The sequence below is a fragment of the Eubalaena glacialis genome, chromosome 10 (assembly GCF_028564815.1).
Source record: "Eubalaena glacialis isolate mEubGla1 chromosome 10, mEubGla1.1.hap2.+ XY, whole genome shotgun sequence".
Taxonomy (NCBI): domain Eukaryota; kingdom Metazoa; phylum Chordata; class Mammalia; order Artiodactyla; family Balaenidae; genus Eubalaena; species Eubalaena glacialis.
The window spans coordinates 49,953,470-50,070,670 of record NC_083725.1 but is presented as its reverse complement, the minus strand read 5'-3'; the positions used below and the strand labels follow the sequence as shown (position 1 = coordinate 50,070,670).

Sequence of the window (117,201 nt, the reverse complement as noted above, 5' to 3'; positions counted from 1 at the left end):
TTTCCTTAATGAAAGTCAGTGTTCTACTGAATCCTCAAGGCTGGGAGCAGTACTCTAGGTGCTATCTCTCTGTCCTTAACTGGAGTAATTAAACCTGTCCTGAAGCCAAAAAAAAAAAAAAAAAAAAAAAAAAAATCACATGAATGAAAAGCCTCTATTTCAATAGTTAAAAATGATATGTCCCTTAAGTTAATTTAATTACTAATAAAGTCCTGGGCTTATTAGCTATTTGCATTTCCAGTCTGTCATTTTAAAATTCATGTCCTCTGGCCATTCAACAAGGGAATTTGTAGGTTTTTACCAAGTGTTTAAAATATGACCCACACTTTATGTCCAAAAAGTTCACATCTAAGAATTTATCTTAAAGAAACAAAGCAGCTATATTCACAAATACATATACATTTACTATATTAATTATATATATATATATTTTTCTTTGTGCTGTTTAGTACTTTTTAGTTTTCCTATAGTTTTTTTAAATAATCAGAGAAAAAATAATAAATATGATTTGGAGAAAAAACCCCCAAAATAGAAAAACTTCCTGTGGGAAATTACTATTAAACAAGTTTTTAGTTGATGGACACATTAAACCTAACTGAATCAATCCTGAGAATCCCAGTGGTCACCCATTCTCTGTCTATCTGTCTATCATCTATTATAGATTTTATCTGGACCAATTGGAAACCATTTACTTTTCAATATTCATAAGAACTTGGTCAGTGAGTCACCCATATTTACTGCTCATTGTTTAATATGAATCCCTGTAACCACCTGAAATGTCTCTCTCCAAGGGAAAGCTCTCCTCTGGGTGTTCACCCCGCCTGGGCCAACTTGAGATCTAGCTCACATTCTACTTTGGACTTTGCCCTTCTTTTCTGTATAGTCTCTGTTCAAAGATGCATTAGGATTTGAGACTAATGTTTTAAGCTGTAAGTCAGGACATGCCTCAGTTCATGGGAGGCAGTGTGGTCATGTGGAAAGAATGAGATTTGGATTCAGACAGAATTAGATTTAAATCTCAGCCCTACATTTATTAGCTGTGTGATCTTAAGCTATTTAAAAAAGGGTAATAATGTCTACTATGTAGTGTTATGAGAATTAAATAATGACAATGTGTATATACACCTGGGCCTGGCATGGAAGAGCAACTCAATAAACAGTTCTCTCCCTCATTTTCCTCCTTTCCTCATTCCCTTCGTAGCACCTGCTGCATCTGATGAGGAGAAGGGACCCCTGCAGAATATAAGGAGATGCGTATTAGGAAGTGGAAATGAAGATGGAAGGAAACTAGTGGGTGGAGAGGCAGAGGGGGTTGGGTAGTGAAGATCAGAACTGGAAGAAAGCCCAGATTGACTGTTTTGTAAATGTAGGAAGCGTTTCAGGAGAGGAGGGAAAAACAGCACATGCTTTAAACAAGTTGGAGGAAAAGAAGGTGGGTGAGGTGGGGGCATAAGAAACAGTATTACCCTCTCTTGACTGGGCTATGCCATCAATGGGCAAAGGAATATTAGGCCAGGTAAATGAGGTTGATAACATTTCAGGTAGGAAACAGGAAGGTACCAGCAAGAACAGGATATTTTCCTAATCTCACCCAGCAAACTTTAGCTTTGGCAACCAAAATTGGTTTCTTTGACTATCAAAGGAAATGTCTAGTCAAGCCTGGGAATAAGATCAAGGTTTAAATTAAATCAACTGCAATTGACAACAGTTAAGAATTATAACCAACTATATAGCACAGGGAACTATATTCAATATCCTGAGATAAACCATAATGGAAAAAAATATTAAAAAAGAATGTGGAGACTTCCCTAGTGGCACAGTGGTTAAGAATCCACCTGCCAATGCTGGGGACATGGGTTCGAACCCTGGTCCAAGAAGATCCCACATGCTGTGGAGCAACTAAGCCCGTGCACCACAACTACTGAGCCTGTGCTCTAGAGCCCACGAGCCACAACTACTGAGCCCACATGCCACAACTACTGAAGCCCACGTGCCTAGAGCCTATGCTCCGCAACGAGAGAAGCCAACACAATGAGAAGCCCGCGCACCACAACGAAGAGTAGCCCCCACTTGCTGCAACTAGAGAAAGCCCGCGCACAGCAACAAAGACCCAACGCAGCCAAAAATAAATAAATAAATAAATTTATATTAAAAAAAAAGAATATATATATATATACACACACATACATAGCTGAATCACTTTGCTGTACAGCAGAAATTAACACAACATTGTAAATCAACTATACTTCAATAAAAAAAAATTATAACCAAACTGAAACCACACAGGTATTTTTGTTAAGACCTTATATTAGCTCACAAGCAGTATATATAATTACAAAATTTACTTGAAAATTTGTACAGCCAGGAATTACCAAGAAAACCTTGGGGGGGAAAAACAAAGATGGAAGACTTGTTCTTATTATAAAACTCATTATAAAACTATAGCAATTAATTCCAAATAGAGCAATGGAACAGAATAAAGATTTCAGAAATAGATCTGTATATATATGGTCTGTTAATTAATGACTAAGATAGCTCTGCAGAGCAGGGGTAAAGGACTGTCATTTCAACAAATGGTGCTGAGGCCAGTGCATCTCCATGTGGAATAGAATGAAACATGATTCCTATCTCAGACCACACATAAAAATCAACTCCCAGCTGGACTGTAGAGTTAAATGTGAAAGGCAAATCAGATAAGCTTCTGGGACATAACACAGAAGAATCTCTTTATGATCTTAGGATAGAGAATGGTTTTCTCAAACAGGACACAGAAACATTAATCATTGATAAATTGACCTTTGTTGAAATTAAGAACTTCTGTTCAACAACACATCATTTACAGAACAAAAAGGTAAGCCACTGGAGAAGATTTTGCAATACATATACTCAACAAAGGAATTGTATAAAATATATCTCCCAGAAATCAGTAAGAAAAAGGCAGACAACCCATTCAAAAATGGGCAAAATGTCTGAATATGTATATCCCAAAAGATGACATCAAAATTTGCACAAAAAATATGAAATGTTCCTTAACATCATTAGTCATCAGAGAAATGAAAATAAAACCACAAGAAGATACTATTACATATCCATCAGTATGACTAAAATTAAAAAGACTGAAAATACCAAATATTTTGCAAGGATATGGACTGGTGAGAGCGGAAACTGCTATAAGCAATGAAAAAGTACAAAGTCATGCTGCAACATGAATGATCTCAGACATCACACTGTGAGAAAGAAGTCATACACGATAAGGTACACAACGTATAATTCCACTTGAATGAAGTTATTATTTGGTAAATTTATAAAATTTGCCTGGAGAAGAATTTTCCGAGCTATTTTTAGTTACAGTTTTTTAACTTTGGTAACATTCCACCAAAGTGTATAGAAAAAACTTTACATTCCCTGTCTGCACTTTGCCAGTTTTTTTGATATATTAACATGGAGGTGGAGGCCAATGCACTTAGATAAGAGAAAAAATTAAAGGCATAAGAATTGAAACAAGAAGGAAAAATATCTTTATTGGTGGGTCACATAAAATTACACCTGGAAAATCCTAGCGCATCAACGATAAAACAAATTTAAACGATAGAATTCAGCAAGTTAGCAGGATATAAAATTATCATGCAAAAATGAATAGCTTTCATATATAAAAATAACCAGTTATAAGATATAATGGAAGGGCTTCCCTGGTGGCACAGTGGTTAAGAATCCTCCTGCCAATGCAGGGGACACTGTTTCGAGCCCTGTTCCGGGAAGATCCCACATGCTGTGGAGCAACTAAGCCCGTGCACCACAACTACTGAACCTGCACTCTAGAGTCCACAAGCCACAACTACTGAGCCCGCATGCCACAACTACTGAAACCCGCATGCCTAGAGCCCATGCTCCGCAACAAGAAGCCACCGCAACGAAGAGTAGCCCCTGCTCACTGCAACTAGAGAAAGCCCGCACACAGCAATGAAGACTCAATGCAGCCAAAAATAAATAAAATAAATAAAATTTTTTAAAAAAGATATAATGGAAGAGAAAAACTATAATCACAATAGCAGCGCAAAAGACAAAATACTTAAGGTTAAATTTTAGAAGTGTTCAAAACCTCTATGAAGAACATTTAGAACATTTCTGAAACACATAAAATAGACTTGACATCCATACAAGATGTCAGTTCTTCCTAATTTATAAATTTAATGCAATTCCTCCAAAAAAAAACCAAAAAATTTTTTTGTTGCTGAAGCTACAAAATTGATACTTAAGTTCATTTGGAAAAACAAACATAAAAGAATAGCTAAGAAAACATTGAAAATGAAAAGCTATGAGGGGTGATTAGCCCTATCAGACATTATACCATACTACACAGCCTTCATATTTAAACCTTGTGCTATCAGTGCATGAAGAGACAGACCAATGGAATGGAACAGAAAGTCCAGAAATAGACCACACTACATATGAGAATCTATGTAGCACGTTGCTGGGGCAAAGAGGCCACTTTAATAAATGATGCACAGACAACTGGATAGTCATTTGTAAAAGATAAAATTAAATCCATTTCTCACAACTTTACAAAGAGTAAACTCTAAATGGATCAGAGATCTAAATGTGAAAGAAACGAAACTATAAGAGCACAAAAGGAAAGAAAACAAATTTTGCAATACATTATAGACAAAGGGCCAATATCCTTAATATAAAAGTTTTTAAAAAATTAATTTGGGGGGGAAGGGACTAAAAATCCTAGAAAAATGGACAAAATACACGAACAAGCAATGTACCAAAAATGGCCCTTACACATACATTTACAAGTTCAACTTCATTCATAACAGAAATGAAAACTAAAACTACATGGAGATAATCATCCACTAGATTGGCAAAAAATCAAAAGCTTGACAATTAATTCTGATGGTGAGGAGAAATATGGCAGTCTATATGGAGAAATAGGCAGTCTTACACATTTTTGGCAGAAATACAAAACGATGCAAACTCTCTGGAGGGAATTTGGCAGTATTTAGCAAAACTACATATGCATTCACCCTTTTACCCAGCAATCCCACCTTCTAGGAATTGACTCTGAAGATAAACTTCCAAAAATATGAAAATACTAATAAGGTTAATATTGCAGCATTATTTATATATTGTAAATATTGGAACTACTTAAATACCCATATGTAGGAGAGTGATAGAATAAACCATGGTATTTAAATTCAATGGAGTACTGTGTAGCTATGAAAAACAGAAAAGACCTTTATAAAATTGTAGGGAATAATTTCTAGGATATATTATTCGGAGTGAGAATATATATAGCATACAAATTTTTGTATAAGAAAAATGGGGAAATTAAAAATACACATATCCACTTTTAGCAAAAAGAAATGCAGAAAGGATAAACAAGAATGAAACTGTTTACCTACAATGGATAGAGCAGAAAAAGGAGAAAGGGATGGGGCAACAGGGAAGGGAGTAAGATTTGAGGACACATGAGTATATACTGAAGAAAAATACTAAGGGGTAAAGGAGCATTATCCCTTGCAACCTACTCTCAAAAGATTGAAAAAAAGTATATGTAAGTGTGCATGTTCATGGTTGTATATGAATATATATGTGTGGAACATACACACATAGAGAATAACTTTTTAAATGACGAAATGTTAAAAATTGGTGAATCTGCGTAAAAGGTAAAAAGTACTCTAGTATTCTTACACATTTTCCATAAATTTGATATTATTTCAAAATTAAAAGTTTAAAAAACATGACCTGGTTTTAAAGCACTACTAAAAAGCTCAGAAATCAAGACTGGGATGATCAACCATTGGGCGTTTTCAGATATGTCTATGGATGGATAGATGTCATTTCACAAGTCCTATTTCCAGACTATTAAGACCAATAGACAAAAAAACCCCACAAAAAACCAAAAAACCCCCACAAAAAACCAAAAAAACCAACAGACGTGCAATTGCACCTCTTATGCCATTAGGCAATGGCTTTTTGCCTCTAGCAGCATTTGCGCAAAGTCCAGATACACCCTGCAATCAGTTCAAATGCAATCATAGGTAGGCTGAAGTTAGTTTTATAAGCTTATGGTGGAGAAAATACTGATTTTTAAACAAAACGAACATGAAACTCTTGAAATTAAACAGGCACTGTGATCAAGGGTACTCAAGCACTAGTGTTGGGTAGCTGTACGTGAATCATCAGCACTGCCTAGTGGTTCTGACAGGCAGAAGAGAGTGTGGCCTGGGCCAACCAGCCTAATATCCATTGTGCTTCTTTCATTTAATCAACTATTATGTGCAATCACCAGGCAAGAGCTCTTTGAATCTCACTTTACCACTTATGACGTCAAGGCACACAGATTAAATATTCTTTTATTTGACCCAAATTATTATTGAGTGATAACATTTAAATTACACATCGGAAAGCAGTACAATTACCTCTTAAAACAGGCAATGATGGTTTAATTAAAAGAGTTTGATAGGGCTTCCCTGGTGGTGCAGTGGTTGAGAATCCACCTCCCAATGCAGGGGACACGGGTTCAAGCCCTGGTCTGGGAAGATCCCACATGCCGCGGAGCGACTAGGTCCGTGAGCCACAACTACTGAGCCTACGCGTCTGGAGCTTGTGCTCCGCAACAAGAGAGGCCGCGACAGTGAGAGGCCCGCGCACCGCGATGAAGAGTGGCCCCTGCTCGCCGCAACTAGAGAAAGCCCTTGCACAGAAATGAAGACCCAACACAGCCAAAATAAAGAAATAAATAAATAGCGTTCCCTTAAAAAATAAAAAAAAAAGAGTTTGATAAAGAAGATATGGAAAAATCAGAATGTGAAGAAAAGTACCAAGGTGAACATACACCTTGACACAGAGACTAAAATATTTGACTATACAATTTGGGGTTCTAATTCAACAATTTTTGTTAGTAGTCATGCCGAAAGTAACTGGAGAAATATATACATAGTTGTTGAGAGGTTGTGTCTGGGGAGAGGATTATAGGGAAATACACATGTTTTGATAAAATTTCAATGTCTGAATTTTGAGGAATAAATATGCATTGCCTTTACGATTTAAACAGCTAAAATCAGATCTAGTTATCAGTCATGGCAATAGCAAGCTACGTGAACTGACTTCTTAAGAGATTAAGCTAAATCGCTAGTATTTTCAGACCTAGCTATTAAACATTAAGTTCAGACTATTAAAAGAAAATGAGAAAAGCAAATGATGAAATGTGGACATTTTTCGTTCAAAATATGGAAGCTCTTTGGACTCAAAAAACCAAGTCTTCATTCTATAAAAACTTTTATAATAATCTTAATGGTAGTTAACTTTAAAAAGCCACAAAATACTGTGAATTAAATGTATGAGAGATACAAAAGAGGACATCAGATTACATTGGGGGATGGTTATTTTTATTAAATTAAATTAATTAATTAATTTCTTTTTGGCCATGTTGAGTCTTTGTTGCTGCGCGTGGGCTTTCTCTAGCTGTGTCAAGCCGGGGCTACTCTTCGCTGCGGTGCGAGGGCTTCTCACTGCAGTGGCTTCTCTTGTGGCGGAGCACAGGCTCTAGGCACTGCGGGCTTCGGTTGTGGCACGTGGGTTCAGTAGTTGTGGCACACGGGCTTAGTTGCTCCGCAGTATGTGGGATCTTCCCGGACCAGGGATCGAACCCATGTCCCCTGCATGGGCAGGTGGATTCTTAACCACTGTGCCACCAGGGAAGTCCCGTTATATTTATTTATTTATTTGTTTGTTTGTTTGTTTGTTTATTTATTTATGGCTGTGTTGGGTCTTCGTTTCTGTGCGAGGGCTTTCTTCTAGTTGTGGCAAGCAGGGGCCACTCTTCATCGTGGTGCGTGGGCCTCTCACTATCGCAGCCTCTCTTGTTGCGGAGCACAGGCTCCAGACGCGCAGGCTCAGTAGTTGTGGCTCACGGGCCCAGCTGCTCCGCGGCATGTGGGATCTTCCCAGACCAGGGCTCGAACCCGTGTCCCCTGCATTGGCAGGCAGATTCTCAACCACTGCGCCACCAGGGAAGCCCAGTCCCGTTATTTTTAAATATAGTACATTTCATCAGAAAAATTTTACAATGGGAGACTTTTTTATTCCATTTTTCCAATAAAGAGTTTTTCCTCTTTGTTTATTAAAACATAAAATGTTTTCTTCTTGACCCTTTACATGTAAAATTTATCAATTTTACAGGCAATTTCCTGGCAATTTCACCAGGCTGAGCCAGGTGAAATATGTCAAGCAATTTACATATAAAATTAGAAAGCTAATTTTGGTTTTACTGCATAGTTTAGTATGCACAGGTTCCAAATTTACTTCAAAACTACACTGACTTAATTTTAGATTTGGAAGCACCACCTTGTGGCAAAAGTAAGAACTTCTGAATTGCAGGAGTCAAGACGAGTTTCTGGGAGAGAACACTGGTGGGCTTCTGAGGCATTGGTCATATTCTATTTCCTGACCTGTATAGAGAATGCCCTGAGGCTCACTTTATCATTATTTGTTAAAACACATGACTTTTCTGTTATTGCAGGTCATAATTTTAAAAGTTTAGGGAAAAAATGTCCAATTTGTACCCAAATTGAAAGTCGTATGCCTAAATGCTTGAATTTTCTACAAGTACCACTTTTATTTCCTAGAATTGTAAATGCACTATTGTATTTTTGATACACAACAAAATGCCAGAAAGAGGGATATTCTTTGGTAAACGATGGAAGGATTTTTTTCCTCAAAATGTTTTCACTGAGGCCCTCTCTCAGCCTCCAGAGCAACTCTTGGGGCTTTGCAGTCATCTGGAAATCACCGCTACACACCTATCCCAACGTGTCTGAAAACTGCCCAAAAAACCCTAGACTTCACTGCATCAATACAGAATATCAAGGATATGTGGCATATTTAACTATGCAGCAATATTCATCAAAAAGGCTTTTCCTTCCTATTTACTGTATTTCCAGGAAGTGACACACGCTATTCACAAAATGACCTGAATTGGCTGAGAGTTTCACCCTCTCTCACTGCCATGGAATCACTTTTCCTAGGAGCTAACAAAATCACATTTAGTACCTCTTTCATACCGTAGAGCAGTTTGTAGGAAGGGAGAAAGCCTTACTCTTTTTTTCTCAGGAACCTGTCAGGATGCATTAGTGACCATCTCCCTCACTATGACCCTCACCCCAGCAGGTGACATCTCATTGGCAGGTGAGAAGAGCCATTGGCTGAGTCTTCCCAGACAGCCGCCCAAACCAGCTTCCATCCCACCATGGAGAGCAACTCTTACTCATGATTTCATCTTTGCTTCATTCAAATACTGGGAATATTAAAGGTGGGAGCAGATGTGCCTGAGAATATTTCACAGGACAAGGCCTTCTGCTGAGTTAATGCAACCTGCTAAAATAATCCTTACGCTCAAGTGAGGCACAGAAAACATTTTTAAAGAAATGAAGGTTACATCGCAATTCTTGACTTAGACCCATTAAAAGAGCTATGATATAGAGGCAGCCACTAAGCAAATGCTGTCTTTTATAGTTTGACACATTCTAGGTATGAATATGCCAATAATCAGGAATATCACTCAGTCTAGCGTTTGTTTCTACATATAAAGAAATGTCAGGCTGTTGTACCACCAAGATCTATAACTTCCTTAAGGAGTCTTGAATATATAGCTGCATTGTAAGATGAAAAGAAGGAATACTCTCAGGGAGTCTTTAAACAGAGTCTTAAAAAGGAGAATGGGATTATTGAACTTCAATCTGAAGAGGTCAAATTCTTAGGTCCCCCGAATACAAGGAAGAAAATGTAACAGGAGCTGCTTCTCTAAGATTTTAGAATTGCCCATGCTCAATGTTAAGATAAAATATTATTAATGAGAAACCTTGGCATTGATATTCCACAGAAGTTATATTTCAATATGTTTATCTAATATAACCATAAGGTTCAAGTGACCACTCTATCTTAAAAAAAAAAAAAAAAAAAAATTCTTCAATAGCTTCTAAGAAGATATGGTTAAATTATTTTAACCCTTTCCTCCTAGAAACAGGTGAGAGAGAGAGAGAGAAAGAGAGAGCGAGAGAGAGAGAGAAAACCATTAATAATAGAAAATAATGGAGAAAATTACCACCATTCAATGGGAACATAATCCTCTGGAATCTTTGCTACAACTGGAATAAAAAAACTCAATAATTCTGACAGACTTTATTTTTTGATACAAACTTACATCTAATTATTCAAAGTATAGGGTATATGTAATCATTCAAAGTTTCTGGCTGATACTACCACAAGCATTAGAAAAAGAACATATACTGAGTAACAGACAGTGAGCTTAGGTACCGTTTCATATAAATTGTTTTACCTGCAGGAAATCCAGGATGTCTAGAAGTTACGAAAATTATAAAAAGGGCTAGATTCTATAAGCTCTTTTCCTCAACTTTGGCTAAATATAATAACCTTAAAATACTGACAGTCTTTGATTATAAAGCAGAAACATACAATGGTAGATTTATTTTAGTCCTTACTCAAGACTGTATTTAAGCAAAGCTCTCACTCGGTAAGACATATACTGATGTATGTCAGAAAAACAACATTCTAAGTTTTATGGAGCATTTATAGAACAGGTAATGTTAACAACCAGATTAAAAAATAAGGAAAACCAATGCTATTCTATATGCCCTTGAGCTGGGAAGTTTCTCAAATAATGAAGTCATGTTCAGGAAATGATATTCAAAAACATAAATTTTTATACATTAGTTTCTCTGTTAAGTAAGAATCATTCAAATTCTTCAGTTAACAGCAATACTCAAAAAATCTTCAAATCTTCAACTGGTAAACTCGTAGTTTGCAACGTTTCGATTTTTCCTGAATCTTGAACACTTCAAACTGCCATTAAATATATTATCTTCTGTTTCTTCTTAAAGAACTAAGGTTCATAAAAGGATCATCATCATCATCCTGGAATGACATCCAAATGTAAAATTAGTGACTGTTCCACGCTTCACTGAAACAAGACAGAAGTTCTTATGGGCAAAACAATACCAGTAAGAGCCATTTTCTCCTTTCACATGGGGTAGACTTTCATTTTTCTATTTCCTTTATAAATATGAATAGTTTGTCAATTTTTTTCTCTTCCTCCCTTCCTTAGTAGCTATTTCATTGTTAAAACAATGAAAGTCCAACTAAATTCTTAGCAAGCATTAAAAATAAAAATTTATCCTGCTGTATATGTGTGTATATATATAAGCCCACAATATATATCATATATACTTCTCTCAATTATTCACCTTAATAAAAGCAAATAAGGCATGGGCAAGACAAAAAAAAAAAAAACAAAAAAAACTCTTCAAGTCATTTCTATTAGGTTTTTAAATAGGTTTTTTTTTTTCACTTACATTTTATAACTGGTATATCTGATGTTCTGCAAATTCAGAGCCAAAAAAATAATGAAGCCACATGACCTAATTCAGAAATAGCTGTAATTTTTATTTCCATTACCCATTTAATGCTAGAAATAGCTACTCTCAGACTGGTATAAGAAGCAACCTAGGAAAGCAACCTTTCAAATATTTTTTTTTGGAAAAATAAGTAGAGGAACTATTTAGTTTCAAAGAGTTCCCATGCTGCTGGGACGTAGATTATATGCATAGTAAGAATAGGCAGGAATATCAGATGTTAACTAAGAATTTAATTAGAGAGAATGAAAACTTAACCTTCGATAAGCCCCAAATACATAATTTGATGAGGTTAACATAAAATCAATGATATACATTCTATAACTAACTATTCAAAAGAGAAAGCAAATTTTTAAAGTTTTGATTTATGTTTCTTTTAAGACATTAATAAAAAGGGATAATTATTTGGTGTTAGGCTCTGCTGGTGACATTAACATGTCCCAGTGTTTGCTAAATTAGCTATCTCTAGTGAGATATGGATGCCTTGAGAAACAAAAATTCACTCTCAATTATTGATTCATTTTCTGCTACCATAAAAGGCAGAACTCGTTAATAAACCAGAGATAAATCCAAACTATAGTAGAGAATTTGCTAATAGTTCTCCTTTGCAGCTAACATGAACTATATGAATTTCTGTAAGTAACATATAACCACATGTATATCTAGATGCTTTGGAATTAACAAACGGGTCAACAACTGCCCACTTCTCTCCTGGAGGCAACATGCTAGTATTCAATAGGTAGACTGAGCTCATGGTGCCATTTTTCTTTGCAGCCTGAGTTCTGGGGCGTCTTCTCTTCAAGCTGTTTCAAAACCACAGCTGGGACACAGGGAACGTGACGGCAGCAGGTGAAGCTCAAAATCAAAGGCGTGAGTCATGTGGTACAACAGGGATGAACCTGGAGGACACTATGCTCAGTGAAATGAGCCAGGCACAAAAAGACAAATGTTGTATAATTCCACTTATATGAAGTATCAGAGTAGTCAAAATCATAATGACACAAAGTAGAAGAGCCCCTTGCCAGGGGCTGAGGAGAGGGGAAAATAAGGAGATGTGGTTCAATGGGTATAGATTTTTGGTTTTGGAACATGAAAAGGTTCTGGAGATCGTTGTACAACAGTGTGAATATACTTAATATTAGTGAACAAACTGTACACTTAAAACTGGTTAAGATGGGGCTTCCCTGGTGGCGCAGTGGTTGATAATCTGCCTGCCAATGCAGGGGACACGGGTTCAAGCCCTGGTCTGGGAAGATCCCACATGCCGCGGAGCAACTGGGCCCGTGAGCCACAACTACTGAGCCTGCGCGTCTGGAGCCTGTGCTCTGCAACAAGAGAGGCCGCGATAGTGAGAGGCCCGCGCATCGCGATGAAGAGTGGCCCCCGCTTGCCGCAACTGGAGAAAGCCCTCACACAGAAACGAAGACCCAACACAGCCGTAAATAAATAAATTAATTAATTAAAAAAAAAAACTGGTTAAGATGGTAAGTTTTATGTTATGTGTTTCTACCACAACTGAAAAACACCATCATGTACCACCTTAAATATACGGGAAATGTGTAGAGCATATAGTGAACATTTAATAAACATTCTGTTGTAAAGTAACATTAAAGGCTTTCACGATATCATCACCACTATTTCTCCAAACATAAACAACAGAAGCTGAAAAAACTATTCTGATTCTACTGTTAACTGGGCAAGTTAAATAAGAGCTGAGTGAATATTATATGTTAAGGATCTGCAGGCCTTTCACATCTGAGGTATTTCCATCGATGAGCACTCAGCAGAGGCCACTCATTGAGTCAATATTAACTATGGTTCAAAGGAAGGTGATCAATGAAACTATTTTTAGAAATAATTTTCGGCAACTAGCTTAGCAGTCCCTATTCAGATTTTATAAACATTTAAGAATTATTTAAGACTTAACGTATTACGCTATTACCTCATCTGATTCAAAATCAACCCCTTTAGTGATGTGGCTCCGGGACATGTGTTTGCTCGATGATGAAGTGCTCAACCACCTGAGGCAAAATATGAGAAAAACAGAGAAAATGAACCAAAGAATTCATCACAGAGGCCTTTCTAGCTAAGTTTTTCATTTTAGTAGCAGCCATGAATAAAAATAACTAACACATTCCCTTCGAGCTGCATTAGAGGCAGTAGGAGCTTAGTGGCAATGAAAAGGACCCTGATGTCAGGGTCTGAATTCCAGTTCTGCCATTTAGGAGCTACATGGCTTCAAGCAGCTGAGCCTCTCTGTGCCGCAATTTCCTCACCTGTAAAACGAGGATGATAAGAACTTTTTAAAGATTAAATGTGTTTATATACTTAAACACTTTGATCAGTGCCTGACACACATGAAGCACGCCACAGATGTTTGCTGACATCATAGTTCTTAGCATATATTAACACGTATCTACTACCATCCTCTACTCCTGAAAATTATGGCAATATTGAAATATTTTAAATCAAATCTCAGTTACGTTTCTATAACAGGATAAAAGGATCTTAGGAAAGGCTCACCGCTTTCTAGGGTTGCCTCACTGTTAATATTATTTGTGTCCAGTCCGAATAACAAATATTTACTTAGTGCTTGACCCCTGCCAGGTACTATGATAGGCCCTGGGAAACATCAGTAAGCAAGATAATCAGGAATCTACTTTTATGAAGCTTAACTTGTAGTGATGGAACTCATATTCCTATGTATTTTTACTAACAAAAATTTTAAGTCATCTTAGGACAGGGGCCAGCAAACTTGGCTAGCAGACCAAATCCAGCCTACCTGTTCCTTACAGCCTGTCAGCTAAGAATGGTCTTCACATTTTGAAATGGGTATATTTAAATGGTTATATAAGCACCTACATAATATCCCCAGTTTTGCCTCTTGGCCCGCAAAGTCTAAAATATTTACTACCTGGCCCTTTAAGAAAAAAGTCTGCCGGCTCCTGTCTTAAATAAAAGCAGTGTTTGTGAACTCTTAGCCAACAATTTATTACCATGCTTTGGGATGTTACTATAGCAAACAAAATCTATCTAAAGGTCTTGTCTGGACAAATTGTTGAGAGTCAAGAGGTCTATGCATCAGAAGGAAACAGAAAAATCCACAGGCTCTTAGGCACAAAAGTAAAGGACAGGAGGATTTGCCGAGCAAACTTGAAGAGCAACATAGCTTTGGAGGTAGAGGATCAAGGAATCTATCAACCAATCTACCTGGGAAGTCCCCAACTCTCTGTACTTGACCTAAGCAGGAACTGATCATTGTTGACTTGTTTCCATCATCTGTGACAGGAAGAAGCAGATCAAAAGCATGAAGCCACAGTGCCAAGGCTAGCCACAGCAGGTGAGGCATTGTTGCTGTGAGAGCTGGGGAAAGAGGGGGGTTATAGGAAGAAGCACCCACTGAGGCCTGACTCCGCTTGCTGATGTCTCCCCAGACAAATAACCAGTGGTGTCCAGAAACAAGCCAGGCATTCTACACCAGATGCTGGCTCATTTGATCATAGCAGGAGCCCCTAATTCTGCACCAGAGGACCTCACACACCTACAGATCCAGTCTATGAGAGGTCCCCTATCCTTAGAAAGCAGTGGCAGGAAGGGAAGAATGGTTATACAGTTTTGACTGTTGGGTCAAATAAATGGGCTATTGTCCTGGATGTCAAAAAATGTTTAATTGGATTAGTTTCCTGTGGATGGCTCAAAAATAAGGCAGACAGGGTGTTTTACATTGAGTGCCACAAGCTGTAAGTCTTCTCCATTTTTGTACAGATATAATTTGGAGGCACAAGTCAGAATTCCTACCTAGAGATGTTCAGCCAATTATGTCAGTTGTAGCAGCATCACAAGCATAAGAGAACATGTTAAATTGGCCTTGGTACATAAAAGGTGCCACCAAAATGTTGGCTCCCCCCACTGCAAGGTTTAATAGAATCCCCTCCATCTCTCCTCCTCTACCTGGCCTGATGGGGCCAGGTCTTCTCTTGCTCACTGCTTTAAGGTCGGTGGTGGGGGGAGGGTTGCCACCAGCTCTATCAAATCTGGAAGGGTCCTTTTATCCCCAGTACAACCATGTAGAGTTTGGTGCAGTTTTTCCAGGGAAAAGTGGGTGGATTTCCACTGCCCATCCAGCAGAAAGGAGTTTTACAGTTGGAAGTTCTTTCCTTTTTAAAGTCAGCTACTAGAATATTAGTGCTTTTACTGCTTACCATTCTTCCCATTATTCTTGTTCTATTTCCCTAGCCTGTTATTTCTTCAATAAGCCCTTCTAGAGGTGTTACTATGTGTTAAGTACTGTACTTAGCACTTCACAAATATTAACTCACTTTAAAGCCTCATAACAACACTTTGAGGTAAATATTATTATCTTCATCTTACAAATGAGGATACTGAGGCACAGAAGTCAAAAAAACTTGCACAAGGTCCACACTCAGTAAGTGGTAGAGCTTAAATACTTTAAATGATGAGTGAAATAACTATACAAACCAGGCCATTACTAAACAATTCTTCAAAGACAGCATAAATTGTGGCACCCAGTTGCTGTCATCAGGGACACAAATCTGCCAAGGCTGATTTCAGATTTCTTGCCAAAATGTTCGTTTCTAAATCTCCTCTCGTCAATTAAATGATTCTTATTACATGCACAGAGGTCTGAGAGCTTAATCTATTATGTGAAGAAGCAACAGCAGAGGATGGACCTAGAGATTATCGTACTAAAGCGAAGTAAGTCAGAAAGAGAAAGACAAAGATCACATGATATCACTTACATGTGGAATCCAAAATACGACACAAATGAACTTATCTACAAAACAGAAACAAGACTCACAGACATAGAGGACAGACTTGTAGCTGCCAAGGGGGAGGCAGGTGGGGGAGGGATGGAGTGGGAGTTTGGGGTTAGCAGATGCAAATTATTATATTGATACACAGGATGGATAAACAACAAGGTCCTACTGCATAGCATAGGGAACCATATTCAGTATCCTGTGATAAACCATAATGGAAAAGAATATGAATATGTACAACTGATTCACTTTGCTGTACAGCAGAGATTAACACAACATTGTAAATCAACTATACGTCAATAAAATTAAGAAAAAAAAAAAAAAAAAGCAGCAGCAGCAGCAACAGCAAAGATGGGTCCTGGAGCAGAATGCTTGGCTCCGTGACTGGCTGTGTGACCTTAGGTAAGTTACTTAGACTACCATGCCTCACTTTCTTCAAAGGTAAAACGGGGAAAACAGAGTTGTAAGTATATTTACCTCCTGGAGTGACTGTGAGCAGCAAATAAGCTAATTCATATGCAAATAAGCTAATTCATATGCAAAGGCTCAGAATGGTACCTGACACATAGGAAGTGCTAAAAGCTGAAACAGAATATTAACAAAATACAAAGCTATTTTCTGTTAATTGGAGAGGACATAGTACTCCAGCAAGAAAATCGCTGGGTGGGTAATAAAGGCAAAAGGAAATGAATGACAAGTTATTCAAAGTTTCAGTGAAAATACTTGTAATAATGCTGCATTGACTCCACGAACTACCCCTTGGTCTATTTTTCACTTTTGTACATATGTGACTAGCTGAAAATAAATCTGTTAGACTTTCAGGGCTTCCCTGGTGGCGCAATGGTTAAGATCTGCCTGCCAATGCAGGGGACATGGGTTTGAACCCTGGTCTGGGAAGATCCCACATGCCACAGAGCAACTAAGCCCGTGTGCCGCAACTACTGAGCCTGTGAGCCACAACTACTGAAGCCTGCACGCCTAGAGCCCATGCTCTGTAATAAGAAAAGCCACCGCAATGAGAAGCCCGCACACCGCAATGAAGAGTAGCCCCCGTTCGCCGCAACTAGACAAAGCCTGTGTGCAGGAATGAAGACCCAACACAGCCATACATACATACATACATAAAATTTTTTTAAAAATCAGACTTCCGTAGCATAGAGAAATGTATATGTTGAATTCTGGATAATTTTTAATTTTTTCAGATATTCCTTTTTGCAGGAAGTCACTGCACCGACCTTTGATCAGCTTTGGAAGTGGTAGGAAAAATGTCTTCTTCCGTATCTGACTCATCTACCACAATTACCTAAGGGGGAGAAACAAAACAGCAAATAGTCTTTGTGGGAATGGAAAATCTGAATAAAAATGCATTAACTAACGTCAAAAAATATATATTTTTACAAAAAGTTACAAAAAAGGAGGCAGATACCATGTAAGCAATAACCATGAAAACTAAAGCTCTGCCTAACCTCCCCACTAATGTCACTCTTCATTTATAAATGGTTTTTTTATACAACATGTGTGAGCTCACTTCTCTCCTGCTACCACGGCAGCCTGGGTACCTAAACATGCACTTAGATTGGTGAATGACTCACATCGGGTCATGTGCGGACAGTGCCCTGTGATTTTCTTGGGTTCTAATGAGGAACTAGGCCATCGGTGCTTCATCTCCAATTTTAAATGAGGTATAAGACTGTGTGGGAAGTACCGGATATCTGTTTTTCTGTTACATTTATCCCTGTTAAATACCACTTGCTGCTTTTAAGCCCCATGAAAGATACTTGTGATTCTTCATTCTATCATCCAAATTACTACCTATTCCTCTACATTTTGTGTTATCTTGACACTTAATACACACATTTGCCATGTCTTCATCCAACTGATAAAGCCAAAGAAAAAATAGTGAAAAAAGCAGCACTTGAGACCCCCCCCTGCCCAAGGCTGACATTGAACTATTAATCACAAACCATTAAATGAAGTTGTCTAAATAGCTATGAATCCAGCCAATATTTCTGCATTTTGTCCATGAAACTATCAGGAGATTGTCTTAAGTGCCTTGAAGGAATCAAATGCCTTCAGCATTCCCCTTATCTACCACTATGTCACCTCAATCAAAAAAATGAAAGAAAAAGTTACCATGACTTGTTCTTTCTGAACTCATGTTCTTGCATTATAAAAGAAAAATCTAGAAGGGAAGCTACCTTGTGGACATGATGATAATTTTGTTTTCAGATATGATCTTGAAGCGATAGCAGGCAATAGTTGAATAGGAATAATGAAATGGAGCTCAGGATAAAAGTTAGCACCAGTATACCCATATATAATTGTATAATAATAAGAGAGAAAAAAAAAAAAACAGAGAAGTTTTCTGGAAGAGGAGGTGGTCAATTGTGTCACATACTCAAGAGATCAAGAAGGAGTGAAATTTGAGAAAATGCTGGTGGGGCAGTATGATATAGAGCAACGATTCTCAACTAGATGTGATTTTTAACCCCCCCCTCCCATCCCAGAAACATCTGGACATGTCTGGAGACATTTTGATTATCATAACTAGGGGGGACACCCCAGGCATCTAGTAGGTAGAGGCCAGGGATGGTGCCTGGGAAGTAAGACACGTGTTTTGAAAGAGGGGTAACAGGAGAATCAAGCCCATTCTGGACTCTTCTTGGAATCCAAAGGAAGAGCAGAAGTTTCATGTTAAATCTAGAGCTGAACACAGAGGTCCATAGACTCAGACCTTGTAGCTTGTCTTGAGTCTGCCTTCAGCCATTAAGACACAAGCCAGAGTATTATGAGAGTATAAGTAACAAAAGGAAGCCAGCAATAAATAAGACCTCTCTACGCACTGAACGCCCATCTTCAATCATAGTTTTCCATGCATGGACTCTTTTGGTTCAACGTTATTATCCTTAAAAATATTACTGGGTACATACATTTATGGGTGTCCAATCATGCGATCCATTATTAAAGAAAGAAAAAGAGAAACCCTCCTCCCACGCAAAAACCCTAGAAGCCCTCAGTCTAGATAATCAGTAAAGTTCTCTGCAGTTTTAACGTTCCACATTTTTTCTTCTTTTATTTACTTTGTAGACCAAAGAATTGACAATCATAATGTAGGAAACATAAATTGGTACACAATTACAAAACTTTTTTTCTTACCTCTGAATAATTCTTAGTAGCAACATTTTGGGAGGGCTGCTGTCTTGCAGCTTTAAAGGCTATAACGAAAAAGATGAAACATGCATTATGTTATTCTTAAAAAAGCTTAGAAAAATTTGCACACTTCTTTAGCTGAAGGTTTCCTAAGTCCTATCTGCAAAAATCCATGATGACTAATTATAAAACCACTTACTATGCTTTAAAATCGGGAGATGGAATTATATGTCTAACTACCAGTCTCATATGATTTCCCGGTTTACTCAAATAAAGTAGTAATAAGCAGTGTTCATAAATACACCTACACTAAAAATATTTTATAGAAAAATAGCTGAAGGATAAAATCTGATCACCTAATGGACTGAACTCCAAATATAGTGAAAGTAACCCTTCTCAGGTGTTCCTTCTCTTATGGTTAGCAATCTCTTTCCCTGTGGGAGCCACATGGTTCCAGTAAGCGCTTCCTTATTCTCCTCTACTTTGTTAGAAATATTCAGTACCTAAGAAATAGTCCAGAGGGAATGCTAGAAAACAGCCTACCTTTCATTCCATGATAACTTTCCTATGAATCCTCACATTTTCAGCTTTGTAAACTTGGTTAGAAACATGAAGTTTAGTTAATTTTTATTTTTCCCGAGACCAAAATTATAATGTTTTGATTTTACAGTAAGAAATATATGTTTGGTCTTCATCCACATTTCTGGCAGAGAGCCCCTAAAACCCTAATTTCCTAAAGTAATGAGAGCCATCAAGGTGCTTTTTGTTATGTTAATGAGGTAACTTTGGGACCACAACTGAGGAGGGAGGCTGGTTACCAGGGGAACCAACCAGGAATAGAGGGTTCGAACTTTCAGTCCCATCCCCGATTTCTGGGGAGGGAAGAGGAGCTAGAGGTTGAATCAGTCACCAACAGCCAATGATTTAATCAATCATTCCTATGTAGTGGGGCCTCCATAAAAACCCAAAAGGAGGGGGAAGGAGGGGGTTCAGAGAGCTTCCAGGTGGTGAATCAAGATGCTTCCACGTGCCAACGTGCCTAGACCCCAAACTCAATGAGGACAGAAGCTCCTTTGTTCTGGACTTTGCCCTATACATCTCTTCATCTGGCTATTGATTCATATCCTTTCATATCTTTTGTAATAAACCAGTAATCTAGTGAGTAAACTAGTTTCCTGAGTTCTGTGAGCCACTCTAGCAAGTTAATTGAATCCAAGGTAGGGAGTCATGGGGACCTCTGATTGATAGCCTATTAGTCAGAAGTACAGATAACAACCTGGACTTGTGACTGGCATCTGAAGTAGAGGGGGGCAGTCTTCTGGAACTGAGTCCTTCCCCTGTGGGGTCTGATGCTATCTCTGGGTAGGTAGTGTCAGAATTGAGTTGACTTGCAGGACACCCAGCAGGTGTCTGAGGACAGCTTGGTGGTGTGGGTAACCACCCACCCCACCCCAGCCCCCCACACTGGAATTAAGTGCAGATTATTAAAAACCTACAATAAAATTTAAACAGCCAATTAGAGGTTTAATTTTCTCCTACGCCTTACCAGTTTCCTAATACAACAAAAAACGTTTCCCCCAAGATAACCCCCAAACTAAACAACAGAGCAAGAGGAGATAAAAAGACTTGAAGAAGTCAAATGCTCAAAGAACCCTACAAAGTCCAAAATTCTCCTAGTCAGAAAACTCAGGAATCTTTCCACCTAGCCTAAATTTAATGATTTACTCATTTTTCCTATTCCAGGTTCTATCCCCAATCTTAGGATGTCTACCTGAGAGGAGAAAGGAAAGGCAGAAGCAGAGCTCTTACCCACGCTACTCAATCACTAGCCTCACATCCTACTCTACTCAAAAGGCTGGAGAGGGCAACTGAATGAAAAGGCCAGCAATCGTGACTCTTTCAAAAACTATTTCTGCTCAATCGTTATTCACTAATTGACCCCTCAAACTCTCGGCTCCTGGAAGAAAGAAGAGCCTTCCTTTCTTTTTATCCCCAATAAATATTTGTGTGATAAATTAACATTATCAGAAAATTAAGCACTCGGTTCTGTTAGGAAGGCAATACATACTGTATTGGGGGTTAAAAGCTCTGGTTTTAGAGTTAGAGCCATGTGGACTCACTAGCTGGGTGACTGTGGCCAAGTTCCTTGGCTTCTTCAAGTCTCGGTTTCCCCACCTATAAAACAGTGTTAATAATACTTCATGCTGAAAATTGTTGACAGGATAAAAAGAGGTAGTTAACGTAAATTGTTTTGGCAAGCGCCTAGATGTAGTAGGTATTCAAATGATTTCGCTAGTAATAGCGGATGGAGTAGCCGCAGTGGTAACCATGGTAAATTAAATGCAAAGACAGAAGCTTCTTTTATTAACTTAGTCACTATCCTCTGCAGACAAACTTCAGTGGAAAAGTCTGGGCTGTTAACTTTCATTCACAACCGCTGCTGGCTATAAGTGTAATATCTACCTTTCCCAATAAAACTCCAGTACTACTGTACAAATCTTTACACTCCATGGAGCTTGTTATAATAGGATTGAACCTTTATTTATCTCTTCATTCCTCCATTTATAATACGAACGTAGAAGCTATAGTTTAAAGTTGCTTTTGTCCCAAACTTATAGTAACTATAGTTAGTACTCCATGGTTATTTTGTCAGAGACCGTATTAAAAAGTCAGTTTCGTTTTTCAAAAAAAAGGCCAATGTTGGAGTTAAACTGCAAAACCATTGGACCAAATCAACTGCATTAGACTGATTTATAGAAACATCCATTTTCATGAGTTAACTGTAAACACAGTCACTAATACTAACAGCAGCAGTCATTTATTGGATTCTTTCTAAGTGCTGTGCTCAGTAATGGTTATGCATAGTTCATTTAACACTTATAACTACTCTGGGAAGTTAGTACTCCTCCTCCAGTGGGAGGACACAGTGAATAGGTCATACATTTATTTAATTGAAGTCTTAGAAGGAAAGAAAAAGTATAGCACACAGGTAATATCTGAAGGGATAACAGCAAAGGATTTCTAGAGATGATAAAAGGCACCAATTCACAGTTTCATGAAACCCCATAAATCCTAAGCAGGATAAAAAAAGAATCACATATCTAGATTCATCATAGTGAAAGTGTAGAACACCAAAGACGGCCAGCCGGAGGAAAAATAGACTACTTTAAAAAAAGCAACAAGCTAAACTAATAGCTGATTTCTTAATGACAACAATGGAAACCTGAAGACTCAATCCGAGTGATTAATTCTGCCCACTGGTGTCAAGGAAAGTTTCACATAAAACAACAAAGCCATGGTGATAAAAGGCAGTTTGGGCTAAGGTAAAGGCAGGTAATTTACAAAGTCTATGCCTCTGTGTTGCACACTGACCAACTTTTGGTAGTTTAACATGGAAGTGTTCTTATTTTACTCACGATCCTTTTCTAACTCCCTCTGTTTTCTCTTTTTTTATAATAGCTCATATATATATATAAACATTTCACAAAAGCCTACTATGTGCCAGGCTTTTGGCTTTTTTTTTTTTTTTGGCTGTACTGCACGGCCTGCAGGATCTTAGTTCCCCAACCAGGGATTGAACCCGGGCCCTCAGTGGAGTCCTAACCACTGGACCACCAGGGAATTCCAAGGCTTTTTGCTTTTAATCTTCAGAGTAATCCAATATGGCAAGATTATTCCCAATGCACCTGTAAACAAACTAGGAGAGTGAGTGACTTGTCCAAAGTCACAAAGCTTTTTACACGTTGAACTCATCCCAGATCGTTTACCGTGCTGCCTTTTTTCACTTCCTTTTCCCTTCTCTGCTTTTATCTTACACCGTCCAAGAATGTCACAGCATCTTTCTAAATGCCATTTTCTAAACGGCAACAGAGACGATATACTTCTAAAGTCAAAAGATAAGGATCTCAGCTGGCCCTACTCAAGTACTGAATAATCCTTGAATAAAAACATAGCAGCAGAACTTCTGATAAGAAGGTTCTTTAAGAATCATTTAATAGAGCTGATGGTTTTATCCTTTCTCCAATGTCATCTGTCATCCAGAAAATATTGAAAACTTCCTCTGATGGAGTCACAACTCACTTCCTTCTGAGGCAGCTTACACCATCTTTATGTTGGTTGATAGATTATTCCGTATAATGCAAAGACTTCTCTACTGAGAGCCAGTAGCTCAATCTCTAATCTTCTCTTGCTCTGGAAACTAACAGTAGAGTGGTTACCTACTCACTCTGAAGGCCAGAGAATGTGGGATCAATTCAAGCTCTAGAATTTACTAGTTGTGAGACCTTGGATAAGTTGCCTATCTTTTCAAAGCCTCAGTTCCCTTTTCTGTAAAACAGAGAAATAATAAGTGCCTATCCCACTGAGCTGTTGAGAGGCCTGCAGTAATCGTCTCATAAGTATTAGCTATTATTAGTACTATTAGTGGTTTTATCAACCTAGGGCAAATTACTTAGCTCAATTCCCTCGTCTATAAAAGAGGGAGTAGGTGAAATTGTTCTTAAGCCTTCCAGGTCCACTTTATCACATAATAAACTTAAATCTGTGTGTGATTAGCTTTTCCCATCTATCCTCATTGGGTTGGTAGTTCTTAACCTGGAGCCCATGGATAGGCTTCATGGGGGTCCCTGAGCCCTTTAAAATGGAGTACAATTGCATATGAGTACTTATTTAAAGATAGGAGACATAGCTTTCAGAATCCATAGCTTAAAATAGATTTAAAACCACTGTCTTTAGGACTATACAAATCAAATCTATTCGATCTTTGACATAACAGAACTTAATTTCTGTAAAGACTTGAATTTTTCCCAGGTTAGATATCCTAAGTTCCTTCTATCAAATTTTTTATATTATATGGTTTCTCTTCTGAATGACCATATAAAGTTGACATCTTTCTTGAAATATGGTTCCAAAAGATGAGCACAGTATTCTTGGCATGATACATCCAATCAGTACGAGGGAGAACTTCCTTGCTGTAGAGAAGCATTACTTCTATTAATAGTCCTTAAGGCGCCATTAGATTTGGACAGTTAGATCAACCTGCACAACCTTAGTCACCTAAGTCTTTCTTACTTGGTTCTCTGCTAATATCATATACTTCTCTGTGCAGCTGTCCTTTTGGACATAAATACAGTTTATATTTACCCTTGACAAATTTCATCTTGTGAGATTTAGTCCAACTCTCCAATCTGTCAAAAATTAATCTCAAATAATAAGATGATATAAATAAAATACATATGGATATACTCTGAATGGTAGGGAGAAAAAAATATCACCACCTATTTTAACATATATTTTCACAGATCTGACTTACAACTTCCTCTGATCTCATAAACTGTAATACTAAAAATAGTTTATTAAATTTTTATATTAAATTATTATTAAAATAGTTTATGAAAATAGGTTCCCTAGGTTTGAGGCTAATTTTTAGACCACAGCACATACACAAAATCAATTCAAAGAATCCTAACCATAATTTCCCTTAAATGCAGCTCACATGACTCTATACTAACAGTAGAGATGGACAAAAGCAGCATGAGGAAAGAAAGTTTACAGTACATTAAGGAGCAGTTCCTTCTCTCTTAATCATTGTTGATACACTGACCAACTGCCTTTTCCATGTCTTAGTGATCCCTCTATAAAAGGGAAATAATCAAATTTGTCTAAAGTAGGATATAAAACTTAATTTTTAGAGCCCACCCTCTTCAATAGCCTCCATGAATGGCAAAGGTCTTTTATTTTATTTTATTTTTTTATTATTATTATTTTTTTAATTTATTTATTATTTATTTATTATTTATTTTTGGCTGTGTTGGGTCTTCGTTTCTGTGCGAGGACTTTCTGTAGTTGCGGCAAGCGGGGGCCACTCTTCATCGCGATGCGCGGGCCTCTCACTATCGAGGCCTCTCTTGTTGCGGAGCACAGGCTCCAGACGCGCAGGCTCAGTAGTCGTGGCTCACGGGCCTAGTTGCTCCGCAGCATGTGGGATCTTCCCAGACCAGGGCTCGAACCCGTGTCCCCTGCATTGGCAGGCAGATTCTCAACCACTGCGTCACCAGGGAAGCCTGGCAAAGGTCTTTTAAATCAGCATAATTTATCCTGTGATTCAACACAAACCAGTAAGGTTTACTCATGGGGTTTCCTGAGTCTTCCTGTGTTGGAATTTATAAGTACCTGCTAGGTGATCTTTTGCAGTCTATACTCACCATCTACAATAGACATATTTCTAGATGTTGACATAGTGGCCTTTGAACTTCTGCCTCGAGTAGAAGTCTCCAGAGCAGCGCCTGCTGTTAGAATAATGAGCGGTCAGTATAAAAGTCCACCAGTAGCTAAGGTTTTTTTTGTTTTTTTAAAAAAAATCACTAAATAAAGTTATGTCAAAACATAGTTTATGTGTAAAATGTCAAAGATATATATAAGAAGAAACATCTAGAGTCTGATCAATCAATTTTCAGAGACTATTCTTAGGCCACACTTGGTTCATATTGTTCCAATTACAATATAAGGAAAAAATTTATAAATGTAAGGATAATGAAAACAATTATCACTAGAAGATGGGGATTTCTCTCCTGGGAGATTTTTAACTAAAGTACTACCCATTTTAACAGTTTAAAATTCCAACAGATAAATATTTAATAAAAAAATAATTTAAAAATATTCCTAGGGATGGAGTTCTATAATGCATCAGGAAGTCACTAGATGACTATCTTCTATTATTTGGACTATTCAATGACAATAGTATCACATTAGACACAATGATGGCAATTAATTTAATGACTGCTTTAAAAAATCAAATTGTGTAGGGGCAGTTTTCAAAAATAATAAATTTTATAATCTGGAGTTTTCTTCCTGCTGTTAGTGGGCATTAGCTAGACATTTTCCTGAAGTGTTTGCCTCACTATTACTTTGTACATGTGAGAGTAAACATGTCTACTAAATGTTCCCAATGTGTGAGAAGCACTATGAAATTCTTTAAAAAAAAAAACGTGTTAAGAACTATTCAAACTATATGTGCATGTGGCCATTCAGAATTTATTTACATGAAATGTACATGTTGGAACTACATTAAAGACTGTTTTTATGCATTATAAAAATAAATTTTTAAAGGACTGTGTAACTCAATTCTGCCAAAATGAACACAATTCTGAATTTCCCACACAACTGCCAAGTGTGAATGTGTAAGAAAGACTGTACTCAGTGCTAACCTCTTCCTCTCTGAGATCCTCCTCTTGACACTGGATTCTGCCCTCTTCCTCCTCTCCGGCCTCTTCCTCGGCCTCTTCCTCTGTTGGCTGCTGCTGTGATGCTGTCATCAGAGTCATCAGCCATCTGTTCTGCCAAATCTATACTCATAAGGTCATCAGCACTAAAGGCGGAAGCAGCTTCCTCTGACTGCGATCTGAGGGCTCTGGCCCTACTCATGGCCTAAGAGGGATGACAAGAGGAAAATACACATCAGTAGACAATGCAGCAGCCTAAAAGTCATTAATCCAGTCACTCGGATGGACATTTCATATTGCCAAACTGTCTAAACTATTATTTTTCACTAATCATGCTAAAAAATGTAAAACAGGAGAAGCTCTCTCCCCCATCAATCAAATTCAGTGCCCACAATTTGTTAGATCAATTTACAATACCACTGATACCTGTAAAATGAGACCGTTTGAAAATGTATAAAATGAGACCTTTTGAAAATGTATATCAAGAACCATAAAATTTCACAGAATCAAAAGTTTCAGAACTGGGAGGAATGTTGGCAATCGCCCCTAATGCAACACCACCATTTGTAAGAGACTGCCATCATTTGAGCTACTTTGTACAACGGGCTCTTGATAAGTAACAAGAAAAAAAACTCGAGGTCGGTGGGGAGCAGGAGGCTGCCGCAGGGGAGGTGCCGCGGGCAGCCAGGACACCTGGCTTGGCCGTAACCCCGTCCGGGGCCGGGTGGGACCGCAAGGGCCCATGGCCGAGCCAGCTCCGTTACCTCTGACTTTCAAGGATGTGGCCGTTTATTTCTCCGAGCAAGAATGACTGAATCTAGAGGCATGGCAGAAGGAACTTTACAAGCAAGTAATGAGAACCAATTATGAGATTCTTGTTTCTCTAGTGAAGAACCAATTAAAGTAACTGAATCTATAGAGAAAGAAAAATAATCTTGTGTCATGAACCCCGTGCCACCCAAAAAGAATGTTGCAAGCATCAAGATCACATGGATGTGGACTTCCATGGTGGCACAGTGGTTAAGATTCTGCCTGCCAATGCAGGGGACACGGGTTCGAGCCCTGGTCCAGGAAGATCCCACATGCTGCGGAGCAACTAAGCCCGTGAGCCACAACTACTGAAGCCCACGCACCTAGAGCCTGTTCTCCTTAACAAGAGAAGCCACCACAATGAGAAGCCTGCGCACGACAGTGAACAGTAGCCCCTGCTCAATGCAACTAGAGAAAGCCCACGTGCAGCAATGAAGACCCAACAAAAGATCAAATGGATATGAAGTGGTGTATTAGTGTGGGTTTGGTTTGCACTTCCTTCATGGCTAATCATGTTGAGCATCTTTTCATTTGTGTATCTTTTCGGAGAAATGTCCATTCAAATACTTTGCCCATTTTTGAAGTGGGCTATTTGTCTTTTTATTGTTGGGTTATAAGTGTTCTCTCTTTGTTCTGAATATTGAACCCTTATCAGATATATGATTTGCAGATATTTTCTCCATTTCTTGGGTTGTCTGTTCCCTTTTTGATGGCGTCCTTTGAAGCAAAAAGTTTTAAGTTTTGATGAATTCCAGTTTATTTTTTCTTTTGTTGCTTGAGCTTTTGGTGTCATATCTAAGAAGCCATTGCCTAATCCAGAGTCACAAAGATCCACTCCTATATTTTCTTCTAAGAGTTTTATGGTTTTAGTGCATATATTTAGGTCTTTGATTCTTTTTTTTCCCTTCTTTGATCCATTTTGAGCTAATTTTTTTATACTGTGTGATATAGGGATCCAGCCTCTTTTGCATATGGATATCCAGTTGTCCCTACACCATTTGTTGAAAAGACTGTTCTTTCCCCCACTGAATTATCTTGGCACCCTTCTGGAAAACCAATTAACCATAAATGTCAGAGTTTATTTCTGGATTCTTGATTCTGTTTCATGGATTGATTTGTCTAGCCTTATCCCAGTACCACACTGTTTTAATTACCATTACTTTAGGATCAGTTTGTTAATTTCTGCCAAAAAAAAAAAAAAAAGGAAAAAGGCAGATGGGGTTTGGGGATTACTGTCATCTAGCAGTACTAAGTCTTCCAGTTCATGAACATGGGATATCATTTCATTTATTTAGTACTTTTTTTAGGACTTTTAAAATTACTTTCAGCAACATTTTATGATTTTTATTGTGCAAGTCTTATGTTTCTTTTATTGGGTTTATTCCTAAGTATTTTACTCTTTTTGATGTTCTTGTAAATGGACTTGTTTTCTTAATTTTTTTTTGAAAAATAGTTTTATTTTAAAAGATGCTGAGAGTTCAACCCAGATGAAGACTGAGAATAGGTGTATGGATTTATTTTTTTTAATTAATTTTTGTTGGAGTATAGTTGCTTTACAATGTTGTGTTAGTTTCTGCTGTACAGCAAAGTGAATCAGTTATACGTATACACATATCCCCTGTTTTTTAGATTTCCTTCCCATTTAGGTCACCAAAGAGCATTGAGTAGAGCTCCCTGTGTTATACAGTAGGTTCTCATTAGTTATCTATTTTATATATAGTAGTGTATATATGTCAATCCTAAGCTCCCAATTCATCTCACCCTCCCTTCCCCCCTTGGTTTCCACACGTTTGTTCTCTACATCTGTGTCTCTATTTCTGCTTTGCAAATAAGTTCATCTGTACCATTTTTCTAGATTCCACATATAAGCGATATTATATGATATTTGTTTTAGGCGTATGGATTTAAATAAAAGATAGTGATTTCTTTTTTCGTGAAATTAAAAAAAAAAGAAAAGAAAAAAGAAAAAAACTCACCAAAAATAGCTGCTATCTCTGGGTGATGAAATTTTAGGGTGCTTTTTGTTTTCTTCATTATTCTTGAATATTACAAATTTGCTACAATGTACGTTTTCTAAAATATTACTTTTATAATCAGAAAAACATAAGCAATAATCTCTTACAAATATATAGTAAAAAGAATTAGGTAGAACAAAACAATTGAAAGCCTGGAAATAATAAAAACCTGAGGGCCAAGATTTTAACTTAATAAATTTTAATTTGATAAGAAACTGTCTAGAAAAGACAAGTTTGAGACTTAATGAAATATCCTAACTCTGAAATGAATATAGATTTTCTGATTAAAAACAGAATAGGAGCAATGCTGCCCTGATCTCTTCCTTTAAACCTATCAAAATGTAACAAGGAGAACAAAAATTTTAAAAATACCTTTTTGAATAAAATTAGAAAATTGCTCCACCCACAAAACACAAAACCTAGGAGAAAGAGTTAATGGGTATAGTGAATATTTGGCCTGGCTAAGGGAGAAGGTTGAGAAGAGTTTCAGACACTACAGAGAGCTCCAAAATTGATCTACCCATGCCAAGAGGCCATGACAACAGTCTCTCTTGCTTGGAATGACTAGTTCTGGGTCTCAGAATAGGCATCCAGAGCTTTTCTAAGCTCTGTGTGGTGCCATGAAATATGGAGAGACAGGGCTAGATGAGGAGATGAGCACAGAGCAGGCAGGGCAGAAGCAGGAGTGTAGCGGGTGGGGGGAGGTGGAGGTAACCCAGCTTCACGCTGATGAACTTGCTGAAGTGAAACAACAGCTAAGTGACTACGGGAAGGGCTCAACATGGCATTACAACTCCAAAAGAACAAAACTTTAGGGAATACAACCAAAAAGATACAGAGAAAAAATAGTTGAAAAAGATTTCAATTCATCTTCCTTGTCCCAGATGAAGTACAGTCAATCCTCATAATTTTCAGACTCCGTATATGCAAATTCACCTACTTGCCAAAATTTATTTCTAACTCCTGATGCATTTGTGGTCATTCACGGACACGTGCAGAGAGGTGAAAATTCTGAATCGCCTGACACGCACCTTCCCAGATGAGGTCGAACGAGGCGACACTCAGCCTTCTTTAAACGAGTACCCTTTTCATAGTACGTTTAGTGCCGTGTTCACAATTTTGTGCTTTCAGCGGGGGATTTTACTTTTAAAACGGCCCCCAGTGTAGTGCTGAAGCGCTGTCTAGGGTTCCTAAGTGCAAGAAGCTGTGATGTGCCTTATGGAGGAAACACATGCATCATATACGCTTCATTAAGGCATGCGCTGAATGGGCCACAAGTCCAATGCTAATGAATCAATGATATATATTGAGTAAGGTCTTAAAACAGAAACACACATGGAAAGGGTTATGTATTAATCAGTTAACAAAAATGCTGTAACCAGTGGCTGGCAGGAACCTATTCCTGTATTTCCCCTAGGAGCAACAGTTCAGTGTTCACTCAGTGTTTACAGTGACTTTATAGAATACAACTACCATGAATAACGAGAACTAGCTCTACATTAAAATATACATATACAGGGACTTCCCTGGTGGCACAGTGGTTAAGAATCCGCCTGCCAATGCAGGGGACACGGGTTTGAGCCCTGGTCCGGGAAGATCCCACATGCCGTGGAGCAACTAAGCCTGTGCACCACAACTACTGAGCCTGCACTCTAGAGCCCATGAGCCACACTACTGAGCCCACGTGCCACAACTACTGAGCCCACGTGCCACAACTACTGAAGCCCGTCCGCCTAGAGCCTGTGCTCCGCAACAAGAGAAGCCTCCGCAATGAGAAGCCCGCGCACCACAACGAAGGGTAGCCCCCGCTCGCCGCAACTAGAGAAAGCCCGCGCACAGCAACGAAGACCCAAGGCAGCCAAAAATAAATAAATAAATTTATAAAATAAAATAAAAAATATATATATTTAAAAGAAAAAAGGAGACCTAAATTACATAAGGTAGATCTAATTGATACACGTTGAACTCTGTACTCTGAAAATAAACAATATACTTCTTTTCAAGACACCATGAAATGTTTTAACCGATATATAATGGGATGCTAAGAAAAACATCAATTCTAAATAGTAAAAAGAATATTATCATACTTTCTAATCACAATGCAATAAAATTAGAAATTAATAAGACAAAAGCCTGGACTCCAAACTGCAAAACAAAACAAAAATTGTAGAATACCTAGAAAATGATAATAAAAATACTGCATATCAGAACACATGAAACAATTTAAAAATGAATTGTTAAATTAAAGCAAAGAAAGGAGAATGGAGGGGAAAAAAGATCTAAGGAAAATTAAAAGAATTATGATAAAACACTCTGCTCAGTTCTAAGTAATCTGGAAAATAAATGACCTAAACTGAATCAAGAAAAGATAGACAGTCTCAACAGACTAATTAACAACATTTTGAGAAAATTCTTAAAAGAACTACACTCCCGAAAATGATCACAACCAGAGAGTTTCACAGGTAAATTCTACCAAATCTTCAAAGAACAGATGATTCCATGGCTATTTCAATAGGAACAGAGCATAAAGAAAGCAAGCTTCCAGCTGGTTTTTATAACGCCAGCATAACATGGTACTGAAAAACTGACAAAGAACTGCATGCACAAAAGGAAAATTACAGTATCTTACTCATGAATAGCAAAGCAAACAAAAGGAATCCCGGGGCGCATGGAAAGACCAGTACACCTATTATCAGGGGCTTCACAAAGTGATACTAAGGTTGGGTCAATAATAGGATAGGAAATAATATAATTCACCATATTAACAGAACACAGGAGGAAGAACCCTGCATGCTTATCTTCACAGATGCCAAAAAAGCTCTTAATTCATTACCCATTCTGGATTTAAACAAGCAAACAAAAAACTCTCAGGAACAAGTGGATACTTCTTTTACATAACAAAAACCTTAACTCTGCTGCTACACAAACACACATACAGAGTGTGCACACACTTTCACCCCAGTGCTCTTATAAACCAATTAGAGAAAGACCAATGCCCTAGCCAAAAGAAAAAAATATTCTATGCAAAGAACATGATCAGGTGTTTCATATAAATATAACTTATAAACATAAAAATTGCTCAGACTCACTAGTAATACAAGTAGTATGAGTTAAAAGCAACTGTAAGAAATAATTTCTCACCACTTAGATTTCTACAGATCAAAAGATGTAGTAATATGTCATGACCGCAAGGATGCAGGGAAATAAGCACTCCCTAATACTATCGGTCGGGAGAGGAACTGGTGTAACATATTTGGAGTGATTTGGCAGAATCTAGCAAAATTTAAAACACATATGCCTTTTTATGATTATTACTTCTTTGAATGAATTATCATCATTGCCAAATTTCATACTTTGCCTTTGTCTAAATACTACACCTTCATTTTAGCATCTCAAACATTATACTCAGATAATACTTTATCTTTCTGTACAACAGACTGTGGACTTTACTGATATCTTTGAACTACATTACTTCTATGAATTTACCTCATGAGTGGAGGCATAGGGCCAATGGCAAGACAATGTTTCCATATACTTTTTGCGAGATTTAAAAATATACTACCCTAGTATTATTGCACTTTTTTGTAGTAATATATACGTAACATAAAAATTTACCATTTTAACCATTTTTAAGTGTGTATTTCAGTGGCATTAAGTACATTACAGTGTTGTACAACCACTGCCATCATCCATTGTCACAACTTTTTCATAATCCCAAACTGAAACTCCATACCCATTAAATAACCCTTCATTCCCTAACTGCCCCCCCAAACTCCGATAATCACTCTTCTACCTTCTGTCTGTATGAATTTGACTACTCTAGGTATCTCATGTAAGTGGAATCATTTAGTATTTGTTCTTTTATGTCTGACTTACTTCACTTAGTATAATGTTTTGAAGGTTTATCCATGATATAGTATGTACCATTCTATACTTCAATTTCATTCCTTTTAAGGCTAAAGAATATTCCAATGGATGTATGTATCACATCTTGTTTACCCATTCATCTTTTGATAGACTTTGGATCGTTACTACCTGTGGGCTATTGTAAATAATGTTATGAACATTGGTGTACAAATACATGTTCGAGTCCCTGCTTTCAATTTTTTTTGGTAAATACACAGAAGTGGAATCACTAGATCATATGGCAATTCTATGTTTAATTTTCTGAGGAACCATCATACTGTTTTCCACAGTAGCTTTTATCTTCCCACCAGCAATGCACAAGGGTTCCAATTTCTCTATTTCCTTGCCAATACTTGTTACTTTCTAATTTTTGGATAATAGCCATCCAAAGGGGTGTGAATTTTATCTCATGGTTTTGATTAGAATCTCCTAGTGATTAGTGATGTGGAGCATCATTTCATGTGCTTTTTGGTTACTTGTATTTCTTCTTTAGAGAAATATCTATTTAAGCCCTTTGCTCATTTTTAAATTAGGTTGTTTTGTGTTCAATTTTAGGAGCTCTTTATATATTCTGGTTATTAATCCTTTATCAGACATATGATTTGCAAATATTTTCGCCCATGCTATTGGTTGCCTCTTCACTCTGGTAATAGCACTTGGTATTACAGTTTAAAAGAGGGTATCAACCCTGCCTCAAATTCAGATAGAACATAAGAAAGAAATCAGAGGCCCAGTGCAACTATGGACTATGGATCAGACTAAGAAGAGTTTTTACATTTTTAAAGGACTGTAAAAAAAAATATGTGACAGACACCATATATGGCTTGCAAAGCCTAAAATATTTACTATTTGGCCTTTTATTTAAATATGAACTTATAATTAAAGAAAATACTTGAGAGTGTTTCTATGTGAACAAAAAGACATTAAAGCATGTTTTTTCTCTACTGGAAGGACTAATGCTTTTGTTTGTCTGTTTAAATAATTTAAGTATGATACTGGGATTCATATTCTGAGCTAAATAATTCTGCAAAACTGTGAACCACAGCTTGGGAAAGTCCCAAACTCTATTAGTCAAGTTCTAAATAGAATGCTGAGAATGAAAAAATTTATAATACCCTATGGCATACTAAAAAATTACCTAAGAAGCCCTGATTACCTGTTACAGTCTTAAAATATAGCTGAAAATCTGAACTCCAAAGTTCTTTCTTCTGAAAAACTCCCATATGAAATTTCTCATACCCTCTCCTTACCATCCTTGGATAAAATGTTCACTCTTACTCTTTAAAAGACTAATGAAAAACTGAGATTAGTGATTTCGAACACAAAGGATCCATTATAAAGAAATATTTCTGTAATCTGTGAAATTGAAAAAGTTAATCAAGGGACTTCCCTGGCGGTCCAGTGGTTAAGATTCTGCGCTCCCAATGCAGGGGGCACGGGTTCAATCCCTGGTCGGGGAACTAAGATCCCGCATGCCGCATAGTGCGGCCTAAAAAACAAAACAAAACAAAAAAGAAAAAGTTAATCAAGTTTAAGTCAAATAATCCAAGAACCAAGAATCATTTCTTTCTAGCATTCATTCTTACCATTTGGTAAACTTCCTTTTCTACTTTAAGGGCACTCTACATAAGATGAATACAAATATAATAAATGTGGTAGGGTATCCCTAATCTATAGCTTTCTCCTCTTAGTTTCCAAAAATCACCTTGTAAAAAAATTTAAAAAGCAATTGATTCTATGCTTATTATAAAGTGATCTTCATGTGCTGCATGATTTTAGAAGTCTTAAATTTTTAGCCATTCATTGGCCATACCTTGTATTAATGTTATTATAATATAAAGCCCTGATAGGACATAGTATGGTGGAAAAGTCCAGACTCGGAGGTAGAACAGGTTCAAAATCCAGCCCCACCATGTGACCTGAAGTCTGGTCTCAGTCTCCTCATTTGTAAAATGGAAACTGAGATTAGTATAAGTAATGCACATAGCAAAAATTTAATAAGTACCATTTCCCTTTTCCCCTTGAAAACAGTAATGAATAAAGTCAAATAGGTAACCAGTTCTATTTTTTCCCAATACATTTATTTAGGAGAATGACTTTGATATTGGGAATGTTAAGTGTGAAATTTAGTGGATGGTGGTAGCTTTTAGTTCTGTAATCAATTACTGAAGGCTATTAATGAAAGACATGGTGTGGGAAAACACTGTAGTAAATACTGGTACTATCGCTGGTAATGTTAGCTTATGTTGCAAAATTTCCTATCTTACTGCATGGATAGTGTTAAGTGGTATAAGGGAAAGAGATCTGTGAAACCTATTACAACTAGACATTTAGAAGGTTATCCTAGCATATTCTTTTTAAAGAAAGGTTATTAACTGAGTTACTGTACTGTTCATATTTCTTCATATTCTAATGAAGTGGGACACAATTTGGAGGGGAAGAGTGTCCCAGAACATCAAACTTCTATAGTAAGACAGAGAAAAGAAAAAACCCACAACACCAAAAATGTCACTTTCCTATTCCCTAAAATTCCAGGTAAGTGGCATTATTGGATCAGTTAAAAATCCTAAATAGCAAGTATGGAATGTCGGATGATGAAGTAAATCAGATTTAGACTTGGAAGTTTCATTAAAAGAAAAAAACCCCACAAAAACCTAGAGTCTATCTTATGACCTCTAAAGATGGTACAGAAGAATTATTTGATAACCGATTTTTCCTATCAGAGTCTAAAACTGCTTGACCTTAAAGGCTGTGGTATTACCTAGTAGTCAACTACTAAACAGGATTCCTTTGGAAGAATTCAGGGAGGAAAAGAGTAAATTGAGAGTCTTCCTCTCCTTAAGCAGGGTGCTTTTCCTTCTCTCCTTAGTGACTCAGGTCTTGACTTTTGCCTAAGGAGTGTGCTTAAAATAAGGCAAAAAATATTATTTAAAAAGGGGGGAGGGGGCTCCTATTTATCCCCTTTTTATTGTAGCAGAGAAGACAGTGGGACTTGTCAAAGTTAATCTGAGGGATATGTCACGTTTCAACTCTTTCCAATTCACCGCCTGTCAGCTACAGTTCTGAAGTATTTAGGGAATGAAAATGGACAGTTGTATGAATTCAGTGAGGATGAAACTTCAGGTCATAAGGTTTAAATTTTTCTTTCTACATATATCTGTCTCACCTACTAAATTGAGAATCTCTGGTGGACACAGACTACACCTTTTTCATATTTATATTCCTAATAAAAAACAGAATGGCTACCCACAACAGGTACTATACAAAATGCTGAAGGAAAGCAATCAAGACAAAAGCCCAAAAGTAAATAATTGATAACATAATGTTTAAGTACTAGACAGCAATCATCAAACACTAAGGACAATTAGAAAACAGGAAAATATATTTCAATCATGAATTCACCAAGTATCAGAAAGAGGCCCAAAGTTTAAGTTAATGGTTGCTAACCTCAAGTCCCTAATCTCCAAAGTGACTGAAAAGACAGTGATAACGGTGAACAGGCTAATTTCAACATTTTAGAAAGGCCAGTGGACACTGTGTATTTACCTATGATGACACTGCTGACCAAAACACTAAGTTTCTTTCTTTTTGCCCCAAACAATATCAGCTCAGTAGGGTAAGATTTTATACTGATAAGATGCTCTAATAGCAGTTGGGAAATATTTTCATTAAAAAGAGCTCTACGGGCTACTATTCCTGTGCCTCACCTCCATGCCCGCACCCACCACATACACACATGCAAAATTAAGTAAGTTTTTGACAAGAGCAAAAGGAAAAAAAGAGAATATCAGCAAGCAGAATACTCGTAGGCCGAATTGGAATAAGTCAAAGGCAGCGGTCCTCAGCCAACCCCTGCTCAGTCCTACCCACCCAACAGAGATCCTGTGGACTGACTACTCTAAATAAACCTACTAGTTATTCTGATTTAACAAGCTGACATATAATAAAGGAATTTTCAGAAAAATTACCTCTCGAACTTCATCATCTTCTTCATTCTTCTGTCTGCTTTCTCTGAAACGACGTACCTGGATTGTAACAGAATAAATCACAAACATGTTACAAACATGTCTGTTATATAAATATAAAACTGATTAACTGATGTTTTCCATTACAACATAAAACTCGGAAATTCAAGTATAGTTTTGTTTCACAAAAGATTAAAGAAGTCATATTTCCCCAGTGACTTATATTAAAAATTCAGAAATGCACTCTAAGAAAAATTGGCCCTAAGCAAAATGATATTACCTGCTGACCAAATGTTCCAAGTCATTGAAAAACAGCCTGTCGGACTGCAGAGGAAAAAATTCTAATGTCCTATGGGTGTTATACTTCAGTAAAAGAGCTAAAAACAAAAACCTCTCTTTTAATAGGTTTGAATTATTACATTACTCAAATCATTCTTGGGCACCTGGCTGCAAGTCATCCAGGAGGCTCTCTGAAATGGTATCTGAAGTGGGTGGGCCCCTGAAGATCCATTTTGCTAACAGTCAACCACCAAATGTTTGCTGTCTGCCAACCCTGGTCCTGGTGCCAGGAAGGATACAAAGCTTCCTTTTTTACTGGTTCCTGCTCACAAAGCTCTTATAATATAGTTATGTAGCTAGAAATAAACTCCATTTATTTAATAATTTACTCGGCAACATATTTACTGAGCCAAGCTACTATGTGCCAGGTGCTATTGTAGGAACTGAGAATACAATAATGAACAAAATGGTCAAGAATTCTGCCCTCCATGGAGCTTACAATCAGTATGTGCATGTGTGTGTGCATGTGTGTGTGTGTGTTACAAAATAAGAAACAAAATAAAAAGTTATGTTGTATTTTAGAAAGTATATAGGATCAAGTTAATTTACAGCTAGACTGAGAAAGCTCCATCCTTACCTCTGAGGAGCCTCTGGCATTCCCAGGGCCAAATTATTTACTGATGGATTTCAACCTGCATGAGCAGTTAGACAGCATGGTTTGATTATGTGACCAGAGAGGCATAAAAGACTTCCTGGAAACTTCTGCACAGATCTTGGTGTTCTGTCCCGGGTTTGCTGTGTGCATATAAGGACGTGAGAAACAGACGCCTGGTGTCTCTCAGATCCCTAATGCCTGCCTATACTCCTTCTCTTGCAGTACTGTTATCAGTTGCCTTTAAATAAAAACTTTTAAGTGAGTATGTTCAGTGGAGTCTTATGAGTCCTTTCAAATATGTGAACCTGTGAAATCTTTGCAAAAGGTGTTAAGTGCTCAGAGAAAAGTAATGCAGGAAGAGGGACAGAGAGTGCTGAGGAGAGGCTACAGGATGATCATCAAAGGCCTCACGGAGAAAGTAGCAAAGCAAGAAGGTAGCAAAGATTTTAAAAGGTAGGGAATGAACCTTGCAAATAACTGGGGAAAATCATTCCAGTCAAAGGAAAGAATATATGCAAAGGCACTGGGGCAGAAGCATGGTATGTTTAAGAAACAGTAAGGAGGTCGCTGGGCTGGAGCAGACATAAGGATGAAGAAGTAACAGAAACCACATTGAGTAAGGCCTTGGGAGCAACTGTAAGGACTTTTGTTTTTAGGCAGGAGTGACTTCATCTAAACTATGTTACGATCACCAACAGCCCAGCTGAGCTGAGGACAGAACAGAGTGTGGAAGAAAAGCTCAGACAGAAACAGGGAGACCAGTGTGGAGGCCACAGGAGTAATCTAGGTGAGAAATGGCCAGGCCTTGGACCACTGATAGAGATGAAGGTGGTGAGAAATAGTCACATTCTGTAATATATTCTGAAGGTAGAGTTAAAGGATTTCCAGACAGGATATAGGTGACAGAAAAAGAGGAGTCAAGGATAACTTCAAGGTTTATCACTTGAGCAAATGAAAGACTAGTGCTTCCACTAGAACCCTACAGGTAGAGCAGGGGCTAAGCTTCAGCAATTCAGACTGGGAATGTTGGAAGTTGGAGAGGTCTATTAAACATCCAAGTGGAAGGTCTAGCAGGTTGTTGGCTACATAAGTCTTGAGTTGAGAGGAGAGGTTTGGGCTAGACTTTTGAAAAGTCATCACCAGATGACAGTATTTAAAGCCAGGAAGCTGGGTGACAATACAAAAGGAATATGTAGATGAAGAAGGGGTCCAAGGACTGAGTTCTGGAGACTCCAACTTAAGAGGCTGGAGAGGTGAGAGGAATCAACAACAGAGATTGAGAATACACATACAATGAGCTGGGAAGAAAACCAGAAGAGTATGGAGCCCTAAAAGCCAATGGAAAAAAGGTTTTAAGAAGAGGTCAAGTGAGATTTAAGATGGAGAACGGACAATGGATTTAGCACTGGAGGTCATTGGTGCTTTGACAAGAGTAAATTCACTGGAATGAGGGGGTGGAAACCCCTGAATAGATGGATTTAAGAGAAAAATGAAGGCGAAGAATCTGGGCAGCAAATACAGAAAACTCTGTGAAGCAATTCTGCTATAAAAGAGGAAAAAAGAAACAGAATAACAGCGAAAGGGAAATAGGATCTAGGCTCCCGAGTCTTGTTGAAAGAAATAGCAGCAAGTTTGTTAAGATTCAGTAGAAGGGGAAAAATACAGGAATAATATATTTTTTTAAAGACGGCACAGCATGTAACAGTGCTCGAGGTGGCATGTGATATATCAAAAGCACTGAGTCATTCACAGAAGAGAAATGAGCGTCAGAGTAAAAATACCGAGCAGGCATTATGTGCCAGTGTACTGAGGGCTTACATGTATTCTTTTAATCCTCACAACAACCTTGAATGAAGTTCTATTATCCCCATTTCATAGATGAGGAAACTGAGGCACAGAGAGGTTAAATACTTCACTGACGGTTCCATAGCGAGTAAGGTCATTTGGTCTATAGTCCATACTCTTAGCCACCATGCTACACACACCCCCCCCCCCCCCCCCACACACACACACTCTCTCTCTCTCTCTCTCTCTCAAAAGTCATGATGTCACTCCAGGTGTGGATGATCATTTTGGGGAGTGGAGGGTGGGAAGGAGGGTTTGTTTGTTTTATTTATTTACTTTTTTAGAGCAGCTTGGGTTCACAGCAAAATTAAAAGGAAGGCACAGAGATTTCCCATATAGCCCTGTCCCATACATGCACAGCCTCCCCTGTTAATATCAACATCCCCCACCAGAACTGTACAGTTGTTATAACTGATGAACCGATACTGACACTCCATACTCCATATCACCTAAACTCCTTAAGGTTCACTCTTGGTGGTGTACATTCTATGAGTTTGGACAAATGTATAATGACATGTATACATGTATAACCCACCATTACAGTTTGATACAGAGTAGTTTTACTGTTCTAAAAATCCTCTGTGAATCCACCTTTTCATCCCCTTATCCCATCCCTGCCCAACCACTGATTTTTGTACTATGTCCATAGTTTTACCTTTTCTAGAATGTTACATAGCAGGAATCATACATTAAGTTACTTTTTCAGATTGGCTTCTTTCAGTTGGTGATAGTCACTTAAGGTTCCTCCATGTCTTTTAATGGCTTGATAGGTCATTTCTTTTTAGCACAGAATAATATTCCCTTGTCTAGATGTTTCACAGTTTACTTATTCATTTACCTACTGAAGTACATCTGTGTTGCTTCCAAGTTTTGGCAATTATGAATAAAGCTGCTATAAATATCATGTGCAGGTTTGTGTTTAGACATAAGTTTTCAACTCCTTGGGTAGATACCAAGGAGCACGACTGCTGGAGAGTATGGGAAGAGTATGTTTACTTTTATAAGAAACTGACAAACTGCCTTTCAAAGTGACTGCACCACTTTGCATTCCCACTCGCAATCTAAGAGTTCCTGCTGCACCACATCCTCACCAGCATGTGGTGTTGTCGGTGCTCTGGAATTTGGCCGTTCTGACAGGTATGTAGTGGCATATCTCCTTGTTTTAATTTGCATTTCCCTAATGACATAAGATGTAGAGAATCTTTTCATATGCTTACTTGCCAACTGACTACCTTCCTTGGTCTGGTAAGGTCTTTTGCCCATTTTTTAATTGGATTTTTAAATTTTCTTATTGTTGCATTTTAAGAGTTTTTGTATATTTTAGATAATAATCCCTCATCAAACGTGTCTTTTGCAACTATCTTCTCCCAGTCTGTGGCGTGTCTTCTCATTCTCTTCATGTTGTCTTTTGCAGAGCAAAAGTTTTTAATTTCAATGTAGTCTAGCTTATCAATTACTTCTTTCCTGAATCGTGCTTTTGATGTTGAATCTAAAAAGTCATCACCATATACAAGGTCATCTAGGTTTTCTCCTATGTTATCTCCTAGGAGTTTTACAGTTTTGCATTTGACATTTAGGGGGTATGGTCATGTTATATTTATGGCACTTGACTGACAAATCCACCCATGCTAAAAATTTACAAACCTAACACATCCAGAGCCACAGAGTAAGTAGTTTTAGAGTGTGGATTATCTGCCTTCCCTGTGAAAGCACCTGGCATTTAATATTACTGGTTGTACATTAGTTGACACCATAAGGCTTTAAAAGAAGCATGTTAAATGACTAAAAGCACAAAAATAAAAGTAAAAGGGAATGAGTTTTAAAAATAACATTTTGTTCTTCTGCTTAGAGGGAATTTGGAAAATACAGAAAACGATCCCCTAAAATCCCACTACCTGAGCATAACCACTGATAATGTTTGGAATATCTTCTTCCATTCTTTGCATACATGCACCCACTCACATATAAAATAAAAATAACTGGGATCACATTGTGTATAGTTTTACCTCTTTGGAATTCTTTTCCCACTTAACACTGAAAATACTTTTCCATGTTCTTCAAAAGTGTAATTTTTAATAGCCACATAGTATTCCATACTATGTATGTGCCAATATTTATTTTACCAAAACATTTCCAACTTTTCCCCACTGCAGATAACACTGACAGAAATTACTCGCCATTCTAATCTCTATCTCATTATTGTCTTAGGAAAATCTCCCAGGGCTGAGTTAAAGGACAAATCTTAAGCTTCTTGACATGCTTAAGAAGGCAAAAATGCTTTTCAGTGCAGCTATTCAAACTCTGATACTCCTACCAGTAGAGTACTAAATATCTTTCTCAAATTGTTGCCACTTTGACAGATAAAAAATACATTTAATTTGAGCTTCTTTGATTATCCTAGGTTAAATACCAGTTTCATATGCCTATTAGCCATTTATATTTCTTTTGTGAACCACCTATTCAGGTCCTCTGTTCATTATTCTATTGAAATGTTTAATATTCTTAAGATTAATAAGAGCCCTTTAATATAGTAAGAATATTAACCTTTTGTTCTGCCCACATACGAATATTTTCTCCATGTCGATACCTTCTAATTTTGTTTTTTGACAATTTGACAGGCAAACTTTTAGAAATTTTATGTAGTCAAATCTAAAGAGCTTTTCCTCTGCTTTTATGCACAGAGGGACTGCATTTCCTAGGTGAAATTCAAAATCTCAATCAAAACTTAATAAAAAATTGAAATAAGCAGACATTTTCGCCCTATGAAGTTCATTTTAAAGCACTTTCATGATCTTCAAGAGAAGATACTAGCTATGGGGAACAAAACTAACATTCACTGGGTATCAATCATATTTGAGACTGTGTTCTAGACACTTATTAGACATTTTCTAATTTAATCCTCACTTTATGATCTCAATTTATAGATGAGGAAACTAAACAAATCAGTGAAGTTAATTAGTGATTTACCAGAAAGAAACGTAGAGCTACTCTTAAGGAGAGACTATCTAAATAATAGATTTTCCACCCCAAATTAGTTACTCACCTCTTCATCGATTTTATCCTCTAGGGCATCAGTATGACGTTCTTTAAGAAATCGCTGTGTTTTTTCCAACTGATATTTCACTAATTCCTCTATGGCATCTTTTTCTTCCTTGTCCACAAATTCTTGTACTGCTTCACCCATTCCCCTTTCTGTTAGAAGTGAGAGCTGCACGTTCTGTAAGAGACATATAAATCACTGGATGCAGCATCTTCCTTACAAAACAATTCTGTATAAGCAAGGAAAATTACAGAATAATTTTACCAGAGAAAAAGACAAAAAAGTTATCTAGTTATTGGAGGGAAAACAAAGCAAAGCAAAATAAATCAATGGACGGTAATTAAGCCTATTGATAAATACTAAGGGCCAGAAAAAGCAAAGTAAAAACAAGAAACAGGAGTAGAGTACAGGACTGGTGAAAATGCAGAGGCCTGAGAGGCTGGGACATAGAGTCCAGAAATAGCAGCTGATGACTAAGAGAGCAGGTTAACCAGTGTGGTAGGCAGAAAAATGGCCCCTAAAGATGTCCACATCCTAATCTCTGGGACCTGTGAATATGTTACATGGCAAAGGAGAATTAAGGTTACAGATGGAATTAAGGTTGCTAAGCAGCTGGCTACAAAACTGGGAGATTATCAGGGACTATCCAGGTGGGCCCAGTGTAATCACAAGCATCCTTGAAAATAGAAGAGGGAGGCCGAAGAAGGGAGTCACAGAGAAGTATCCGGGGAAATGATGGCCAGACAGATCCAGCGTTGCTTGCTTTGAAGATGGAAGAAGGGAGCCCAGAGCCAAGAAACACAGGTACCTCCAGAAGCTGGAGAAGATGAGGAAATGGAATCTTCCCTACAGCTTCCAGAAAGGAACACAGCCTTGACAACACCTCAGTTTTTGTCCAGTGAGACCAGTGTCTGGTTTCTGACCTACAAAACTGTAAGGTAATAAACCTGTGTTGTTTTAAACCACTAAGTTTGTGGACATTTATTCCAGCACCTATAGGAAGCTAATACAACCAGAGGATCTCAAAGGGGCATATACCCACAAAAATAAGAATAGCTTCACCATCCAGTGGCTTATTAATAAAGTAACTCTGAAATTACATCCAGATGCAAGAAAATTAAATCCTGGATTCAGACTTAGGTAGTAGCGATAAAAAGAAAGAGGATAACAGCATTGACAATAACAGCCACAATAATAACAATATTAATGACTGACATTAATTAAGCACTTATTTTTCTTGATACATATTAACTATAAATGAATGTAATTGTTACCCGGCTTACTTCATGGAGACATTCTGAGGATTCATTTTGTTTAAACTATCTATTACACATATCTTAAATTAAAATCTGTTATTATAAGATAGCCATTATCCAAACTGAGAACTGTAACTAAGAAATTACCTTCTCTGCGGTTTGAAAATACTGTTTCACAAGGTCTTCTACCCTTAGAGTTGTTCCTTCTGAAGGTTTTGTGATGAACTTCCCAAAGTTGATCTCTTCTCCTAGAAAAAAGAAGTCCATGAAAAAAAAAAAGTAGCAGTTTCTCTTTTAATGTTAAAGTGCCCAAACTCACTGAAGGTTGCTGTCAGTGAAGGAGGTATGGCCAAACTTTATCAACTGTCAGTTTGCTCAACCCAGTAAATTTTGAGGCAAAAACATGTCATTTTTGCTAATATCTAGAGTCGTTTCCCCAAGGTCTGTATTTCTTTTCCAAATCTCCAAGTAGTATGTCTCTTGGAGCTGTTCTCACAGAGTGGTCCACAGATCTCTGGGAGTCCCCCATACTGGTTCAGGGGGCTTAAGGTCAAATGTACTTTCATAATAATACTAAGACGTTATTTATCTCTTCCACCGTATTGACATTTGCACTGATGACACAAAAGCAGTCATGGGTAAAACTGCCGGTGCCTTGGGACGAGTCAAGGCAGTGTCTCTGAGTACTACTGAGAGTCATCACTTCGTACTCACAGTTCAAAACAAGACAAAACAAAAAGCCAGTTTCACATAAGAATGTCCTTGATGAAACAGCAAAAATTATTAATTTAATTAAATCTTGGCCATTAAACACGTATCTTTTTAATATTCTGTGAGACAAATGGGAAGTAGGTTTAAAGCACATTTGCTGTATTCCTAGGCAGGATGGCTGTCTCAAAAAACAGCAGGTACAGAATAAAAAGAATACTGGGCAAGAAGTCAAAAAGCATAGGGTCCAGTAGGTGCTCTGCTCATAACCTTTGTCAGGGAAATGAATATTAACTGTCTAGCACATGTGTGACCTGGTGTGGAAAACACAATGATAAAATGACAGGATGCCGCCCATAATAGCAAATGATTACAATACAAGATGGTAAGTGCTACAACAGAGGTAAGAACAGAATATATGACACTCAGAGAAGAAATAAATTAATTCGTCTCAAAGAAGGCTGAAAATAACATGCAGATAGCAAACGCAGTTATCATTTGACTCAAGACTTGCACTGCAACTAAGAAGTCTGCATGCCGCAACTGAAGATCCTGCATGCTACAACAAAGATCCCGCGTGCCATGACTAAGACCCGGCGCAGCCAAAAATAAAAACAAATAAATAAATTAATTAAAAAAAAAAAAAAAAAAGACTTGCAGAATGAATAAGACATACTAAGCAAAAAAGGAAAAAGAAAAAGTATTTTAGGCAGAGGGAAAAGTTTATGCAATGGCTTAGAGGGTAAAGAGGCACAAAGTTCAGTGTGCCTCTTACAAAGTGGTGAGGACAAGTGAATAGAAATCTTTTTTGAATTTCAAGACAGGAGAATTAATATTACTTCATAAATATGATTACTATATTCTACTATGCCAGACACTATGTTAAGACCATTTACACACAGTATATCATCTGATCCTCACAACAATCCCGTGAGGCAGGCACAGTTATTATCCTGATTTTGTAGACAAGAAAACAAAACATCAGAGATTAAGTAATTTGCATGATGTCACACATGTAGTTAAAGTAGCAGAGCTGGCCAAAACAACAAACAATTTCATGCTTTCAATAAGATATACAAAAGGGTCATTGTTTCCATTCAGCAATTAATGTTTAAACAAAAAAGGGATCATCAGAACAAAACTGACAATGGATGAAACTCAAGTAACATAAGGTACTAGGTTCTATACTCCACATTCTCACAAATGCTACACCCCAAAAATTCAAGGAATTGATAAGGATGGACAATTAAAGTAAATCACCATCAGTAAGTAACTAGCTAAAATTCATAGCATAAAAATATCATTCTCTGATATGGATTTTTCCCCCCTAAAACAGTATTCTATGAGCTCCATTTAAATATCCAAATGACTGTTTCAGGCTGAATTAACAGCACACACCATTGTGATCACAATTTCACTATGAAAAACAGAAGCCCATTAAATCGGGGTTAATAAAAATCAAGGTAGCGTACATGTAAACAAGGGCCGTATTTTTCTATGAAAATTCTGACTCGATAGCTCTAAGGAGATGAGCCTCTGTATTTAAAAGGACCAATACTTCTTAAGAAGAAGCACTGTTTCAGTCAGATGACCTGTTTTTGATAAATGCTAAAATAAGGGCAATTAGTTTTTATGAACTTTAATTGGAAATTAATTATCTGATCATCAGAAACATCAAACTTAAGCCCTTAAGTACATATCTTTTTAATATTCTGGGACACCTCTTATTTCAAAAGACTGGAGTCTTCTTAAATCACTGTACACTGTAAAGTTGGAATATTTAGCCCTGCAAAATTTGAGAGTATGTTCTCTGAACATTAATAATGTATAGTAAATAATAGATATTTAAACACTTTATCTCTAAAGTGTGTTGTTAATCAGCAGCACGTTTTAAAAAAACTACGAAAGGCTTCATTTCTTTATTGATATCCACAAGTTTACAAATGATCACTATCTAATTTTTAGAAGAGATTTAATTATTCCAACTATCAGTTTATTTGTCTGAGATATTAGAAAGAATCATAATAAAACATTTTCCATTATTGTTTTATTGTTTTATACTTTTACTAGAGATTGATATATGTGAAGCCTATAAGAGCATTTTTTAATTTGTAAAGATAACTAGCTTACCCGTGTCTTCCTTTTGCTCTCTACGCCTGAAAAAATGGATAACATCTTTTGGATTAGCTACCCGGTCCACAAATTTCTGGCTAAAGCGAAGAACACTGAACGGTTCAAAGCCTCCACTATAGTCCACCTGGAAATACAGAATAAGCTATGAAGGCTAGGGAACAACAGATCACCAATTTCAGTATTCATGTTTATGTGTAATACTTTTAAGTTAATATGTTAATGTTCCACAATTCATTTTAAAGATCATTATGATGTTATACCATTTATTCTACTGAGAAAATAAAACTTCAAAGGTTTACGCTTACGCAGAACATTGTCTGATGGAATCAAGATACAGTAAGAATTCCCACAATGTCAGAAAATTACATCTCCCCATGATAAAATTAGCAGTCTAGGTACCAGGAATATCATCTGAAAAGGATGTGAAATTTCTAAACAAATTTTTTTAAACTTTTAAAACAGAAGGAGATTCTCTACCAAAACAAAATGCTGGCCCCAGATGCATTTGTTAATTGGTCTATCATGTAGGGATAAGCTTTTACACTAGACAAAAATAAATGCTGGGAAAATCCATGGAGGAAAAGAAGCTAGTCTGTGAGCTTTGAGAAATGATCACCTTCCTTCAAAACACAGTACAGTCATCCCTCAGTATTCACGGGGGATTGGTTCCAGGATCCCTAAGAACACCAAAATCTGTGGATGCTCAAGTCCCTTATTATAAAATGGTGGAGTTCAATCAGCCCTCCATATCCGTGGATGTGGAAGTGCAGGTACAGAGGGCCGACTGTTTCTATTTATAAAAGAACTAATAATTGCTCTCAAGGCAGGCTCTTTCTAAAGAAGTCTATAGTGGTACCAAGCTCTTTACAAAGAAAAATACTACATCTCTTTCTAAGAGATATAATCGTTCTCCTAAACTAGCTGTTCTCGAAGTATGCTCGGGGAATCAGCATTGTACCACATCACCAGCCTTTCCAGATTACTCCTAACCTCCACCCCACTCTTCATCACACTTAGCACTAGCTAAGATTTTGTTCATGTATTCGGTATTTGTTTCTTGTGTCTCTCCTCACACCTCCACCTCCTGTAACCCTCGTCTATTTTACCATCGCTGTGGCCCTCCTCCCCGGCCACCAGCATGCAGAAAGAAGGTACTCAACATACATTTGTTCACTGCATTAGTGAATCAGTGAGCGTCCTCTAGCCAACACAATGTACTTCTGGAATACTACTTACGTGAAAATATTTGTTCTTTTGTTTCCTTAATGAATTAATAATTTAGTGTGTTTAGAAAAAGGAATGCCAATTTTCAATTTAAGTCTGGTTGGTTCTAATGGTATCAGGCAGACATAGATGAGGAACATGGGACCTTCTGCCCTGATAAAGAGAACTATGTGGTTCCCCCAAAGCAACTATGTTTCTGTTACCCAGACCATCTCTACAGCTGCTGCCATGTTCTAAAACAGAAAATGCCAAATGCTCAAGCTATTGGGCCTCCCCAAAACTCTTCAGACATTTTTAACAACTGTACTCCAGCCTAGTTTTATTTGTAATTTTCTGCTCCTAAAAGTCGCAAAACTCGTTCACTAAGCAAACTTTACTGAGTGTCCACAATGTGTAGGCACTCTGCTAAGGGCCAGGGGTACCACCGTAAGTAAAACAGCACCTTGGTTGTGAAGAAATTCACAGGCTGACTGGGAAGATAAACTATGTAAAGAAGTAATTGCAAGCAGAATGTGATGGTGCTGTCAGACGTATGTACACTGTGCAGTGCAGCCAAAAAAAAAAAACTTTAAAAAAATATTTAATAAAATATTATTACATATATACATATATATAACATTTTATTACATCTTCTGATAGTGAGATGTAATAAAGCCATTCTCTTTCTTGGCAAACTCAAAAAAAAAAAAAAAAAAAGAAGTATGTACAAAGCAGACTGAGGACACAAAGGAAGAAGGAACGACTCTGAAGGGAAGTCAAGAAAGGCTTCTTTTGAAGAGGGGAAGCTTTAAGTGGGTGTTAAAGGGGATATTACGAAAGAAGGAGAGAAGTGCATTCCATGCAACAGGATCAGCATGGGCAAACGTTCCAAAGAGTGAAATAAACTCCACTGGGACTAGGAAAACAGCAACTTTTAGTCCAGTATAACTGGAGCTTAGGAGGCGCTGGCAGGAAATGAGGTAGAAGCAAAGAGGTGGGTTTAGACCAGGTCATATAAACCCTCTGAATGCCATGCAAGAGTTTAGATTTGTTCCTGTTAGAGCTAGGAAATCATTAAGTTGTTTTCAGCAGGAAAGACATGCAAGATCGTATTTTCCAAAGATGATCTTGGCATTAGTGTGGAGAGGCTAGAGGTGGGGAGAGGGGGAAACTGGAGGCAGAGTCAGACAGTCGGCTACAGGCCAAGTAAGAATCAGGCCTCAGCTACAGCAATGACAACGGGATAGAGAGAAGGGGCCAGATTACTAAATTCATTTAGATCTTGTAAATCTATGAAGTACAACCAAGGGACAAGAGATCCAGTGGCTCAAGGTCATATAGCTAGTGGCAGAGCCAGAAGCAAACCTAAGCAGTCTGGTTCTAGAATGTACTCTTTACCTTCACACTCTGTGTCCCAGGGCTTCTCAAATTTTAATGTGCATATAAATCTCTTGGGGATCTTGTTAAAATGTAATTCAGTGGGGTTAATGTGGAGCCTGAGATTCTGCATTTTTAAGAATTTTCCAGGTGATGCCAATGTTGCTGGTTTGAGGGCCGCACCCCTTAAGTACAAGGCTTTAGAAGGACTCTTGGACCTCAACAAGGAGGTCTAAGCTGGAGGTCAAAATTTGGGAGTCGTCATTCTATAGGTGACCATATGCCTAGACTGAACAGAGGGCTAACTGAAAGATAGGAAGGGACAAACATCATTCGTAGTAGAGAATGCCAAAGAGTGATTCAGTAAGATGACAAAAATCTACTGGATTTGACAATTGAAGGTCATCTTTTCCACCTGAGATGGTGGGGTCAGAGCCTTGATTATAGTGGATTGAGGAAGAGAATATTACATGAGCAATATAGACAATGCATTTTTTTGAAAGAAAATCAGAAAGGGCAGGAGCTAGGAGAAGGGAAAGGCAGGGGGCAAAAAAAAAAAATCTGTTGTTATTTGTTTGTTTGTATATATCATGATAGAAAAGGTAAGCAGGCTTATAGGCACAGGAAACACTTCAATTTCTTAGACTTTTCTAATACTCTCAAATACTTATCAATTCTTTCCACATATTTATCAAGCACTTGTTATGTGTCAGGAACTGTTCTGGGATCTTTGGATACATTAGTTAAGAAGATTCACAAAGTTCCGTGCTTCTACAGAGCTGATAGTTTTGTAACTGAGGACAAACAATAACCAAAATAAATAAATTGGGTGTTGTAGGTTAGGAGGATGTGCTGTGGGAAAAAAAGAAAAGAAAAAGTAGAGAAGGGAAGTGAAATCAGGAGTGTTGGAGAGAGGGTATGGGGGTTGTAATCTTAATTAGGCTGGAGCCCACTGAGGTGACCACTGAGGTGACATCTGAGCAGATCTGGAGGAGGTGAGAGCATGTCTGATGCATCTGAGGAATTACAAGAAGGCCAAGTGTCTGGAAGGGAGGGAGAGAAGGGAACAGTAAACGATGAAGTCAGAGAGCACAGCCAACGTATCAAATAAAATAGACTATTTAGAAAATGAGAAAAATAAGAGGAAAAAAAACACCAAACCTATCAAAATGAAACTATGATTAAATCAAATCCTGGCTGCTTTATTATTTTTTCCACCAATGATGACTGCTCTTTTTACTATACGTACTCTCTTTGGTACTTTTCCAAAAAAATCCATGTAAACTGTACAATACTCTCCTCTGAAAATCAATAAAGTTGAATTTATCTAAAGAGGACTTACTCGCAGTCGTATAAGAGGCTTCTCTGGCTGTCGAGAATTTCCCAGACGTTCCCGTTCTGCATTTTCAAGCATTTCTTCAATCTCAAAATAAAGATATTGTCATGTCTAGGGGGAAGAGGTACTACCGGCTGGCATCTAGTGGTTGAGGTCAGAGAGGACTTGTAAAAATCCTACCATGCACAGAACAAGCTCCCACAACAAAGTGTTACCCACTAAAATGTCAATTGTGCCAAGATTGAGAGACCCCGGGCTTCCTGACTAGGCCAAGACAATCCATTCATTTTCCATCTCCCTGGCCTCAGAGATTGGGTTCAGGGACAAGTACATGACCTCAGTCCAGGGAAACTCAGTGCTAGGGGTTTATTTGGAACTACTGGGAAAAAATGATTCTTTCAGCTGTAAGGACAATGTAAGTCTGTGGGCCACCACGTGAAAATGCCTTCCTTATAGCGAAGCTTAAGACAGAAACCATCAGACTGGGTGGCACAGAACTAGACACAGAAACAGAGAAAACTACAGTCTTAATCTGAGCTTCTGGATCTAGTCATTCTGAAACCAGCAAACTCTTAAACTTTCCAGTTATATGAGTTACATGTTGCTAGTAAGCTGTGACACTGGGCGAGTTACTTTATCTAAGGTTCAGCTCCTCTTTCTATAAAATGTGTATGGTAGACTCTACCTACCTATAGCATCGTTCAGTGGATTAAATGCAAAATGCTGTCAACGGTGTCCAGAATATATACGCCGCCAATGAATATCAGTGATAATTATCATTATCATTATCATGATTTTTATAAGAATAAAACGCAAAGCAGAAGAGCCTATACAGCATAAGAACTGAATAAGTGTCAGTAATTAATGTTATTAAGCTGTCAAGTTCCATATTATTAAATGCATTCACCCAACTTCATAGTGGCTCTAGAATTTCCGTAGTGGTTTAGGGATGGCAATCTGCATGGTGGGAGGTATGGGACTTACAATGAAGTGACAAGGTGCATAGCACACATTTTAAGATTTTATTTGGAGGGAGATTTCAGGGTGAAAGGGATGTGTGATAGAGATTATTAGCGCAATGGAGATTATTAGAGAGGCTAAGGCTCTCCTCATCTACCATAACATCCTGCCATTCTCCAATCAAAGCCACTGCCTGCTTTCATTAATAAAATGAACAAATTATTGAATCAGAATAAAAAGAGAGAAAAGATTACATATATGTTTTTGAGAAGGAGGAAAGGATCTGGGAGAGGGGCTTAATTAAACAAAGTTTCTTCTATTTATAACATTCCTCCCTCTGGAAGACGTTAGTTTTTTGGGTTTTTTTTTTTGATGTGGACCATCCTTAAAGTCTTTATTGAATTTGCTACAATATTGCTTCTGTTCTATGTTTTTGGTTTTTTGGCCACCAGGTATGTGGGATCTCAGCTCCCTGACCAGGGATTGAACCCGCTCCCCCTGCCCTGGAAGGCAAAGTCTTAACCACTGGACTGCCAGTGAAGTCTCTATTAAAAAAAAAAAAAAGAAAAAAATTTGATACAACTGAACTCATTTATAAAACAACAGTGGTTCCTCACAGGCTTCATGAGAATGTAACAAATACAATGACTTCCCTCTACTCTACTGAAGTATTTAATTCAAGGTAAATAACCTCTCAACTAAAGTAGATCTCACTGACCTTTATCTAGAAGAATTACCTTCTCCAAGCAGAAGCTTTGTATGACTTGGGTTACTTTAGGATTATCGGGGTTAAAAATGTCTGGATGATCAGCCAGAACAACATCCTCCATGAAAAACTGCCGCACTGTGTGGAGAGGAATTTTCTGCATGTTCATCTTCCTTCCTTTAATACGCAGCAAACCAACGTGTCTGAAATGAGGAGGGAAATGAAAGCATAGTCACATTGTAAACTTCCTCAGGAAAATGTGCACATCAAAACTATCATATTTCTAAATTTCTACAAAGTATTTATAAAAATCACACCCTTAAAAAGTGTTTTTAGTAATTTAATCTTAATGTTGTATCACAGGAAAAAACTTAAACATTCTTCTTCCCCAAAATAAAATCCATTTCATACATCATTTTCCCTACAGTACTCTAACTTAAAATTTAATTAATAAAAATATTAGCCTTGAATTGGCCTAATGAGCAGCAAAATCATTAATATCATTGGGATCTTCTCCTGGTGAAAATAGCTTAAAGTCTGGGCAAACAGTAACACTGTATTGAATGATCAATCTTTATGAATAAATCTATCATATAAATAACAGCATCATCAGTACCTTGAGCCTCTGAGATGGTTAGACTATCACAGCACATTTTTTTTAATTGATTTAAAAACTATAATAATTACTCACTTCTTTACAGCTTCTCCTGGGGAAAGAGAAGTGACCACTGAGCTTCCAGGTTGTGATACGTAAAAGAGCTGTTGTTCATTTTTGGTTGGGGCTATTTTACACTCATGTTCATGGCCCCAGATAACAAGATCAATGAAGTCATCCAAAAACTGTTCTGGAATGAAGTTAGTACTTCCGTGTTTACTCCTATGCCAAGATTTTAAAAAATAAATATTATAAATGTCCAGAGATATAGAAAAACTTCATAATAAGTAAGTCTGTATAGATCTTTCTTTCTCCATTAACTAAAGATTTTATTACATCCCTTCTATACACCAGAAACGTTCAAGGGATTGGGGATGCAAAGACAGTATCTAATTCCTGCCCTCAAAGGGTTTACAAACTTGCAGGACACAGACAAGTAGAAGCCTCAAAAGAGAAAGCAGTCAATTCTACATACAGAGGCAGATCACGAAAGGCTTTAGAGAGGAATAACTCCCCCTACGGGAAAGTCAGAAAAGCATGAGCTCTAAAAATAGTAAAAACCTATAAATTGGTCTGAGTGTATACCAGAGTACAGAAAATGGGAAGTGAGTTTAGTCTAAGCTTTGTAAAATAAAGTCAAAACTCTAAATATGTCCCATCATTTTTTTAACATGTTTCTTTTACTGACTATAAAAATAATGAGAATGTCAGTCTTACACAGAGATGAGAGTTTTCAATATTAAATAAAATATTGTATGAATATGTGATTTTCAAACTCTCATTTTATACCTAGATTAGCTGCTATTATTAAAAGATACGTGAAAACCCAAAGAGAGGAAGACAAAAAAAAAAGTTTTCCCTAATACTGATTTATATCACTGAGAATTTAAGTAAGAGTGTTCAAATACTTCAACCAGCATTCACTTAAGGACAACTGACATTCATTCATTGAACAAGTATTTACTGTGTGTCTACTATGTGTCAGGTTTCCCAGGTCTCTTCTAGAGACTGAAGACATAGCAGTGAACAAAGTCCTTGCTCTAGTGGGGGAAATTAGCAATAATACAATATGTTTACGTATATGCATACACACACACACACACACACACACATATATACATATACATATATATATATAATTTGTCAGGTAGTGACAGGTGCTATAAAGAAAAATAAAGGGAAAAATTACATGGAAAAGGGAGGCTACTATACAAAGGGTGGTCAGGGAAGGCATCTCTGACAGGAGACAAATGAGCAGAGAACTTAGAGGAGGGACCAGGAGTGCATGGGAAGAAAGTCCTAGGCAGAGGGATGAGCTGATGGCAGAGGTGCTGACGTGGGAATGTATTCAGTGAGTTCAAGATCAGCAAGGAGACCAGCGTGGCTAAGCAGAATGAATGCAAGGAAGAGCAGGAAGTGAAATCAGAGAAGCTCATGTATCTAGGAATATTTATGTAAAAAACATTTTTATGTAAAAAACGTTATGATCCTATCACAATTACTGAAGAAATGCAGAATAACTCAAATACGACATGATGTAACTATGCTTTAATGGAGCACTGGAAAAGGGAAGATTATGCTGGTGGGCTGACTCTGATTTGTGACCTAGAAGCTGATCAAAACATCTTTGTGGAAATATTTTGCATGACAAAATTGCTCAGGAGAAAGAGAAAGAAACTGGTCCACATATAGAAACAAATGGAAAATAAAGTAAAATGTAAAAGGCTCCAGAATTCTCGATTAATATGAGAAAACCTGTTTTTTATAAGACCCTGAAAACAGTAACAAAAGAAGTACCTAAGAATGCAGAGGATGACAAATGAACCTAACAGCATTACAAAAAAACTATTATAACCACAATGAAGGGGTAAGGGAAAAGGAACTGACCGAAGTAACTTTAGAAAGTGGTGTTTCTGACTAGATATAGTAAGGCTAAGGTCTAAAATAACATACAAACACTGTACCCTAGCTGGCAAATTTGTTTCTCACAGGGCTATGGGTCAGCAATTTTGAAATTACTTTGTTATGTCAACCAGTATTGAAAAAAATAAGTAAACATACCGTAGATAATACAATCGAGGTTTCTAACTGTTAGAGAAAGAAGTCACAAATAAGAAAAGACAAAAATGAATCCTGTAGGGCTGGATTCAAATCAGTATGAACTCGTGCTTCTTTTTTTTTTTTTTTTTTTAACACATGTATACATACAGACATGTATGCATGAATTAGTGAATATACATATATTTCTTTAACTCTAGTCATGAGGGCTAAGAGACCCACAGTAGCAATAAGCACATTTAGTGGCCATATCTGGGTTTCTAAATACCACTCTCCAATAAAAGCAATTAGGGCTCCTTGGAAAAGTGGCTGATTCCAGGGCTTGAGGAGAAAAATACAAGATGAGCCTGGAGCATCTTGTGGTACTAGAAGGTTAAGGACATGCTCAAAAAACAAAAAGGAAGAGGGTATGTTGAAAGGACATAGAAGCCAATGTAAAAAAGCTCCCAACGGTCAGAGTTGAAACAACCTGAGCAACAAAAACAACAACATCAAAAAATTAAAGTATTGGATTATAACTCAAAGAATTAAATAAATATCCTTGAGTCCACAGTAACATAAATAAATGAAAGAATGAATAAGTAAATAAATGAGAAGGGACAAATTTTCCTAACAGAAGAATTTCAATTAATAATTATAAAAAGAATGAGGGAAAAAAAAAAATCAGAAACAACACCACAGTATTAATTGCTGGAAACAAGATCCACCAATGGATGCTAAAATTTGTGGGCAAAAGTTTAAGTTGAAACAGGATGTTCACATAGTCTCAATGTATTTTTCCCAAAATATTTATTAATTACAAAGTAGAAAATGGGACCTTTACAGGGGAGAAACCTGGTCTACACCACCTTAATTGAATGATCAAGATTATTAACATCACCAGTAACCAGCCATACCAACATTATACTACTCATTCCCCTTACCAATGCTGCCATTCCAAACTTTCATTCTGGCTTGGAATCGCTGATAATTGTTCCTTCTGGCTTATCCCTACCTTGGGAAAGTACAAAGTGTAGCAGAACTGGAAAGCCCTCAGCAAGAGAAGGAACAAACTCCCAGTTTTGTTATATGGAGACCACACATATCAAAACTCTGGACTGCTCCTCCTTTAACTCACACTGTTTATTCAAGAATATACATAAGGCAACATAAGACTGTCCCCTAAAGCCTTTCTTTCACCTAGTACCAGTGATGGGTAAGTACCAGAGTATTCTGCTGTCAATAAATATCTGTTCAATAAATAATAAATGATATAATCAGGCCCCAAATCCCTTTAGATTCTTCCTTAATAACTTCTCAGCTTTGTCCCTTACATATCACTCTCACTATCATCACTGTTAACCATCTCACACTTTTTTTACTATAATGATCACATAATAAATCTTGCTTCTTCAAATCTCTATTCCTTTCAATCAAACCTACACCCTGCCAACAGATTAAATTTCTTAAAACTACTAACAAAAGAAAGTTGATCTAGCTATATTTAATATTCTGGAAAAACACTTGTATGTATGTACCAGGAAAAATCTATAAGAATGTTCCTAACAAAAAGGTTTAAAAAAGCAAAAATCTGGAAATAACAAAAAACACTCACTAACAGGAGAGAAAGCTGAACTGTATACATCAGTGAAAATGAATTACACTTTTAAGCATCAAAATGGATGAATCTTAGTAACATAATGTTGAACAAAATAAGCCAACTGCAAAATATAAAGTATGGTGTTCCAGTTATACCAAAACTAAATAAAAAATACTCATAATGAATGTGTATGTGATTAAACAATAAAGAAAAGCTATGGACATATAAATAAAAATTGAAGATAGTGCTTCCTCTGGAGTTGGTGGAAAAAGATGTGGTCAGGGAAGGGCATGGGGTAGGGTACTGGTAATGTTCCACTTCTTTCTGAATTTAGGATTATTCATTTTGTGGTTCTTCGTATACCTTATCCATATGCTAGAAATATTCTTTGTAAGTATGAATATATACTGAAAACAATTTCAAGATGCAGTCACACAATGCATATCGAAGTCTTGCCTGATCCTGCACTGACAACTTTCAAAGCATAAGGAGCATTTTACTGAAATAATAGGTAAGCTTGGAAACAGAGACTTGGGGAACCTCAATACTTGACTCAAAAATTTTCAGAGACTACTTTTACCTGTTCTGATGAATCACAAATAAGTTAAACCAAGAGTTCCCATCTTCTTTTGGTCTCAACATTGTTACTTTTTTGTTGACGAACATTCGATAGAGCCTTTCATCTGGAATGGATCCTGAAATGGATATTACATTATTTTAAAAGTGGTTTCTTACTCGGTTTTAAAAAACGAATATGTTTTGCTTCTAAATTATGTGCTTCTCTGAGTACTTCATTTTCCTATTAGAGAGATATTTGAAATTTGATATCATTATTTACAAATGAACATGTTCCAGGTTCATGCCTGACAACTGCTAAGCAGTTAGTTGCATTTGAAGAATGTTTTCCAGGTCAAGCATATATACTTTCAAGATCTGGAAAATGTGGAATAAAAATTTGAGTTTTCTATGCTCAAATTCTTATTAAAATTTCTAATAATATTGTTTTCCACTCTCCCTTTATTTATTCTAAGTATATATGTACTTTTGATTTAACAAATACATTGTAAAATACACAGGAGGAGATATTAAAGGGGATGATATTAAAAATGTATTTAAAAATAATAGTCTTATGTATATTATGCTTTTAAATAAAAATACTGTGCTTTTTAATAATTTAATGACTTTTAAATAACTCTTCCTAGTCCCCAAAGGATCACCTTAGTCTAGTGAAGGAGGCCAACAAAAACAATTAAACATGAAAATTGCAATTTTAAATATTATAAAAGGGAAAAAAGTCAGGATGCTAAGATGGGGATTATCACTGGGAGGACAAGGTTGCTACTTTATGGAGTGATTAGGGAAGGCCTGGGAAGAAAGGCCAACACCACATAAGTATAAGAGCTAGAAGAGGTCTAGCTTCTAAAGAGAATTCCTAGTGTGGCCAATGAAATAGATGGTGGCATGCAGAACATATAACTGGAACAAAAAAGCCAAGACATAAAAAAATCCAGGGCATTAGAAGGTTGATCTACTTGGGTGTCGAAGCACTGAGAACACTGACAAAATTGGAAGGTAGGCAAGTAAGAAAATTGAGGGAATGGAGAAGGCAGTTTAGCCAGTTGGCAATTAGCTTCAAGGGTGTTTGCAGGCAGGAAAGGAGGTGTCAGTAGGAAGCAAGCAGAACAGTGACTTGCCCTCCACCCCTTCTGCCCTCAAGCCCATAAGAGGCCATGAGAGAACTACATGGGACACAGTAACCTCAGGGGCCAGTCAGTTTCACTGAGGGTTGGAGAGTACAGGCAGCATTCAGAGACTGATGAAATGAGGGAATTTGCTAACTAAAAAGAGCTCTAGGGTATACAGAGCTGGGGTGAGAGGAGGGGGTGGAGGGTAGAGACAGAGTCCAGTTAAGGAAAACAGAACAGGATGAGATGAGAGTTTGGGAGAAAATGGATGACTGAAGCAGTTTGCTTCTGGCAGTGACTGAGGCATAATGGGATCTGTCCTTAGTCTGAAAGTAGGAGGATCAACCATTTTCTGCAGATATGATCCCTAACGTTACAGTGATTAAAATACCTGTTAGCAGTTTTTTAAAAAAGCATATTCCACTTCCTGCTCTATCACTTGCAAAATCAGACATAATACCTCGATCTCATTTTCCATATCTCTAAAATATAGATAACCACGATGCTTTTCTACTTGTTGGTGAAATTATGTAAATTGGGCAAAGACTATAAGCTTCCTAGAGAAGCTTCCTAGAGAAAGTATTTAAATAAACCATCCATCATAATTATTCTTTAAAAAACATACACAAAGAGAAATGAAGTAAATAAGATTTTCTAAGGCTTCTATTATACAAAAGTCACTCAAAAAATAGTAAAAACTATGTAGAGGCTACAGCATGAAATTTTTTCTCAATTTCTCTTGGGGTACTTTAAGGTTGGTTTAACAGGAAGTATAATTTTTATAATACGCTATACACAACAAAATCAATAAAACTATTGCATCCATAAAACAAATCAAACTGAACTTAATCCAAGGAAGACACAAAAAATAGCCTTTGAATGCACTCTAAAAATAGTCTTCCATTCATATGGAATAAAGTCTAGCAAACAAGCTTTTACCTACTGGACACTAAATAAATTGAAGATAGTGAAGCTGATAAAGCAAATTTTCTGAGCATTGTAGATGATAGCTCTAGATTAGCACTGTCTAATAAAAATATCATGTGAGCCACTAAAACAGGCCAAATATGTAATTTTTAATTTTCTAGTAGCCATATTAAAACAAGTAAAAGAAACAGGTGAAATTAATTTTAAGATATTTTATTTAACCCAAAATACCAAAGGTATTTTACATTTTTTTCTAAGTCTTTGAACTCTGATGTGTATTTTATACTTGTAGCATATCTCAATTCAGACTAGCCACATTTCAAGTGCCCAGTAGTTACATGATTACTGTATTGGACAGTGAAACTTTAGAACTTTCAAAGACTTCCAAGATATCAAAATTCAGTTTTTCTAATTACTCTATAAATGCTAATGTTCAGGATTTTTATCTGAGTCTAAAAGAAAGAAAAAATAAACAATAAATAGATACTAAAGGAAAAATATTTTTTCACCAAAACTGCTATTAAAAATAAGTATCAAGGACTATTGGTGCTTATAAAATACTAAAAAATTTCTACCAAAACCTTCTATCATTTTTTTAAGTCACCCATAAGGAATAATTAGATTTGCCTCACTTTTCCCCAAACAGCAGCAAAGTTAACTCCAGAATTTGATTTCCTAGCTGCTTAAACATTTAAACATGTATTGACATAAATAGTAAAATAAAACCATCTTACCTAAGCCATATAGAGCAATTTTTGTGCTTCCTTTTTGAAGCAAAACCGGACTAATGTCTATCTTCTCCACAGACATTGAACGTCCAAAGTGATTTACAAATCCAGCACAACTTAAAATATCCAGGGCGCAGAGTGCGTCTGCCTATGCAAAATATTTTCAAATAATATAAATGTATATCTAAAAATAAGTAATCTGCATATCATATTATTACTTATTAAAAGTATATTTTATATAGTAGTTACAAAAACCTAGATTAGGATAATGTCTTCTCAAAACAAAATTACAATAGTAAAAGTATTCGCTATCTTTTTTCTATTACAAGTGACCCACTGCGACTGGAATAACATGCTACATGCAAAGTTAACATTTCATCAAAACTTATGATGTCTTGTCCACTGAAAAATAAAAAAACAGCCATGAAATCAGTGCCTTGTCATATTAAGCAGACCTCTTAAGAGGTGAGAAAAAAAAGACTAGCTAAGTAGTGATTTATAATACATTAATGACCAGATAAAACAAAAAGATATTTTGAGATTATTTTAGGACCCCTATTATTAAAGATCTTCCTCGACTTACAATGGGTTTAGGTCCCAATAAATCCATCGTAAACTGAAAATACCGTTAAGTCGAAAATGCAGTTAAAGCACCTAACGTACCGAAAATTATAGCTTAGCCTAGCTTACTTTAAACATGCACAGAACACATACATTAGCCTACAGTTGGGCAAAAGTATAAATACTTTTACAATAAAGTATGGAGTATCTTGTGTAATTTACTGAATAATGTACTGTAAGTGAAAAACAGAATGGCTGTATGAGTACAGAATGGTTCTAAGTGTAGCAGCTGTTTACCCTCGTGACCGTGTGGCTGATCAGGAGCTGTGCCTCGCTGCCTTTGCCCAGCATCACACGAAAGTATCTTCCCATGTATCGTTAGCCCAAAAAAGATATTCAAAATTCAAACTTCGAAGTGCAACTTCTACTGAATGTATATCCATTTCGTACCACCGTAGAGTTGAAAAATCTAAGGTCGAACCCTCATAAACTAGGGACAGTCTGTACTTTCATATCAAACAGAAAATAAGATGATCTAATTTAGATTTAAAACTGTTCATGAAACCCTCATTTCCTACAGGTGAGATTTATGTGATAAGAGATACAAAAGCCCTTGGTAAACTGTAAAGCATTATATAAATGTTAGGTGTTTATTCTTCCTCCTGGTTACTTATTGTTAACCTTGGTACTTATGAAATAAATGTGTATGTCACATGCCATTTATTATTCCAGATTTTAAAAAATTATCTAAAAAGCAGTATAAAAGCTTATATGAATGATAAAAAGTCAATTTGAACTTTTGACTCAATTTGACTACAAATTGCTGGGAAGAAGTGAAAGAATGCTTTCCAAAGACAAACTAAACTGATCGTTTCTAAAATTTCAACAAACTAAGAACCCAATAATTACCCCCGTAGGATCATCATGATTGCCATGAATACTAAACACAGGAATTGAAATGTTGAGATTGCCATCTTCGTAGTTCACCCATGGAAACCTTAAAAAAGAAAGAAAGAAAGAAAATTTCTATAAGAGACAAAAGCTGTTTCCCCCATTATCCTCCTCCAAAAAATTAATAGTTATAGGCAAACTGGATGATCTAAGCTGGCAAATGACCACTAGTTTGGAGCTTTAAAAAAATAAAATCCAAGGCAGCAGTTCATTTCAATTCAAGTTTCAAAAGATCTCAAAGTACTACACTTTAAAAGAAAAACCATACAAATATATGATGCTTATGAATTGTATGAAAGATTTGAATATCTGGTTAATAGGAAATAGGCTTTCAAAATTTTGAAAGCCTTTATAAAAGGTTTTTATTTGTAGAAGCAGGAGGGGAAGAAATACATCTACTCTGGAATCCAAAAGACCTAGATTAAAAATTCTAGCTCTATCACTTACTACTTGGATGACTTAAAGTTCCCACCCACTCCTGCCCCTAGTAACCAAGCTTCTCTTCTCAGAGGCAAATAACATTAGGAATTTCTAGTGTATCTGTGCAAAAATATCTTATACCTGTAAAGCAAATAAATACATCTTCCTTCTTAAACAAATGGTAGCACAATATAGATTTCTGCCCCCTGCCTTTATCACTTAACATACTTTATAAATCATTCCATATCAGTACATAAAGAGCTTCCTTGTGATTTTTTTAGCTGTACACTGCATGGATTATTATAATGTGTTTAAGTAGTTACCTATCAATGGACATTTAGACTATTTCCAGCCTTTTATTTTACAAATATTGTTACAGTGAGTAATCTTGTACAAAGTTGCCCTTGTGAGAGTATAGGAAAATATCTAGAAGGAAACTGTCAGGTCAAAAGGAACGAGTGCATCTGTAAATTTGATAACTACTGCCAATTCCCCTCCACAGAGGTTGTATGATTTACTCATAGTACAATGGCAATCCATGAGACTAATTCCCCCTACTCCACCAACACACTGGGTGGGCCAAAAAAGTTCATTCGTTTTTTTCCCTAAGATGGCTCTAGTAGCGCTTAGTTGTCTTTAATTTCATTTGAAACAATTTTGTTAGACTGTACGTGACAGCTGTCATATCAGCGTGCATTTAAAAAAAAAGACTTATGAAAACTGGTGAAGGTTTGTGTAGCCATTTTAATACTGAAGATGGAAGAAAAAAAGCAACATTTTCTGCATATTATGCTTTATTATTTCAAGAAAGGTAAAAACGCAACCGAAATGCAAAAAAAAGATTTGTGCACTGTGTGGAGAAGGTGCTGTGACTGATAGAACGTGTCAAAAGTGGTCTGCGATGTTTCGTGCTGGAGATTTCTCACTGGACGATGCTCCCTGGTCAGGTAGACCAGTTGAAGTTGAGAGCGATTAAACAGAGACATTAACTGGGAACAATCAACGTTATACCACGTGGGAGATAGCCGACATACTCAAAATATCCAAAACAAGCAATGAAAATCATTTGCACCAGCTTGGTTATGTTCATCGCTTTGATGTTTGGGTTCCACGTTAAGTTAAGCGAAAAAAACCTTCTTGACCGTATTTCCGCATGTGATTCTCTACTTAAATGTAATGAAAAGTTCCATTTTTAAAACAAATTGTGACGGGCAATGAAAAATGGATACTGTACAATAATGTGGAATGGAAGAGATCGTGGGGCAAGTGAAATGAACCATCACCAACCACACCAAAGGCCAGTCTTCATCCAAAGGTGATGTTGTGTGTATGGTGGGATTAGAAGGGAGTCCTCTATTATGAGCTCCTTCTGGAAAACCAAACGATTAATTCCAACAAGTACTACTCCCAACTGGACCAATTGAAAGTGGCACTGGACGAAAAGCATCCAGATTTAGTCAACAGAAAACGCATAATCTTCCATCAGGATAACACAAGACCGCATGTTTCTTTGATGACCAGGCAAAAACCGTTACAGCTTGGCTGGAAGTTCTGATTCATCTGCCATTTTCACCAGACGTTGCACCTTCGGATTTCCATTTATTTAGGTCTTTACAAAATTCTCTTAATGGAAAAAATTTCAATTCCCTGGAAGACTGTAAAAGGCACCTGGAACAGTTCTTTGCTCAAAAAGATAAAAAGTTTTTGGAAGATGGAATTATGAAGTTGCCTGAAAAATGGCAGAAGGTAGTGGAACAAAAGGGTGAATACATTGTTCAATAAAGTTCTTGGTGAAAATGAAAAATGTGTCTTTTATTTTTACTTAAAAACCGAAGGCACTTTTTGGCCAACCCAATACATTATCAAGCTTTTTCAATCTATGCCAGTGGTTCTAAACCCTAGCTGCATGTTAGAATTTTCTAGGAATCTTTGAAGATCCACCAATGTCCCAGACACACTCAGAAAGATTAATTGACCTGGAGACAGGGCATCAGTATTTTTTAAGATTCTTAGGTAATGATAATGTGCACCCAGGACTGAGAATTACTGATCTATATCAATCTTATAGGAGAAAAATATATCAGTATACTTCATTTTGCATCTTTCATATTCTTTTAATATGTTTAAATGCTACTTTATTTCCTTTTCTATGAACTATGTCCATATTCTTTACCTATTTTTTATTAAGTCATGGATTTTTTTTTTAATTGACTTGAAAGAACTACTTAACTATTAACTATTGGGAAAATTAGACCGTAATTTGTCATGAGTTGCAAATATTCTTCCTGGTTGAACCCAGACTTTTGACTTCACTTTGGGCGGCTCTTGCCATGCAGAAATTTACTTTTACAAAGACAAACATATCAATCTTTTTTTTTATGGATTCTGGGTTTGTGTAATACTTAGAAAAGTCTTTTCCACATCCAGATCTTTTTTTAAAATGTCTAACAGTTTCTTCTAGTTCTTTTATTGAATAAGCTATATTTTTTGTGGAGATATGAGATACCACCTTTATCAAATACTAAATTCCCACATGTATTGAGGCTATTTCTGGAATTTCTATACTCTTCCACTTATCTGCCTATCAATTCATGAGTCATACCACTTTTTAAATTATTGTAGCATTGTAATATACTTTCTTTTTTCCAGCTTTATTGTGATATAATTGACATGTAACATTGTACCACTTTAAGGTATACAATGTGTTGATTTGATACACTCATATATTGCAAAATGATAACCACTATAGCTTACTTACCACTTTAAGCTTCACACACACCTAGCTTAACAGCTGCATCATGTCACATAATTGCCATTTCTTTTTCGTAATGAGAATATTTAAGATCTACTCTCTTGGAAACTTTCAAGTATAAAATACAATATTACTAACTATAACCACTATGCTGTACATTAGATCCTCAGAACTTATTCATTTTTAAACTGAAAATTATATATTGTTTTGATCAACATCTCCCCTTTTCCCCCAACTCCCTGCTCCTGGTAACCACCATTCTAGTCTCCATTTACATGAGTTCAGCTTTTTCAGATTCCATATACTGTATAAGTGATATCACACAGTATTTGTCTCTTTGTCTGACTTATTTTACTTAGCATAAAGCCCTCAAGGTCCATCCATGTTGTCTCAAATGAAAGGATGTCCTTTCTCATGGCTGAATATATATATATATACATGGCTGTGTGTGTGCATATATATCTGCACACACACACACATACATATATCACATCTTTATCCCTTCTTCCACTGATGGACACTTATGTTGTTGCCATATCTTGGTCATTGTGAATAATGCTGCAATGAATGTGGGAGTGCAGATTATCGCTTTGAGATCCCATTTTCATTTCCTTTGGATATACACCCAGAGGTAGGATTGCTGGATCACATAATAATTCTATCTTTAATTTGGGGGGGGAACCTCCACAGTGTTCTCCATAGTGGCTGCACAAATTTACATTCCTGCCAACAGTGCACAAGGGTTGCCTTTTCTCCACACCCCCTCCAACACTTGTTCTCTCTTATCTTTTTGATGATAGACATCCTAACAGGTGTGAGTTGATATCTCATTGTGGTTTTGATATGCATTTCCCTGATGATTAGTGATGTTGAGCACCTTTTCATGTACCTGTTGGTTGTTCTATTTTTGTGAAAAATGCCATTGGAATTTTGATAGGGATTGAATTGAGCTAGTCACTACTTAGTAGTCTTCTTTTTTCAGAGTTTCCCTATCTTTTCTTTTTTTTTTTGGTCTATTTTTTACATGAACTAGTAAACCAGAGGGAAAATTATCCAAAATATAGTACAAAGAGATAAAGTTATAGGGAATATTAAAAAGTGGGTAAAATATAAATAATTTTCAGAAAGAAAAAGAATAGGAAACAGAAAACATACTGGATAAGATTTTCCAAAATTGCTGCAAAAAAAATTCTTAGTTTGAAATGCATGTAGCCCAAGCAGGATAAATAGAACTAAATCCACAACTAAATATGTCACAGTAAGACTGCAAAATGCTAAGGGCAATGAGAAAAACTTAATGGTTACCTGAGTGCTTTCTTTATGCCAGCTACTATTCTAAGCAATTTTCTTATTAACTCAACTACTCCTAACAACAATTCTGAAAGATTAGCACTATTCTTTTCCCATCTTACAATAATGAAACTAAGGTAGGGCAGATCCAGGATTTGACCTCAGACAGTCTTATACCAGAATCCATGCTTTTAAGCACTATGTTATACTGCTTTTCCAGCAACTAAAATGATAGCAAGACTCCTCAAAAGCACCAAAAAATAAGAGTTTACTGACAGGCAGTGAAAAACTACTAAAAACTGTACTTCGGAAAGGAAACTGAATCTAGACAAAAGGAATGAAACATAAGAAACAGCAATAGTAAGCAAAGAAATAGGTAAACACATCTATGGGGTGGGTGAAGCAGTTTAAAAATAATAAAGTTTTAGATTTGAATAGAAGATGGGTAAAGACTGATCAGAATTCTTAAAAACAAGGACATATGTTAAAAATTACAAGAACCTTTTAAAATCCAATTCTATACTCAGCCAAATTATCAATCCGAAGTTAAAAATAGCCATTTTCTTACATTAAAATATCTCCAAAAATTTAACTCCCAATATAAACTCATTTTTAAAATATATATACACAAATACATAAGAAATAAATATAGCTATGTCTGTTTTCAGGGGTTACTTTATATATATATATTTTTTCTTTTTACATTTATATGTATACATGTGTGTATAATATGTGTATATATGTGTGTGTATGTGTGTGTGTGTGTGTGTGTGTATATATTTAAGCTCTGTGCACTGAGAGAGCCTAGAAGCAGTGATAAGACAATAGCCATGTGCATGCTTAGCATCCAGATTCTAGCTTCCAAATACCATTCCAAAAGGAACCAAGACTCCTTGAAGAAATGGATGAGTCTAGGGCTAGGGAAAAGAAAATACAAAATTAGCCTGGAGCATCTTACAGTGCCAAAAAGGGGGGAAAAAGATGACAGCATGTTGAAAGGACCCAAGAGGTGGTCTGAAAGAGTGCCCAATGGCTAAAGCTGGAACAATTTATTTGAGCAACAATAGATTATAATAGTATTAAATTACAATCCAAAGGAAAAAAAATGAGCTCATACTGATATAAACAATTGAATAAATTCCTACTGATATAGACAATTGAATAAATAAATAAACAAATGCGGGAGAAGGGACAAATCTTTACAGAACTATTCCAATTAATAAATGCAAAAAGAATGTGGGAAATATTTAGAAAATCACCATTAGGACACCGCAGTTACAACTGCTGTAGGCAAGAGCCACTGACGAATGCTAAAATTATTGGACAAACTTTAAAGAGAAACAGAATAGTTGCATGGCCTCCCCTAAAATATTTACTAGTTACTGTAGTGGTTTTAACACGCCCATAAATTCTTTGATACTCTTTCCTCTCTCCAGGAAGTGAAACGTAACGCCCTCTCTTCGAGTGTAGGCTGGACTTAGCTACTCACTTCTTACAAACAGTATATGGAATGGGAAAAATAGTAACTTGACAGTGGAGAAACCTGCAAGACACCATCTTAAACCAAGTGACCAAGGTTAACCTCACCAGTGCAGGCCATGTTGATAGCATGTACTCCTTACATACTGAGAAGGACACTTCACCTATAAGGAATATTCTTTCCCCCAAACCAATAACCCTAGTCTAATCACGAGAAGAACCCAAGTTGAGAGACATTCTACAAAATATCTGACCAGTACACTTCAAAATTGTCAGTGTCTGTCTGGAAAAGACTGGCATAGTCAAAAGGAGATTTTGAGACCATTTCAACTAAATGCAATGTGGTATCCTGTACAATGTTTAAGAAAAAACAGAGTACCTTTATGACATGGGGTTCTAGGTGGATATTGTAAATAAGTCCCAAAAGCACAAATATTAAAGAAAAAAAATAACGTGTTTGACTATGAACATCAAAATTAAATATTTCTGTCATCAAAAGGCCCTGTACAAATAGATGGAGAGATATACCATGTTCTTGGATTGGAAGAATCAACATTGTGAAAATGACTCTACTACCCAAAGCAATCTACAGATTCAATGCAATCCCTATCAAACTACCACTGGCATTTTTCACAGAACTAGAACAAAAAATTTCACAATTTGTATGGAAACACAAAAGACCCCGAATAGCCAAAGCAATCTTGAGAACGAAAAATGGAGCTGGAGGAATCAGGCTCCCTGACTTCAGACTATATTACAAAGCTACAGTAATCAAGACAGTTTGGTACTGGCACAAAAACAGAAATATAGATCAATGGAACAGGATAGAAAGCCCAGAGATAAACCCACGCACATATGGTCACCTTATCTTTGATAAAGGAGGCAAGCATATACAGTGGAGAAAAGACAGCCTCTTCAATAAGTGGTGCTGGGAAAATTGGACAGGTACATGTAAAAGTATGAAATTAGAACACTCCCTGACACCATACACAAAAATAAACTCAAAATGGATTAAAGACCTAAGTGTAAGGCCAGATACTATCAAACTCTTAGAGGAAAACATAGGCAGAACACTCTACGACATAAATCACAGCAAGATTCTTTTTGACCCAGCTCCTAGAGAAATGGAAATAAAAACACAAATAAACAAATGGGACCTAATGAAACTTAAAAGCTTTTGCACAGCAAAGGAAACCATAAACAAGACCAAAAGACAACCCTCAGAATGGAAGAAAATATTTGCAAATGAAGCAACTGACAAAGGATTAATCTCCAAGATTTACAAGCAGCTCATGCAGCTCAATAACAAAAAAACAAACAACCCAATCCAAAAATGGGCAGAAGACCTAAATAGACATTTCTCCAAAGAAGATATACAGATTGCCAACAGACACATGAAAGAATGCTCAACATCATTAATCATTAGAGAAATGCAAATCAAAACTACAATGAGATATCATCTCACACCGGTCAGAATGGCCATCATCAAAAAATCTAGAAACAATAAATGCTGGAGAGGGTGTGGAGAAAAGGGAACACTCTTGCACTGTTGGTGGGAATGTAAATTGATACAACCACTATGGAGAACAGTATGGAGGTTCCTTAAAAAACTACAAATAGAACTACCATACGACCCAGCAATCCCACTACTGGGCATATACCCTGAGAAAACCATAGTTCAAAAAGAGTCATGTACCAAAATGTTCATTGCAGCTCTATTTACAATAGCCAGGACCTGGAAGCAACCTAAGTGTGCATCATCGGATGAATGGATAAAGAAGATGTGGCACATATATACAATGGAATATTACTCAGCCATAAAAAGAAATGAAATGGAGGTATTTGTAATGAGGTGGATGGAGTTAGAGTCTGTCATACAGAGTGAAGTAAGTCAGAAAGAGAAAAACAAATACAGTATGCTAACACATATATATGGAATCTAAGGGAAAAAAAAAAAAAGGCCATGAAGAACCTAGTGGCAAGACGGGAATAAAGACACAGACCTACTAGAGAATGGACTTGAGGATATGGGGAGGGGGAAGGGTGAGATGTGACAGGGTGAGAGAGTGTCATGGACATATATACACTACCAGATGTAAAATAGATAGCTAGTGGGAAGCAGCCGCATAGCACAGGGAGATCAGCTTAGTGCTTTGTGACCACCTAGAGGGGTGGGATGGGGAGGGTGGGAGGGAGGGAGATGCAAGAGGGAAGAGATATGGGAACATATGTATATGTATAACTGATTCACTTTGTTATAAAGCAGAAACTAACACACCATTGTAAAGCAATTATACTTCAATAAAGATGTTTTAAAAAAAAAAAAAAAAGGCCCTGTAAACAAAGTCAAAAGACAATCCACTGATTGGGAAAAAATACATGCCTAACAAAGGCTTAATATCTAGAAATAACTCCTGCAAATTCAATAGGAAAAGACAAAAATATCCCAATTTTTAAAATGGACAAAGGATATGAACAGAAGAGATACCAAATGTACACAAAAAATTTGAGAAGTTACTCAGTCTCACTATTAATTAGGGAAATAGAATTTAATACAACAATGTACAGAAAATTCAAAGAACTACATTTACCAAGGAAATAGCTTGTAGTGAAGGTAAAATGGCTAATTGTTACCGTGTTCGTGTGTCTTATACAGAAAATATTATATATTATACATACATGTAATATTAACTATCATAAGGAAACATTCATTTAAGCATTTAAATATACTTACTTACTAAAACCGAAGTTGACTGACTGATCGCTGATAATTTCAAACTGTACAGGACGATCCCCCATGCAATATTTTCTTAATAACTCGAGGCAGTTATGTACTGTTTTTCTTGAGGGTTTATTTTCATGAAAAAGATCACCCCCTAACAAAACGAAATCCACCTAATCAACAGAAAATAGTGTGAAAATTAGTATGTTTTATAGATAAAATTTTTAAAACTATAGCACAAAGAGATAGAAAAAAAATCTTGTAAAAGATACTATTATGCGTGGAGATTGAGAGTTTCATATTTTGTTTAGTCAAAGGGCCTTTCAATCTGGTTATTAATCTGACTTCAGCTTAGGTTCCTAGGCCACCTTCAAAAAGGCCATCTTCAAATTACTACACCAAGTTTCTAACTCACACTACCCAAAGTCATCATACTTCTTTTTTTAAAGTTATCCAAATCAGGGGGCTTCCCTGGTGGCGCAGTGGTTGAGAATCTGCCTGCCAATGCAGGGGACACGGGTTCAAGCCCTGGTCTGGGAAGATCCCACATGCCGCGGAGCAACTAGGCCCGTGAGCCACAACTACTGAGCCTGCGCGTCTGGAGCCTGTGCTCCGCAACAAGAAAAAGGCCGCGATAGTGAGAGGCCCACGCACCGCGATGAAGAGTGGCCCCTGCTTGCCGCAACTAGAGAAAGCCCTCGCACAGAAACGAAGACCCAACACAGCCAAAAATAAATAAATTAAAAAAAAAAAAAAAAAAAAGTTATCCAAATCAAACATAAACTTAGCACTTTAATAAAACCTATGGAAGGGAAAACAGATTCAATCCAAATAATTCACTTGATTCATTCAACAATTATTTAGAGTCCCTGTAGGCACAGGCAGCTAAGGAAATAGCAATCTACAAAATATAGGATGTCCCTGCCCTCATTAAATACAGACAACGTGCCATACCCTATACTGAGTGTGATGAATAAAATACGATCCCTATCCTAAATATGTTCAAAATCTAATGGGAGGGACAAACTGCTAAGCATCTAAACGTAAGTCAAACTCTGACACGCACTAGAACAGATATATAAACAAACCAGGAGTAGAGATGACATTACAATTAATTCCAACTGAGAGGAGGAAATTCATCTGAGGACAATGTCTGGGAAGAATGGGCTAACATGGTGGCATCTGAGTGGCACCATGAAGGATAAACGAGATTTCGAGGAAGAGCATTCAGGAACAACGAGAGAGAAGGGAAATCACACAGGAAGAAAGTCCAACACACTTTCAAAAGTGTACAATCTACGTAAAGAAACTTGATTAAGTTCTTAATTATACAAAAGAACCCAGCAATACAGATCACCATGGGCTACAGTAGTGAGGGTAGCAGAATATGTCACCACAAAATGGACCACTTTGGCAATGTGGACTGTTTTGAGCTGAAGGCAATTAAGACCCAGCAGAGTCAGGAAAAGCTGTTTTACCTCTCTCTAAACTGCCTAAAAGAATTTGGATGGGGGGCATGTACCAGGAAGAGAGCTATTACCAGAGATAATTTCTGATATCAGAAAGACATCGCATGGCATGGCAAACACCTGTTTACCAAACATCTGATCTTCTCATCTTCCTGTGCATTGTCTTTCTCCCCTTTAAAGCCCCAAACTCCTTTCCCCTTCTCCTTAGCTCAGGATGGCAGATAAGCCTCAACTACTTCACTGCTGAGGAGTCTCGTATTTTTGTGGGGCTCCTATACGTATGAAATTTGTTTTTAACCCTGTTAATCTGTCTTACGTCAACTTCATTATTAGACCAGCCAGGGAACTTAGAAGGGAAGAAGGAAAAGATTTCTGCCCCAACAAGAGTCAGAGAGACTTCAATAAAAATGTGGGATTTAAGCCAGGTCTTCAAAACTAAACATGATTTGAGTAAAGGGAGAAAATGATCATAATCCAAGGCATAGAAGAAACAAAACAAAAGCAACAAAGCAAACAAACATTTTTACAAGGGAGGGGAAAGAGAAATAGTTGTTTAAATGATATAGTTTCACTTTTACCAGACGAAAAGAGTTCTGGAGATCGGTCACTCAACCATGCAAATGTGCTTAACACTACTCAACTGTACCCTTAAAAATGGTTAGGATGGGGGCTTCCCTGGTGGCGCAGTGGTTGAGAATCTGCCTGCCGATGCAGGGGACACGGGTTCGAGCCCTGGTCTGGGAAGATCCCACATGCCGCGGAGCAACTGGACCCGTGAGCCACAACTGCTGAGCCTGCGCGTCTGGAGCCTGTGCTCCGCAACAAGAGAGGCCGCGATAGTGAGAGGCCCGCGCATCGCGATGAAGAGTGGCCCCCACTTGCCGCAACTAGAGGAAGCCCTCGCACAGAAACGAAGACCCAACACAGCCAATAAATAAATTAAAAAAAAAAAAAAATGGTTAGGATGGGAAGTTTTATGGTATGTGTATTTTAACACAAGCAAAAAAAAAATTTTTTTTTAATATTTTTAAAAACTGGTTTGTGACTCCAGGGATCACTGAGAACACAACTTGCTTCTGTGGTATTCTGCCCAAGGTGAATCTACTCATGAGGAAACGTCAGACATATCCAGCTGAGGAATATTCTGCAAAAGTAACTACCCTGGACTCTTCAAAAATGTCAGGGTCATGAAAGACAAGGCAGACTGAGGAAACATCCCAGATTACAAGAGACTAAAGAGACAGGACAACTAAATGCAAAATGTAATCCTGGATTGGGATCTAGACACCACTGACCTGCCCCCAAACTGCTATGACAGACTTCGTCGGGACAACTGGCGGCATCTTAGAATTACATAATCGTACTGAATCAACATAATTCCCTGGTTTTGATAAGTGCACTGTGGTTACTTATGTAATTTACTCTCAAATGGTTCAGAAAAAGTGTGTGTGTGTGTGTCTATGAAGAGAGAGGATAAATCAAATGTGGTAAAGTGTAGGAAAATCTCGGTGAAGGGTAAGGAATTATTTGTACTATTCTTGCAATGTTTATGTAAGATTGATATTGTTTCAAAATTAAAAGTTAAAAAAAAAAAATAAAAAAAGATTCCAAAGAACTAAAGAGTAGAAATAAGGCTGGTTAGATGGCACAGGCCCACAAAATAGAGGACTTAAAAATCGGGAAGAATTTAGATTTCAATAAGAAGAAATAATAAACACAAATGATGGGGGGAAGTAAACATGCATTTGGAAGTACCAGCATGGGGCTGTAGGTGGGAGGGGGCAGTTAAGATTAAAGAATGCAGGGAGGGGAAACAGGAGGAAATGGAAGGGAAGGAAAGGACAAGGTAAAGGAAAAAAAAAAAAAAAAAAAGCTCGTGCTCAGGGAAAGAAATACTTCAGCACCTAAGAGTTAGAAAAAAAAGGACAGAGGATTCTCTGGCAGGAAACAGACCTTCTTTGACTGCAAATTTCTCTGCTCTCAGGGTAAAAGGAGACAGTCCTAGACATTCCCCCATTCATGAACACATTTATAAGAGTGCCTACTGCTTGCCAGATCCTTTCTAGGTACTAGGATACACATGAGCAAACAAAAAAGATTTTTCATTCTCATGGAGTTCACCTTCTAGTGGAGAAGATAATAAACACGTAAATAATTCAATAAATTATTTCAGATGGTGCTATAAAAAAAAATAAGAGTGTTTGGAGACATCAGGGAAGACCTCCCCAAAAAAGGTAAAACTTGAATTGAGAACTGAGAAGTCAATCCTGGCAAGACCAAGGTGCTCTGAGCAGGAAGAGAACCAGACATGCAGAGGTACCAGAGTAGAACAAACATCTCTGTATGGATGAAGCACAAACCAACCAGGCAGAGTGGAAGGAGATGAAGTCTCCTGGCAGGGGCCAGATCACACTGAAACTTGTAGTCTAATTTTTATTCTAGATTCAATGGAAGGCCACTTAGAAGATTATAAGCAGCAAAGTGACATGATCTGACATGATTTTTGTAAGTTCACTTTGGCTGCTATGCTGAATACTGTAGGGGGAAAGAATGGAAGTAAAAAAACCTAAGGGGAGCTACTGTAGTCCAGCAAAATATGACAAAAGTTTTGGACTAAGTTTACAGCATGAAGGTAGAAAATAGTAGAGAGGTTCCACTTGTGTACATTTGGGAATAAGAACCAAAGGACTTGCAGAAGAACTGAAGAGAACTCTGAGGAAAAGTCAAGGTTGAAGTTTGCAAGTCCCCAGAATTTATGTTTATTCCCCAGCTGTCTTTTGGGCTCGAGATGGACATTTCAACTGTCTGCTGGACTGTTTCCTTGAATGTCCTATTGGAATCTCTAACTCAAATGGTCTCAATCAGAATTCATCACCTTCCCACATAAAGAAGTATGTTATAAGGAAGTATGAAAATAAGGAAGAAATCTTTCTTATTTAAAACCTACTTCTATTATTGGTACCACCATCCACCCAAACATAATACACTCCAGAGTCACCGTCATCCCCTTCTCCCTCATCCCCACCCCCTACGATTGACTAACCAATCAAAGTATCCAAATCCTCTCTTTGTATTATCTCCTGCATTCACTTCCTCTTTTCCATTCCATGGCACCACTTTGAAAAAGCCTCCAACTTATCTTGCCTTCGTGCTGTACTCTGTTGCCAGAAGACTTTCTATTAAACTGGGTACAAACTCCTCAATCTGGTATTTGAAGCTCCTGATGCAGCTCAAACCACATTTCTCATCTTTCAGCACGCTTTCTAACACGCGACCTACCAGTGAGCCCAATATCTGCTGTACCCCTAATGGACCAATCGTCTCACCTCTGTGCCCTTCCTACTGCTTCACGGGAGGTGTACACTCTCTTTGCTTTTCACTCATTAAAAGCCAACCATCCTTCTAAGCCCAAGTTAAATGCCACTTCCTTCACCTCATCTTGCTATCCTCATCTAAATGTGATCTCTTCTACCTCCAAACTCCCAGGAAATGCTGTTTATATATAATCTTATGGCTCTTGCATCTGAGCATTTTTGACATTTATCATATCTCACATACTGATTTGCTTGCTGCATGTTCTTTGAAAGCAGAAACTATGACAGTCATCTTTACATGTCAAATAGAAACTGCCACAGGATACTGCACTCAGTAAACACTGTAAATATTTGTAAATTTTTACAGACTATTTACAAAAGTAGCTCCTACTTGAATTCAGGGAATAAAGAACACAAAATCTCCTTTGGGCTTTCAGCACATGGGCCTATAAAACAAACCTCTATCTTTAAAAGGAAAAAGAGCAAGTTGAGTAAGGGAACTTGGTAGAAATTGCAAAAATGCAAACTAAACTCACATCATTTTCCTGGGCAAGTCTTAAAATTTCATCAAGTGTGACAAACGTATCATTTCCTCTGACTGCATCTTTTTCCATAAATCCCAGATGAATATCTGTTGCAACTAAGATTTTAAATGTATTTTCATCATCGCTGTATTAGAAAAGAAGAAGCACGTCAATATAATTCATTAAAAGGATGTTCAAGCAAACTGAAACCTAAATCTATAAAATAATAGCAGTTATGACGTAAAATCATTTTTCTAGCCCTAAACTAGGTCCAAAAATTTGAAGCATTCAACAGACCATTAACGTCACAGTTTTCTTACCACTAAGACAAAGCAGAACAAATGTACACACATTTTTAAAAGGTTCTGTAACTGCTTCAGAAATGTATAACCTCATTACAGCCAGTTTCATAAACTGATATGTAACCTGGATTTGAAAGTTTGGTTGTTTTCCTGCTCTGTTCCACAGCAAAAATCCAAGAGGATTTGATCCCAGTATCTAAACTTATTATTTATCTACTTTGCACTTTCCCAAGAAAATTAGAATTAACTGGTTAATTTAAAAAGCCCTTCTCCTTACTTTATAAGTAGATTTTTATCCTAATAAACTAGTAACTTACATCCAGGGCCCTGAAGAGGCTTGCTCTCCATACAAAGTTAGTTTTTCATTAATGACTTTGGCCAAGTAACAAAACTAATTTACAATGCCATTTAAATTTGGTAGTATTCAAAAGTACTTTCATATGAAGCAGCAATATGATAGTTATTAATTCTCTCTTAAACTTAATATAACTTTTAATTGTCTTTAAAATATTTTGGTATCCCTGATCTCATCTCAACTCCCACATGTAAACAGGTTAAGTTTTATTATCTCTGAAAAACTAGAAAGCTATATACAGAGAAATTAACTGATTTATCATGAAACAAAATGGTAGAAATGGAACTAAAACCCGGTATTAAAACTCAGGCTGTTTTCACAAAACCATACGAACTTCAAAAAAATATTATATATATCTCCAAAATTCAAATCTTTATACATAAGAGAATTTTCCAGAAAAGATTTCTCTTCAGAAACTTCAAAATGATATGCACAGTTCTGATTGCTATATACATACAGGTAAGTCAGAATACTTCCAGATCACATTACTACCCAGACTTCCATAGCAATTTGTAAGGTATTTTCCCTTGAGGTCTCTCACTTAAATATGAGAATTAATCTGAGAGTCATTTTTTTTAAAAATGTATTTATTTTATTTATTTATTTTTGGCTGCATTGGGTCTTCGTTGCTGTGTGCCGGCTTTCTCTAGTTGCCGAGAGCGGGGACTACTCTTCGTTGCGGTGCACGGGCTTCTCATTGCGGTGGCTTCTCTTGTTGCGGAGCACAGGATCTAGGCGCACGGGCTTCAGTAGTTGTGGCACGCGGGCTTAGTTGCTCGGTGGCATGTGGGATCTTTCCCAACCAGGGCTCAAACCCGTGACCCCTGCATTGGCACGCGGATTCCTAACCACTGCGCCACCACCAGGGAAGCCCTCAGAGTCATTTGTAATCCAATTATACAAATGAAGAAATTGAGACAAAGTTTAGACGCTTGCTAACTTGTCCAAGTTTACACAATACTAATTAAGAAATTAAGGGGACTTCCCTGGTAGTCCAGTGGTTAAGACTCTGCGCTCCCAATGCAGGGGGCCCGGCTTCAATCCCTGGTTGGGGAACTAAGACCGCACATGCCGCAACTAAGCCCGCATACCGGAACTACTAAACCCACGCGCTCTAGAGCCCGCAACTAGAGAAGCCCGTGAACTGCAAGGAAAACCGGGCGCGCTGCCACGAAGACCTAGTGCAGCCTAGATAGATTAGATAGATAAATAGATAGATAGATTAAAAAAAATTAAAACAAGGGTGAAAGATTCCAAGTTTGAAGCTTTTTCCACATAACTTTTTCTAGTCCTTTATTTTCATTTTAGTCAGATTCATTTCCAATTTATTCAGTACTAAAGCAATTTACTTCTTTAAAAATCTGCTTTAAAAGACTTGCATCAGGACCTCCCAGGTGGCTCAGTGGTTAAGAATCCACCTGCCAATGCAGGGGACACCGGTTTGATCCCTGGTCCGGGAAGGTCCCACATGCTGCGGAGCAACTAAGCCCGTGCGCCACAACTACTGAAGCCCGCGCGCCTAGAGCCCCGAGCTCTGCAACAAGAGAAGCCACCGCAATGAGAAGCCCGCACACCGCAACCCCGGTCGCCGCAAGTAGAGAAAGCCCACCGCAACATTGAAGACCCAACGCAGCCAAAAATAATTAATTAAGGAAAAAAAGACTTGCATTAGCTAGTAAGACTTAGTTCAAGCATATTTATAGCTTCAATAGTTTAAGACAAAACCTAAGAACATAAACATATAGCAATATGCCAACCTACTGCAAAACCCCAATCTATAGCTGCATATTATCTTTAGTTAATAAACATATAGTATGAATTGTTAACCATTCCAAATATTCTTTTTGATGACTAACACTTGTATTCAGAGGCAAGGTCTTTATTTACTCATAGTTTATTAAATAAGTTTTCTTTTATGGTGATCATAGTTGATAGACTGTAGAAACCCAAAGCAACAAAGAAGACTTCGGAAGACAGGTGCTTACAGAGCATCTGCAGGACTCATTTCTATGATCAGTCCAGCTCCTCCAGGACCAGTTCTCTCTCCAAGTACCCCTGGGTCCTGTGCTCAAACACGTCAGAAAACTCACTCGATTCCAAATTCTAAAACGAAATTATATTATTCAAAACACATTTTTAAAAAGCAGAATGGCAATTTTGTAAGTGTCTCATTTTCAATTAAGCACTATTATACTTTTATTTTCAGAGCTTAAAAAACAAAAAAACATATCTCCAGTGACACTCTAGTTTCACCATTATGATTAAGCTCCTCTCCTGTTTCCCTTTCCATGCCCCATGGGAAGCTAATGTTTGTTAAATGAATGGGCAAAAAGGGTCACACCCAGTAGTTCTGGTTTAGCGCACGAACTCTGGATGTGCAGAAATGTTTAAGTTGCATGCATGGGCTACTCTGGAGCATGAGGCGACCCCGTATTTCCTGCTTAAACACAAAAATTTTTTTTAAAGGCATGGTCTTGTTTTGAAAAGATAGGGGGTCCACGTTTAAAGCTAGTGTAAATAAGCAGAAACACGTGGTTCAAGAAAAATGGCCAGGATCTTTGGGGAGGAGCGGCTGCCACCGCGGAACGACCCCTCCCACGTCCGGATTCCTGGTTCGGTGGGGATGCTAAGCCCCAGCAGCCCCGCACCACCGGACCCTCAGAAACCAGAACGCGGAAACCTCCCAGGCTCCTCCCGAGCCTACTCGGCCCAGAGTCAATCCTCTCTGGGCTTCCGCCCGAGATCCTGCAGATACAGAAAGCGACTCCTAAACTACCCCACATCTGGACTCTCCAAAGCCCCACCCTGGGACCCGAGGCTGTCTTTTACCCGGGAAGAAGGACGGAGATTCCTGAGAAGAAAAGCAACAGCACCGCCTGAGACGCTGCTTGGCCATAAACCTGAATTAAGCGGGAGAGAAAAAGCACCTCCTTCTCTCGCGATACCTCTTTAATGACGTAGGCGCTTCAACTCCTCTCATTGGCTGCCGACTGCCGTGAGGTAGCAGGAAAAGTTGCAGCGAGGACCCGCCCCCATGCAGGAGCCAATCCTGAGTAGCCCGGGGGACGAACCCCGGAAGCGAGCTTCCCGGCGGCGATTTTCCACTCTCTAAGGTGGGTAGGTCTTTCTCGTCCGGGGCCACGCTTCCTGGTCGCCTGGCGCCACCTAAGAACTCCTGGGCCCGAAAGGGCGGGTCCCCTGTCGACCCCTGCCGAGCCCTGCGAATCGGGCCGCGTCGTGGGTCCTAAGAAGGGCTGGAGCGGCTTCTTCGCTCGTAGAAGTTCGGAAGGCCGCAGACGCGACTCCCGGGCCTGTGAAGTGACCAGCCGGTGCTGGAGGGCCGGGACTGGTGGTCTTCTCCCTCACCTCCACTCCCCAGAGATTGAGCATTCGGACTCCAGTTTACAAGCCTTTCCCTGCGTCCCCTTATTGTCTGCCTGGATCCCGGGTTCAGCACATCTGCATTGCTTTGTGCTGACAGCAGTAAAATAGAGTGCATTAAAAAACAATGTGAAACTTTTGAATTAGAAAATTGGGGCTTTTAGTTCCATTGAAAGTTGTTTTAATCTATCTGAACCTCAGCGCCTTCACCTGTAAAATGGGGTTTACGGCCCCACCTGTCACTGAGTTGTTAAGAGTTGACATAGTTTAGATCTCTTATGGAATGTGATCTTTAAAAAACATACCCTAGTTCTTCTTGGTGGAGTATCATCAAGTAGGTATCTTGATCGGCTCTTTAAGTCCTGAATCAGGGAGATGCACCCGGGGTTGACTTTTTAAATTAAATCCATTAAGAAATTTTTATATGTAATTTATTTTACCTGGAACAGTAAATTTAAATTATAAAAAGAGAGTTTTTATGAAAAGGAAAGGGGGAGGTACAAGATCTGTGCTATAATGTTACTGTGGTTGATACAAATGACAAGTGAACTATACAGTATTTACTGGTATTTATTTAATAAAGTGTTTAATGAGTAGATTTGTGATCACTTTTGTATTGCAAAGTTCAGAGAATAGTTTGAGAAAAGTGAAAATATTAGAACATAAAGCCTTTCTGATAGGGTCTCTCGATTGACTCTGTAAAGTTGGACAGTCTTTGGAAATCCTTTAGTACAATCCTTTCATTGTGCAACAAAGTAACAGGTCCAGAGAAGGTACTGGTCATGAGTGATAAATTTAAACTTGACTTTAATGTTCTTGGCAGTAGTAATAAAATCTAATGATGCATTAGGATTGTATCAATTAAAACTCGTGAAAATTAGGTAGAAAGAAATCAGTATCTTAGGGGTACACGACTAACTCTCAAATTTCTCAGAATCCATTCCAAGCAAAATCAAGTGATAGGGCTTTAATTCTGTTTAATTCTACAAATATTTCTTAATGTTTGCTGTATATAAGTGGGACATAAATGTAAGTTAAATATAGTCCCTATCTTTAAGCTTACAATCTTTTAAGAGACTAAAACAAGAACAAAATTAGTGGTGAAATAAAACAGTATGTAGCACACAAAAAAGTAGAAACTAGAGACAGATCTAATTTGGAGGCTCAAGAAAGGCTTAATGAAGGAGGCAACATCTGAGAAGAGTCATGAAAGACTGATAAGATTTCAACAAATATAGTTGGGAAGCTGAGAAATATTTTTTAAATATTTATTATTCTCATTTTGTTTAATTGGTTAAAGTTTAATATGCTGCATAACTCTTTAAGCTGATATTGGTTTATAAATTATTATGGCAACCTAGCAGAATAAATATCATTTCCTTCAGGAAGCCTCCTCTACTCCCTGAGGACTGGGTTAATTATGACCTTCCTGTATATTCATCATATCTAGATATGGTCTTATCATAGTACTTAAACACTGTCTTTGCGAATCTCCCTGACGAGACAGGAAGCTTCTTGAGGTTAAGACGTGGATCTTGTTCATTATTGAATCCCAGTACCCAGAGACTGGCACATACCAGGCGTTCTATTCATCTTTGTTGAATGAAGGAGTAAATGACAGCCAAAGTTCTGTTTCAAAACAAGAAGCCAACTAAGAACTATAGTTGTCTGTCAATGAATAGGGCTACTTTTTAAAGCAGTGAATTTTCCTAAGCCTGAAATTGTTAAAGTAGAAATAGGTTGATTATTACAGATGTCATGATAAAGATATCTGCATTGGTGAGAGATTGGGACACATGTCCTTTGGGGGCTCTTCCATCTCTAAGAATCTCTGAGTCTTAGAAGTAGTTTTTTTAGGAACTAAAAATTTTTGCTCCTGCTTTATAGCTTCTGTGTGTCTAGTCTATAAAAATCGTGAATGTGCTTATCTTTATTAGTTATAATTTCAAAGCTTCAAGCATTAATCACTGTTGGCATAATACAATATAGTATGTGAATCAATAGATTCAAAATAAATAGTTATAACCACTGACTTAGTAGAAAAAACAATATTAAAAATAAAGATAACTGAAATCTTTCAGTTCCAATATTTAATGAATGTGAAGGGTATTAATAAACACCAAAAAAGTTTAGACAGGGTTTATTTGTGTATATTTGCAAGACTTATCTATGCTATTGATAAAGCCTCAGTAACCATTTTGCTCCTAATTTTTGTGTTTGTGTTTCAGATCTTGATGAATAAACTAACGCAGACATAATTCATCTCTGGAAAGATTATTTATACTCTGGCATTTGAAATGCTTTGTATTTAGAATAGTAGTAAACATGGAAAAAGAGAAAGTAAATGATGATGGAAAACCAGACCCAGAGAACTCCTTGGACTTTTCTGAACACTTTAACCAACTTGAATTATTAGAAACACATGGACATCTTATTCCCACTGGCACCCAAAGTCTCTGGGTAGGGAATTCTGATGAAGATGAAGAGCAAGATGAAAAAACTGAAGAGTGGTATCAATTGCAAGAAAAAAAAATGGAAAAAGATCCAAGCAAATTGCTTCTTTGGGCTGCTGAAAAAAATCGGGTAAAAAAAAAAAAAAAGAACAGTTACAGAGGAAACCTTAATTTAGTAGGAAAAGTATTAGATTGGAAGCCAGAAGACCTGTCCTGAATCTCGCTTTGGTCTGTAACTTTGGGCAAATCCTACTGTTTCTGCACCCCTATTTTCTTATCTGTAAAAATGGCCACCATAACACCTGCCTCTTTCATACAGGGTTTTATACAGAGGCAATGTAGGTGAAAACACATAGTAAGCTACAAAGTGTCATATGGGTATTTTGGGGAGCTTTAAGAATAATTAACTATAAAGAGAGCAAGCAATCATCTGTATTTTTAAATCATTTATATTAAGTCATTAGGATCATCCTAAAGACAAGTATCATTTAGTAAAGAGAGGATGGGAATTAACATTTATTAAATACCATGTGCCTTACTACATTATTGATTTAATCCTCATATATCCCTATAAGATATGTCATATTCTTCCCTTTTACAGATTAAGAAGTTGAGATTCAGGAACATTAATTTGCCCAGGATTGTCCAAGTAGGATGACCCTGCTTAACAGCCAAAGTCTGTTCTTCCCACTTAGCCACTTGTATCTTGTTTTACTAAGTTCCCCCATGTCTGTGTTAATAAACTAATAACTTAAATGGTCTTACATTTTTGGATAACTTTTTTTTTTTTAAGATTTATTTATTTTATTGATTGATTGATTGCTATGTTGGATCTTCGTTTCTGTGCTAGGGCTTTCTCTGGTTGCGGCAAGCGGGGGCCACTCTTCATCGCGGTGCACGGGCCTCTCAGTATCACGGCCTCTCTTGTTGCGGAGCACAGGCTCCAGACGCGCAGGCTCAGTAGTTGTAACTCACGGGCCCAGTCGCTCCGCGGCATGTGGAATCCTCCCAGACCAGGGCTCGAACCCGTGTCCCCTGCATTAGCAGGCAGACTCTCAACCACTGCGCCACCAGGGAAGCCCTTGGATAACTTTTTAAGCCAAGAGCAGACTGCATCCCACCAGAGGTCCTCAGACCAAACTGAAAATCACTTCCTGAAAACATGTATCTGAGGTTGTTTTAGTTAGAAGGAATTGAGCTCCTTAATCTCGACTTCCTTGTTACCATTGTATTATACTGTTAAAAGAAGTTGTTTTTTTTTTAATTGGAGTGTAGTTGATTGACAATGTTGTGTTGGTTTCAGATGTACAGCAGAGTGATTCAGTTATACATATATTCATTCTTTTTTAGATTCTTTTCTCATTTAGATTATCACAGAATATTGAGTAGAGTTCCCTGTGCTATACAGTAGGTATTTTTTAAAGTTTTATACAGTATGTATATTGGTGTGATAATCCTACTACAGAAAGATCAGTTTGTTCCATTACTATGTTTTCTTCGCAGATGAAATATAAAATATTAATACAGTTCTAGCCTGTATTTTTCATCTAGGACTATAGCTTTTATACAATAAGCCTTCATTGGACCAGGAATAAATGTATGGTTTGGTATTCAGAGAATCATGTTCTTAGAATCAACAGTTTATGGTTAACACTGACTTGTTCATTGTTAAATCAGTTCCCCCCCAAAAAAAAAAAATCTTATTTTTTTATTTTACAGTCATCTGCTAACAAGGAAGTTTTTATTTAACTTAATTAAATCTAACACCACTAGACGGTTTAATTTTCTTTGCTTATTGTTTCATTTCGAGTTGGGTTTGTAAAAGATCTGTTTTCTTCTCAGCTGACCACAGTGCGAAGACTGCTTTCAGAAAAGGCCGCCCACGTGAACACTCGAGATGAAGATGGGTACACTCCGCTCCATCGAGCAGCCTACAGCGGACACTTAGACGTGGTCCGGGAGCTGATTGCACACAGGGCAGATGTTCGTGCGGTGACTGTGGATGGCTGGACACCCCTGCACAGTGCCTGTAAGTGGAATAACACCAGAGTGGCTTCTTTCTTACTGCAGCATGATGCAGATATCAACGCCCAAACAAAAGGCCTCTTGACCCCCTTACATCTTGCTGCTGGGAACAGAGACAGCAAAGATACCCTCGAACTCCTCCTGATGAACCGCTACATCAAAGCAGGTCTGAAAAACAACCTGGAGGAAACTGCATTTGACATCGCCAGGAGGACAAGCATCTATCACTACCTCTTTGAAATTGTGGAAGGCTGCACAAATTCTTCACCTCAGTCTTAATGGTTCTAATAATTTTCTTAAGTTTCTAAGTCCCAGTGCCTCCTTTAGTGTGAGATGTGAAATGTCCCCATCATACAAAGTTGACATCAAAAGTCTTACGACAGTAATTCAGTGGTACTCACGATAATATCCTTCCAAGTGAATTGCCTGACCTTGATGTCAAAATGTATTTGAAAGTTGATTGGATATATCTTTAATGATTTCCGTGGTGTTTGTGATTTTTATCAAATCATTTTAACTTACCTATACTGGAAAACTTGTCACAAGTTGTACAGAAAACTAATGATATTTTTGGTGCTGATCCAAGAGAAATGTATTTTTAAATATTCCCCCATCCTAGATCTTTGTGCAGTATTTAGTATATTAATGTGTATTTTTATAAGGTCAGGTAACTCAGAATTTCGTTTAAAAGTCTTAATATACTGGTGCAGTTCAGCTGTCTTCTCTGCATCACCATAGCCATTTGCTTTCATTGTAAGCCGTAAGAATGAACATATTAGTGTCTTGAATCTTCGTAAATTAAAAAAAAATCAAGACACCTAGATCTTTGTTTTCTAGAACCTAGGCCATTTTCAGGAAATAGCTAAGTGTTTAATCCACGAATTTTATATACTGCCCCCTCCTGCAATCCACACAATCCTGTGGACCATCCTACCTCACCCTGGTCAACCTGCATATTCCTTATGCTGCTGGTGAGTCAGCACGACCCTTCAGACACGCGCACAACTATACCTTGGTTCAGATCGTAACGTATCTGCTCTCCAGCTAGTTTTACCTCCCTGGTCCTGCTGAGCTGGGCACTGCTCATCTAGTCTCTCAAGTTCACAGGAAGTGTTCTTTTCCAGGGTCCTCATTTTATACAAGCCACACAAAGACAAAGTGACAGGGAAAAGGAATTCTAAGAATGAGGGGATGATGATTATATTGGGGTGAGAACACAAAGTGGCTCAGGCCTTTTTTAAAAGCCACATTGTGGATAGTGACAAAAGCATAAATATAAATAAAAGTTTTGAACAACCAGAAAAAAGCATGAATTCTTTTTTTACCTGTGTATCTTCCTTGGATCCATAACATATTTATTCATCCAGCATACATTTATTTATCAGGTACTCTCTCCATCTCTCAGGTAGCAGTTTCCTGTTGACTACATAACCCCTCTGTGACTAAAACAAAGGGGTTTTCTCTTAACTTCGTCACACCAGCACTGACACACTGGGCAAAGGGAACTAAGCCAATGGCCCTTTTCTTCGGTTATATTTTTTAAATGTCCACCAAGGTTTGTCTCTTTTGACTTAGCCTATGTGACCCAGTCACCTTAGACTAAGTAATAATGTTATTTAATCAGATATGTGTGGCAATTTTTAGGCTAGAACAAAATTGGATCATCTCAGAAAAGTTAAAGATAACATATGATCTGAATCTTTGTGACAAACAGTATCTTAAGACTTAGGAGTGCTTCAATTATTCTGTGACCTCTGGCTAGGAGATGCCTCCATTTTAGAGTATCAATATCAATATCTTCGATATCAGGGTTTTGGCAGAAAGTGAGAGGTTGCTTTCTGTTTAATCTGCCCTAATTTAGTGATACCAAATGACGAGGTACAGCTGGTAGACAGTGACAGTAGAATAAGACCCCAACTACCCCCTTAGACTGCTAAACGAGGCTGCCTAGTTATCTGAAAGTCACAGATCCCATGGCTTCTTTCTTACTTGGGAATGAGTTGCATCCATGATTTTATGTAAGTTTTCCCTTTGAGTATGGCTCCAAAGGAGCTGCTTTGTTTCTAAGAAGCTGAGATGTGACTTCTCCCTTTTTTTCAGGCTTCAACACTCAGCCAGTGCTAGGGAGCAAATTCTCCATATTAGAGAAATCCCTTCCATCCCTGAGGGCAGAATTTGTATTGTTTGCTTCCTTTATACTTTCCTTAGTGTTTTTTTAAATTTCATTTTTTAATTATTATTTTCTTTTTTAATTGAAGTGTAGTTGACATACAATTTTATATGTTTCAGGTGTATGACAAAGCGATTTGATACTCTTCTTAGTATTTAGTAGACTCCTCTGTCCACAGAAGACATGCACTAATCATGCTTTTGACTACTCAGTGGACCCTTGAACAACGCTGGTTTGAACTGCGTGGGTACACTTAAAGGCAGTACTACACAACCCATGCAGTTGGTTCCACAAATGCAGAACCGCAGATATGGGGGCAGATGATAAAGTTTGGTTTTTGATTGCGCAGAGGGTCAGCATCCCTAACCTTTGTTTTTAAGGGTCAACGGTATTACCTGTGCTTTCCAGTTTTCTTTAAGAAGGCTGAATAGCTACATGTGCAAACAAAATTTTCTCTAGTCTTGAGTTTATCCAAAGACTTTTTAAAAAAATAAAATCCATGTTTTTCATAACTAAAGTTTAATTGTGATTAACTTATATGCTTGAGGAAGAGGTGACTTTTTGTCATTGTTCAAGGGACACATCATAATCCATAGGCCCACAGTGAAGTTAGCTGGCTTTGCTTTTATAAATCTTAAATATGCTTCTCCAGGGAGCTTTCTGGCTCACAACCTAACACATTGATGGGACTTCTTAGCGTTTTTATACTATAGATGTGACAGCATCCATTTATTTCTATTCATTGGCATCTATTATTACATCCACCACTATGCTAGAAAATCATGACCAAAAGAGGCCCAGAGAAGTAACACTTGCTCTGAGACTTATGTCCCAAACCAAAATGAAACCTCTGTATCAATTCTCCGTTCCTGATGAATACATATGCCATCTTCACCCTACCTAAAATGGCTCTAGGAATTTATGAGCTGCTTTGGCTCTGAAAGGTACCAGCCATGATGGCATCATTGATGGCTTTACTGTAATTAGTTACCATGGGATGCTCTAGTCCCTCCGTAGGATTACCAGATGACCACTCAACTTGTGCAATATGAAGGGCATTCTCTAAAGGGAATTTAAAATCTATGTTTGCTAAGTTCCAAAGGCAGTAAACTAAGAAAGATTGAATTAGCCTATTAATGTTCTAAATTCCTGAAAATTTCCCTTTGAAATCCTACAATTTCACTTCTGGGAACCTAAGTGGAAATTATCTAAATCAGTGCTATCGCGTAGAAACATAATGTGAGCCACATATGTAATGTTAAGTTTTTTTCTAGTAGCCACATTAAAATGAAAACAGATGAAATTAATTTTTAATAATACATATTATTTAATACATCCAAAATATTCCAACATGACATAAATATTTTAAAAATTGAGAGATTTTACCTTTTTTTGTAGTAAGTCTTCAAAATCATGTGTATTTTACAGCACATCTCAATTCAGACTAGTTCCATTTGACTAGTGGCTACTCTGTTGAACAGTGCAGGTCCAGAGGCCTGAAATATTCCCTGGAGACAAACCAGAATGGTTAAGAGGAGGAGCAGGGAACTTTGAGGCAGATAAATCTGGGTGCAAATCATGATTGCCACCTATGTGTGCCTTTTGGTAAATAACTTCAGTTTTCTCACATGTAAGATGGAGATAGTATGTATCTTCTTACAATTTTGTAAGGAATAAATGAGATGTAATGTGGATAGGCTACCTATCCACATTACATCTCAGGTACTCAAAGAATTCAGGTACTCAAAAAATGCTATTGAGTGGTTCCTTTCTCCAGCATTTCAAGCAGAAATGCCCTTCCTATTTTAGGTATTTGGATCCTTGAAGATCCCAAAGCTCTCCCTTTATATTCCTATAGTCCTCTCTCATGACTTTTTAGTAAAATATGCAGCAGGGAGCTTCTTTCAAGAATCCAAACACTTCCACTCCTAGAAAAAATGCCTACCCCATCTTCAAAGGCCTTGTGAGGTGTCAAAGGTCTCCAACAGAAGAAAAATTCAAGGAATAAGCAAAATAAAGCAAAAGAATTTCAGCAGATAATTACAAGGACTTGAAGGAAATGAGATTCTGACAGAAAATGTATTTCCATTGTGAACCCAGGGCCTTGAAACTCAATGTTTTACTATTCAATCTGTGTGCGGCTTCTTGGTACTTATCAAATGAGTGGCTCTTTAAATTCATGCCTAATTTTTTTCCCTTTTCAGGATGGGTTTTGTAATGCTGAGCAAATGGAACAAAAATATAAAAACACTCATATTTGGTTTATCACTATAATTATTCAATGGAAACTCAGGAACATCTAATAGTGGTCACCGTGAATTTAATGACATGGCCCCATCTGCCAGTGGATCTCAGAGTTGCAGAAATTTGTAGGCCAGAAAATGTGCTTAATGAAAGAAATAGCTTATAAAATCTAAAAGCAAACTACTACCTAATTTGTTTTGTCCCTTCCCTTTCTATTATAATATATTCAACATTTCATCTCTGCTAGACAGTACTTGAAAATTAGGAAAACATCATTGGAGAATTAATGTGAGTTCATAAGATGCACTGTCTCCTGTGTAGTCATTGGAGTTCCTTTTCCAGACACAGCTGCTTAAACAAGGCAATTCTTAGCAATAAAAAAAAAAAAAAAAGGTGAGCCTGCCATTATTAAAAAATCAGGTGTCTATCAGGTTTTTCTAAACCCAAATATAGTAACTCATCAAGAAAATATATCCCAATTAAAGGAACCAAATCTAGGAGCAAGAAATAGCTCTGCTGTAAAAATATTAAGATTTAATATATGAATCAGATCCTTCATGACACGTACTAGAAAAAGCACTCGAGTTCAGATTTGCTTCCATGTGCTTTTGTATATTTCTTATTTGAAGATATGCAAAGCTTTCAAGAAGAATCAAAAAGAAGAAAAGGGTATTAGGATCCTTTCATCCATTCTTTTGATTTCAGTCTGCACCCTTGGACAATGAGGTGGTTCTGGAGTCCATCTAGAAAAGTAATTGTGTGTCACGGTTCCTCACTCTATTGACATTGGGGCCAGATAATTCTGTGTTTTGGGGGGCATCCTGTGTATTATCCGGTGTTTAGCAGCATTCTTGGCTCTACTCACTAGATGACAGCAGCACCTCCCCCTCCCTCTCCCCCTCCCCCCTTCCCAGTTGTGACCATCGAAAATGTCTCCAGACATTGCCAAGTGTTTCCTGCTGTATGTCATCAGAAGTCTCTAAGGCAGGAGATTTCAGAATTTGGCTAGTCACAGAGCTGATTTATTAGCATGCAGGTAAATTTTATTCATATTGTGTGTTTTCCTTAGATTTTGTTTAGGCATTCCAAATATTCATCAGTGTACATTCAAAAATTAGATAATCGTTGATTCTATTTGAAATGTTTAGTATTTTGTTAATGAGATCTTTCAAACACTTTCAAAAATTGGGCTAAAACATACAATTAGAAAAAGAGAACTCTTTCATACTGAGTTTCATGTGTCAGAAAAACTCACTCCTGTTCCCAGATTTGGCCTCTAGGAAATTTATCCCTTAAGTGAGATGAGAAATTCTAGAGAATTTAGAGAAATTCTAACTTCTGGGTATTAAGGGAGATCATAAACAAAGCCTGATTTTTAGTAGGTTGCACCATTATAAATGTAAAATTTTTATTGCATCCTTGGGTAAAATGCAATGAAATTGATGCACAATCTTTTCCCATCTAAAAGAAATTGTGTTAAGAGAAGCCAACCTCCTCTGTAGAGAAGAGGGAAATCAGGAGGGAGCTGGCAACTTCCAAGTGTCAATAACTGTGGAAATAGAAGACAATCTCTTAATATCATTACCAATCTAGAACTCTTTTAGTTTGTTATTAAATATAAAAATCATGCAGTATAATTTATTTTGGCAATTGTTGGAGGAGGTCATAGAGAGGATGTGGACCCAGGCAATGAAGGCTCCTCACCCCCTCTCTTGTCCTTGGAATGTATGTTCTTCCTACTGTTCCCACCATGGGAGCCCTTTCAAGGACGTGACCTTGAGAGAGCAATGTGTTGTTGAGACCATCTGGACTGAATACATGACTGAACCCAGTTAAGGCCTCTATGTAAATTTTTAAGATTCTGGCAGGCAGGTATGGAGATCTACTCATCTTGCAACCTCTGTAGACAAGCTTCCTATATAAGTTCCCTTGCTTATTAAACCTGCCACCTGTTGAGCTGGAGCTGTCTGCCTCTTTCTTTGGTCTCTCCTCATCCTCCATGCGTGGCGACCAATCTTAGATTTCACCCAGGAAACTCGTGAGATCGCGAACCAACAGAGATGACTTTCACTTTAAAAGTGAATCCCAAGGTAAAATATATCAAAGTCATAATGTAAAAAAAAAAAAAAAATTCTATATCTGTTTATCAGCCTTCCCCAGTCATTTTTTATGTAATGCACAAATGGAATAGTCTCATCTGATCTTCTTTATGAAAGTTTTTATATATCCAAAATGTGCTACCCTGAACCACTGTGATAATAGCTAACACCTGTTTATTGGGTGCCAGCTGTGCTGTAGATGCTCACATACATTATCTCATGTGAGCTTCACAGTAACCCTATGAGATAAGATGTCATTGTATAAACAGGAAAGTGGGCTTATGGAGGTTAATTGTCATGCAGTCAGTGAGAGTGGGAGATAACTTTCAAACCTGTCTTTATGATTCCACCGCCTTTGATCCGATATCTATTTGTAAAGTTGATTAAAGAAGACATTGCTTGGTGCACATTTAGTTTATTTTCTTTGAACTGTTTCCAGAAAGCTTTGTTCAAATGTTATAGATTTTCACCTATGAATGTTAATATCTAGGTAACACCAGTTAGGCTATCAAATAATCACAACAACAAAAAATCCATTTTCTTTAATATTATTTTTATGTAGTTTATTTATTGTAGTGTTTGAGGACACAGAAATCACTGTTATTAGGAGGAAGTTGCATTTTGTGGCATGAAAACATAAATAGGCAAAAATTCCATTAGTTGAAAATCATAAGAGCCAAAGCTTGATAGGTGGCAGGTATATGTGCTGTGGAAACGAGCAAACAGCCAAAGCAATTAAAAAAAAAATTGGGGGGATTTATACAACCTAATTTCAAAATTATAAAAAGCAGGGACATCCCTGGCAGTCCAGTGGTTAAGACTCTGAGCTTCCACTGCAGGGGACACCCGTTTGTTCCCTGGTTGGGGAACTAAGATCCCTCATGCCGCGCAGCACGGCCAAAAAAAAAAAAGTTATGAAAGAGCAGTATCAAGACAGTATGGTATTGGTGGATAGAAATATAGAACAATAGAACAGAGTCTAGAAATAGATCCAGATATACACTAGTCACTTGATTTTTGACAAAGATTCTGAGGAATGCAATGGGAAGTTCTCTTAAAGAATTAGTGCTGGAAAAACTGAATAGCCATTTGGGCAAAAAATTAACTAATTTATATACCTCAGAGCAGTGGTTGCCTGGTGAGAGACAAAAGTTTGATTGCAAAGGGTCAGGAAGAGTCTCTTGAAAGTGGTGGAAATGTTCTGTATCTTGATTGTAGTGGTGGTTTTGCAGGTATATAAAGCTGTCCAAAGTTGTTGAATTCTATACTTTAAATGGAATGCAGGTTTTTTTAAATTAATTTTTTGGGGGGCTGCATTGGGTCTTCACTGCTGCAAGCAGGGACTACTCTTTGTTGCGGTGCGTGGGCTTCTCACTGCGGTGGCTTCTCTTGCTGCAGAGCACCGGCTCTAGGAGCGCGGGCTTCAGTAGTTGTGGCACACGGGCTCAGTAGTTGTGGCTCAAGGGCTCTGGAGTGCAGGCTCAGTAGTTGTGGCGCACTGGCTTAGTTGCTCTGCGGCATGTGGGATCTTCCCGGACCAGGGCTTGAACCCATGTCCCCTGCACTGGCAGGCGGATTCTTGACCACTGCACCACCAGGGAAGTCACTGGAATGCAGTTTTTAGGCATAAGTTATACTTAAGGTTGATTTTTAAAAGTAGTCACCCAGAGATGACTAATTTCATCCTTTTGTTATTTTCACTAGCAAGGAGGAATATATGAGGACCTCCTCCCCAAATTCTAGGGGTATATCTTCCTGGGGGCCTGTAGAGTCTTATGAGTTGTCCAAAAAATATACATTTCACTGATTCACTGGAATTTTAAAAATTCTAAGCAAAAAGCCCTTTGTAATTGCAAGGAGAAGTTTCTCCATTAAATGATACAGTAGTAAACAAAATATTTGCCCTAAAATAATTAGTCTATTTGACAGCATTCAACAAATTTGAGAAGATGGTTTACTTAGAATAAGAAGGATTCTGTTGGCTTTTAAAATAATTTAGATGAGGACTGTTAGAATCTAGAATAGCATACCAAAGTGGTTATAGTATCTACTTCTCTGAAGAATAAACAATAACATTAAATATCCCATTGTTTATTTAATTGCCTTATTAGTAAGCAGAAGAAAGATTGAGATGACTTCTGGAGACGTGTTTGATATCTCTAGAATTAAATACAGAATGTAAAATTTGTCCACTCCGATTTTTACTGATATACCATTAAGTAACACAAAGTAATATATAAACTTTGGCAATATATTAAGTTTTATTTCTTTGATAAATACTTCATGTTTTTACATTAAAAATAATTGTTAACTTATTACCAGAAAAATTTAGTCTTGGGTTTTGCCTCCATCTAGTGGATATTTTGGTCTTTTTCATTTAACTAAAATGAAAAAGGATAAGCCACTATGTTTTTGTTGTTCATTTTTAGTTTTTTGGAATAAAAAAAATAAAAAAAGTGGTAACCACAATTCATGGATAAAACAGTACATTTTATACTTTCTTTTATCAATATTTACTCCCAAGAAGATTTGAGATGGTGTATAATTAGTGGCATGCATGAACTAATTGGAAATAGAAAACCAAAAGCCATTTAGGAGAAAGAAGGAAATATACCACCTAAGTTAAGAGAGTTACCACAATTAACAATTAAATTATCTCCAAGGTTTGTGGTATTGGAGATAAAAGAAAAACAATAATTGCATGATTCTTTATTATTTGATCAAACTAAACCACATTGGGTTTTTCTGAGTAAAAATATTTTCAAACTAATTTTTTCCTAACTAAAATATGCTTAATTTTTGTATAATTTTGTAGAGGTATAGCAAACCTCTACAAAAGTGCATAAATCAATTAATTCTGCAGAGTGAACACATCCATTTTTTTTTTAAACATCTTTATTGGAGTATAATTGCTTTATAACGGTGTGTTAGTTTCTGCTGTATAACCAAGTAAATCAGCTATACATAAACATATATCCCCGTATCTCCTCCCTCTTCATCTCCCTCCCACCCTCTCTATCCCACGCCTCTAGGTGGACACAAAGCACCGAGCTGATCTCCCTGTGCTATGTGGCTGCTTCCCACTAGCTATCTATTTTACATTTGGTAGTGTATATATGTCCATGTCACTCTCTCACTTCATCCTAGCTTACCCTTCCCCCGCCCCATATCCTCAAGTCCATTCTCTACGTCTGTGTCTTTATTCCTGTCCTGACCCTAGGTTCTTCAGAACCTTTTTTTTTTTTTTCATATATATGTGTTAGCATGCGGTATTTGTTTTTCTCTTTCTGACTTACTTCACTCTGTATGACAGTCTCTATGTCCATCCACCTCACTACAAATAACTCAATTTCATTTCTTTTTATGGCTGAGTAATATTCTGTTGTAGATATGTGCCACATCTTCTTTATCCATTCATCTGTCAATGGACACTTAGGTTGCTTCCATGTCCTGGCTATTGTAAATAGAGCTGCAATGAACATTGTGGTACATGACTCATTTTGAATTACGGTTTTCTCAGGGTATATGCCCAGTAGTGGGATTGCTGGGTCGTATGGTAGTTCTATTTCTAGTTTTTTAAGGAACCTACATACTATTCTCCATAGTGGCTGTATCAATTTATCCCACCAAGAGTGCAAAGGGTTCCCTTTTCTCCACACCCTCTCCAGCATTTATTGTTTGTAGATATTTTGATGATGGCCATTCTGACGGTTGTGAGGTGATACCTCATTGTAGTTTTGATTTGCATTTCTCTAATGATTAACAATGTTGAGCATTCTTTCATGTGTCTGTTGGCAATTTGTATATCTTCTTTGGAGAAATGTTTATTTAGATCTTCTGCACATTTTTGGATTGGGTTTTTTGTTTTTTTGATATTGAGCTGCATGAGCTGCTTGTAAATCTTGGAGATTAATCCTTTGTCAGCTGCTTCATTTGCAACTATTTTCTCTCATTCTGAGGGTTGTCTTTTGGTCTTGTTTATGGTTTCCTTTGCTGTGCAAAAGCTTTTAGGTTTCACTAGGTCCCATTTGTTTATTTTTGTTTTTATTTCCATTTCTCTAGAAGGTGGGTTAAAAAGGATCTTGCTGTGATGTATGTCATAGAGTGTTCTTCCTATGTTTTCCTCTAAGAGTTTTATAGTGTCTGGCCTTACATTTAGGTCTTTAATCCATTTTGAGTTTATTTTTGTGTATGGTGTTAGGGAGTGTTCTAATTTCATTCTTTTACATGTAGCTGTCCAGTTTTCCCAGCACCACTTATTGAAAATGCTGTCTTTTCTCCAGTGTATGTTCTTGCCTCCTTTATCAAAGATAAGGTGACCATATGCGTGTGGGTTTATCTCTGGGCTTTCTATCCTGTTCCATTGATCTATATTTCTGTTTTTGTGCCAGTACCATACTGTCTTGATTACTGTAGCTTTGTAGTATAGTCTGAAGTCAGGGAGCCTGATTCCTCCAGCTCCGTTTTTCTTTCTCAAGATTGCTTTGGCTATGCGGGGTCTTTTGTGTTTTCATACAAATTGTGAAATTTTTTGTTCTAGTTCTGTGAAAAACGCCAATGGTAGTTTGATAGGGATTGCATTGAATCTGTAGATTGCTTTGGGTAATTTAGTCATTTTCACAATGTTGATTCTTCCAATCCAAGAACATGGTATATCTCTCCATCTGTTTGTATCATCTTTAATTTCTTTCATCAGTGTCTTATAATTTTCTGCATACAGGTCTTTTGTCTCCTTAGGTAGGTTTATTCCTAGGTATTTTATTCTTTTTGTTGCAATGGTAAATGGGAGTTTCCTTAATTTCTCTTTCAGATTTTTCATCATTAGTGTATAGGAATGCAAGGGATTTCTGTGCATTAATTTTATATCCTGCTACTTTACCAAATTCATTGATTAGCTCTAGTAGTTTTCTGGTAGCATCTTTGGGATTCTCTGTGTATAATATCATGTCATCTGCAAACAGTGACAGTTTTACTTCTTTTCCAATTTGGATTCCTTTTATTTCTTTTTCTTCTCTGATTGCTGTGGCTAAAAATTCCAAAACTATGTTGAATAATAGTGGTGAGAGTGGGCAACCTTGTCTTGTTCCTGATCTTAGTGGAAATGGTTTCAGTTTTTCACCATTGAGAACGATGTTGGCTGTGGGTTTGTCATATATGGCCTTTATTATGTTGAGGTAAGTTCCCTCTATGCCTACTTTCTGGTGGGTTTTTATCATAAATGAGAGTTGAATTTTGTCAAAAGCTTTTTCTGCATCTATTGAGATGATCATATGGTTTTTCTCCTTCAGTTTGTTAATATGGTTTATCACATTGATTGATTTGCATATATTGAAGAATCCTTGCATTCCTGGGATAAACCCCACTTGATCATGGTGTATGATCCTTTTAATGTGCTGCAAGATTCTGTTTGCTAGTATTTTGTTGAGGATTTTTGCAGCTAAGTTCATCAGTGATATTGGTCTGCAGTTTTCTTGGTCTGTAGAAACCAAAATGCAATTTGTAGACCATTAAAAGTGTAACAACTTAAGTATAAGAGAAAAGAGAGAAAAGTACAAGCAAATCATGTTATAATAAAATAGGGGACACAGATAAAAATCTACCATTATAGAAAGAGTGCCTATGTAAACAAAAGCAGGAAAAAAGTACAGAACACAAATGTACACATCCTTAACAAGCATTACCCTTAATGTGTAAATACTTGAAACATTCTAATTAAAATCTAATCATTAATTTACATTGATAGGCAAATTATTAGAAATATAGGGTTCACTCAGAATGCGAGAAAATATTTGCAAATGAAGCAACTGACAAAGGATTAATCTCCAAAATTTACAAGCAGCTCAGCAGCTCAACATTAAAAAAACAAAAAACCCAATCCAAAAATTGACAGAAGACCTAAACCGACATTTCTCCAAAGAAGATATACAGATTGCCAACAGACACATGAAAGAATGCTCAACATTGTTAATCATTAGAGAAATGCAAATCAAAACTACAATAAGATATCATCTCACACCGGTCAGAATGGCCATCATCAAAAAATCTACAAACAATAAATGCTGGAGAGGGTGTGGAGAAAAGAGAACCCTCTTGCACTGTTGGTGAGAATGTAAATTGATACAGCCACTATGGAGAACAGTATGGAGGTTCCTTAAAAAACTAAAAATAGAACTCCCATACGACCCAGCAATCCCACTAATGGGAAAACCATAATTCAAAAAGAGTCATGTACCAAAATGTTCATTGCAGCTCTATTTACAATAGCCAGGACATGGAAGCAACCGAAGTGTTCATCAACAGATGAATGGATAAAGAAGATGTGGCACATATATACAATGGAATATTACTCAGCCATAAAAAGAAATGAAACTGAGTGATTTGTAGTGAGGTGGATGGACCTAGAGACTGTCATACAGAGTGAAGTAAGTCAGAAAGAGAAAAACAAATACCGTATGCTAACACATATATATGGAATCTAAAAAAAAAAAAAAAAGGTCATGAAGAACCTAGGGGCAAGATGGGAATAAAGATGCAGACCTACTTAGAGAATGCACTTGAGGATATGGGGAGGGGGAAGGATAAGCTGGGACAAAGTGAGAGAGTGACATGGACATATATACGCTACCAAAAGTAAAATAGATAGCTAGTGGGCAGCAGCTGCATAGCACAGGGAGATCAGCTCGGTGCTTTGTGACCACCTAGAGGGGTGGGATAGGAAGGGTGGGAGGGAGGGAGATGCAAGAGGGAATAGATATGGGGACATATGTATATGTATAACTAATTCACTTTGTTATAAAGCAGAAATGAACACACGATTGTAAAGCAATTATACTCCAATAAAGATGTTTTAAAAAAAAAAGAATTATAGGGTTCAACCAAGTTTCTAGACACTGATTAGCATACAAAATCTATAGATCCCATACACCAGTTAACAATCAATTATAAAGTGAAAGAGTAAAAAGGTTTTAATCCCTTTAATAACAGAAATACATGGCCCCAATGAAGAAATCTAAAAATGATATGCATGCAATGCTTGTACTTTAAATGCATAAATAAATGAGAACTTTACCAGGGAAAAAAAGTTGCTTTCTGATATAAAATGTCATCCTTTTCATCTTTATGCTTTAAAGGAAAAAAAAAAAAGGCCAAAAATGTGCTTGCCTTCTGCTAGTCTAAAATCTTAATTCCAAATGATGATACACTAGGACCCAGAAAATGGTTTCCTTGAAGGATTCAGCCTCTGAACGAAACAGGCTGTGCTCAAAGTATGGCTATATATGTCCCACAGCAATTTCAATTCAATCAGTACCACCCCAATTCGAATACCCTCATATCCAATCAAAATCTCTAATTTGATCCCACATAATTTTCAAGTCCCTTCCAATTGACACACTCCTTACCCAGTTCTAGAAACCCTCTCATTCCCATTAGATGGCAGTTCACTCAATGAGCTGCTTTTTCCTGAAAATCATTGTGATTTTTACCAAGAAAATATTAAGAAAAAATTAACTTAAGTTGGAAAATAGTTTAAAAATAAAAACTCAAGGAAAGGATATCCCAATGTATAGTTCCCTCTCTCTCGCTCTCTCTCTCTATATATGCATAAATAGTGTCATTTTTTAAAACTTCTGGTAGGCAAATAACTTTTTTGCTCATAAGCACAAATTACAGAAATAAAGTGACCTACCTTCTACCAACAAAATCCTGATTCCAGTTGGAGATATTCAAGGACCCAGAGAGAGAGACAGTGTTCTATGGGCAGCTGGCCTCCAAATGCAGACCTATGTCCTGATGGCTCTGGCTTTCTACCTGGGCAAAGGTATAATTTGATCAGCACCAATCAACGGTAATTGCTCTGGTTGGTCAGCCCACTTTGTCTGCACCCTTTTGATTTTTTAAACCAATCTTACAGCGAGCTAAGAGGTTGAAAATAAAAGGCGTGGGAAAGTCAAACCAAGCAAATATTAAACAAAAGAAACCTGGTCTAGCAGCAATTAATACCAAATGTATTTATAAGGTAAAAGAAGATGATAGAACAATACAAAAAACAAAAGGGAAAACAGCCATATACAAAAATACAAATGATTAATAAAATAGAAGTCTGTTACTTAAAAAATAAAATAAAATAAAGAAAGAACTGGTTGATAAATTATGTAGTCCTCCCTGCTAAAGGAAGGGAGTGCTCCCTTAGCGTGAGAAGCAGGTGCAGAGTGGCAAGTGGGGATGGGAGTCGGGGAGGGGCAGTGATTTTATAGAGGAGGACCCTGCCAAACACCATTTTAACCAGGTCAACATCAAGAGTCATAAACTGGGAATTCCCTGGCAGTCCAGTGGTTAGGACTCCACGCTTTCACTGCCTAGGGCCCAAGTTCGATCCCTGGCTAGGGAACTAAGATCCCACAAACTGCGAAACGTGGCCAAAAAAAAAAAAAGTCATAAATTACATTGATAGTATATGTCCTTGATATGATGTGATTAAAATGTGATAAAATTCCCTCCGAAATCTTCCTCCAAAAAAATACAGAAACCCAAGATAATCATAAGAAAAGCATCAAATTCCACTAGAGGGGCATCCTACAATATACCTGACCAGTATTTCCCCAAACTGTCAGGTTTCTATACAAACTTTTGGTCAAAAACGAGGAAAGTCTGAGAATCTGTTACAGCCAAGAGAAACCTAAGGAGACATGAAAACTAAATGTAATTTGACATTTTAGATGAGATCTTGGAACAGAAAAAGGACGTTGGGTAAAAGGCGAGTAAATCTGAACCAATGATAGCCTTTAGTAGACAATAACATATTGACATTGGTTCATTAATTGTAATCAATATAGCATGGGAAGTAAGATGTTACTAACAGGGGGACATGTGAGTGGGGTCGGGTCAGTACTCCCTGACCCACGTGCTCAAGGTTTTGTAAGTCTAAAACTGTCCAAACACTTACGTATTACTAAATATAATATTGTAAATAACAAATAAACAGGAGAAGGCATCAATAAACAATATTAGAATGAAAAAAATTAGAAACATAATCTGAGTTTTGGAAACAGTCTACAATACAACACACTATAAACCAAATGATTCTATGAACCACTATGTGACTTAATTTTTCAGAGCACTTTTAAAAATATTTTAAATTATGAAATATAAAGTGTTCACAGAAATCTGTAAAGCATATATGTACAGTTCAACAAATAACTATAGAGTAAACAGAAGTGGAACCACTACCCAGGTCAAGAAATGCAACATTGCCAGGCACCTGGCTGCCTGACTTGTGCTCTTTTTCCCAGATTACAGCCCCTTCTGCCTCCTAGACTGACCTTATTCTAACTATTCACATAGTAATTTTGTTAAACATTATAAAATTAAAACTCTGTCCATTTTTCAAAATTTTATATAACCTTGAAGAAACACACTTGTATTTATGTACTTTAGTGTATTTTTGGTGTATTTTTTCATCATTTACACCGTTACATGCAGCTGGATTTTTCTGTTTCAGGGCTGTAAAGGATTCAACCATATAAACTTTCTACTGTTGATGGGGCTTTGGGTTGTTTCCACTTTTGGCCTCTTACAAACAGCGTTGCTCTGAAAATCCTCTGACGTGTATACTGGCCATAGAATATGTAAACTTAAACTTGCCAAATTTTTTCAACACATTTCACCAGTTTACGCACTAGCTGCATGCAAGGGTGCTCATCGCCCTTCACTTTTGCAGACGTTTGGTGATTTTCTGCCTTTTTAGTTTTAGCCGATCACGTGAGAGCACAGGGGTACCTCATAATGATTTGCATTTACTTGGTTCCTAATAGGGGTGAACCAAATTTTCTGATGATTATTGGCTGATTGGAGGTGCTCCTTCAGGAAGTGCCTCATCAAGTATTTTGTCCATTTTTCTGCTGGGTTGTCTGTCTTGGTAGTAGTTATATGTTCTGCTTGTTACTTCTTTACTGGGTATGAGTAACACGATATCTGTTCTCACTCTTTGATTTGTCTTTTCACTCTCTTTTTCATTGTTTTTGATCCACAGAAGTTTCTCTGTACCTCTAACAGAACAAATATTATTAAAAATAGCTAATATATGGTGACTATCTAATGCCAGACACTGTTCAATGCACTCTGCATAGAATAATTTATTTATGCCTTATCTTCATAATGACCCCATAAGGGAAATCCTATGAACCCTATTTCTCATATGAGGAAACCACATCAAGGAGATATTAAGAAACTTGCTCAAGGTGACAGATCTAGTAAGTAGGGAAGTATTCAAACAAGAATCTCCAAGATGATTCCTTAAAAGAAGAACAAAGAGGGGTGACTTCTCCTCTACCGAACTGTGATATTTGAGCTGCAATGGACAAATATATGTACGTACAGAATAGAGAGGCCAGACACAGACACGTGGATATGTGGGAGTCTGCCTATGATGGAGGTAGCATACCAAACCAATGGGGAAGGATGGGCTATTCAATATGTGGTAGTAGCATTGGCACTATTTTGGGGGGTGGAATTGGAGCTTGACCTCATACCACTTACATAAATAAATTTGAGGTGCATTACAGATGGATAAAACACAGAATTTTAAGAGAAAATATTGAAGAATGTCTTTATGAACTCAGGGTGGAGCAATGGCTTAGAGAACCAAAAGCACCATGATGGGAATGTCTGATATATTTAAATGATTCCAAACTAATGACTGTGATGGTTAATGTCACATGTAGACTGGGCTAAGAGATGCCCAGATAGCTGGTAAAGCATCACTTCTGTGTGTTCTGCGTGGCTGTTCCGGGAAGAGATTAGCACGTGCATCAGTAGACTGAGTAAAGAGCGCCTTCACCACTGCAGGTGGGATCACCCAAACCACTGAGAGCCCAAATTCAACGAAAGAGCAGAGTAGGGGTGAATTTACTCTCTCTGCTTGAGCAGACGCATCCGTCTTCTCTTGTTTTGGGACATCTGACATGGGCACTCCTGGTTCCCAGGCTTTCCAACCCAGACTCAACCATATTCCCCGTTCTCCATCTTGCAGACGGCCCATCTGACAGATCGTGGGATTCCTCAGCCTTCATCACCAAATGAATGAGTTCCTCTAATAAGAGCTATACATATATCTCCTATCGGTTCTATTACTCTGAAGAACCCTGACTAATACAATGACTGAAAAAATTAAAAGAAATTACAGTCTAGGAGAAGTCTGTCACCATACATGAAATAGACAATGAATTAGTATCCTGAATATCACATAACTTCTACATAACAACAACAAAAAATAGTCAAACCAAAAAAAGTAGGCAGAGCTTCAGAATAGGTAATTCAGAAAAGAGGAAATCGAAATGGCCAATAAATACAAGAAGATGTGCAGGATCACTAGCAATCAGAGAAGCTATTCTCTGCCCATTTTGATTAGGTCTGACAATATAAAAAAGTGGGTCAAGATAGGGAGAAACCAGAACTCTCCCACACTGCCAATAGAGGTGGAAATTGGAGGGCAAGCTGGCTTTTCCTAAAAAGTTAAAAGTGAACATAAACATAACTCAGTAATCCTATATACAAAGCTGTTCTGTAAAGCATTGTTTGAAATAACAAAGATTTGGAAATAACTCTGTTGTCCATCAGCAGCAGAACGAATAAAATAAAATAAATTACACAGATCTAGTGGACTTTGTGGAACTGACTAGGGACTATAGATAGGAAAGTCTTTAGATCTTGTAACTGTAATATTGACTTTTTTAAAAGGTGATGGTGGGGGTAAGTTGTTAAAACCACACGACATACTACTTTCAGTTTCGTAGCCTTTTGTCTACAAACTTGATGAATATACACTGGACTCGTGATTGTTATTTCTCAGAAGTGGAGAGAGGCCTAGAGGAAATCGTGGCAGTGAGAACAAAGGTGGCTGTATCCTTGCCTTTATGTAATTATCACTGTCAATGTCCCTTGCTTTTCCAAGATTAAGTATAGCAACAACTTACTGGACATGGAAGAACAGCTGGATCTGGGCATCTTTTCCTGAGAAGAGTGGTCCAGGTTGTGAGTATCCAAATTGAGTGTGCCAGTTGACTTGAAATAAAATAGAATTTTCAATAGAATTGCTTGATGAACCCCCTTCATTACCACCCCCAGCTCCTGATTCTTTCAAGAAGACTATTTTTTTTTTAATGGAAGTATAGTTGATTTGCAATATTGTGTTAGTCTCAGGTGTACAGAAAAGTGATTGTTATATACATATTTTTTCAGATTATTTTTCATAATAGGTTATTACAAGATATTGAATACAGTTCCCTGTGCTATATAGCAAATCCTTGGGTTTTGTTTTGTTTTGTTTTTGTTTGTTTTGTTTTTTTGTGCAAATCCTTGTTGCTTATCTGTTTTCTGTACAGTCGTGTGTATCTGTTAATCCCATACCCCTAATTTATCCTTCCCCTGCTCCCTTTCCCCTTAGGTAACCACAAGTTTGTTTTCTATGTTTGTGAGTCTGTTTCTGTTTTGTATATAGATTCACTTGTATTGTTTTTAGATTACACAGGTAAGTGATCTCTTTGTCTTTTTCTGTCTTACTTACTTCACTTAGTATGATATTCTCTAGGTCCATCTATGCTGCTGGAAGTGGCAATATTTCATCTTTTGGTGGCTGAGTAATATTCCATGGTATGTATAAACCACTTCTTCTTAAACCAATCATCTGTTGATGGGCACTTGGTTTGTTTCCATGTCTTGGCTATTGTAAATAGGGCTGCTATGAACACTGGGGTGCATGTATCTTTTCGAATTAGAGTTTTCGTCTTTTCCGGATATACGCCTAGGAATGGGATTGTTGGATCATATGGTAGCTCTATTTTTAGTTTTTTTAAGCAACCTCCATACAGTTTTCCACAGTGGCTGAACCAATTTGCATTCCCACCAGAAGTGTAAGAGGGTTCCCTTTCATCCACACCCTCTCCAGCATTTATTATTTGTAGACTTTTTGATGATGGCCATTCTGACAGGTGTGAGGTGATACCCCTCTGTGGTTTTGATTTGCATTTCTCTAATAATTAGCGATGTTGAGCATCTTTTCATGGGCCTGTTGGCCATTTGTATATCTTCTTTTGAGAAATACCTACTTAGGTCAAGAAGACTAATTTAGGAACCAGTATACTGGTAAAACTAAACTGTATTTTTAACATTGCTTCTCTTTATTGGGCAAAGGAAATTTTGTTTCAAGTATAAAAGTGGGTGAAAACATAAGGAGTATAGTGGAAGAAATATTTTCTGAAATTTATTTTTGTTTCTTGGCCTTCAAAACCCCCATTTTTGTTATCCTAGGTTATTTGGAGCATGTATCTGCCGGGAAGAGATTGTGATATCCCTGAAATATAACAAGGAAAATTTCAGTTTCTAAAATTTAAAATAGCAATATGAGCCAGGCTACTGTCTTCATAGAGACTTTTCAGAGTTCCCTCATTTCTCTGCACTGCCATATCCACAACTGACCTAAATGAAAGGACCAAAAGCCCTCAAGATCTCAGTTACTTATCACATGAAAGTTTACTCCTTGCTCATATGAGATCTACTATGGTCCAGTTGCTCTCCAGGGCTGCTGCCTTCCCAGTAATTCCAGTCTGCTTCCATCATGTGGTTCCACCATCTCAATACAGGGCTTAATCATCTTTTCAGCCAAGCATCTCACTGCCATCCTCCACTGAGTATCCTGAGTTCAGTCTCTCAGCTTCAGTTTTCCACAGAATATACTACCACAGAGTTGCCTAGCTGCATGGTGATAGGGATGACACATGGGCTTTTGCTACTCCTCAATCAGAACTTCAGACAAGCCTTACTTTTTCATTAGTCCTGCCTGTAGTCTTACATGGTGCTTCAAATTCCAGATTGTTACTGAACCTCTGTAGGGGAGAGCTGGAGGGAAGAGAGATGTGGTTTGATTCTCTGAAGTGTTTCCTTCTGCATCCAAACTATCATTTTCAATTTCCAAAATTGATTCTGAGTTTGGCCACTTCTGTGCATCTTCAACACTATGGCCTACGTCAGTAATCATCAATTCTCACCTGTATTACTTAGATGGTCTAACTACTTCTCCTGCCCCCAAGGGGTCCACAGAACAATTAAGGTGATTAGTTAACTATGCAAATTATATCAGGTCAAGTGCTGTTTTAAACATCCGATGCCTTCTCATTTCAAGTTGAAAAAAACTAAAATATTTAACATGAGCTACAAGGTCCTACATACCCTGGACCCTGCCTCTCCCTTCTCTATGCCCCAGACACTTTCATGCCATCCCCTTTAATCTCTTCACAGAACATATGCCCACTTGAAATTGTCTTGTTCCTTTATTTGTGGATTTGTTTATTGGGATGTATCAATGACTTAACCATGTGAAATATACATACAGCACTGAGAAGGCAGTGGAGACTTGGAGAGAAGATTTTCACATGCTGGCACTTTTTGTCCTATGTTTGCTCATCTCTCCTAGCAACTTGGATCAGCCAAGTGCCAGGTGATTTCCACCAAGTCATCCTTCAGATAGGCCTGCAAATCAAATCCCCCAACCCAGCCAGCCAGCTGGAACCCAACAATCAACCCCAAACTCACTCACCAACATCACACAAGGCAACCAGCTCAGAAAAATAAGTTTTGCTTGAAATGTTTTGATATAATTATTAAGAAAAGTGCAGAAAAAATGACCACCTCTCAGTTGACTGACTGAACAACACAAAAAATAAAGTCAGATTTTAACATTCTGGTTACCTTTAATATATTTAATAAAGTCAGATTTTAACATTCTAACATGTTAACATTTTAACATCAAAAAACATTTGATTTCAATAAATCAAAGACATAGAAAGATTATCAGTTATTATCTGAGTCTCTACTGACCTAATTGGTCAAAAGGGCCTAGTTTGACAAGAAAAGTGGGAAGGGAAGGGGGAAGAGGAAAAGAAGAGAGGCTGGACGGTAATGAAAGCCCAGGGGTCTTTAGAAGTTCCGCAGCATCCAGAGCTGGCCCACAGGATGGGAGTGTGAGGTAGATTGGGCTCTGGCGACCTCAGCAAGAGCTAGTTCCCAGAGACACTAGAGTGTCCAGTGCATGAAACCTCAGTTTGTGACACAGGAGTTAGCAGTGTCCAAAGATTCCGGGGTCTGGAAGGAAGATCAAACTTTGGAGAATTTGGTAAACACCAGGGACCCAGCACGTCCAGCGGCAGCACAGGAGGCACTCGCATGCAAGACTAGTGACCTGCAAATACCCAAAGCTCTGAAATGTAAATGCGACCAGTCTCACAGGATCCCCACGCAAGAGCAGTGGGGTAGAAAGGCATCCCCTGGGCTTAGGGGACAGGGCCACAACCACAGCCAGAAGCCGTGGCGGGATGCTGGAGCCCAGGGCTGAGCGGGTCGGTGTTGTCCGGCGAGGGTGCATCCACAGGCAGGGGCTGAGCCTCTGGGTCCTGAGCTGTGTCTAACGAAAGCCTCCTCTTAGCCCTGGGGGGAGCAGCTGGCTCCTGAGTGCCCTGTTCCCAAGGACGACGACGAGGGCCACATCTTCCAGCTGGGTGGCGATCCGGGGCGGATGGACCTGGGGTTGGCGGCTGGGTCGGGCCGGGCTCCCCGGAGGTGCTGGTGGCCGCAGCCCCGAACTGGGCGGCAGAGCAAGAACCCCGGGCCGGCGAGGGGCGCCGGGACACAGCACGCACAGGGACTCGGTGGCAGGTCCCACCGCCCGCGGCTACAGGCCCACGGGGGCGCAGAGAGCGGCGGGGCTCGTGGTGCCTCGTGGCGAGAGCGGCTCCCCGGGACGCGCGGACCTCCTTCCAGGCGTTCAGGACCTGGCTGTCCGGCGCCGTGGGCTCCGTGTGGTCCACCACGGTCCGGTCCTGCCCGCGTTTCCACAGCTCGTAGCGCTCCGGTTGCAGGATGCGCACGAAGGCGTCCATGGAGAAGGCGACCTGGGCCTCCCCGCAGCTGCACTGCGAGGCCACTTTGCCATAATCGATCCAGCGCGGGGAGGCGAAATTGATGGCTTCCGCGCAGTTGAAGCCATGGTTGAAGCCAGAGTGGTAGCCATAGGGAAACGTCACGATGAACTCTCCAGCCTCCTGAGTGACCCGATCGAAGGGGATGCCGTTGTCCTTGAGGACCGTGGGCGAGATGAGAGCCACCTTGTGCCGCAGGAAGGCCTCACAGCCCCGCGCGCTGCCCGGGAAAAGCTGGCTGGCCAGGCGTTCCAGGCGCCGGCCGTGCTCCGGGGGCACCGCGTACCAAGTCTTGGGCTCCCCGAAGTGCAGGTAGTTGATGCTGTAAAGGTCCATGTCCTCCGTGTGCCAGGCGAAGGCGGTCTTCCACATGCCGAAGTACAGGTAGGGGGTGTTGATGCCTTCGATGACCACTCCGCACTCCTGCTCCAGCAGGTCCTGAATGGTTCCCAGGTGTCCAAGGTTCCAATGCTCCGTGTTTTTATCGAATAAGGAGCCACTGACGTCCGCACCATATACTGGTGAATCATAGAGGCGTGTTTTCCAATATTTTCTCTCCAGGTCCTTAAAATCAAAGTGTGGTGGAGTCCGATATTTTTCACTCTTTGCTAAGTGGTGGTACTCACCCACGGTCATGGCTTTCTTCTTTTTGTGGTATTGAGTAAACACACCTGCCTGCCCAGAAGTCACCTGCTGGAGGGGAGCAGCTATTAAGATGTCATTGATATCATCATAGGTCTGTCTGGCTTTCCAGTCCTTGGGTGGAATGATCTTCGCCAGGCCTGCTCGGTGTGCACCTTGGGACTCCATATAAGCAACGTATTTATCAAAATCATTAAACTCTTCTTTGGTTGGATGAAATACCATTATTCTACAACTTGGGTTCTGGGCCCAGTTGGACTTAGACTTCATAGCTTTCATTAATAAGCAGGAAACTCCCAAGTTTTGATTTATGTTCTGGATAGGTGAGGATGCTGGAAAACACTACTTTTTCAAAAATGGGTTGGAGTAAATCAGCAGGAACCCCCAGTAGACTTTAATGCAATGAGTTGATAATATTTCTAAGGCTTGCTGATTCTCCAGGGGACTCCACGCTGGGCAGAAGCCTTGCTCAGGACTGATGCTGGCTGAGCCTGCAAGTCTGTGATGTCCTTGGTTGACACTTGGCTCTGTCCTCTTGAGATCTAGTGAATCACCCAGCCCTGGCTGGGTATCCCAAATGCAGGGTCTTCAGGGCAGTATTGAAAACAAAACCTAAAAAAAAAAAGAATAGAGACAGGTTGAAAACTAATGTTTGGAAATAGTTACTAGGGAACTACAAAGAAAACACCACTGTGCACTATAATTGCATATTCAAATAAAGGCTAAAATTTCATAAGATTGACAATACAAGAAATGGTGTTGTTGTGAACAATGGAAATTCTTGTACTCTAGTAAGGAGAATGGAAATCATTACATTCACTTTGAAAAACTATTTGGACAGTATCCACTAAAATTGAACTTACGCATGTGCTATGATTCATGCCTAGGATATGTGTATGTGCAATGAAAGTCAAGTCCAAGAATGTTCAGAACAACATGATTTCAGTAGCCAAACACTGGAAACAACTCAAATGCCAGTCAACATTAGAATGGATAAGTACATTGTAGTATATTCATACAATGGAATACAATACAGCAATGAGATAAACAAAAACTGCATGAAAATATAAGAATAATTCTATAAACATAATACTGAGCAAAATTATCTGGGCTCAAAAGAATACCTATTCTCTGCTTCCATTTATATAAAGATAAAAAGGAGGCAACGTAATCTATGTTAGAAGTCAGAGTAGTGGTTACCTTTGTGAAAGAGAGAGGTTGTGAGTGGGAGTGTGAGGAAGTGTCTAGAATAATGTGAATATTCTGTTCTGAACCCAGGTGCTGGTTACACAGCCATCAGAATGGCTCATTGACATAGTTCATCAAGTTATGATGATTTTCACAAATTTCTGTGAAATAAATTTGTTTAAACGTATTTAAATTATTTAGATAAATTTTAAAATATAGTTTAGGGTGAAAAGCATTAAAGGAGACAGATATCTTTCATCGTACCAAAAGGAAAAGGAAGGGTGATTGAAAATATATGAACTAAACATTCAATTGAAAAAGCTACAAAATAGAAGAAGAGAAAGAAGGGGTAGGAGTAAAAAAATAACAAAGAATAAAGACAAAATTAATGAAAGAAAACACATACAAGACAGAACACTGATGACCAAAAATATTCTTGGAAGAAATTAATGATAGCAATAAAGCATGGGCATAACTGAGCATAAGGAAGAAGGGGAAAATAAACCACTAGGAATGAAATAGTGCACAAAGGAATTTTTAAAATCTCAAAAGAGAATCTTAGGAGAAACTTGACAGCAACATTTTCAAAAGATAAGAGAAAAGAATAAATTTCTGGAGAGGAAACATATCCAAAATGGATCCAAGAAACACCAGAAAGCTTGAATAATACCCCAGTATAAGAAGCTGGTTCAAAGTATGACCCCTGAAAGTCCAGGAGACACATCATTTTATATGTGAATCTAGAAAAATTTCAAGAAACAGTTAACTCTTATTGTGCAAATTGTTTCAGAGTATAGAAAAAGTTGGAAAGCGACTCAGATGAGGCTATTCTGATCTCTGATAGCACAATGAAAAAAGGACACTAAAAAATAAAGCTACAGGCCATCTTTGTTTATAAGCATAGATGAAAGCTTAAAATGGAATGTTATCCAATGAAATACAGCAATATAATAAAAGAATAATACATCCTGACCAAATAGAATGCAAGGATGATTCAACATTGGAAAATTTAATGATATAATTCAGAATATTACCAAAGTAAATGAAAAATATCATCATCTTATAGGTACCAAAAAAGCATTTGATGAAATGCAAAATCCATTTATGATTTTAAAATTCTTACTTGCAAAGCATCAAGAGAAACTTGTTTGGTAAGATAAAGAATTTCAAGGTACAAAATAGCAAGGATCATTCTTAAGAGTGAAACAGAAGTAACATTCTCATTAAAGTTAGGAAAAAGAGATGCATCAACATGAAAAGCTGCTCAACATCACTAATTATTAGAGAAATGCAAATCAAAACTACAATGAGGTATCACCTCACACCAGTTAGAATGGGCATCATGAGAACATCTACAAACAACAAATGCTGGAGAGGGTGTGGAGAAAAGGGAACCCTCTTGCACTGTTGGTGGGAATGTAAATAGATACAGCCACTGTGGAGAACAGTATGGAGATTCCTTAAAAAACTAAAAATAGAATTGCCATATGATCCGTAATGCCACTACTGGACATATACCCAGAGAAAACCATAATTCAAAAAGGCACATGCACCCCAATGTTCATTGCAGCACTCTTTACAATAGCCAGGTCATGGAAGCACTCTAAATGCCCATCGACAGATGAATGGATAAAGAAGTGGTGGTACATATATAAAATGGAATATTACTCAGCTATGAAAAGGAATGAAAATGAGTCATTTGTTGAGACGTGGATGGATCTAGAGACTGTCATACGGAGTGAAGTAAGTCAGAAAGAGAAAAACAAATATCGTATATTAACGCATGTATGTGGAACCTAGAAAAATGGTACAGATGAACCGGTTTGCAGGGCAGAAGTTGAGACACAGTTGTAGAGAACAAATGTATGGACACCAAGGGGGGAAAGCCGTGGTGCGGTGTGGGTGGTGCTCTGCTGAATTGGGCGATTGAGATTGACATATATGCACTGATGTGTATAAAACTGATGACTAATAAGAACCTGCAGTATAAACAAACAAACAAACAAACAAAAAACAACTAATACTAAACTTTCTTTGGGTTATTTGTATGGAAATATGTTAATATAAATGTTTCAGACATTACATGAAATTTCCAGAAATCTTATATCTTCTGGTATAATGTTATAAGTCATAATTCTAGTTATTACTTTAAAATGTGTATCTCAGAAATAACGAAATTTCCTTGTCAATTGCATTATTATGAACTTTCATCAAATCTTTAACCGTGGTCATTTTCAAGTCTTTTTTCATTTACAGACAAATCTGGGTGTACTGTGATGCTTTTGCAAAAATGTTCCTATAAAAGGGTTTCATCTTCAGGAAATTCATGGAAAAGACTCTGACAAGTACAGGTTTCTGGTAACTGACTATACTGCTGAACTGAATGAATAAGCATGTTCAGAACTCTAATGGAAAACTGATGAATTCATAAAAGTGCTAACAAAAGATCAAGATGAAAAAAAAATTAATTACATGGGACTGAGTCAACTTATGAGGATGATTATAATTTTTGTGACTTTCTGTTTGAATTAAAAAAAGAGAAATCCCACAAGGACTCAGAGGCAAAAAATATACAAATCAATTTTCACTGAAAAGTAAAGGAGCTGTTACAGTGGAGGATTACTGGACTGAATGTCAGTATTATGACATAGGATGAGTGAGTTTCATGTTTGGTAATAGCAATCATTGTTGCTTTTGTTGTGGTTATCCATTTAAAATGCTTGGTGTCAGTGTATTTATCCCTTATAAAAATGAAATACAGTGTGTTTGTGTGAAAAGAAAAAAACATATTGAAAACAATGTAAAAAATAAATTTCACCATGTACACTCCACGTTCAACTTGAACTGTATGGAGTATACATAATAGTTATAATTTAGGACAGAAAACATATGTGTACAAATAAAAAAAAAATTACCAAAGCAAACTATCTCATTAACCCAATTTCAAGTGCTCCTTTAATACTGTTTCCTAATCCTCTTAAGCTCCCCTAATTTCCACCGTTCAAATATTCTCTCTCACTTTCCCCTGTCCTCAAACTTCAGGCACACCTATTCCACCCCACTTAGAATCCTTCAAATGTCCTAAAATTCCCTAAGTTATCCTGCCCACCATCACCTCTTGACCTCACCCCTTTCTACCCTGCTCCTTGCTCTCTCAATCCAAACACATTCCTGACTGTGTCTCAAAAAAGGCCGGTATACTCTTGTCTGATGGTCTTTGCACCCAGGCAACTCTCAAGCCTCAGCCCAAACATCACCTTTTCAGTGAACTCTCCTCTGATTGTCTTGCTTTGGATAAAAGTAGAGACGATTTTCCTTCCAAGAAAACAGGTACTCTCTCAACAAAACATTTCCAAATGAAACTTGAATTGATGGTCAGTACCCATGTATCTCTTCCAGATTTACTCACATCAGCCCCATGGTAACTCCAACATTCCTGATTGCATCACAATGGAATCCAACTGGCTCTTCCAACTGTCTACTAAAAGGCCTCCTTTTTAAAGTTATCAGCCCAGAAAACACAGGTATTTTGCCTGAAATTTTTCCTTTAAGATTTCTTACAAGAAAATACATGGGATCTAAAGGTTATACAAATTTCAGGGTCCTTTTAGGTCCAGAGGGATTTCCCTGGGAAAGCTGCCAGAATGGGAGGAGCTAGCACAGTTGTCAGGGCATTAAACACCACTAGTATCGGGTCAGCACAAGAACCAGGGAGAGGAGAAGGAAACCATGCTAAAGAAATCGGTGAGGAAGAGCTCAAATGCCTTTAGAGAACAAAGGCATTTCATCTTCCTCACCCTGTAGTCTCCCCAATAAGACTACGAAAGATAAGCTTGCCTGCCATTGTTCCAAGTAATAGAAACTCCCCACATCTCCTATGGTCTGCAAGAGGTGGCTGAGGTCCCTATATCTTATCTGGGTTCCACTCAAGACAAGAGGAAGCTGTGGCTGGGGCCCAATCCTCTACCACCCCTCTCCCCAAAGAGGTCAGCACAATTTGGCTTAAACATAAAACATTTCTCCTTTGGATCTGGGATCAGGGACAAAAAAATAGCCAAGGAAGGGCTTTCTCTCTGTGACCCCTGCTGGTAGCTTTTGTAAGAGTGCATCAAACGAATGTTTGCTGCAGACCCGAATACTGGTGGCAGGGGCCCTTTGAGTGAGCGGTAGTAGCTCTTTGTACCTCTGCCCTGGAGCCTCATGCACCATGGAATGTGCAGAAGGTAGGTAATGGAAGATCAATACACTCTTTTCCTTTTCCAACTTTAATGTCAAAGGATAAAAGAAGCAATCTCGAGGTCTCTATAGAATTTCTTGGTAATAAATGGTGGGGAGGGGAAGTGGTTGACAATCTAGCTCATCCTTGAGGGAGTGTGACAAATGCAGTTCACTTAGCCTCTAAAGATTGGGTGGAAGTCAAATAATCTCTCTCTTCCTATTCCAGAAACACCTGATGAGCACTCAAGGCTCTTGGGGATAGATTGTTATGAAGGAGAAGCATTGTTCAAAAGTGACCCTAGAGGTTCTTCCTAAGATGCCTGAACAATAGGCTAGCCTAGACTCCTTCCATGACTGGAGGGCTATAGCATCCAAAAGGGCCCAAGGTCCCCAGGTGCCTCCTATTGTACAGGGCTACTGGCTTTCCCGGACAGCTCCTGTAAATGGCTGGCATGATATCTAGGCCGCTTAATTCCCCAAGCAGTCTGAAGCTCCCTTTCCTAGTAAGGTTGCTGTCTTCAAAGCCCTATATGAAGGAAGAGCAATGGGGAAGGGGCCTCCACTAGAACAAAACCCTCCTCAACATGGGATGCCTCTCCATATAGACGCTGAATAAATGGAGAGCCTATGTGTGCCTTGGTCTTGATGTGTTTCCTGAACTCATATTGTATGACTCTGTGGAATTTTCCTCCATCAACAAGGGGACCCAAAAGATGGGAAGAAAGCAAATAGTAAGGTTGCATCAGGGTTAGGATTTTCCAGCCATGTGTATCTCAAGGAGAGAGGAACAAGTGTCTTGATGCATTGGATGGAGGGATAAGAGAGTGATTACAATGATGGACCAGTAAATTTATCCTGGGTAAAAAAGGAAATGAGAACATGAGGGCAATGATGGAGAATGAAACAGTGCTTGATTCATGGGCTGAATGTCTCCATTCGGTGAAATACTTCTATTAGAACACTAGGAAATGTAAGCTAGAAAGAGAATGGGATGCTTGAAACATAGCTGGTACTATCATTATTCCCATTTTATGGAGGAAGAAACTGAGGTGTAGAAAAATTTATATTTAACTTAATAGCTTGTGTTCTCAATCTCTAGAGTTATTTTTGTGCTTGTCTTATCTTCCATATAAAACTACTTTGAGAGCATTGTCTAGGTCTTGTTCATCATCAAATTTTCCAAGGGATCTTGGTACTCTATATGGTGCACACTCCAAACATTTTTATTAAAAAATAAATAACTAAAAGCATTTAGCACACACTGCAGTCTCTCTCCTCTTGGTTACACCACATCTTTCTCCCTACTCTCCTATCTCAGGGGAAAAGAAGATACTCCCCCTCTCCACAGCTAATCTGGCCATTTAAACTCCTTAAATTGACACCTCCCATGCATTCCAAAACTACAGTCAATTAAATGATCACTATCACCTCTGTAAAGACTTAAATCATCAGTCATCAGTCTGTTTCCTGATTTAAGCTACATCCTTTCTCTTACCTTCCTTTCAATACCGAACATGTCAAAACATAAACAAAAAAATCTACGTTTTCAAAAACATTTCCTCATCTCTCTCGTCTTCTGATTCTGACCCCACTTCTCCACTGAAATTGATCTCTGTCAATCATCACATTGTCTCCCAAGTGCGCCTCCATGGGTTACACTTTATCTCTCTACATCATTGATTCATGGAACACCTCCTTCCTCCTAAAATATCTCTGACCTCTAGGGTACTGATAGTCTTCTCCAGTTCTTTTCTTTCTCCTTGGTTCCACTTCTTTTTCCACTATACAAATGCCGTCTTATTTCAAAGCTGAATTCTCATCTCTCTTTTAACTCTTTTTATTTCTCCCTTTCAATTTCCTTTTTCTGTTCATGGCTTTCTTTAGTATCACACTCTCTCTCTTTAAAGATATTATTTATTGCCATAGCTTTCTCTAATAGCACTGACTTTCTCCTGCGCTTCTGATTTGCTTTTCCTTCTTGACTGGCCACTGAGCCCCTGAAAATCAACTTGTTTAGTACAAATTGATCATCTCTCTCCTGAAATTGACTTCATCCTTTAGAAATCTTTTTTTCTAAGAATGGGAATACAGTATCCTAGTTACCGTTGGCTATTACATCTCCCTCTCCCTAGACATATAGTCGGTGATGTCAGGGGATCCCACGACAGTCTACTGTGAGGCCCCAGGGACATCTGTATACCCCAGGGAGGCTTCTTGTGCTCTCCTTCCTTATATGAGGACCCAAGGATCCAGCTTTCCTTCCTCTCCTCCTTATAGCTGTCACCACTCAAGCTAGACCCTGAGGATCTACAAGTACCCATCACCTGTATCATGTGATAATCTCCCCATCTCACCATAATTTTTATTCTTAAAATTTCTTCTACAATGATTTTATTTAAAACTATATAAATATATAATCAAATTTTTCATTCTATATGAAAACTTCCTCTAAAGAAATGAAAAGAGAAGAGTGAAACAATTTACAAGGAAAATTAATGTCAAAATTTAAATACCATGCTAAGGGTCTTTCCCCTAATAAACCCTAAAATGCTGATTATGAATATCACACGGGCCCTCATTTCTTATTGAATTATTAATAGACAACTAAAACAAGCTTTGAGTTGAGTATTTGTTTTTGTTTTTGTTGGCTTTGCCACGTGGCATGTGGGATCTTCGTTCCCTGACCAGGGATCAAACCCGTCCCCCTGCAGTGGAAGCACAGAGTCCTAACCACTGGACTGCCAGGGAAGTCCCCTGTATTGGTTTTATAAACTAAATTATTTCCTTTTTACATTTCTAAGGATCCTAGGAGGTATGAGGCCGGGCTACCATCTATATAAAATAAATAATCTAGATACACATTAGTCTTCAGATATTGAGCATCCAAAGGAAACACTCTGATTTTGTAAGTGTAACTCTGTGCTCAAATCAAAACTTCTCAGAATTTGCTGGGTACAATTACGGTGATCCTTCAGTGCTCCAGACAAATGTCTTCTCTACGAGTCTCAGATGGTTGCTTTTACTGTGAAACGGCCTCCATGTTTCTTTCAATTGGAGCCACAGGTACTAGTTGAGAATAAGTACCCTTACATTTCAGTTACTCTTCCATTTTTCCCAATTTCTTGGTATCCCCAGTAACACAGAAATTCTTCCTCTAAGGAAACTTGACAATTCTGACAATTGAAGAAAAGAATTTTTATCAGAATGATTAGACCTGATGGATTTCTGGAAATTAGGAGTCTTTCAAAAATAATTCCTCTAAGCTTTCCTGGGGTGTGTGTGTCTGTGTGTGTGTGTGTGTGTGTGTGTTTTAAACTGGGGAAAGTAAGAAGTGAAGTAAGTTTAATAAATCCTCTCACTGTGGCCATTGTCCAGATTGCGTATTGTACAGATTGCTCAACGATTTCAGGACAGCAGGAAAGCCTTCTTGTCTTTCATGATCCGTGCATATTTCAAAGCTATTATATCAAATGAGGATTGTTGACAGAATGCCTCAGACGTTACCCATTGTTTCTGCTGACAGCCAATATCTAAGTGCTGCGTTTAATATATTTCTTCTCACGTTAGAAAGTCTACTTACCGTTTATTGAAAATAATAATAACCATCATATTTGATGGCTAAATAAATTCTATTGGATGGAGATATGTGACTCAACTTTCCCCCTATTATTGGACAGTTATTTTGTTTTTTACTTTTCCACAAGTATTACTAATCCCTTATAAATATCCTATATTTCAGTACCTAGATCAGTATATTTGGTAAAATATTAGTGAAATAATGAAATTCCTTGGATTAGATAACTAGAAATGGAATTACTGCATTGCAAGATTTCAACATTTAAAATCCTTAACATGTATTGCCAAAAGTTTCCAGAAACATATCACTTTACATCCTCACCATTAACTTTACTCTGAAAAAAAATCTTTAATAATTTGGTAAGAAAATTATTGTGAAAAATTTTGGTGAAAAAGTGTAGCTCAAGTTTTCATTTATACTTCTTAGATTACAACTAAGATTGACTTGTTTTTCTTCAATGAATGCTAGCCATTTGTATTGCTTCATATCCTTTGCCCATTTTTCTCTAATATGGTTCTAGTGTTTTTTTCTCATCTACTTACATGAACATTTTATATATTATGTGACTATTCTGCATATTTTACACAGTATATGAACATTTTACTTGCTCATGTGAATATTTTCAATATTAAACCCTTTGTTTAATCTGTTCGTAGATTTTTCCCAATTTGCCATGTCTTTAATTTAT

At 37.7% G+C, this 117,201-nt stretch overlaps 3 protein-coding genes across 4 annotated transcripts; 1 reads left to right on the top strand and 2 right to left on the bottom strand.

Annotated features, from left to right (window-relative positions):
- Positions 1-10,170: 10,170 nt before the first annotated feature.
- On the bottom strand, positions 10,171-79,468 carry MRE11 (MRE11 homolog, double strand break repair nuclease). 2 transcript variants are annotated; one of them, XM_061202694.1, is made up of 20 exons: positions 79,378-79,468; positions 78,534-78,651; positions 75,904-76,036; positions 70,597-70,757; positions 61,880-61,967; positions 60,416-60,557; positions 57,650-57,764; positions 53,469-53,654; positions 52,809-52,980; positions 51,118-51,198; positions 47,193-47,319; positions 44,502-44,602; positions 43,102-43,275; positions 37,283-37,339; positions 26,569-26,788; positions 25,567-25,650; positions 19,370-19,428; positions 17,449-17,516; positions 13,378-13,456; positions 10,171-10,938 (listed from the first exon to the last, which is right to left on the bottom strand). In XM_061202694.1, the coding sequence occupies exons 2-20, from the start codon at positions 78,551-78,553 to the stop codon at positions 10,882-10,884; spliced, it is 2,124 nt and encodes a 707-aa protein (XP_061058677.1). In that variant the 5' UTR covers positions 78,554-78,651; positions 79,378-79,468; the 3' UTR covers positions 10,171-10,881. The 2 variants fall into 2 exon arrangements, with proteins under 2 accessions (XP_061058677.1, XP_061058678.1); XM_061202695.1 differs by lacking the exons at positions 10,171-10,938; positions 13,378-13,456; positions 17,449-17,516; positions 19,370-19,428 and adding an exon at positions 25,172-25,459.
- A 139-nt stretch (positions 79,469-79,607) lies between these two features.
- ANKRD49 (ankyrin repeat domain 49) lies at positions 79,608-85,713 on the top strand. The gene is made up of 3 exons (XM_061202693.1): positions 79,608-79,661; positions 82,158-82,512; positions 84,225-85,713. The coding sequence occupies exons 2-3, from the start codon at positions 82,255-82,257 to the stop codon at positions 84,684-84,686; spliced, it is 720 nt and encodes a 239-aa protein (XP_061058676.1). The 5' UTR covers positions 79,608-79,661; positions 82,158-82,254; the 3' UTR covers positions 84,687-85,713.
- A 20,530-nt stretch (positions 85,714-106,243) lies between these two features.
- On the bottom strand, positions 106,244-107,809 carry LOC133099188 (lysine-specific demethylase 4D-like). Its single transcript, XM_061202692.1, has one exon. The coding sequence runs from the start codon at positions 107,807-107,809 to the stop codon at positions 106,244-106,246; it is 1,566 nt and encodes a 521-aa protein (XP_061058675.1).
- Between the last annotated feature and the right edge of the window lie 9,392 nt (positions 107,810-117,201).

Bases quoted from the DNA above. Each gene is read 5' to 3' on its own strand.
- MRE11 (XM_061202694.1), bottom strand. From the start codon at position 78,553: ATGAGTCCTGCAGATGCTCT. The intron at 70,758-75,903 runs GTGAGTTTAGTT...TCTGTTGATTAG, and splicing joins GACTTGCCCAGGAAAATGAT to GTGGATTTCGTTTTGTTAGG. The intron at 26,789-37,282 runs GTAATTTTTCTG...CATCCCTCTTAG, and splicing joins AAGATGATGAAGTTCGAGAG to GCCATGAGTAGGGCCAGAGC.
- ANKRD49 (XM_061202693.1), top strand. From the start codon at position 82,255: ATGGAAAAAGAGAAAGTAAATGATGATGGAAAACCAGACCCAGAGAAC. The intron at 82,513-84,224 runs GTAAAAAAAAAA...TTTTCTTCTCAG, and splicing joins GGGCTGCTGAAAAAAATCGG to CTGACCACAGTGCGAAGACT.
- LOC133099188 (XM_061202692.1), bottom strand. From the start codon at position 107,809: ATGAAAGCTATGAAGTCTAAGTCCAACTGGGCCCAGAACCCAAGTTGT.